Below are 141,337 nucleotides of genomic sequence, written 5' to 3'. Positions count from 1 at the left end.
CTTGTAGCCTTTTTAAAAGACTGAGAGTTCTTAGATTCACTGAGGCTCATCAGCAGATGTATAAGCAACTTGTGGAATCTGAGCGGGAGATTCAGTTACATGTTTGTTATAAAACAAGTAATTCAGGGAATGGTAGGAATCCAGTTCTTGAGTATTAGACTCAAAAGTATAACAAGAGTTTTTGTATTCTGCAAGATACAAAGGAATTTTTTTTCACTCATTGATCCTTACTGTTCCCTTATAACTTGAGATACTCTATGCTATATTATTTGAAATTTAATAAACTGCACTGTATAAAAATAAGGACAAAACAATCTGTACTTCATTAAAAATAATACTAAAACAGAGACAGCTTACTTTTAGAGGCTCCACAAGTTCCAAAGTATGTTTCACGTAGATTAAATTAGTTATTTTTGATTCAACAGTTTTAACCTGTTGAAAAATCTTACAAATATTGGAGGTGTTTGCATGTCTGCCTGCTTAAAAAAAATTAAGAAACTAGTAAAACTCATACTGTTATCTGCAACAGGTTTATACTTGCTAAATTGCTAAAATACTTTATAAGATCAGTTTGACAACTCGATGTATGCCTGTATAAAAAATGTTTTCCTGAATTTTCCACTGCCTACTGTGACAGTTTGCCCATCAGTAGGTGCTCATGTTGAACAGACCACTCACACTTCTAGGGACTGAACATGTGGGCTTTTCATAGCAGCACCTCATCTGTTCACTGGTGGAACATCTTGCAGAGAAAATTTTGATGGAGAGTCAGCGTGGAACAGGCTGAATGGGTTAATCTAGCATTTGATAAAGGCAACTGAATTAGCACTTGAATGAGCATGTTGTTGTATGAGTAGTAAGCTCTGCTATATTGCAGCCAGTTCAGACTGAAAAGACTGCAATTAGAAGTGATTTAATTGTGCATATGGTCCTATGTATAGATAAAGGCATCCAGTCTGACAGTTCTAGTCATACAGCTGATCTTTCATTCATTTTCCAGATCTCTTCAAGGAAAGATGTGAGCAATTAACATGCAGCTTTTGGGATATATCCTTAAAGAGACTTATCTGCATTTATTACAGTCCCACTGGACTCTGCATGTCATTTTGGTCTGCCTCATAAGATGTGCGATTTAAGGCAACACATAAGAGCAGGGGCCCCTTTTAATTAATAAGACCCTGAGAAAACTTAAGAGTAATCAGTACTTCCACATGTTACTTATTCCTTGCGTTCAAAGATTAACAGAGAGGAAGGGGTCAAGTTGAGGACACTATTCAAAACCCAGATATGTCTGTGTGCTTGAGATGTAAGGTTCTCTGCTGAGCTATACTCTTAATCTACAATAACATGATTCCATGTCTTTTTAAGGTGCAGTCTTTGTCGAGTCCTATCATCTACATTTCTATGCTGCATGTTACAGCCAGGTCTATTTCAAAACGTACTGTATCCTGCTTTGGAATTTGTACCAAAACTGAAAGTAGTTGTTCTGTGTCCAGGAATTTTGAGATAACTGTAAAGCAGAAGTAAACAGATCAGAAACTGAACTTAAATTGTAATAAAATCTGTTTTTGAAATGCACACAATTGATTAGTGATACTTGTGCTCATCCTTTTCTTTTGTTCTTTCTTCACAGAAAACAGGTTAAAAACAGCTGCTATCAAATTACTTTGTCATAACTATGCTTGCTATAGCTAAGCACGTAGTGATCACTGCACAGGTGGACACATGTAAATTCAGCAATATTCTTTTTGTTAGATTGGACAGTGTTTCTGTTGTGACAGAGATTAAGATTACGTGACCTAACTTCAGGTGGACTAACTCATAGCCCAGAACTGTATTTTTTTTTACATTGATGTGGACCACTATGTTCTTTGAAGCAATAGAAAAAATATGCATACACAACAAGTATTGCATCAGTAGTTCTTTACCTGCTTTTATTGAGTACATTACGTGCCCTTCCAACAGTGCATCTAGCCATGGTAGTAAAGAGACAAACTCAAATTCTTCACAGAAGCTATTAGCTCACTTACTTCTATGCATTTTATCAGAGAAATTAACTTATCTTAGCAAAACACCTGAGAAAAATATCACTATCATAATAAAGAAGACTTCAAAAAAATTGTGTCCACTATATAACTGTCACCTAAAAAATCATTAAACAAATGCTTTTCAAACATACTGAGTCCTACTGCATACTTTCATAGCTTAGAAAGGATGTTTAAAAAGAAATAGTATGTATTGAATACTATGTATTAAACATAAACTATTACCTGTTTGAAGACCAAAAAAGAGCTCCTCATCCTGGAGTAATTCCTGAACACAGTCCAATCTCATGTTAATTGTTTCAGCATCAACCAGTGGCTCCAGGATATTGGATCTAAGTCTTCGACTTCCTCCTGGAGTTTTAGTGTAATTCAGGACACCAAAAAGCGTGTGACTGTTCCTTTGAAAACAAAACCCATGTGACAAATCCACTCAGAAAAATAAAGATGGTAAATGTCAAGTGGCATTTTCAGGGAACAGGAATGCTTGTGGGATGCTTAGCACATCCCTCTTTGTCATGTGTATCATATGAACTACAGCAGTTCAGGAATTCAGGTAACTTAATTGAACTTAATATAATATTAGCCTTCATTACATCATTTTCTGAAGTATATAAACACGTGTGCTCTTTTTTTTCATTATTTTTTGTAGTAGTACTGCATTCCTACTACAGTGGTGCAGTCCATTTTTTTTCTCTCAATTGAACTGATTAAAAACTAACTAACCATACAATAGGAGACAAATTATAACCTGAGATCAAATACTAATCAGAACATTTTATTTAAAGTATATTTCTGAAAATCAACTAAAATAGTTAGAAGTCCAAAAGATAATGAGCTTTATTTTTTTAAAAGACCTGGCTTACAGGCAACACAGGAGCCAAATAACAGGCTTATAACTTACAATTATTTGCATGTTCAGGGCTTTTACATGTTACACATCCCAGTGTCTCACACTTGAGGGTTGACTGTATCTGTTTAAAAAAAAAAAACAGTCTATAATATTTACATCCAGTACATACCTAAATAGTTTTAAATACCTGAAACCTTCAATGCTGTTGGCTTGAAAGAAGGCAAATAAAAACACTGGGGCCATATAAACATACTGACTGAAAACAGAACAGGAAGAAATCTGATACAAATACAAGCAACTAACAGCATAAAGACAGATAATACAAACACTGCTGAAATACCATGCTTTAAAAGAACAAAGCAGTAGTCAGGAGATTTAAGAAAGGTGGGCAAATTCAAAACCAGTTTAATTAAGGACATATTTACCACAAGATGCAACTCATGACAACACTTAGGGGGAACTCTACATTTGGGATAGTGTCCATGCTGCCTACCTTTAAGCAACTGAGGGCTCATTTCCCTGTACAGTAAATGAAGAGACAAGCCCCTCCAGAATTAATACTGGCACAGAACTTGATTTAGGTGTTTCTAGTGTGTGCCTGTACTATTGACTTTGCCTGTTAATAGCTGACACAAAGATACATAAGCAGGCTTTTGGGGTAAGATGGAAATTGCTGTGTATGGCCTGATTCAAACTTGCCACTGGGGCAATAAAAATTCTGCAGCAATAATGCTAAAAGAATCTTAAAGCAGTTTACTGTTGCTCAGTTGCTCCTGTGACCTCCTTCCTCTCAAAACCACCTGTGGAATTGGGAGCAGCTTTCAGAGAAATACTGCATTGGTGGTACCAGTCTTAAGAGTGGCTGGCTCCTGCAGTTCCATGTGAAGCACCAGAGCAAACAAGAAGGAACTGAGGACACAGCATGACAGATGAACAAAAAGAAACTACAGTTATCTCCCACTTCTGAGGAAGAGATCTAACTGTGTACTCTCTGTTCCTCTCAAAAATTAAAAAAAAAAAGAAAAAAAAAAAGGAAGAAGGAAGGAAAAGGGAAAGGGCAGAAGCAGAAGGTTGAAGATGACTGATCTAGTCAAAGGTGTCCTTGCCCATGGCAGGGAGGTTGGAACGAGATGACTTTAAGGCTCGCTTCCAATCCAAGCCATTTTAAGATTCTATGACATCTCTCCAAGTGGAAAGCTTTTTAAAAGTAATACGTGGAGAAGAAGGAATCGCCAGGCTCCCCTTTTTATATCAGGGTGACAAGTGGCCTTCTGAACAGAGGTGGAGATCAGAACCTGGCAGGCAGCAAAGTGCAAGTGCCGAGATTTTCTAACCAAAAGTGTAACAGGCTTGAGCAGGCAAGTCATGCAGCTTCTGCTGCCTAGAAGGCAAGGAACTCTGGGTGCATCAAGTGCTCCAAGCATTGTTCTCCCTCTGGAGCACTTCTATGCAATCAAGTACCTCATTGCATGTGACCATCAGTAGAGAAATTACTTTGTCTGCCACTATCCCTTAGAGCTAAAGGAAAACAAAACAGTCTTCCAAGTCCATGTTTATCCTGTGTAAAATTAATAAAAACACAGGCATTTTAACCCAATATATGCAACTTCTTGCAGAAATGTCACCTCTTCCATTTCATATTATGTGAAATTTTGCATCAATGTAATTTCTAAATTTGTATCAAATACAGACATCAATGTAAAGATTACTATGTATTATTTCTTCCTGCAATTCACTTCTAGGATTTCCTGTGCTAGACATTTTGTGCTGAGTTGCAATGCATTTCTCTGTTCAAATAGGTGGGGTTTTTATAGCTCTGAATGGTATGCAAGTTCTGCAATACAGAAATAAATATAAATGGTCAGCTCTTTGACACAAGCATCAAGGGAACTCGGTGAAACATGACTTTATAAAATTGTAATTTGTAAACTTACTATTCTTACCGAGAACCTCTGTTATTAATGACTAGATCGAGGTTTTGTGCCGATGACGAATCTATCATAGCAGTTTTCTCCCTCCCCTGAAAACACACCTGGAGTGATTCAGGAGCATAAACTGAATTTTGAATAAATTCAACATATTTTAGCAAAGCTGCAGCAGCTGCAAGACAGTAGTACCTTGGAAAGAAACAATCTTTAATGAGCGTGCTATTTAAATCCCACAAGGCCAAGCGGTGCACTAAAGAAATCACATGCACACTTCTGCTTTACAACTACTGAGGCTGACAGCACTGCCAAAGCATCATGTTTTAAATATTCACCAACCCACATATAGTGCACATTTACGCATGTAAATATTGATAAATGTTTGAGTATCTCTACACTTCACACCCCACACTACACAGCTGGTATTGTGAACACACATATTTCAGTAGTTACGTGTGGCTTGAAATGAAGACTCAGGTCACCAAGTATCACTATTTAAAATGGTTGGTACAAGGACATTTCCTGAGGCCAGAAAGGCAACTACAGCTGTTAAGGTGTATTGTCAAGGACAGAGTAAAAAGGAGAAAGAGGAAACCTCTGAAAACTAAACTAAATAAATAACAGGCTTCTATTTAAATTTCTAGCAATATCAGAAACACTGACACTGGAGAGCAAAATAAAATAATAGCTCTGTTATGATATTCTAACTTCCGCAACAAGCCCCAGACTTGGGTACTAAGAATGTAAAAAAGCTGTTAAAAACTTTCTGGACACGGTGTCTTCTCCTTAGTTAAACACACTTTGATTGAATCTCCATGAAAACGGTGCTGAATTCAGATGCACACAATTGCTCTATGTATTCCAAACCTTTTGTTTCATTGAAGTATTTCCTTTGGACAGTTGTAAAAGCCACATTCTGTGAAGATGCAAGGAAGAGCAATTTTTCAAAAAGTTAGAGGATTTTTAATCAGACTGACTTCTCTATTATTCTAGTGATACACATTTCCAAGAATCTATCAACTGATCCAGCAATCTCTCTTTGTGGAAGTATTCATTCTAGCTTACTAGCACAAGCAAGCCACACTTCTGTCACTTATCTTTCCTTCCCTCTGGTAGTGAGTACTTATATAAAGTCTCATACTACTGCTCTGAACAAATTAACAGAGGCTTTTTCTTGGATATTGCTTTTCCTCTCAAGAACTAGCTACTAACCTAAATGTTGGTTAAAATTAATGACTTCTTGGAAGACTTATTTTCATGCTAGCATTGAGCTACCTCACATTCAAGCTGTAGTTTTCCTTTGCCAAGGCTTAAGCCAAAGGGATGATTATCAAGCTTTCCATGGTCAACAGGGAATGAAGATACGCAGGTCAATGTCACTGAATGCGTGTGATGCACAAGTCACCTATGCAAGAAAGAGAGGATACAGGTCAGGAAGCAGAAGAGGACACGTGAAGAAGCTACCAGCAGTGTAGACATGAAAGCAAGTCCAATAGACACCAATACAGTTTTGTAAAAGTTCTGAGGCTTTGATACTCATAAATGACACATACTAATTCACCTCAACCTCTACTACTCTGGCAATGCTCTTTTTTGCAGTGCTCCAATTCTGCAATACATTAGCCCCATCTTTCTAGCAGGTTGAAAGAACAAAGAAGGGGCAAATGAAAATGCTTGATTATTTTATCTCTGAATCTTTCCTAGGTTCACTATTGCTCAAATTCAATGCCACAAATCCAAAACTTTCAGCTTTAATCAGTATCATCCTTATCTCTGTAACTGTCAAGATTAGAACTCGCAGCATCGGAACTTCATTTAGATTACTCTTTACAATGGTAACATTAGGCCCGAGAATCACAGAAAAAATCTGACTGCATTTAAGGTTCTAGAAGTTGGGAAAAACTCTCAAACCATCAACCAGATAAAAGTGATGAACAAAAACTGTAAAATATGGAATAACATTTAAGAGCCTACCTTAAAGTGTTCTGTTATCAGACTGAATAATTTTGTTGTGCTCCCTGCATCACAAGCAGTGTTCGACATTACTATTTCTAGTGGTGTTAAAATCTTTAGTTTAGTAATAACCTGAACAAAAAAAAAATCAAAATAATAAACACACATATTCTAAAATACTTTGCCACAATAACAAACCAGCGATAATTAGTTACAGAATCCTTTTATCTTAAAATTGCAGTTCCAGTCTTGTAAATAAAGATCAAATTTTCTGCTAACAAGTGAGTCAAATGTATCTGTATCTATAGATACAGATTATATAAACATACATGAAAGAAAATAAAAAAAATAGAGGTATCTATCCTCTGTCATTAAACACAGAAACATGCTTCTTGTTGAAGAAAGAGATAATATCCAAAACTATATTCCATGGCTATGATGGGAGAAGGACTTATTTTGAGCAGATGGCAGCTTTCTGGGCTTGCAGCTGCAAAATTAGTGGTGCTCTGGAAGATGAAGAAGTGCAACAGGTCCAAACATCAATAACCTTTTGATGGAGGCTTGGTATAGACTTTGTTCCTAAGTACTAAGTATTACAGAAGTATTTCTGTAGCTGCCAGGTTCCACGTGTACTTACACGTGTTAGGACCAGAATAAGTTTTAAAAGCATTTGTGATCAAAAAAAATTCTACATTATACAACATACATTTTAGTAAACAGACTTGACTGCTGTTTATACTGAGTCAAATCTACTTATTCTCTTAATTAAAGCTAGTCTTTATTTCTTAGAATACTGTAAAGATGCTACAAGTCACATTTTCAGGCATGTGTAACTATGACAAAACCACTAAATAAGATGTTTTATTAATGCTGGTGCTGCATAAAGCAGAGATTATTCACCAGACTAGTGCAGAGGACACACTGCTGGTGGCATAACACTTGGCTGTAAACTGAGTGAATTTCATTTTGAACTAACTGAGAAAAAGTATTTATGCAACCATAAATAATAAATAAATAAAGGCAGCCCTACACTTACCCTACCCCCCCATTTCTGCAGTCCTGCTCTCAAGAGCTGAAACATCTGCAAGTTCTGCTAGCAGGTATTGCAAAATCTTCAAAACAAGGCATCTCACTCCCACATAGTTCAAGCACACTATTTTTTGCAGAAATTCTACTTTTTTTCTCAAAATGTTCTTTCCTCTTCATCTAAAATCTGAGGCACAGTAAAGAAAATAGCAGTCCTTTCAACACTGCACATTTTCTTTAACTTGTTACTTTCACTTTTGAAAAATTTCTTCTGCAAACTAAGTCTACTTTCCCATTAGTCGTATGTTTTTTTAATAAAGTCACAATAATTAGCCTGTAAAGGATACAGCAATTAAGTATGTAACAATACCTTGGCATAAGTTGTATTGTCTGCAAATTGTGATAGTATCACCTCAGGATTTTTTAAGTCAATACTGGCCATTCCTACTTCGCCCCTGGCAAGGCCTCTCCCTTCTACCACAGCTACAATGACGGAGGCAGCAGAATGAGAAGACACTGCAGATGAGGAGGTCACTGCAAAAGGGTTGCACAGCTTTGGTCAAGAGCCACCACATTACATCCGCAAAACCACACTCACAGAATCATAGAATGATAGAACTATTCAGGTTGGAAAAGTCCCTTGGGATCACTGGGTCCAACCGTCATCCCTATTCTACAAAGTTCACCCCTAAACCAAATCCACCAACACCACATCCAAATGACCCTTAAACACACCCAGGGATGGTGACTCCACCACCTCCCCGGGCAGCCTATTCCAGTGTCTAACCACTCTTTGTGTGAAAAAGCTTTTCCTAATGTCCAGTCTGAACCTGCCCTGTTGCAGCTTGAAGCCATTCCCTCTTTTCTGTCACTAGTTACCTGTGAGAAAAGACCAACACCAACCTCTCTACAATGACCTTTCAGGTAGTTGTAGAGACTGATGAGGTCTCCCCTCAGCCTCCTCTTCCTCAAATTAAACATTCCCAGCTCCTTCAAGCCTTCTTCATCAGATTTATTCTCTAGGTCCTTCACCAGCTTCATTGCCTCCTCTGTCCTCACTCCAGCACCTTGAGAACTTTCTTGAATCGAGGTGCCCAAACTGGACACAAACTTTCACTCCAAGTGAAACACATGTTTATGTTTCTACTTTCATGGCAAGCCCTCTCAATTTAACAAACCTAGTTACAAAAATTAGAAAAAAAACCTTATATTGATTTTGGTGGGTTTTTTGAAAAAAAAATAAAATAAAATTCAGTATCTTAAAATTGGTTTGGCTTAAGTTTTCCCAAATGTGAGCACAAACTCAACCAATTTCATCTCCTTCAAATATCCAACTAGCTCTCTGAGACACCCCTTAAAAAGATTAAATGTGAAATTTAAGATTATAGCTCCTTAACACCCAATGTCTTCCTTTCTGAAGACCCTAAACCTAATTTCTTTACCTTGCCTCCTTCTTTTCCCACATAGATGGGAGACTGTTAATACTCAAATAAGCAAACGTTTAACTTGCTGAACAGAATTAATCGCCAGTCTGAAAAGCTATTGCAACATAGGCTATGGTAGAACTCAAACTAGAAAAACCCTTCATCATCTCAGCCTTCTTAACTTTCAGCTGAAAGCTGAACTAAACCTTACAACAGATTAACTGAACAGGTTCTTCACTTACACCTTCTTAAGTTCACTTAATGTTCAGAAAAGATGCCACAGTATGTTTTGTGTTTTGAATACATTTCAGTCTCCTGCTGCATCACATTAAAATTGAGTATGCTTAATAAAATGTTAGAAATGTACATAGGACTATTTCCTTTAACGGCTGTTAGCCTTACCTGAATAGCCCATAAGTGGGGTATGGCTTCTGAAAACAGGTCTGCCAGAAGGAAGGGGTGCTTTTCCTGCACCCGCACTGCTCAGGCCTCGCACAGAGGAAGAACTTGTGAGATTCAAAGCACTGGTGTTTTCTACACAAGAACTTTTGTCCCCAAAATACGATTCTGAGAGGGGGGAGAAAAATTTTGAAAAAAGACATATGAAATTGTACATCACCTAACTGGACAAAAAAAAAAAAAAAAAAAAAAAAAGCTTATATCAGTTTTTATCCAGAAAGCAATATAGAAATAGACAGCTTAGAAGACTTTAGTTTTTTTACTAGAAATACAGCTGTCCAAGCAACAACCTTTCATGACATTCTCTAACAGCTTTCCAGACTACAAAATGAAATAAAAATCTGTTTTGAAAACAAGCTTATATTGCTATAGTTATTTCCACAATGACATTACATATAGTACAGATAAAAATCTACATTTATGTTGTTGGACTGAAATAATGCAATGGAAGCCACTTGACAGTGCATAACTTCATCTTTTAATTGCTAAGTCAGCTCTATCTCCTGTTTGCCCACCAGTTTTAAAACCCGTATCTGAAACTGCATGTGCTTATGATTTTATTTTTTTTAGGTGAGCCTTCTTTTTTAAAAAGGACAATAAAAGGAATCAAAGAAACATACTCAAAAACTCCACCACTTGAGCATAATGATCTTTCTTTGAATTCATGAAGTTAAACTCTCCAGAAATCATACCATAATCTGGAACATTTATTACCTGCAGTTTCTTTTACACATGTATCTCATGACTTACCTACATTTTTAAGTCCTGCAAAATCTTTTTTCTCAGATCATTAAGTTTTAGTAAATTATTTAAAGTATTTTACTTAAGTTCTCTTGAAATGTCTGAAAACAACATCAGATCTAGCTTGGATCGTTGCTTTTTTAAGATTAAAAATTAAGATATAGTTTTTCCACTTAAAACTTACAATATTCCAGATACTGAGACATGCAAACACAAACAGATCTGTTCCTTCTATTACACTAAATATTGATGTGTAAGACAAAATACAAAAAAACCCCATTACTTCTGACAGCTTGGGTTTTTTTTTAGAAGCGGATAAATCAGCATTGCAACACACACAGATAATTTTTTAAAATAGCATTCACTTAGATTTTTGGCATAAGCTCACTCAGAAGTTTGGCAGAAGAGACTTTTCTATTATCTTAGAGTATCTTTCTATTATCTGGCATAACATGGGAAAAAAACTAGTATTAAAGACCAGGTGAACCAAACTATCAATAGATTATTTTTTTAAAACCAACATTTAACAAGCAAGTTATGCCCTACTCAAGTTAGCATTCTGCTTGGTTTTTGTTTGGGTTTTTTTAGGATTCATGACTAATCATGTACATTACCCCAAAACATGTTACCTTCCTTCCCAATTTATGCATAAAGGAGATGTACTTCAGAATGCATGTCAGCAAGTGTTATGAAGAATTCCCAATTCTTCATACATAGTTTTTCCACTGAAAAAATACAACTTGAGTAATTTTGTTCTGCATGCCAAGATACAGGCTTCGACAGTAGGATCTAGTCTTAGTAACTGCTTGATGCACACATGTTCAGTACCAAGGAGTTGTTGGAGGGTCTCAGGGAAGCCAGAAGTCTTGTGTTATGGGCAGCTTTTGTAAAGGAGAGCAAATGCAGTGTTGGACTGTAGGACCACATCATTCTTACAACGATAACAGCATAAGTATTTCAAAGTCCAGGCCAAAAAAAACCCCAACCCAATCAACCAAAAAACCAAACACAAAACCCACAACCAAGTGAATGTGGTTCAGGTCTCCAGTAAAGCAAATACCGTGTTGCACCTAGTGTACTAACCACGCTAGGAAACTCTGATGCTATCTAAAAAGCTTGTATAAGAAAAAAATAAAATAATAAACTGTTGAGGAACAACTACCATTGTTCTGCCTGAACGGAAAAAAAAAAAAAAGAGGACACTAAGTCGACGAGGCGACGCTGGCCCGTCCGCACAAATACGGCTTCTCACGTCTCTGGAGCCCAAAGCAGGAGCGCAGAAGACAGGAAAGGCTAGAGCCGAGGGCAGAGGCTAAGGCCGCACGCACCTGCCCTGCCGGAGCCCAGCGGCCTCCCGCCGCTGCCGCGGGCGGCCCGGCGAGGGGCGGGGCCTTCCCCGCTGGAGCTGCCCGGCCTCGCCCCGCCGCTGCTGCCGGCCGCGCTGCGCGGCGTCTGCAGCAGCCCCAGGGTGTAGCGGGGCGTCGGCGCCCCTCGCCCGCCCCCGCCCGGCGGGCAGGAGTCGCGGGAGGCCGAGCCGGGCGCCCGCCCCGCCGCGCCCCGCGGGCCGCGCTCCGCCATGGCCGCCTGAGGCGCCGCGACTCCCGCCCCGCAAAATGGCGGCGGGGGGGGGGGGGGGGGGGCGCTGCGCATGCGCGGCAGCCCGGCCCGCGCGGCAGCCCCCTCCTCGCGCGCGCTCTCGCCCAGCGTCTGAGCTCGGCGCGCGCCCGCGGGGCGTCCCGGGAGCGCGTGCCGGGAGCGGCCTGCGCCGCCAGCTGCGCGCGCGCCCGCGGGCCGGGCGGGGCCTCCGTGCGCTACGGGAAGCGGCGCGTGCGCGGCTGGGCTGGGCTGAGAAACACGGGGTGACGTTTCCCGAGAGCGGGGTGATGGATAGAGCCAACACACAGCCCGCTGGAACTTCTCCCCAGGCCATGAAAAAGAAACTAATTCCAGGCTTTGACCAACAGATTCATCCAGCAACTGGAGAAAGCAGGGATTTCAGGTCACTTAAGTCTGTAGAGAAGGCTTAAAAAACTCCTTAGAAACACCTGAGCTTTCACACACATAGTCTCTCTTTAACATTCTCTACAGCTGGAACTCCACCCAGATGTTACCTTCTCCAGTTCCAGCTTCTCTCTACTAACAGGAATAGGGTAAAACTAATGGGCGGGCTTTTAAAACCGTGTTCAAAACAACTTTGCAGCTTGCTTAAGCATAGGTACAGAGATTATAAAATACTTCCTACCCTTCACAATTACCTTTCACTGTGTATCTCAACTGGAAGACCATTCAGTCTCATCCAGGGGGTGTGTGGCATGTAAATTAAGAGGCAATTTTAGAGCTTCTGTGAAGACAAAGAGGACTTCATCCTTCAGAGAACAAGTGTTTTCCACAGTTTTATTCTCAATTACACCATCATCAGGAGTTGGCAATTACTGTCTTTAAAGCAACAAATTAAGAATTTCAACCCAGCAACAAATTTAGGATCAACTCTATATTCAGTTACAAGTCACTGTCCTAGAGAGACCTTCTCTAGAATGCTTAGCAAGTTTCACTACACATACTCAAGGTATGCTCTGTTTCAAACATAAGTGAAATTTTGTCTAAGGGACTCCATCAATAAATTAATACATTTATATTCCTAATGGAACCGTAATTTTTGTTTTCACTGGTGTCAATTACTGTCAGAAGAAAAAACTCCTTTCTCAGTCTGTAAACGCGATGGCAACCCTGAACAGGGAGAATTAAATATACGAGTGGCATTAAGTGCAGGGCTTATGCAGAGTTTTGTTTGGGTGGGTTTTTTCATGTTCTTTTAAAGTGTATTGTGTGATCCACCATCAAAACATGCTTGTGTAAAGACGGATGCTAGCATGGCTGATACCACAGAGATAGAAAACTTAAGCATTCACATTATTAGTTTGACTTGAATGCTAAAAAAAAAAAAAAAAAGCCATATATTTAGATACAGATTAGAAATGTTTCTACACCTCTTATATACAACCAAAGAACATGTTACACTCAGATTAGAACCAGCCCGTTCTGATACAGTTTACACAGGAACAAAGCCCACAGTAAAGCTACTGCTTTACTTTTGTAATGTAAACACGTCTCAAAGTGTTTAACAGGCTGTTAATCGTTTCAGAGATGAGATGACTTAACTTAGTAGAACCAAAGCAACTGGGCACCATCAACCTTTTGTCTCGAAGGCTTAGCTCACAAGCTCAGGCTGTACATTTATTCTTCGAAGGACATCTTCTGGCATACAAAAGACAGGATTGACAGCCTTAATTTGTTCTTCTCCCAATAAAGATAGTCCAGCTATTCCAAATAAGGTGTGAAATGGGTCCACCTGAGGGAAGAAAGGAAGTTTGTGTCTGTTTCCAAATTCAATCAGCTTTTTCATTTGTATGGAATCTTTGGTTTGCTACCAAGAGAACTGCCAATCTCCGTGGCTGGAGAAGACAGTGCAACTGAACAAAAATTCATTTGTGCTGCGGTGTTGACAGGCAAGACAATTCCACAGCATGCATCTACCAGGGCTTACCTGCAGATGCCTGTCAACTGACTGCTATGCTCAAAGCTCAAACGCACGTTCACTTACTCCTTCCCAGAATGAGTGTGGCCATTAGAGAAACGGTAAAATAAATATGTATGTAGCAAAACATAATAAAGAGTACATTTTAGGAATGGCAAGGTCAAATTTCCTTGTACAGATGGACAGGCCCAGAAGGGGAGATGGTCCCCAACAAGAAGTGTGCAAATGAAGCTACAGATCAACCCCTCATAATACTTTTATCTGTCCAGGTCTCATAATAGTTTTATCTGTCCAGCAGATTAAAAGCTTAAAAGATACAAACTTTATGTGCCGTTTTACCTGGACAAGATTATTTCTGCTTGAAACCACAGAGAACATCAGCTAAACTGTAATTGCTCTCTCAGCCATGCTGAACATCCATCCCACCAGCCTCTCCACAATGTTATCACGGAAGTTTCTTCCTCCCACAACTAGACAAATGCCAGTGGGACGATTCAGTGGCTGGGCTGGCACAGATGAAAAGCTGGCGTGTAAGGATTCCCAGTAAAACTTACAACTTACTTAGATCAAGTAAATCCACCAAGAAAGTTGAAGACTACATAGCCTGCCCTGGACTCTAGAGCTTGCGTATCACAACCCCCCAAAAAACCCACACATCCCAAAAAACCCACCACCAAACACTGAAGTTTTACAGAGATCTTCCAAGAAGCCTTGTGCAAAATGATTTGTGTGGTATGTGTTATGGGAAGGAAACCAGAATTGGTAAGGAATGGCAACTGACTGCAGTAGGGAATACTACAGTGCAAGTGAACTGTAAAACCTGTGCTCCCCAATTGAGCCTTTGCAAGCAGCTCCTCCGTGCTCTCTCCTTCAAAGCAAACTGCAGGCTCTGCAAAGCACTTACACCTGCATCCCGAGCCGAATTACACTCCAATGAGATAACTGGGCTTTTCAGTTGAAATTTTAAACTAAGGGTATTTTATTTAGTAAAGGATTGTTTACCATATCTCCTGGTCTGTCAGCAAATCCTCCAGTTTCCTCATCCTGGCAAGCCAAAATAAAGCAGCGCAGTTTCTCTCTGTCAATCCAATGTAACCTACCAATCATCTTCAGAGATGCTAGCACCCACCACGAGTAACATACATCAGGTAACTGGCAAGCAGAGAAGCAGATTATTACTTGATCTTGTTTTAAACATAACACTGCAAATGTCATTGGCGATTCTGCAAACTACCAGGTATGCTGCCATAATACTGTTGCAGAGAAACAACATTTAAGGAGTTTCTTTGGGGTAAAGAGAAAAGAGAGTTCCTGGGTGCAGTCTGTTTCCCAAGGGCTTCCCTTTTTTGTGACAGGGAAGTCTTTTTTCCAAACCTCTTTCCTTCTTCAAGAAACAAAACCACAAGAATGTGATTTTGAAACAGCCTTAACTTTCTGTGGGAGATGCTAAAAAACCAGTGTCTTCTTCAGAAGTAAACAATTTCTTATGAACGACTTTCATTTTTTGGAATTAAAATCTGTTGGTTGGTTATCTGTTTGCACCATTGGTACTGGAGATTATTCTAGTTTACACAATTTCCTCGTGTGATGTGGAACACTATTACACTCAGGATATACATCCAATAAAACAGTAACTTTTGTACAAATCCTACAGAAGTGATCCTTCCCAATGTCAGAAAATATTCAAGCCTTGATGCAAGAGAATACTGGTTCAAGTGGTCAGCAAGACATCCTTCAGCATGAGTACCTTCCTACACTGAGGACTCAAACTAAGCCAGCTAAGGCCTGCACGACAAATGTTAGTGACAAAAATCAAAATGAAAGCCTGACTTCTTTCATAAGTTTACCAAATATTTCATGGAAGTAATGACATTTTCCAGAAGTCCTTCAGTTTTAGAGAAAGTAATGTCTATTGAAGTTTGAACAAAGAGAAGAAGCCACCTAGTACCTTCTCTGGCCGTCCATTGAGACCTCCTGAAGGTAACTGACGTTCACAAAGCCACCAACCCAGCAAGTCAACGTTGATTTGATGCAACTGGTCTGTAATGGCCAGAAATCCTGTGCAACAATAGATCTAAAATTACAGACATAAATCTTTTGTGTATTTAAAAACTAAGTACAGTTTAGCAAACTAAATGCAGAAAGACCTCAAAGCAGGAATACAGTCACACAAACAATAAAAAATAAGCACACATCTCAACTTGTAATTTCAAAGGAGTTTTAGTTTGCTATAGTAGCTTTTGTATAAAAGTGCCAGTTACACAATGTGATTATAGAAAAGAGTTTATTACTATAAGACACTAAGGCAAGGTTTGGAAAAAGAACCTAAAAGCTCAAGCAGAACCACAGTTTTATTTTAACAACACAGACTCTGAAGCCAGAGAACACAAACTGATTTCTGCAGGCTGAATAGGGCCTTTATGAAAATTCTGCATCAGCCTACCGATTGTTGCTGCATGTGCCTCTTACCCTCAGGCTTGTGGACAGCAAACTGAAGAACAAAGGAATTCTCCAGCAGAAACAGCTGAACCCTGATCATTACCTATCGTGGCCACCTCACATGCATCTAGTCACGTCAGGCTTACTTTCCATGTGCCACATAATAGATGTGCACTGATTAATCCCCGTTTGTTTTTTTCCGGGAAATAGCACATGCAGTGGACCAGCATGCTGCAGTCACATCTCGGGCAGTCACTCAGGAGAAAGCAGCTGAGCACAAGCAGCAAGAAGCCAGCACTAGCTGAAGCCTGCTCATATCTGCCTTTGCCAAATAAAACCCCCAAAAGGACAACAACAGCACCCATCAGCAGGGACATGCCTACCCAAGGACACTGCAAAATCAATGGGATATTCCCAGGAAACTTTTGAACTACTGTGCAGGTGATGGAGCTGCCCTTTACAGCATCTTAAGGAGCATGTGAATATGCATAACAGATGAAATTCCAGCTGCAAGGAGTGTGTTCAGCTACTTGATCTGACTTCCTTGAACATAGTCCAGACATTAGGACCTCCTGGCCAATACTACTGTAGATTACATTTGCTAGATAAGGTACATGTACTAGGTTTAATTGTTTTTTCCCAATTTAAAAAGGGGGTGGTGTGGGGTGAGGAAAATACCCAACACTTTTTCCCAGCAAAATACCTCTGGTATTTTCATGTGCTGAGGTGAATACTGGCTATGGCATTGTTCACCAGAATTGTGCAAGATAAACAGGCTAATTGCAACAGCATTAAAATATTTTCTTGCAAGTGGATTTCTATGAAAAAATTCAGGTTAAGTGCCATAATCCCTTTCATGGAGAAAAAAAAAAAAAAAAAAGGAAAGGTAGGTTTAATGTAAATTTTCTGCTGAAAGAAGTAATTGAGATTCTCTTCCTTCAGAGATATGTTCATTTGTTGAGAAGCAAGTGCAGTTGTGTAACTGGAACAAGGTTTTACTGAGCATTTTTCAGAATTCCCCGTCACTTGTAAAACTCTCTTTAGTGCCTACAACAAAACACGATACATGTTCCCATGCCTGAGTTAGGCATCTCACCTTAAAACAGACCTTCCTCAAAAAATTAACAAGACTCCCCTTGAGAAGGTTCACAGCTCATTTTTATGCCAGTTCATCAGCTGATAAATATATGACACAACTGAGCTTTGTGTTCTATTATGATTTGCAGCAGACAGTGCAGGTCTGGTCCAGTCTCCATTAACATCCATTTCAAATTCCCTGAAAATCCTCAGGCTAACTATTCCAGCTTCACCACGTGAAGACTGAAATACAGTCCTAAGAGCTGTTGCTTTATTGTCTTCCCCCACCCCAGACTATAATTTCTTGAGTCTCTGCTCATCTTCTCAATATATTTACCTATTTGTTCACGTATTTATCCAAGGTACTAGAACAAGGCATTTGTGAAAGAAGAAAGGTGCATCAATTGACATCACTGATACTTGTTGTAAAGAATCTTCTACAGGCAGGTGGTGATGCTTGCCGATTTGAAACATTTCCATGTAAAGAAAAGCTCACCTGTCCCACATGTGATTCAGAACCTGGTCTGCAGCCAAATCCTCCATCAAAGTTCATACAGGACAGAACAAATTCTACTGCCTTCCCCACATCAATAGCATCCAGCCTTCCCTGCAAGTCAGAAAAGAAACCAGTGCAACTTTACACTTTGCTGAGCTCATTAACTACAGGAACTTCAGCAGCACCAAGATTCTGTAGTTGCCCAAATGATGATTTAGGACTTACCAGAAGTGCAAGAGTTGCTGCAGCACAGAAGGAGAACCTTGTATCTGTTTCTCCTAAAATGTGAAGGGTAGGGAATGAAGTAAGAGTATTGTTGTTAACAGCAGCAAAAATACATTTAAACCACTGCTGAAAACACAGAACAATGTTAAAATACTAGGTCTGACATCAAACAACAAAAAAACAGACCTAAATGGTCCCTGTACTGTTTCCTTTTCTGACCTATGAATTATTTCCTCGGTCATTTAGAAAATTTACATTGTACCTCACGTCATCTCTATGTTTACTGCACATAAAACAACTCATTTTGAGCTGGTGTGTAGTCAGGTGAGTATCCAGTTCAATTCAACTAGTGGAAATTTACACATAACTATAGAATTTCATAGTTTATCTGCAGTGCCCTACCAGGTAACTGCAGAGCAGGGGACTCACACACACAAGGACACAGCTCTTGATCTGCCCTAAACCAGGCAGCAGGAGAAGCCATTTTTGGTTTTAGAGGAGGACCGAACAGAGTTGCAAGTTTTCTTTTGCACTTATACCTGGAAGCTAAACCCAAAAAGCTACAGCAGAAGGAACGCTCGGCAGGTCCCTGCCAATGTCGCACTTCCAGAACAAACTCTGAGCAATTCAGACTCAACACTTACACCCGAACCCAGCCGCACATGTTCCGGGGTCCGGCCGACCGGACGCAAGACTTTCTTCTTTAAGAACGCAGGAGCTGAAACACCCAAACCAGCCCCGGGCTGTCCCGCCCCACACCAGGGGTCTCGCTCCCGCAGCCGCGCTGCGCCTCCCTGCCAGGAATCCCCCCGACCCGCTCGTTCCCGCACGGCAGCGCGCGGGGCTGCGGCGCAGCACGAACCCGCGGGCACAGGCCCCGGCCCTGCCGAGCGCCGCGCTCAGGTGCCGCCATCCCGGCCGCTCCATCGCCCCGCGCCGGGAACCACAGACATGTCATAGATGTGATAAAATGTACATGTTCCACAGAGGTAAATTTCTGTGCGACTACGTATTTATGCTACACCTTAAAAATACCGTATTTGTTCATAAATAATTTACTCAAGAAACAAAATCAGTATTAACTGAAGTTCCTGAGCACAAAACCAGTTTTTCTCATTCCCATAAAGTGAAAGATCCTTTTGCAGCCAACATGGATAAAAATGGTAACTGACTGTCACTAAATGGCAACCATGAAACACTCTTTACAGAGCAGCCTATCTAGTACATCCAAGTAAAAATGCCCCCAACATTTCCATTAAAGAGCTGGACAATTTATTTTTAATACATGAAGGGAACTGAAGTTTAGAATACTTATGAAAGGAATGAAACAAAACTCTTCATTCACAAAACTTCCTCTTTCATAACTCAGAAAATACAAGTGTTCCCATACAAAGCATGAGCAGAAAGACTATCCAAGGAAATTTCAGGTCACAGACTTACACATGTCAACCTAGTCACTACATGTTAAAGATTTTTAAATTACCCCATTCGTCTCCAGCGAATGATCCATCTTCTTTTTGCAAGTTCTGTATATATTCAACAATTTTATTTACATCAACAACATGGAGACTATCATATAAGATAAGAATCTAAAAAAAAAAAAAAAGACAGTAACAATCAAAGAGAGGTAAAAAATTTTAAAAATTGTTTAATTTTTAAAAAACACCTTGGATTGGGAACGGACTTTATTTAATTGAGCATGAACATTACTTGGTAAGGTTTATTAAGATAAAATTTCATTCACTGCAGTTCATTCACGTCTGTCTAAACACTTCAAAAAATTCTGAAATAAAAATACAGGCAATTCAAGCCGAACTCTTTCATTTTTTGTTACTTTTCAGCTTCCAGCTCTCCTTTCAAAAGCACAATCAGGTTTATTTGTTTTCATGTCAGCATCACGTAGAACTGAGATGTGATTATGGTTAATTCTGCAACAGGATAATGACACCCTGGACTTACAATTTTGCACCCTGTGCACTGCTGCTACTTGGGGATGTGCATGTCTAAGTGAAGCAGCTGGTTACCAACACCACTTCCAGCCCAAGCCTGTCAGCAATGATTATTTTTAATTAAAGATTTTTATTTACATTAAATTGTTAAATATATTGAGTAGAACAAAATTGCAATAATTTAAGAAAACCTATGAACAATATGATTAGACACAAACTAAACAGTCAATAAATTCTGGGAGAAAAATTAAGGTGATAGTAGGGAATAAAGTTTTCTGAAGTAGCACTGATTTGAACCAGCAAACCCGTACGACACAAAGTCACGTGAAAACAACAATACTGTTTCTGAGTTGCAGCTGGCTTTGTGTTTTTACTCCTAACTTGCAGTCTGCAAATACAGTAATTTAGAATGTATTATAAATAGCATAATAGAAAGAACATTTGAAACTAAGGAATATTATAGTTCCGATCCTGAAAAATACCAGCAATGACATTGAACACCTAGAGTTAGCTGGAATCTTTCAACTGATAGAAAAAATGTTAAGTCTTCCAGAAATACAAAAAAAAAGAAAGTACAATTCCAACAGAAAATACATAATCATTGCATACTCCTTAAAAAGCAAATCTGAACAAAAAATAAAAATTAAATGTCGTCAAAGGAAGATGAGACATGACCCTTTGAACATTCTGGCTATGAACACAGGACTGAACTCTGTGTTCACTAAAAACATCGATGTTTATTAAGACATGCTGATTAAGTTTATCACAAAAACATTACAGCAGCCCTTCCTGAGGCTTTCAAACTTCACACATCTGGTGCTTCATTCAGTCAGCACGAAGATATTTCCTAGTAACATGAAGTATTTGAGAGCTACCTCTCTAATAGGTAGAAGTAGACAACCTCAAATTGCACCCCTTCTTCTTATACTGGATTAGAATTTGTGAAAAGAGTTTGGGGAACAGCTCAGACTTCAGTCTAAAGAAACCTTGGTTTACCAGTTCTTAGAGTACTCAGAGTAATCCTAGAGCTCAAGTGGTGATAAATATCAACTTTAGAGCAGATAATAAATGTCAACACTCATCAATGACCTAAGAAAACAGCATTCATCTCTCCTAAGGCTTTCAAATTAAAATTAAATGCAACACACTTCTTTCCTCAAACAGGATGCTATCTTACTTATTTGTAACACTTCATATTTCTTCCAGAAAATGGGATTAGAGATACATTATGCAAGGAATCAAGAAATTGTTCAGAAGCATTTGAGCCTTTTCCATATTTTTTCCACCAGTTTGCATGAGAGGGAGAACAAAACCAAAACAAAATGAAAAGACACAAGATATAGTAAGAAATTAAATTGAAAATGGAGAGAGATAAAGTGGAAAAAACAGATTGAGATGTATTTTTTGCAAAGGAAGAGTACACACCAAATAAAATGCCCAACAAACTGGTATCACTTTAAAATTATAAACAAAGAAAGCAGATTTGAGCAACAAAAAGGAAATGAGAACGACAATGTTTCTTTTGTGCAGTAATAAAAGTGAAGAAACACTACACATAATTGTACATGTTACAAAATACATGGTTAATATAATGTAATTATTAATGTTAGAAGATATAGCAATATATAGATTAAAAAATAAAATCCAAACCTTGACTGTTTTTTTTTGGTCATTCATACCTTTCACCGCAATGTATGCTAAGAATAATATATAAAATCCAAAATTATCTACAAAAGAGCTCCAGTAAAACCTGTAGCTAAGAAGCATTTCAAGAAGACTATTAAAAAACCTATCAAGAAGGCAGTTACCATTAAATGATCACTGGAAGCATAAAGTTCCCAAATCTGAGTATTTTTTAGGAAATGATACAGCTAAATCCTGAAGTTTAGTCTGTTAGATATCTTTTTTAACACGATATTACCATGGGTTTTGCCATTGTTATCCACCAGTATCTACTGCATAACTGTGAAATAATCAAAATCATTAACTACAAATGATTTTTTTCTACAATTACCCTGGTACATTTACCTGGACAGCACTGAGGGTATAGAGAAGATGAGGATCGTGACCTATGCTGGCACTTATTCCACCACATTCATGCTGGCATGATTTGATGAATGCCAGAATCTCTTCTTTATTCATCCGGTGCAGCTGTCCCATCAGATCCATTGCTGTCAGCCCCCAGTAAACACCACTCATCCTCAGGTACTCTGACATGCAGTATTCCTAGAACGTGCAGAGCTTTAGTTCTTACCAGATAAGCACATCAACAGCACTGAGCCATAAAAAACCCTCAGTTAACAGACAAACAATCAGACACAGCACACATCCACACTCTTTGGGTGCAGTTCTCATGAGCTCCCACAGCTCTTGGGGGAAGGATGACAAGTGTCTCTATTAGACAACTGACTAATGGAGCCAACACCTCAGGAACTACACACAAATACAGTGAATATCAATGCAGTTTTATTTCCTCAAAGGTATTTTTCTGAGCATTCCAGCGACTTCCTCAACCACAGACATACCTCTCTTTGGTACCTTTGTTATGCTAACCCTTGACAGATACGTTTTACATGAATTTGCCCAGTCTCTTCTTTGAACCTATGTTAAAATATAGCATCAATACAAAGGGGCAATGACCTTAACAAATTAACTACACACTGTGTGTAAACCATTTCCTTTAATTTTAAACCTGCCATCTGCTGACTTAATTTGATGCTTTTGAGTACAGTGAAGGACACTGAACTATTAATCCCTTTCCACACTCCCTATGAGACTGACATTTTAGTAATTTCCCACTCGGTACGTAGCCCCATTACAATAGCCAAGGGTACCTGAAGCTACGAGTTGATTTCTCGGGTCTCAGAGTAATTCTAGAGCTAAACCGATACTCTTCAGGACTCCCTATGAGACTGACATTTTAGTAATTTCCCACTCGGTACGTAGCCCCATTACAATAGCCAAGGGTACCTGAAGCTACGAGTTGATTTCTCGGGTCTCAGAGTAATTCTAGAGCTAAACCGATACTCTTCAGGTTCACCCTCCGATAATACATGCCAAAACTCATCACGGACCGAGAGAAATCAACACAGGCACCTTTCCTTAAGACTCTGGAGCGCAGGGCACGGAAGAGTTTGCTTGTCAGCGCGTCTCTGTCCCCCCACTGCTCAAGGAAGCAAGGGCTGTTACCGCTGTCCATAAAAGCAGGGCCCTACTCGAACGAACCGATACCTACGTAATCGTCTTTCTTCGTCCCATACGAAGCTATGTAGTCGGCGTGTTTCTCGGAAAGCAACGTGCCGGGGGCATCGGGGCCGATGACAACGTCCCTCTGCGGCGTCCCCTGCACAAAGCCCAGCAGGACATCACGGCGCTGCCACCCGCGGCTGCCGCCGCCCTCCCTGCTCAGGCCGCAGCGGCTGCAGCAGCGCTCGGGAACCCGCAGCCCCGGGGTGCTGCCCGGGCGGGCACACCGCCGCCTCCTCAGCCCCTCCCGCCGGGGACAGGCTGCCCGCGGCCCCTGCCCGGGGCTGAGGCCCCAGCTGCCCCGCCGTGCCCGGCCACGCGGCAGCGGCCCCCTCCCCGAGCGGAGGCCGCGCCGCCCCTCCCGGCCCGGCCCGGGCTCAGCCCGCAGGCCCCGCGCTCCGGGGCCGCCCCGCCGCGCTCTGCAGGCCCGGCCCGGGCGGCAGCCGCGCTCCCCGCCCCACGGGGCCCGCCCCGGGGCTCCCCCGGCCCGCGCCTGCCTCCCGGGCCGCCCCGCAGCCCCGCCAGGCCCTGCCCCAGCGCGGCCAGCGGGACCCACCATCTTGGCCGCCCGCGCCGGAAAGGGCAGAGCGCGGCGGGGCGGGGCGGGGCGGGAGGCGGCGCCGGCAGCGGCAGCGGGAGCCCGGCAGGGCGGCCCGGCAGCCCCGCCACGCGGCCCCGGCCCTCTCGTGTCCCGCCGGGGCCTCGGCCTCTCCTCCCGTGACAGACGCCCCGGTCCCGTCCTCCGCCCTGCGGCCCGTGCTCTGCTCCCGCTCGTGGACTCTCTGTGTTTCTCGCCCCGGGGAAGCGCAGCCTGGACACAGCCCTGCAGGCCCGACCTCACCCGCGCAGGGGGTTTTGCTCTTCGGGGTGTCCGGGGAGCGTCCGCGCTGCCGAGAAGGGCCTGAGGTTGAGAGGAGGAACCCGCACAGGTCCTTCTTCTCGCTGCTCCTGCTGCAAACAGCCCGCTGCATACGCTGATGGAAAGGAAGAGGCTGAAATGTGCTGCATTGGAAATAAACCTGATCAATCTGGGGAGCCCTTCCTAAGGAGGAGCTGCACACTTCTCCCTGGAAGCGAATCATCTCAGTTCAACATTTACTTGCTTCAGGAAGCGTAACAGCGCAAAGGGCCACAGCCTCTCAAGCTGCTGTGGTTCCTGTTGGGCAGCACCTCCAGCCTCAGATGCAGAGCACAGCTCCTTAGACACTGGGCACCAGACCCAAGGTAGCTGATGGGACCAGCTAAGTGAATACAAACCAACCACACTTCTCAAGAACAATTTTATTAGAATGCAGTCAGAAACAACACTCTGATCACCTAATTTCATTGTGAGAAAACACTGCATCCTGAAGTTCTCATTTCCTGCCCCTTCTGTATTTGAACCACCAATCCCTTTGGAATTCAGAAGGTTCAGAAAACACCAGCTTTGTGAGTCAAGAATGAAGTGAGGGAGTGGACAGGGAGAGCAGAAGTCGTGCTTAATAACGTACAGAACAACAAAAAAAGTTTTTTTCTCCATGCCTTCTTACTTCAGTTGAGAAATGCACCAACATCCTCTTCCACGAGAATTCGGAACAGGACAGCAGAACCAGACACACGTGACTCATTTAAGACTTAAACTTGCCAATGTGTTCCCGAGCTACGATCATCCTTTGAATCTGAGCAGTTCCCTCATAAATCTGAAAAGAAGAATTGCAACCACGTTAGCCACTTAGTTTTTCAAAAGGTTTTAACACGATACACACTTTTAAACCTTCATGGCATTGGCCCGTTGTGGATTAGGATGCGCAGCCAGCCAGAGAGCAGTGGGAAAATCCCAGCGTGACAGCTGAAGTGCAGCGGGCGAAGTGCAATAAATCGCACAACAGATCCCCAGACAGTCTTGGTCTCTCGGGAAACTAGGGTGCTCTTCTCTCAATACAGTTCTCGTGACCACAAACAGACATGGTGCATGAAGGAAAACACCCGAGGAAGAAAAGCCATCATTTAGGTTTTGCAAAGTAGGAGTTAATAAACGGTAGGGGGAGGGGAGGGGGAGGCTTGTGCTGAAAGTGTATTTTCCTTGACCAGCCTTCCCAAGGTCTCCCAGCTGGAAACCCTTCTCCTTCACCCCATCCCTCTCTGCCCTTGTCCCAAGCCCCTCCCCAGCTTTCCTGCAGCCCCTTCAGGCACTGGAAGGTGCTCTAAGGTCTCCCTGGAGCCCTCCCTTCTCCAGGCTGAACACCCCAGCTCTCCCAGCCCGTCTCCAGAGCAGAGCTGCTCCAGCCCTTGGATCATCTCTCTGGACTCCCTCCAACAGCTCCGTGTCCTTCCTGTGTTGGGGGCTCCAGAGCTGGACCCAGCCCTGCAGGGGGGTCTCAGCAGAGTAGAGGGGAGAGTCAGTGTCCCTTGACCTGCTGGGCACACTGCTTTTGATGGGGCCCAGAACACAGGTGCCCCCACGACCTGTGGCTTCAAAACTGGTGCTAGTTAGTGCTTGTCAAACGTAGTCAGCACGAAGCCATGCGGTGGTGAGTCAGTGTGTTACTCACAAGAGCCAAGGGTACGAGCAGCTAAACTCCCTGTGCATTCTAGTGCATGGAGCAGCAACCGCTAGTTGATTTCTCAGGTCTCAGAGTAATTCTAGAGCTAAACCGATACTCTTCAGGTTTATCCTCAGATAATACATGCCAAAACTCATCACGGACCTAGAGAAATCAACAGAGACACCTTTCTTTAAGTCTTTGGAGTGCAAAAAGTCACTCTTCCTGACACACGTCATCACATCAATAAAGATGACGGGTTTTGCTGATCACAAAATATTCTTGATGAATAAAGAACTGTAGGACAGCATATGCAGATTAAGAAACTGAAAACAATAATAAAATTACAAAGAAATAATCTCAAACAATAAGCAGTAGAACATTTGATGTGAAAACACAGCTTTTACTTCTGTTCTGTCTCTCTCCCACCGCCCCTCACGTAACACCCTCCACTTACTTCATCGATGGACACAACTGTCCCACTTGCCTCTGATGCTTTCAAGACACTCTACATCTCATGTACTGGGGCCTGTCATTGGAGTTGTTCTCAAAGATTCTTTTGCAGCTGCCCAAAGGCATCTTGCTTAAGGTCACTCTCAATAGCTCCTCATCTGAACTAACAACATCGTGGTGACGCACCAGGAACGGTTTCCGTGCGCTGTAAAAATGAAAAGATCAGTGCACGTGAGCACAAGAAAACGTGCCGTGGCGTCACAGCCCTTTCCTGCAATGCCCACTCGTTGCATTACTGGTTGAGAACTGAACAGTCATTCCTGGCTTGTCAAGCAAGAGGTACAGCCTTCACCTTTCTTCCAATCTGGATGCCAGGGCTATCCGCTTCCACGATGAATCCAGTGAAGGCTTTGCTGGCAGGAGCCTTGGGGTCTGGATCGGTACGAGCCAGCAAGAAATACCTAGTGGCAAACAGAGGAGAGGGATGCAGTTTATCCTCACAGCTACACCCAGATACTTGGTAAGCTGTCGTTTCCATGTCTGAATGTGCGTTTCTGCCCTGTGACCCCTTCTGCCTGCAAGGCAACAACCCTTTTTCCCTGCCCCTCCCAAAAACAAATGGAGAGGCAGCAAGAGAGAAAAGTTTCAAAGATCCAAGATCATCAGTTACTAGCTTGGCATCCAAACAACTGCTCAAATCAGCATGCCAACTAGTCTCAGAAGCAGCAAGTCTAACATGTAACAAAAGTTATTTCCCAGCGCCAAAACTGCCGCCGCCTCCAGCTGCAACCGGAAACACAACTTCCTGTGCAACCCTCTTACACTGATGGCAGCCCCTGCGCTACCTACACGTGCCATTTTCAACAGGCACTGCTGCTCAAGCACAAGAACAACAACGACAGGCAGCGATGCTCACAGCTCTTCTGGGGAAAGCAAAAGTAACAGCAGCTGGGCTTTGGACATCAGCAGCTATCGACATGTTTCCCCAGATGGCGCCGGGATCCTCTCGCTCTGGGCTACACCCCACGACCTGTGGCTACAAAACCGATGCTAGCTAGTGCTTGTCAAACCTAGTCAGCACGAAGCCATGCGGTGGTGAGTCAGTGTTAGTCCCATCACAAGAGCCAAGGGTAAGAGCAGCTAAACTCCCTGTGCATCCTAGTGCATGGAGCAGCAACCACCAGTTGATTTCTCAGGTCTCAGAGTAATTCTAGAGCTAAACCGATACTCTTCAGGTTCACCCTCCGATAATACATGCCAAAACTCATCACGGACCGAGAGAAATCAACACAGGCACCTTTCCTTAAGACTCTGGAGCGCAGGGCACGGAAGAGTTTGCTTGTCAGCGCGTCTCTGTCCCCCCACTGCTCAAGGAAGCAAGGGCTGTTACCGCTGTCCATAAAAGCAGGGCCCTACTCGAACGAACCGATACCTACGTAATCGTCTTTCTTCGTCCCATACGAAGCTATGTAGTCGGCGTGTTTCTCGGAAAGCAACGTGCCGGGGGCATCGGGGCCGATGACAACGTCCCTCTGCGGCGTCCCCTGCACAAAGCCCAGCAGGACATCACGGCGCTGCCACCCGCGGCTGCCGCCGCCCTCCCTGCTCAGGCCGCAGCGGCTGCAGCAGCGCTCGGGAACCCGCAGCCCCGGGGTGCTGCCCGGGCGGGCACACCGCCGCCTCCTCAGCCCCTCCCGCCGGGGACAGGCTGCCCGCGGCCCCTGCCCGGGGCTGAGGCCCCAGCTGCCCCGCCGTGCCCGGCCACGCGGCAGCGGCCCCCTCCCCGAGCGGAGGCCGCGCCGCCCCTCCCGGCCCGGCCCGGGCTCAGCCCGCAGGCCCCGCGCTCCGGGGCCGCCCCGCCGCGCTCTGCAGGCCCGGCCCGGGCGGCAGCCGCGCTCCCCGCCCCACGGGGCCCGCCCCGGGGCTCCCCCGGCCCGCGCCGGCCTCCCGGGCCGCCCCGCAGCCCCGCCAGGCCCTGCCCCAGCGCGGCCAGCGGGACCCACCATCTTGGCCGCCCGCGCCGGAAAGGGCAGAGCGCGGCGGGGCGGGGCGGGGCGGGAGGCGGCGCCGGCAGCGGCAGCGGGAGCCCGGCAGGGCGGCCCGGCAGCCCCGCCACGCGGCCCCGGCCCTCTCGTGTCCCGCCGGGGCCTCGGCCTCTCCTCCCGTGACAGACGCCCCGGTCCCGTCCTCCGCCCTGCGGCCCGTGCTCTGCTCCCGCTCGTGGACTCTCTGTGTTTCTCGCCCCGGGGAAGCGCAGCCTGGACACAGCCCTGCAGGCCCGACCTCACCCGCGCAGGGGGTTTTGCTCTTCGGGGTGTCCGGGGAGCGTCCGCGCTGCCGAGAAGGGCCTGAGGTTGAGAGGAGGAACCCGCACAGGTCCTTCTTCTCGCTGCTCCTGCTGCAAACAGCCCGCTGCATACGCTGATGGAAAGGAAGAGGCTGAAATGTGCTGCATTGGAAATAAACCTGATCAATCTGGGGAGCCCTTCCTAAGGAGGAGCTGCACACTTCTCCCTGGAAGCGAATCATCTCAGTTCAACATTTACTTGCTTCAGGGAGCGTAACAGCGCAAAGGGCCACAGCCTCTCAAGCTGATGTGGTTCCTGTTGGGCAGCACCTCCAGCCTCAGATGCAGAGCACAGCAGAGCAGGCCCGGGGAATGAAGCACAGCTCCTTAGACACTGGGCACCAGACCCAAGGTAGCTGATGGGACCAGCTAAGTGAATACAAACCAACCACACTTCTCAAGAACAATTTTATTAGAATGCAGTCAGAAACAACACTCTGATCACCTAATTTCATTGTGAGAAAACACTGCATCCTGAAGTTCTCATTTCCTGCCCCTTCTGTATTTGAACCACCAATCCCTTTGGAATTCAGAAGGTTCAGAAAACACCAGCTTTGTGAGTCAAGAATGAAGTGAGGGAGTGGACAGGGAGAGCAGAAGTCGTGCTTAATAACGTACAGAACAACAAAAAAAGTTTTTTTCCCCATGCCTTCTTACTTCAGTTGAGAAATGCACCAACATCCTCTTCCACGAGAATTCGGAACAGGACAGCAGAACCAGACACACGTGACTCATTTAAGACTTAAACTTGCCAATGTGTTCCCGAGCTACGATCATCCTTTGAATCTGAGCAGTTCCCTCATAAATCTGAAAAGAAGAATTGCAACCACGTTAGCCACTTAGTTTTTCAAAAGGTTTTAACACGATACACACTTTTAAACCTTCATGGCACTGGCCCGTTGTGGATTAGGATGCGCAGCCAGCCAGAGAGCAGTGGGAAAATCCCAGTGTGACAGCTGAAGTGCAGCGGGCGAAGTGCAATAAATTGCACAACAGATCCCCAGACAGTCTTGGTCTCTCGGGAAACTAGGGTGCTCTTCTCTCAATACAGTTCTCGTGACCACAAACAGACATGGTGCATGAAGGAAAACACCCGAGGAAGAAAAGCCATCATTTAGGTTTTGCAAAGTAGGAGTTAATAAACGGTAGGGGGAGGGGAGGGGGAGGCTTGTGCTGAAAGTGTATTTTCCTTGACCAGCCTTCCCAAGGTCTCCCAGCTGGAAACCCTTCTCCCTCACCCCATCCCTCTCTGCCCTTGTCCCAAGTCCCTCCCCAGCTTTCCTGCAGCCCCTTCAGGCACTGGAAGGTGCTCTAAGGTCTCCCTGGAGCCCTCCCTTCTCCAGGCTGAACACCCCAGCTCTCCCAGCCTGTCTCCAGAGCAGAGCTGCTCCAGCCCTGGGATCATCTCTCTGGACTCCCTCCAACAGCTCCGTGTCCTTCCTGTGTTGGGGGCTCCAGAGCTGGACCCAGCCCTGCAGGGGGGTCTCAGCAGAGTATAGGGGAGAGTCAGTGTCCCTTGACCTGCTGGGCACACTGCTTTTGATGGGGCCCAGGACACAGCTGACTGTCTGGGCTGCCAGCACACATAGCTGGCTCACCTTGAGCTTTTCATCAACCAACACCCCAGGTCCTTCTCCTCAGGACTTCTCTCAATCCTTTCTCTGCCCAGCCTTGTCTTGTGCCTGGGACTGCCCCGACCCTTGGGCCGGACCTTGCAAGTTGGCTTTGATGAACTTCAATCTGTTGGCATGGGCCCACTCCTCAAGCCTGCCAAGCTCCCTCTGGATGTCCTCCCTCCCCCCCAGCATGTCACCTCTCAGCTGTTACAGCTGACTAACACCACGGGTCATGGTCTGCACACAGCTCTTGATACAATCTATTTTGATATGTTTTATCTAATCACCATTCATGACACACACACCACGTCATTATGTCAATAAACATGACTGGCTTTGCTGAACACAAAACATTCTTGCTGAGTAAAGAACTGTAGCATATGGTAATAGAGGAATTACGACATGACATGGAGTAACTTTTTGGCAGTAACACTGCAAAAAAAAACCCTGGTGATTACAGGTGACTATGGGCTAAACAGGGGAACATTTAAGTGTGTTTAATTGTTACAGGCCAATGTCTGCAGGTTGTGTCACACTTGGGTTAACACAACATATGCCAGAGAATCATTCCATGACACTCAATACTTAGGAGATCTCAACCAATGTATGGTTGAGATCACAGCTTATGATACCAAAGTTCCTAACAGAAGGTTTAGAGCACAGCAACAAATGATGAACAGGCTGGAAACAGGAGAAAAGAACAACCTGAAACAAACAACAAAACCCCACAGCGGATGAGGAAAAAGTTGAAGAAGCTGTTTTAGTGTTGAGGCTGAAAGGAAAGCTAAACTATAGGTAGGCACCATCCTAGGATACATATGGAAGGTCACACAATTTCTATCACTGACAGTTTTTCCAGAACAGGATTATCCATTAACCATCTCTGCTTAGAGATTACCAGAGCAAGCATTGAGATTCTGATTGGTTTTTTTCTACTGTGTTTTTTTCCTAAGAGTTCAAAAGCTCCCAAATTAAAGAGTCAAAGAATTTAAAAGAGTTACTACATTAGGGAAAAAAAAGAAGAAAAAACAGAATGTATTTCTCATATGTGGATTGAGTTGTTGTTCCAGTGCAATGACTTTTGCATGCAAGAATTGGCCTGATTTGAATTACTTCTCCTTTAAATTGAAGGATTACTGCTATGGTTCTAAAAGCTTTTTTTTTTTTCTTTTCGCTTGTGTACATCATTATTTGAAATACACAACCATTAGTTTGCTTTACATAAAATATACAGATTATTATAAAGATCACATCTCTCTTTTACTTACCTGGTAGATTTTAGCATCTCTCATGAGTTTTTCTACAGGATATTCAGTATTAAATCCATTTCCTCCAAAAATCTGTACTGCATCTGTAGCTACTTGGTTTGCAATGTCCCCAGCAAAGGCCTTTGCAATGGAGGCATAGTAGGTGTTCCTGCGACCAGCGTCGACCTCCCAGGCAGCTCTCTGGTAAGCCATCCTGGCCAGCTCCACCTTCATGGCCATCTCAGCAAGCAGGAAAGACACTGCCTGGTGCTGTGGGTGATGGAATAAACCACGTTAACTCTGCCCACTAACCCTTCAGGCTTCCTCCTCGCCACAGAATCCCTGTTTATTAGCACTGGAGAACTAAAGGATGCCCTGATAGTACACAAATTTCAGGATTTTGGGCAGACTTTTCTGTCTGCTTTTACTATTATCACTGATAAATTACAGGAAAATTCCTGAAGTTACCACATAGTTAAGTTTACTTAAATAGTGATGATGTACATCCCTGGAAAACCAAAAATCGCAGACATGATTTAAAAATTAAGAAAAAAATAGAAAAAAAACCCCAAGAAATAACCTTAAAAGATCAGCAGTAGAACATGTGGTGTGAAAACACAGCTTTTCCTTCTGTTCTGTCTCTCTCCCCCCCACGTAACACCCTCCACTTACTTCAACAATGGCTTTCCCAAAGGTTTTTCTCTCCAAAGCGTATCTAGTAGCTTCATCAAGTGCTCTTTTTGCTAATCCAACAGCACCAGCTGCTACCTGAAGTGAACACAGCACAGGGTGAAAAATCAGAAGTTCCAGCTATCTTTTCTGTGAGTTATTTCTGATACTTACAGGTGGTCTGGTCTTATCAAAAGCTCCCATGGCGATTTTAAAGCCAGCTCCCTCAGCTATTAATACGTTTTCTTTGGGGACTCTCACATCTTCAAAGACAATACCTCTTGTATCTGAGCAGCGCTGGCCCATATTAATTTCCTGGAAAGGGAAACGTACAGAGGTCCAACTACATTGGATTATTCACAGGTTCAGCATATTTACACTCTTTAGTTTACTCAAAGCATAAATTATGTTTTTTTCCCCAAAGCACTTCACCTGAAAATCACCATATATGTGGCAAACACTAATTTTGCCCTTGCAGACCAGCACGCCATTCCTTTGCCTCAGCAGGGCAGTTTACTTTCTCCTGAGATGAAATCAGTTCTGCAGCTGTAACCAGTCCTGTTCTCTTTCTCTAGTTCAACTGTACTTTAAGATGGGAGTAGAAAAAGCAAATACTCTAATGTGCGTGCAGTGCAGGTGTACAAGTGAATAAATAAATGAGCTTTTCAAGCTTTCTTGATTCCTTTCCTAATGTTCAGCATCTAGTTTTATATGCTACTAAAAATAGTACTTTTTCTGTTTTAATAAAGAACTAGCACCAGTGTCTCCAAGGCCTCTTCCTCAACCAGCAGTAGCTAAAATTGAAGCTCGCTGTCTGTGTATTTATGGCCATAACTGTCCCACTTGCCTCTGATGCTTTCAAGACACTCTACATCTCATGTACTGGGGCCTGTCATTGGAGTTGTTCTCAAAGATTCTTTTGCAGCTGCCCAAAGGCATCTTGCTTAAGGTCACTCTCAATAGCTCCTCATCTGAACTAACAACATCGTGGTGACGCACCAGGAACGGTTTCCGTGCGCTGTAAAAATGAAAAGATCAGTGCACGTGAGCACAAGAAAACGTGCCGTGGCGTCACAGCCCTTTCCTGCAATGCCCACTCGTTGCATTACTGGTTGAGAACTGAACAGTCATTCCTGGCTTGTCAAGCAAGAGGTACAGCCTTCACCTTTCTTCCAATCTGGATGCCAGGGCTATCCGCTTCCACGATGAATCCAGTGAAGGCTTTGCTGGCAGGAGCCTTGGGGTCTGGATCGGTACGAGCCAGCAGGAAATACCTAGTGGCAAACAGAGGAGAGGGATGCAGTTTATCCTCACAGCTACACCCAGATACTTGGTAAGCTGCTGTCTCCATGTCTGAATGTGTGTTTCTGCCCTGTGACCCCTTCTGCCTGCAAGGCAACAACCCTTTTTCCCTGCCCCTCCCTAAAACAAACGGAGAGGCAGCAAGAGATAAAAGTTTCAAAGATCCAAGATTCATGACATTTAATTAAATTACTTCAGGTCAACAGGCAAAGATTCTCCACTGTTTCCACGCACTGTAAGGCTCTGGGACATTATCAGCTTCACCCACAGTACCAAAGAAACCTATTCAAAGCACGTACATAACAATTAATGCTTAGGAAATAGATTCTTGCATGCCAGGTGTTAGGCTATCACCTAATGTCAAAGATCTTAATCTTGCACTTCTAAGTATAAGTTGTAAATAATCATTTATCTTAGAAATTGAACAGTTGTTAATCACAATTATGGTGTTCAGCAATGTCAAAAGATATCTGGTAGTTGTCTTTGGTGGATCTGCCTTGAACAAGGAAACAACTAGGAAATTCAGCTTTTAGATAAATGTATACAGTTTTTCCACTGGAATTGGGAAGAATTTGTGTGCTGTGAATCAGTGTGGCACAAGACATGATGGAAGAGGTTTACATTCAAGTTTGCTCATAGACACCACAGCAATATCTGGATTCTTTGACAGCTGGAAAATGTCTTCACTTCAGAAAAAATAAGATGTAGCCCCACAATCTATCGTGTGTTGACCTCCACTAGAAGTGAGAGGTGTTCCTAGTAGACTCAGAAGCATCTGAGCTCAATCACCACAACTACAAAGCAGGGCAGTAATACAAGCCTCTTGAGTACTTTGCCAGTTAAATCATGCTGTTGCTGTCCTGCCCTGAAGAAACAGCAGAATTAATTCTGTTTAATAGGAGCAAGATTCTAGAAACCCTCCTGAGTGAAGAGCTGTCCTGTCCTCACCCCTCCTCCTTGCACAGCACTGAGACCGTGTTCTTACATCCTATCCTGATTAACTGGGCAGAGGCTAAAGGGGACTGTGTTGAAACACAATGAACACTCAGAACACTTTAAAGAACTTTAACTTTGGGAAGTCACTTTAAGAGCAGAAAGTGCAACACGAGTGAACACACCAGTTTGCTTTCCCACCGTTGGTGATCCACATCTTCTGACCGTTAATAACATATTCATCTCCTTTCTTCTCAGCCTTTGTTTTTATTCCAGCCACATCAGAGCCTGCTCCAGGCTCTGTTACACAGTAAGCCTTAAGGAAAATAAAATGCAAAATCTTAAGGCATAAAAGTTCTATTTTTAGGCAAGCAGAAATGACTGCAGACTATGTGCATCAAAATGATCTGTAAAAGGTTTAAGTGAATTGCATTGTAAAATTCAAAACATTAAATAAAAAACAAACCACCAAAACAACCCAAACAAAAAAGCCCCACATCAAACAGCTGCCTGGGAAGGAATGCAAATATACATGAGTTAATTTTCTTTATAAATTCATAATAATACATAAGCTTGTCTTTTAATCAAACAGAACCACTTTGTCACCCTTAAGTTGTTACTTAAGCTGAGGATCTTTAAAATCTGAAAGTAAGAGCACTGGGTAAAATCTTGTGTTTACTGTGTCCTTCAGTTTATGAGGCTTAGTTGTTGACCAGTGCATAGCATGTGAATCTTTACTTCTTTCTACGTAACAAGTACTGCCTACATAACATTTAAGATGACAAGTAGAGTTTAATCCCCATCCAAGCTGAGTTTCTCCCTGTGCAAACCTCATCTTTTTCTTCAGTGCCTACAACTCCTCTTGAAAGGGAAATAAAAGGTGTTAATTTTTGGTAAGTGACTTGGGATGGGGATCATTTTGCAGGTAACATCTTCTATTTGCTTATTGCATGTATCTCATTAGCCATTCCCTGCCTTTCATTAAATGCCACTGTTTAGTTACAAAAGAAAACTGGTTGGGTTGCAAATACACGTCAATGTTTTCTGGAAAAAGAGGAAACACACACAAACACAAAAAGGAGTAACACAATTAATATGGTTTAGGAACATTCCAGAGTGTAGCAGTTATACTTACACACATCAGTGGCTGCTCCACCATTCTTCCCAGGTATTTTTTCTGCTGCTGCTCATTTCCCGCAATGATTACTGGCATTTGCTGAAAGAAAATATTCAGCCTAATTATCCAACTTTTTAAAGTGCCCAGATTCTAGTCTAAGGGACATAGGAAAAGATAGCGCTTACCCCTAGGGAATTTGCTTCAATGGCAGTTTGAACCCCTGTGCACCCATAAGCTAACTCTTCTGTAATAAGGCACGCTTCAAAACTGCCAAGGCCAAGGCCACCTACATAAAATGGGTTGAAATGGTAACATATTAGTGATTTACAGAATTAATTAACAAAAACACATTCCTCAGATAAATGTGATTGTGCACTGTGTCTGATTAAACATTTTCATCCAAGCTTTTTACATAGTTTTGTCAGAAGAGTAACAGGTGATTTGAAAACTACCTATCAGAGTTCCAGGGTTCTTGTGTGATTAATGTGGGACCAGTTGCACCAAGTGGCAAGAATGTACCACTGGAACCTTGTTACTACTTTGTGTTTTGAGAACTAAAAGTTCTTGGCAAGCAGAGGGGTTCCTGAGCTCCCACAGCACTTGGGGGAGGGGTGACAAGTGTCTGTATTAGTCAGACAACTATCCTGTTTCTGACAGGAGCCAACACCTCAGGAACTACACACAAATACAGTGAATATCAATGCAGTTTTATCGTTTTATCTCCTCAAAGATATTTTTCTGAGCATTCCAGTGACTTCCTCAACCACAGACATACCTCTTTGGTATCTTTGTTATGCTAACCCTTGACAGATACTTCTCATATTAATTTGCCCAGTCTCTTTTTTGAACCTATGCAAAATTTTAGCATTAATATAATGCAGGGGCAATGACTTTCACAAATTAACTACACACTGTGTGTCGAACCATCTCCTTTCCTTTATTTTGAACCTGCCATCTGCTGACTTAATTTGATGCCTTCTAGTTATATTGAAAAGGACAGTGAGCTATCAATCCCTTTCCACACTCCCTATGACATTAACATTTTAGTAATTTCTCATACAGAAGCTACATCTCACACAGAAGATACATCTTTTTTAATCTTTGTCATCCTTTTAGGAGCCTTTGCCTTTTCCACAATAGTCTTTTGAGGTGGAAGGATGCGACTACATCATGAATTAAAGAGGCAGGTAAAATTTGGATCCAGGCAGCAGCATAATTATGATTTCTGCTTTTTTCTTCATTCCCTTAAAGGTCCCTTCCGACCTTAAGTGTTATGGTTTTGACCACTTCTGAGCATTATGCTGACATTCACAGAACAATATATAATAAACCCAAAAAATCTTTTTTGAGAGTCAGCATCCATTTCAGAAGATACCATCTCTCTGTGAAATTTGGATTGCTTCGTTCCCTTCACACATGCATCACTTTTTCCCTTTTTAATTGAATTTGCTGTTTTAGCAGTGACTCAGTTTCATGTCCTTCTCCTGCTGCTCTTTGCACCAGCCTCATCTTTTCTAGGCTCAATAACTTAGTTTTATCAGTAAACTCTCTCACCTCAGTATTGACCCCTTTTCCAGTTTATTTATAGATATTCCAGATAGCACAAGACCCAGCAAGGCTGTGCTGCTCAGTTTTTCCACTATGAAACCTGATGATTTTTAGAACTCATTTTGTGAGTTCAAACATTCTATATCAAGCAGGCATCCCTTGTTCACACTTTGAGCTACTTCAGGGAAATACAGTTATTTTATTAGGCACATCCTCCTTTCACAAAAACACTTCTCTAGCATATCACGTTTATCTGTCTCCACTATTTCTGCACTTCATCTCACTTGCTCTTAACTTACATGGTATGCCAGGCTTACCAGTATATATTTTCACAGATCTCCCTTGGAGACCTTTTAAAGCACTGGTGTCCGATTTGCCATTTGTAATTTTTCATTTAATAACCAAGTGATTATACACTGCAGTGGCCCAGCTATTTCAGCCTTTAGTTTCTCTAGAATACGTAGCTGAATAAATCCAGTCCTTGTAATTGCTCCTTTTGTCTCTTTGTACCTTAACCTCATTTATTATATTTTTGATACAAGAAATACCCTCTGATTAGTCTTCCAAAAAAGGGGTCTGCTACAGACACTTCCCTAACTTCTTTTTCAGGTAGTATAAATGCAAAAAAGAAAATATTTTAACTTTTTCCCATGGTTACTCTCACACCTAAACAGTGGCAAAGCAGTGCTGCACTGCTCCTAATCTAAGCTGAAAAACTGTCCTTCTGGAATGAACTTTTTAATTGCTCCGGTCCGTGTCAGAGACTAGAACAAAATATGACCTTTTAATTTCGCTGCCTAATCAGCAGACATGGTGCACCAGGGGAACATCAGGCAGTTGTAATCATGGTAGGAAAATCTGGTCGTAAATTACTAAATCATAATCTGTCTAATTTGTCTCCTGATTACATCCACACATAGTTAGCACTTGTATGTGCCAACCTGCCTACTGATTAAATTTAGATCGTTCAAGTATGCAACTGTTTATTTTACACAGAATCCATAATTACACATATAAATCTCATCTAATGCCTTTTCTTTGTTCCATTTTACAGATTAAAGAGACTGTTTCCTTACCACAGCTTTCTGGTATGTGTGAATTCATAAGACCAAGTTCCCAAGCCCGTTTTATAAGTGGAACAGGATACTGAAATGGACAAAGAAAAATCACCTTTTGCTTCATGACAAACAACATTGCAAATTATATGCAGGTTAAGATGTAAGTTGTTTTTTGGTTTTTTTTCCTTACACTATGGTAGATTTACCTCTCCAGTTTTGTCATATTGTGCAGCAACAGGAATAATTTCCTCCAGAGCAAATTTACGAGCAGTAGCTTGAAACTCTTTCTGTTCCTCAGTAAGTTCTATCAAAAAAAAAAAAAAAAAAGTGTCACAAATTCTCTACTATTTTCAATTTTGCCAGTTGTCAGAATGTAAGAAAAGAGGAGACTAGAGTGTCCTTCCAGTACAGCCCAAACCACCTTTTCCTGGGCCTCTCCAGGAAACAAAAAAGCTCAGCTTCTGCTTCCGCCTGGGAGAAAACCTGCCTTGTGCTCTCACCAACACCTACAATGCACTTTCTTCTGACAGAATTATCCACCAATTGCTGAAGACAGAGCAGGGAGGACTCTGTAAATCTCTTACCAAAAGAAAGACAAAGAATGCTGGGCTAGTCAAATGGAGGAAGAGAAGGAGGCAGGCGTGGTGTGAAGATCCTGGCTATTCAGTTTCCTACATCCAGCTGCTGAAAAACGTGCTTTGTGTACATAGTACATGAGGAGGAATTGCTTTGTAACATTTCTTTGTAACCAGTTTCAACTATGACTACATCTAGTAACTTCAGCATCGTGAATGGCAACGTGAGATAATTTACTCTAATTTAAGACACTACCGCAATAAATAAGCTTAAGACAGACAGGAGTTTAAAACAGAATTAAATCCTATAAACACTACACATACACCTGACTTAGCTGAGCTGAGGAGGAAAGTAATTTTGGTTTTCAAACATTTCCAAAAAATAACAGAAATCTATTTAGAACAAACCCTTTCATTTTACATTCATGTTGAACTGTAATATAGAATTTTAATTTTTTAAGCTCTGCAATTTGCCCTTAATTGCTGTATTTCTTTCAAAAACTTACCAAAGCTAAAGCCAGCTCCAGGTTTGCTTACATGTAAGTTTTGAGCAGGTTTACTAGAATGTGACCTCCACCCATGCCTTGCAATGCTGTGAAGCACCTGCTGAAGGGAAAAAGAACAAGAAGTGTAAGATCTTTACAGCTCAAGCCTCCTCAAGCTACCAGCCTGGCTGCAGCACAACTTGACATGTAGAATCCCTCTTCAGAAGTAATATCACATCAAGTGCAATACAGGTACCACAGTGACAAAAGAACTCTGGCTACTGTGGGTTTTGTTCCAGAGCAGGCAGTGCCCATGAGCTGCCCCAGGAGCCTTGGCTGCTGCCGGAGCCACGCCCAAGTGTTGTGCAAACCCTCATTTAAAAATAATTAAGCATCGTTAAGATTTATGATCACGGAGACATAGCAATAAAGATTTTTCATACATAAACACATCACAGAATCACAGAATCACTTCAGTCGGAAAAGACCTTCAAGATCATTGGGTCCAACCATGCAGTCCAACGCTGAGCCACGTCCCCAAGTGCCACATCTAGAGGACTTGTGAACACATCCAGGGATGGTGAGTCAACCACTTCCCTGGGCAGCCTGTCCCAATGCCTGACAACCCTTCCAGTGACCAAGTTCTCCTTGATGTCTAGTCTAAACCTCCCCTGGAGCAGCTTGAGGCCATTTCCTCTTCTTCTACCACCAGTTACTAGAGAAGAGACCAGCAACCACCTCTTCACAACGTCCTTTCAAACCGGATTTTCTTGCCTACTAGTGAGTATCTACCCAATGTTTACCTACAGGCACGTTTAGCAAGACTTTAACAACAACCTACCCATTAACCACTGTAATATTGTGGTAATGCCCCAGACTCACAGCAGCTTTCTTTCAATAAGCTGCAGCCACAGACACTTAGTGATTACTGTCATTATACTCCAAACAAGCCAGAACTCAGCAGACCATCTGAAGTTTATTTATACTTCGAATATTAATCACAAATTACTTCCTTTTAATTGTGTTTTCTTTGCTTTTTATGTTTAGTGCCCACAAATATTATTGTTACAGCTATTTTCAAAACGCCTTAATACAGTGCAAAAACATGTCTGAGTTGGATTTTAAAAGATTGGTTTAGTCTCTTTCATCCTTCAATAGTTATGAATTCTCCAAATGTTTGGGAAAAAGTTAAAAATATTCAATTAGGTAAATTTCTAGAAAGACCCACATCAGAGAAAAAAAAGAGGCATTATCAGACCAGTCTATTATTTAGTCACATCAAAAAATGAATTAATCATAATAGTGCACAAACGTCACTGATATTTTACTGGAAACTCTAGAAGATGATGACGTTACAGAAAGTTACGTAGCTGAGGAGGCAACAAGTAACTTCAAGATAAAAATTCTGGTAGATAACTGTGCTCTTAAAAAATAAGAATGCTATGCAGAGATAGTTACAAAGTCACACCACAAGAAGCACGAAGAAAACAGGCAAAAATAGGTATTGACACAGTGAATAAAGTATTTTCAGAGGATACTTAAAACAGCCATGAAGCTGAAGAAATGCAAAGAGAACACTGCTAGGCAGGGAAGGGGGTAGCTGTGACATCACTGAATAATGAACCCTGAAGTCAGTTAATGAATAGTTCAGGATCTCATTCCTTAGTAAGCAATATGCTATTAACTTCAAGCTTTCACAAGCCTCTAACATTACAAAATGGTATCGTTTAGTTTTGTGATACCGTTTGTGAAACAGAAAAACAAAACAATACCAACAAACACCTAGAAAGACCATGATCCTTCAGAATGCTTTATACCTTATTTTACCTGGAAAAAAGCAATATGAAGTTGAAAAAAAGCCAGATTATTGTTTTTATTTATTTATTTACTTTTAAGGACCAGCCTTTGGTAGAGTCATAAATACCTTTGCCACCAGAAAGTTCTGCCTACACTAGAAAAAGCACTGAATTAAAACTAATGATAAAAGTGACACCCTGCATGAAAGAAGCTGCCAGATTTGTAGCAGAGAGCTCACATCTAGTGTGGGTTTTGTACCCGAGCAGTATGCAAGGTCAACACCTGCTGCAGGTAACAATCTGGATGACCATCTGCCTGCTCTGCCAGCTCCCCTATTGCTTGGCTCCAGGAAGTTGGGTTCAGTGAAAAGCTGCTGCTGGTGATGCTCAGATGCAACTTCTACTGCACTTCCTTGCACCACAGGCCAAGTGCTGTCACAAGCAGAACTGCAATTGTTATACTGGCAAGACTAACACTGGAATCATCTGCAGTCAGGAAAGGGGTGCGACAAGGATACACATGAAAGTGATGCAAGTTTTATTACCTTAATGCCAAAAGAACTATTCAACTTGTTTGAAAAGCTGCACATCACACCAGAAGACAGGACAACAAGCTTTGGTTACAAACTTGACTCTCCCTCACACAGCTTAGGACAAAAATTAAGAGTTGTCAAGAGCAGTTTGCTCCTGGGGTAACGTGGCAGGAGGCTGAGCCTGAAATAGCAATGCCCCATGGCAGGCATTTAACTAACTGTTGTCTTTCCGTGCCAAAAGCACTACTTTTGATCTATAAAACACCAACTGGCTTCAGATAGAGACTTGTCCCCTCACCTGCAGTGTCACAGCAACACTCTGGGCAGGAGGGCAAGCCATGTCCCTTCGGGGTGACAGAACCCTGCGGCCAGGCAGCCCCGAGGGCCCTGCAGCTACCCCAGGATCGTTAATGACTCTGAACGGGGACACCAGAAAAAGGCTTCTGCAAATGCTAAACTGCCCGAGCTTTGAGGAATTTCTACTTTCTCCTTGCAAGTCAGGAGCTTATCGCTGGGTCACTATAGCACGTCAGTACTTCAGAAAAGCAGCTCTTCTCCATCTCACAGATGTAAAACAATGAGCCTAGGTAGTACAGCTGGGTATGCTCACGGGAATAAACCACCTGGGATAAGCTCTGATGTCTGCCCGCTGCGGTGGGAGCGGGAGGAGCCGGCAGCCCGGCCTTTGGCCGCGGGACACGGGCAGTACCCGTTCTGACCTTGCGGAGCAGGGCCGTGAGCTGACGGGCAGCAACAGGAGGCGAGGACGAGCCGAGCAACAAGCGGAACCCAGCCCTGCCCGCCGCGGCAGCCCCGCGGCCCTCCCGCTGTCCCGGCCGGGGCGCCGGGCCTGCCCGCGCTCCGTGCCCGCCGGAGCCCCCGGCCCTTCGCCCCGCGCCCTCGGCTGCGGCCCCTCCCGGCCCCGGAGCCCCCGCCGAGCCCCCGCCCCGCCCGCCAGCAGCGCCCCGGCCCGCCCGGCCCGCCCGGCCCGCCTCGCCGGGCCTCTTCTCCGGCAGCCGCTGCCGCCGCCCGGCGCGGCCCGGCCCGGCCCGGCCCGGCCCGGCGCTCACCCTGGCGGCCCGGAGCGCAGACATCTCGGCGCGGCCCGTCCGGCGCGCTGCGGTTCCCGGAGCTGCCCGGCGGGGCGGGGCCCCGCAGGCCGCCCCTGAGCCCGCGGGGAGGCGGGCGCTGGGCCGGAGCGGCCCCGCTGCGGGGGCGGGAGCCGCGGCCGGGCTGCGGCTGCGGGCGGCCCGGCGGGGCTGTCACCCCCGCCCGGCCGGAGGGAGCGGACCCGCTTCGCCTCCGCGGCCCGGGAGCTCGCCCAGCGCCGGCCCCGCGCCGCGGGGCTCGCCTGCGCAGCAGCGCTCGGGGCTCCCAGCGCCGTCTCAACCACCTTTTCCCTGTCGGCAGAAAAGTCTGTGGCCCGTTTTAGTGTGTGTTTGGCGCCCAGGAAAGCAGCAACTTAAGTTCTGGGGGTACCAGGCCCCGCGGCGCTGCCTCCCGCAGCTTGGTTTTCATACAGGTGTGAACTTCACTGCCACGCACCGTGTGAGAGACAGTGGTGTGTGCTGTGTTGGTGAGTTACTTAAAACCTGCCTGCAAATGCTCTCAACTCCGGCTGTTTCTTAAAGCAAAAACATTCGTTTTGTAAATGATCTGCAGTGCATAGAAGACACGCTTTGAGTATTATTGCTTCAGTGTCATAAAGCAGTGTTATTTAGGGTTTTATTAAAATAACTCAAGGCAAATAGTTAATTTGATTTAGCTACGAATTACTTTTTAGGTATGAAATGTTAACAGAACTACCAAAACAAAAAGCAATTTTCTGGAAGCTGGATTTTGGATAACATTTTATTTTGCATAACAGATCAAAGTAAGGTGTCCCAAATATTTTTTGCACCATTATTGTCTTGGTACCTGGTTCATAATTGCTTGTTTGTGACACTTGAAGGTGTTGACTTTTTTACTTATTATCAAACACTTTGATAGTAGGCTAGCCAGGTAAGAGTTATTTTTTGGCATATATATCAACTGATACAAAAGAAGCTGACTGTAATGTTGTGTAGGCTTTATACGGGCATAACCCCAGGTGTTTACCAAAGGGAAACATTAAGTAGCTTTGACTTGGTGCATGGGCTACTGATTTTTCACTTCAGTAAGTGCAGACTTGAGTGCTGATATTTGGAAGCCCCACAGCCATATAATCCAGTGGGTTGTTTTTTTCCTCCTGTACTTCAAGAGTAGTTGAGTCAAAGGCATAAGTATAATTTATAACTTTAAGTATTTGATGAAGATGTTTGTATGTTACTTCTGCTCAAAATCTAGTTTCAAGCACACCATGCCACTGGATTGTGTGGCTGCAGGGCTTCTAACCATCAGCACTCAAGCCTGCACTTTCTATTCCCTTTTATATAGGGTTCTGTTCCATAGGTCATATTTCTGAATGTGGTGTGACACTTTAATTACTGAGCAGTCAATTTTCTGTTCATGTCTTATTTATCTATTATTTGTATGGTTTGTGTATACGTAGCATCTCTGTATTCCTTAGTTGATTTATCAGCACAGCAGCCCTTGGTATGATGGTATATATGGAAATATATTTATCTCATTTCAGTCTTTTAGAAGTTTAATTTTAGACAAGCAGCATGGATTTTACTATGCATGATCTAACTGAGACTGAATACACCGGTACTCTGAGGGAATGTTAAAATCAGGAAGTAATGTGGACCAGTACTGTTGGATTTACAGAGTGAAATGATTGGATTCAATACCTGATAAGTATTTTGGAGGGGTTTTTGCTTTGGGCTAAATGGAACACCCCCTGGTAAGTGGTTAGAGCACATCAGATGCACTCCTAGATCATGTCTTCCAGTTAGCTGGATCCAAAATTCAGTTCCAGTGATTTTAAATCTCTTTGTGAATCAAGTAAGATGCAATAAGTTGGGACAATTGGGAGATTTGCCTCAAAACTACACTGCTTATCTGAACTAAATAGCTCATGTAGAACACAGCCTGGGGAGGCATTGTCTGAAACTGTCCAGCTGAGGAAACCCAGTCAGGAATTCACCAGAACATTTGCTGTTCTCCAGACTTGCCTGACACTGGAGAGTCTGTGCATGTGAAATGCCTCTGAAGACAGACTCTGTGTGCATCTTCTGTATTCAAAAGCTGCTAATGATCTGTGATCTCCTGCTTTGTAGCAGTTGAAGAACAGAAGAAGTTCCAGAAAGAGGATGGGCAGAGTGAATGAAGCCAAGACAAAGGTTTTCAAGGACATTTCTGCTAAATGACTGGAGCAACTTGGGTACAGTATTAGAGTCAGCTCTTGATTAAAATAACTAGTTAATGCAGCTTGCTGTTACAAAGCTTGCTTACCTTTCTCCACTCCCTTGAATAATTTCCTCACTGCCTCTCTTCACATCTCCTTTCTTGGGAGAAATTGATTTCCAATGTCTTGTCAACGGGGTTTTACCAAGCCTGGAAGGGAAAATTCAAAGCATGGCCTCCACCCAGTGGTCTGTGGCTACCGAGTACTTGGGAAGAGAGGGGTATGAAAGCTGGCAAGGTTCTGCCAAAGCCCGAACCACTCAAACTTAGAGGTTCAAAACTATTGACATAAGAAGTGACAACAGAGCTGTCTGTTGGGTGTATCCAGCATTTCTAGCATTTCTCACAGAAACAGGAAATACAGCATCTGACTTTCCCTTTTATCTTCTCTAAGCCTTACTACTCTGTCATATTTATTGCTAATTATTCCTCTGATCACTTTTACTACAATAAAAACTGTATACTGCACAGTTTATTGCATTACTAACCTAGAATACTCTCTTTTATGTCAGGCACCAGGATCCATTATGCTTACTGCTGAAATGAATAAATTAGTAAGTAAACACAATAAGAATGTTATATTACAAAATACAGCTCATTCCTTAAAGTTAACCTCTGTATTCTAGGCTGAACTGTTCTGAAATTATTTTTTTTTTTTAGCAGTTATAAATGTTTTACAGGTTGCTTTCTTTTTAAATTGTTAACAACAAAATATTTTAGCATTTGTTAATGAACCTTCATTTTATAAATGGAGAGCAACTTGAATTTTCTGCAGTGATTTATGTCATGCAAGTTACTGAAGCTGCTGCAGTAAACGAACATAGTAAAATTTAGTGTGTAGGTCCTGAATTTGTGATCCAGAGAGCAGAATCCTTTTCAGTGCAGTGCAAGGCATCAAGAGTGGCAACCCCTTCATAAAATTATTACTTTTATTTATTTATTTAATACCCGCTCCAGTAGTAACTGAAAACATCTTAAACCCAGCGTTTTTTTCCTAAACACCTATATGGGAACCTTTGAATTATCTAAGAAGGAAGATGATGTAATGCTTGAATTAAAGTATTTTCAAGTGTGTTTTCAGTTTGTTTGATTCCTGTGTTTTACAAACATTACTTCATTTTAAATGTTCAATATTTGTTAATCACAAAGTCGTGTCTGCTCAAAGTCTTGGAAGCTTTAAATTTTACTGCCATATGTAAACACATCAAGTATTATTTCATTAATGTCATAAAAGCATACTGAGCTACATTTATGTGACATCTAACGTGAACTGTAAAGAAGGGACAAAGCTTGAGAACAAATTAAAATAAAACCATCCAGTTGCATCTTGCAATAATTCTGGCCTGGATCACTTCCTGAAGACACATCAAGTCAGTAGAAAGCACAGAAGACAACTTCTGAACCATTCCTTAGAATAAAGATCCCCTGTCCTGATTTTTTTCGAAGTATGATAGAATTCAGAATTTTTCAGGACTACCTCCTTTGAGCAGCAAGTACTTCCTTAGACAACGCCGGCTCTCACTTGTGTGAAATATGAGCAGGTTAGTAATTACTCAAGCAGGCTGCGGGAAGGCCCACCTTGGGTAGGGAAGGGTCTGGGACATTGTGGCACCAAAGCCAGGTCAGTCCCCACGTGCCACTCGCAGCAGCGGCACTTGGGCGCCGGGAGCTGCTGCGGGCTGGGGTGCGTTCCTGCGGGGAGCCCCGAGCAGCGAGCACCGCATCGCTCCGGGCCCCGCATCGCTCCGGGCCCCGCATCGCTCCGGGCTCCGCATCGCTCCGGGCGCGCCCGGCGCCGCCGCCGCTCGCCGTGACGTCATGAAGAGGCGTTTCGTCACCGGGCGCTGCGCGCGGGCTGCGGGGCCACGGGCGGGAGCGGGATGCGGGAGCGGCGGGCGGGAGCGGCGGGCGGGAGCGCGCAGGCACGAGTTGTACGGTAAAACCTGTATGATTGTTAATGCCAAGCGCAGCACATGACAAAACACGAAGGACATCCCGCCTTCGGTCACAAGAGCCCGGTTTCCAGACCAGCCGGCAGGACTGGTGCCCGAGTGCTGAACACAGAGCCAAGAGACCGCAGCTGGTGCTGAACGGCAAGGAGGAGTAGCTGAGGTTACAGCCCTGTCGAGGCATGTCCGGAGAAGAGGGAAAGACAGAGAAATGCTGTGCTGTAAATCCTGCAAGAAGAATGGTGTTCTGTGTGCAGCTTTGGGCACTGCAGGGTAGGAAGGACATGGAGGTGCTGGAGAGGGGGCAGAGAAGGGAAATGAGGCTGGATGAGGGGTCTGGAGAGCAGGTCTGATGAGGAGAGGCTGAGGGAGCTGGGGCTGTTCAGCCTGGAGAAGAGGAGCCTGAGGGGAGACCTCACTGCCCTCTGCCAACTAACTACCTGAGAGGAGATTGTGGTGAGGTGGGTGTTGCCTCTTCTTCCTGGTGACCAGTGATAGGACAAGAGGAAATGGGGTCAAGTTGCACCAGGAGAGGTTCAGGCTGGACATCAGGAAAAATTTCTTCACAGAAAGTGTGGTGAGGCATTGGAACAGGCTGCCCAGGGAGGTGGTACAGGCACCACCCCTGGAGGTGTTCAGAAAATGGGTGGATGTGGTTTTTCAGGTTTAGTGGTTAGGGGTTGTAAACTGGAGGTGTTAATTTTGTGTGTAATAATGCTTTACAGATGTCTCTTCCATTAATGTTACCAGTTGCTTTTTGGATCTATTTGGAACCTCAGCTTAGTTTCTGTGTTTCTGTGAAGAACCACTTCAGTTTGCATATTTTCAACTTGACATCTGTTAACTTCATGTGTTGTCCCTACTGCTTGAACTGGAAGGAGCAGTGAACCGTCAGGCCCTTAGTCATCCTCTTTGTGTCAAAGATTTAAGAGAAAAATGTCTTTATGTCCCTTTAGGTATTTCTTTTCCAAGGTGAATAATCCTCTTTGGGTATTTTCTACAATGTCTTGGTTTTGTGGCATAAGAATCAGAATCATAAAGTGGCTCATGTTCTTGCATAAAGGTTAGAGTAAAAGTTCTGTTATCTTTTTCTGTTATTTTCTGGTACTCTCTTTTTCTGGTACTTCTGAACACTGAAATGAAAACTTTCATATGTTATCCATTATAATAAAATGAGTCCTGGGATGTAATGGTCAACTCAGAGCTCATCTTTGTATATAATTATTTCTCTGCACCTCTTGCCTGTATCATTCTACATTTATCTATGTATAGATCTACATTTATCTCGTTTACATTTTATATCTACAGTTTGTCTATCTATATCTGTATCATATATACCTTTATCTAAGCTGTGGGCTTATCTCAGATTATTTCAGTTCCATACATAACTTGCTGTCTCCAGCAAAATTTTCCCCTCTAGTGATGAGACACAAGCCCAGTAAATCACAACAAATCATGGGGGAATATTTATTTCCGTAAGATGATCTGTTCAAAGATCTTGTCAAATGAGATACTAAGAAAAGTTGGGAAGCCATAAACAAAATATGGAGGCAGAAACTCGACAGGCAGACGTAACAGGAAATAAACCAGCTCTCAATAAACTGCATGCAAAACGGGACTCTGCAGCTGGTAAGGGCATGGTGCTCCATTACCTGTTTTTATATAGATTCCCATGCCTATTGTTGAGAGTAGGCTATATATTGATATACCCCTCTGCACAAAGGGAACAGATGAACACTGAGCTGTAAAATATTACTGGAGCTTCTCTCAGAATATTACTGCAGCTCTGGCTAGCAAATGCTGCCATGCCCTGCTGCCTTCAGGTTGCCATGCCTTATCTGAACGAGGCAGAAGACATCAACCCACCCCCTTGCTTCTTACAAAGATGTCCCATGCAGCTTTTCTCACACTTGACTCAGTCTCTGACACAATAAGCTCTTCTTTCTGTAGGTGAGATCATCTTAATTGTTCTCCTAGTCATCAACACTGAGATGAAATAAGAATTTCTTCTTAGACAGCAAAATATGTCATCCCTTCCACATCAGATGTTTGCCCTTGGGATCCCCTTCCTGGAACATGACAGGCATCTTGGGTAGCTAGACCAGGTAGGTGGCTTAAGAGGAGAGGTGGTCTAGGTTTAAGAAAGAACTCTCATTAACTTTGCAGACACCAGTGTTGCACAGAATACATAAACCTCTGCCTAGGTAGTGTTCTGGTGAAACAGGATAGCAGGAGGAAGCAATTGCTCCTTTTGAAAGTTAGAAGGACAAAAAAATCCTCACCATTTAATGCAGAGGGGGAGATAACTTCCCCCAATACTTCCCCACTACTAGCAGACAAAACTCCATGTGTGAAATTCAGCAATTATTGGAACAATTGCCCCGAACCGGTAGGTACTACACATGCCTGATGTAGTTTCCTGAAGCCCAGCCAAGGCTCTACAGGACCTGCTGTTGCACTGACTGGGGGAGGCACACCCCCCCACTGCCTCTAACACATATATGATTGGTTTATGCTTCAATGCAAGCACAGTAACAGCTTCCAAGATCTATGCATATTAATTTGCTAATAAGTAAAATAATCGTGTGCTTCTGAGGGGCTTAAGGCAATTTTTGAAAAGGTACCTTTATTTGCAAGCCTTGGAAGGTATCTTCTCAAATTGCTCATGTGTAAAAATGTCAGTGGTGGCCTACAGGCACACGTCTGTCAATAATTACGTAGGGCTATTTAAAAACGTGTGTTATACAAAATCTTCTGTGTGTTGGGCTTGGCGATATTTCCCTAACAACAGACCACTAGGTAAATAGCAATGTGACATCTGAACGCAGTGTCCTTTTGCTGTAGCGATGATGATTTGGGCTGTCAGACTGCATATGAATCTCAGCTACGAGACTAATTGCTCTTTAAGAGGCCATGCACATAAAACAGAGGGAGGTGGATGACAATCGAAGGCAAGTTTATGACCAGCGATCCCTGTTTGTCAGCACTGAACGTCTTTATTGACTGAATCATGAGAATCCCTCCACCCAGAACCAAAACTGAAGTGCCAAATTTCCTCCCGCTCAGGCGGAGCCCCCGGCTCGCTGTGAGCCCCGGGGGTTCGGCGCTCGGGACCCTCGCGGGGTTCGCCGTTCGGCAGCCCCGGGGGTTCGGCGCTCGGCAGCCCCGGCCGCCCCGCCCCGGCGGCGCAGCTCAGCACGGCGGCCCGGACAGCTCCGCGTCCCGAGGGCGCTCCCGGGGCCGGCTCCGGCACCTGCTGCGCTGCCTGCCCGCGGCGAGCCCCGGCTCAGAGCAGGGGCACGGGAGGGGCGAGCCTGCCTTCCCGGCAGCAGCTCGGGTGCCCGCCGGAGCCGGCCCGGCTGTTGGCAGCCAGGCTTGGCGGGGGAACGGCCGGCGCTCGGCGGCAGCGCGGCCCTCCGGCGGCGGGGGAGAGGATGCAGACCCCGCGGCGGAGCCCACCGGGTACCGCCGCCACCCGCTGCCGAAGTTGCGGCCGGGAGCCGGGTCCTGGCAAAGTTGGCGGGGCGGGGGCAGCGGCGCGTCCCGCGGCGGGGGCGGGCGGAAGGCGGGGAGCTGCGGGCCGTCCCGCCGCCCCCGCCTGCCCTCGGCGCGGCCCCTCTGCCCACCGCCCCCCGCGCAGCTCGGGCACCGCCCCCGCGGGCTCGGCGCAGGCGTCGGCCGCGGAGCCGGCGGGACGGGAGGGTCAGCGGGCGGCGTTCCGAGCGGAGCGGAGCGGAGCGGGAGGCTGCCCGGCCGCTGCCGCCTCTCATGCCTTCACGGCAACAAAGGGCGCGCTGAGCGGCTGTGCCGGCGCTGGGGCACCGGGAGACGATGGCGAGAAAGGGAGAAGCCTCCGCGTCTCTCTACGGTGAGCGTCCGGGCGCGGGGGCCAGGGGGGCGGGCTGCGGTCCCTGCCTCCGGCCTGTTTACATCGCGGATCCCGCCAGCGTGCAGCAGCAGCAGCAGCGGGAGTTTGTTTCTCCCGGGGGCAGGGTGGGCGCAGGGCTCCCGCCCCGGGGAGCCCCCCAGGGCGCGGGGGCACCTCTCGGCTCGTGCTGCGGCTTGTCCGGCCCGAAGGAGGCGGGACGGTGGGTCCGGAGAGGGGAGCCGGTGGGCGCAGGGGTGGGGGCGGGCAGGGCGAGAACCGCCTCCGCCCCCCGTTCCGCGGGAGCAGGTGTGCGGTGGCCGCTTTGTCCGCGCGCGGGGAGTGCGGGGCAGCGGCGCGGGCCTGGGGGAGCGGGGCGGGCGGGCCGGTGGCAGGTGCGCGGCGGGCGGGCCGGGCGTTAGGCCAGGCCGCGCCGGCCGGTGGGCGCGGGGCCGGGCTGCGGGGCCGGGCTGCGGGGCCGGGCTGCGCAGCGCGGGGTGGCCGGGGCAGGCCGGGCCCGCCGTGCCGGGCGCTGCCGTTGCGGTGCGGGGCGTAGGCAGCGGGAGCTCCGCTGGCGCAGCCGGGCTGCCCGGGCTCGCCGAGCTCCGCTCCCGGGGCGCATCCCGCCAGCCCGCGCGTCGGGAAGGTCACCGGGGGCACAACTTCATCGCGGTGCTCGAGCTTTGCTTTAATTGCTCCTTGGAAGCGAAAGGATTTGCGGCAGAGTACGCGGGGCTTGCAAAGCTTCTTATCCCGTTTCAAGGTGTCGCTGCAAACCCGATTTTTTCCCCTTCCAGTGTGCGCGAGATTTCCATGGCAAAACAAATCTGCAGAATGAGCAAAGCCCTGGAAACAAGGCTGCTTTTCTGAGAGTCCAAGGGCTGCCTGCAATTGGCTGAGTTACACAAATGGGCAGAATGGCTTGGGGAGGCAGCCTTCGCCTCGGTGTCACAGGCACACTGCGGGCTATGTTTGCAACGCGGAACTCTGTTTTATAACTCACCCGTGTGGTCCGAACCTTGATCTGGCTAAAGGAAAATTCAGTTTGGCTTCCTCCCAGAAGGAAAAGGGGAAAAAGCCTTTAGGGAGGGAAAACAACCCAGAAAGAAATCGGTGTGTTACAAAGATGGATTCTAAGTAGGTGGGTCTGTAGTTACTTAACTTCTGAGAGAACCTGTTTCTACTCCTACGGAATTCAAATGGTTTTGCAGGTTACTGCAGAGGGAGTAGGCCTAGGACCAAAGCTGTTGAGCACTAATGGTAGACAGGTATGCATAGAAATAGTGATGTGAAAGAAGAGCAGTGTTCAGGAAGGGAAAATACCTTTTGAACAGAGTTCAATAAGTGCTATATATGCTTCCTGACTTGCCATTTGTAAGGAAGTTGTGACAGGAAGTACCAAGTGTTGCACTGTCATAACACAATCTTGTTCTAGCTTCATTTTTCAAAGCATGTTACTTGGGTAAGAGAGGGTGACCCTTCAGTTACTCAACTTGGGGGAGGAGGGTGATGCATCTGTAATCGACTTGTAGTTCTGAAGAGCTATTCTGACTAGCCTTTTTGCTGTTCTAGCTGTTCCATGTCATCAGTGTGCTTCCTTTTATCTCATCTGTCTGTGTGGATTGTGTTGGTGCATCTTGTGGTACCGCATTTGCAGGAATCTTGAGTACTTGCTCTAGTCTTCTGTTGGGAAGCAAGGTTTGAATTCAGCTTTGTTTTCCCTCTTAGATCACATCATGTTAAAGACTTGCAAAAGGAAAGTGCAGCATTTCCAAAATCAGCATATACATGTGGTTTTTCTTTCAAAGTAGGTTGCTGTAATATTTTTTCTTTTGACTGTGTTGTCTTTGCCAGAAATGGGTTATTAATTGGCCCACAGGTATATTTTTCAGAGGCATAGGTATCCTAAGCTTCTCTCCTTGGAATCTCAAGGATTCCTCAGAGTTTCAGTATTTAACGATGACAAAAGCAAATTTTTCTCAAAAGTTGTGATCTTTTAACTTGTGGGGTCAGTCTTGATTCTCCACAAGAGAGTGAAGCCCGTGGTCGAGAGCTGGCGTTAGGCTCTGTGAACAGTTGTGTAGCTACCTCAGATTTCTTGTCCAGGTAACAAGTACCTTATCAGGTGACTGGTTATTGGGAGTTTGGCTGCTGGAAGCCCAAGGCACCAGGTGCAATGGTTGACTGCTGTTGCAAGCAGGGCCCTGTGAAAGGTTTTGAGAAGCCTATAGGCAATCAGAACATCTTTATGTAAGGAGATTAATTGCTATATATATACACTGGTCAGTTGATTATTTATTGCCAAGTGGTGTGACTGTCACTGAACAGTAACCAGAAAGAAATGGTTTAATAAGCTTGGCTTCTTTATGACTAAATAAACTTTGTTATGTCCTTTAACAAGCAGAATATTAATATGTAGTTAAGGGGAAATTCTCTCTGCTACTATACAATTTAACAATTATGTAATGAAATTAACCTTTGCACAGTCCTATGTCAGAGGGATTGGAGCAGTTTCTACATGATATAAAATCCAGGGAAGTGTAGGTGTGTACTGGAGTTGTCATGCAGGAGGAGATAAAGCTCAAACCCGCTGCTTTTAGCGGAACTCCCTGTGTTACCAAAACCAGGCTTTACATACGTGTATGGGATTTTTAAAGCAGTTAGTGTTCTTACTTCCCTGGGCTATGTGCTCTGAAAAAGAAAACATTGCATAGGAACATGAAACATAACTCTTGCAGAGTTGGAGTTAGTACCTTTACCATAACTGGGTAGTTATGTGAGAGTTAGTGGATCCTTCTGTTTAGGAATTCTTTGGTATTTCTCTACATCAGGGCACTGAGAGCACAAATTAAGTTGTTGTTGCCCTGACCAGTCTCACCTGGGGCTTCCACCCAAGTCCTCTGACCAAGGGCTCTGCTTGAGCTCAGGGTGGTGCCTTTGGCTCCTGCTTGAGCAGTGTCCTAGGGGTGTGTGTCCCTGGACTTGTTTCTGAAGTGCTGTGTGGAATTCCTGGCTGGATCCTGGCTTCTTGTTGCCCTGTCTTTCCTGGTGGTCACTGAATTGTGAGTAGGACCTGTTGCTGTCACTGGTCTGTGTGCCTGCCTCTGGTGATACAGGTGTGAGGGCATTGCACAGCCTGTGTTGGGTGTCCTGAGGCCCAGGCTTGCCTTCCTTTAAGGAGCAGTCCTGCTTTTGCTGTTCCTTAGTGCTCTGTAGTCTGTCTCCACATCATTTTGTCCTCTCAATGTGACTGTCAGACACTAAAAGCCCATTCCTTTTTGATTAATCCGCATTTTGTGTATTTGCCACAAAGTGGTTGTTTTCACAACTCAGCTTGATGAAAAGAAATTAAAGAAATGTCATTATATCAAGAGCAGAGACACTAATGGTTGTGTGAAAGTGAGACTGGGCACTTTTTTCATACCAATTTGACAAGTTTATACTCTGTTCTACTGGCAGTTAAGTACCTTCAGGTGTTCCATCTCTTTCCAAGCTTCTCTTGCTTTCAAAATCAGGTGCAGTCTTAAATGTAAAATAAAACCAAAATGAAATCTAGCCCTACCTCTTTTTCTCTAATGCATATACATGTAGCATATTTGTTGACATATTTTTAGAAGCCTAATGGAAGTCTCAAAGACAAGAGAAGAGACTTGTTCAGTCAGGAAGCAGAGAAATAGACAGGACCTTGAACTCGTCTGGTTACAGCTCCGTAAATCACAGAATCACAAAATTGTCATGATTGGAAAGGATCACCTAGTCCAACAATCTACCTGGGGAGGGGGTTAACAACACAACCCTCCTAAACAAACAACAATAGCAAAGAGGGTGACTTCATCTCCCTGGGCAGGCTGCCTGACCACACCTTCAGTAAAGAAATTCTTCCTAATATCCAGTCTAAACCTCCCCTGGCACAACTTCAGGCCATTTCCTCTGGCTCTGCTGTCATTCACTTGGGAGAAGAGGCCAACACTCACCTCCCTACAACCTCCTTTCAGGCAGTTGTAGAGAGCAATGAGGTCTCCCCTCAGCCTCCTCTTCTCCAAGCTAAACAATCCCAGTTCCCTCAGCCGTGCCTCACAGGACTTGTTCTCTAGACCCTCCCCCAGCCTGGCAGCTCTTCTCTGGACACGGTCCAACTACTCCATGTCCTTCTTGCAGTGAGGGGCCCAGGGCTGCACACAGTGCTCGAGGTGCAGCCCCACCAGTGCCAGGACAGGGGCAGGATCACTTCCCTGCTCCTGCTGGCCACACTATTCCTGATGCAGGCCAGGATGCTGGTGGCCTTCCTGGCCACCTGGGGACACAGTGACTCATTCAGCTGGCTGTGAACCTGCACCCCCAGGTCCCTTTCTGCTGGGCAGCTTTCCAGCCACTCTGCCCCGAGCCTGTATCTCTGTCTGGGGTTGTTGTGACCCAAGAGCAGGACCCAGCACTTGGCCTTGTTGAAACTCATGCAATTGGCCTTGGCCCATCGATCCAGCCTGTCCAGGGCCCGCTCAGAGCCTTCCTGCCCTCAGGAAGATCAGCACTCCAACCAACGTGGTGTTGTCTGCAAACTGGCTGAGGGTGCCTTCAGTCCCCTCATCTAGACCATTAATGAAGGCACTGAACAAGACTGGCCCCACACTTGAGCCCCGGGGTCACCACTGGTGACTGGCTGCCAAGTGGACCCAGCCCTGTTCACTCTCTGGGCTCAGCATTCCGGCCAGTTTTTACCCAGCAAAGAATGTACCTGTCTGTGCCATGAGCTGCCAGCTTCTCCAGGAGATGCTGTGGGAGATGGTGTCACAGGCTTTACTGGTCTAGACAGACAACACCCACAGCTCTTCCCTCATCCACCAGGTGGGTCGCTGGTCATAGAAGGAGATCAGGTTGGTCAAGCAGGACCTGCCCTTCCTCAACCCGTGCTGGCTGGGCCTGCTCCTCTGGCTGCCCTGCGTTTTCTATGTGAGTCCACTCGGGATGAGCCTCTCCGAGACTTCTCCCGGTGCCAGGGCAAGGCTGACAGGCCCGCAGTTCCACAGATCCTCCTTCGGGCCCTTCTTGTAGGTGGGTGCGACGCTGCAAGCGGTCGTTTCTCACCGCAGTCCCTGAGGCGCCGGGCCCGGCGCGGAGACGCAGAAGCGGGAGGAGCGCAGGGCGGGCTCCGGTCCCTGAGGGGCGGCGGGGCCTGGCGGGGCCTGGCGGGGCCTGGCGGGGCCTGGCGGGGCCTGGCGGGGCCTGGCGGGGCCTGGCGGGGCCTGGCGGGGCCTGGCGGGGCCTGGCGGGGCTGGCGGCCGCAGGTGGCACCGCGTCCCTGCGGGGGCTGAACCCCGTGCTGAGGAGGCGCTCCAGGATGTGCTCTCGTGCGCAAGTCTTAATTGTTTTTTTTTTTTTTTTGGGAAGAGGATGTTGATGGATGGACGTGGTGATCCTAGAGGTCTTTCCCGGTTGTGACAGTTCTGGGGTTCTGTACCCACCGTTTCACCTCATCCAAGTCACAGAGGTGAAGCCTGGGGAGCAGAGGGTCGTGCCGGGGGACCCTTCCTGAGGTGGCAAATAACGGATGTGTTTGTGTTTCAGTGGAAGGAAAGGAAAGGAAATAACAAAGGAAAAACATTACAGCTTTTAAATTCTTTCTTCCTTTCTTAGTCCAAGATGACTTACTGGAATCAGTCCCAAAACATCGACGATTTGTGTATCCAGTGGTTACAAAGCTTTCCCCATTGTCATCTCCCCAAGCTGTAGCTCAGCTGTTCTGCCAGCCTGTCATGGAAAAATAACCAGTCTTAGGCTTCAGGGTTGCTTAGGTTGCTGTGGTGTGGGGCTTGGGTTTCTTGTTGTTTTGATTTTTCACATACCTGTATTGTTAGGCTGTCTTGCTCCTTTGAAGACAGTACTGCACGAGGTAAAAGAAATACATGCCTAAACATTTTTGCATGCTAAATGTAGTCATTATGCCACAAAATGTATCTCTGGTCGTATAGGTCAATTTCAGGCCTAGTAAATCAAACTTTCTTGGAAGCCAAGGCTTTGAAGCACATTCCAGGACTTGCTCAGGAACCTGGCTATGTTTGGACGGCTGCCTGCTGTCTGACATCCAGAACTTCTCTTAGGTTTGGACTGGATGAGTGCACCTCCCTACCTAGGAAAGAAGACAGGTATTTACAGACCTGTGGAGTTATTTCTTACCAGCATCAGTACAGATTAAAAGTAAGTTGTTTTTTCACCAACTTCTGCAGAACTTTGGCATTCAGGAGAAATTCTTAAAGATGCCCATCCAAAGTGGTAGATGCATTTATAGTGCTATTTGGTTTTCCCGTGTAGCTCCTCTTTGGTATATTGTTTTTCATAATCTCAACCCTGTTGTAGCAATTTTGTCGTTGTTTCTCAGAGCGTACACCAGTGAAGCTGAGATAGTTTCCATAATGACTTGGTTCATTAGAGATGAGGGAAGGGACAGGAAATTAATAAAAGTTTCGTGTCTTATACTACAGTTGGGCTGTAATAACAAAATTTATCATCAGTGCTAAGCTGAAAACCTTGTTTGTGGGCAAAGAGGAAACACTTTATGTATAAAGCAAAAAAATATATTGTTAGAATAATTAAAATCTTAACAGTCTAATCCAGTGGTATTTATTAGTTCAAATCTAGTTATTGTAGAAAAAGAAATGGTACTTCTATACAGAAAAAAGTCTCAATAATAGTTAATAGAGTTAAAATTGTTTTATTAATGCTTTTTAGTTCTACACCCTTTTCCTTTTCATGTGAAGTTCATCCTTCCATGTGGCACTGACAGTAACATACTCCCCACATGGAGCAGTGATGAAAGGTTCCTCCTTCCATTGTTCTGTTGCTGCTCCAGGTCCTAAGGTTGGTGGCTTCAATCTGGTGCTGGGGAGGGGTTGTGCTTCTCTGAGTTGCCAGCATCTGGAGGTGCTTGCTAGGAGGAATATGGTGGTGGTGTCTTTTCCTTCGTCACCCTAGGATCCACTTTGGGATCTTTTTGTATACTTGCAGGCATTCTTTTATGCCCTGCTCTTCATTGGCCTACAACTTCAAATTATATCCAAACTTACTATATGATGTGTTTTACTTATGTTAAATGCCTACTCTGTGTTCTCTTTTGTTATCCTTGAAAACCAGCATCTCCCAACTCCAGCACTCTTCTTAACTGTCCATTGTGAGCTGTGATCTGTCTAGGGTGCTAAGCCTGTGTCACATCTGTCATCCCATGCCTGCACACTGTTACCATCCAGTCTTCTGTCTCCACTTCTCAAGGTCTCTCCTGTCATCCCAGGCCTGCGTTTCTCCACACTGCATCCTTATGTTAGTCGTAAATAGTTGTTACTATTATCTGTAAAAACATGGTCGTACCCTTCTGTGATGAGCAAAAATGAAACAAATCAGCTATAATCACCTGGTCAGAAGAAACATTGCTGTTAGAGTTAAACCAAATGATAACAAACCTGGAGCTGATATAGTAAATTCAGTAATTGATCTTCATTTGGATGTGAAAAAACTCGTTTGCTGTGCAGTCACTCCTGAAGTGCAAAAGCACGTAGCATTTTCCAGTCTCAATGATTCTGTGATTCACAGTTGCTTGCTTGTGTTTACTATTTGTCTTTCCTGTTGCTAGTACCTGGCTCAGAGGCAGTCAGATGTATAAAATCTGCTAGTGTGAGCATATAATCTTCCTTAGCATCCGGGTATTGTGTCAAGGAGACAGTGTCATGTTAATGACTGTTAGCCTTATACAGCAGTACAGAAGCACCTAGCAGGATAATGTGTATGTGCTTTAATAGTTCTTAATTTAAGAGCTTTCCTCTGAGGTTGTGGGCAAGGTGTGTTTGACACATGACTCCTTTGTTTAATACAATTAAGATAAACACATCCCCAAAGTTGTCAGCAAGCTTGTTTAGTTCCAGGGAAGGCTGAGCAAGACATGAGGGCTGTGCGTGGTACAACAGACACGCAAGCCTGGGCATTTCGGTTCTTGCATGTGGTCTTGTGAACTTACACTGATTCCTTTGGGACTTTGAAGGAAGTTTTTGGGTCACAGGTTGAGGAAGCAGTGAAGAAGTACCCAAGAAAATCCTGGAAGAAGACAAACAGAACTACCTTTCAAAGTTCCTTCCAACTGTATATTCTGTGATCGCTTATTTGGGAGGTGGTCGTGTCTCAGCAAGCGTGAGAGCCCAAAGCCCCCATTAAAAAGCAGTGTTTGTGTGGGATGCCTCTGTCCTTGTTACCTTTTGCTATGGTTGTAGCAACTCCTGGTCAAGTTCAGACACAGCATTTGGCCCTGGGTCAATATTAATTGCTTAAAAATTAATTATTTCCTCTTGGATAGAGAAAATTATAGCCAAGACTGGAAATGTAGCTCATAGCACTGAGTGGACTGTGCTGACCTAGCTGAACTTTTCAGGTGGTGTGATACAGAGGACACAAACTCTGTGAGAGGGGTGGAAAAGCATGGACAGGGTAATAAGTAATTACTGGGAAAAAATAGGTTTATTGTAAAGCCGTATTTTACTTTTGCTAGGAGGACAGGAAATAAAAGCCCAGCAGCCAATTGCTTGCAGAGCATCTAGACTTGTACTAGCTGATGTGCTATCAAATCTGGTGTCTGAATTAGTGTCCTTCATAATCAGTGTACTTTGAAATCAATGAATATGCTGAGTGATAGCTCTGGTGCTTATTATTTAAGATTATTTGTACTGGATGTTACAGTAAAACTAATTGTTTTTTCATCACATATTTTCTACAAGAGTCAGAATTTCGTGGACGTGATCAGGTTGCTAAAAAACAGCTGACTGTGTAGCAAAATACAGTATTTATTTTTAATTTTCCCCCCCCAGCAGAATGATAAGTAGTTCTTATGCTGTTGCATTGCTCTGCCTGACAAAAGGCAATGAGCTGTATCTGTGAATACCCTTTTTTGTTGGTTTCAGTACAATGCAGTATCTATCTAGCATCTAGACAACTGCTATAAACAGGAACATGACAATAAGTGCTGTGTGCCTGTGACTCTTGAACTTGTGTAATATTTACCCCTATAAGTAATTTAAAGGTTTGAATGAGGTTTGTGAGGTAATAAAGTGCTTGGATACGTGTGTCTGTGTATATATATATGGAGAAATATGTATATAATATATACATACATATTTCCTTGCTAGCACTTTTCTGGCAGGTGTCCAGGTCCGTAATATATCTAGACAAAACACCAATAACGTACTTGTTACAGCCATGAATAATTTCATTTGGAAAGCAAGTAACATAATCTTGTATTTCTGTTTCTGCAGTTCATGGTGAGTAGACCCTTGTTGATTTATGCTGGTTGGCCCATTTCAGATGACTGTTGTGGCCAGAGGAACGTACCACTAGCTGCAGTTTGCCACAAGCCTGAGGCTTTGGGAGCCCAGTCCTCTAGTCTGAGGGACGTCAGTCTTGGCAGCTGACTTGAAGCTTATTTTGCACTTGTAGAGAAAATAATCAAAAGAGCTCAGCTCCTGGAAATATCTGGCTTTTTCTTCTGATCCCTTTGGAATGAAAGGTTTCCCTTTCAGCTAAGGGAATAAAAAAACCTCTGGATGGTAAATGAATGGTTTGGGATACTGAGCAACAAAACAGGAAGAGAAATCAGTGAAAGTTTCTTAACAAAACCAACCCCAAAACAAGTGAATCTGCAACTGTAGATAGTAAAAAAACCAAACAGACAAGCCTGCTAGAATTCTGAGCCATAAACTATCAATGAAGTTGTGAAGTACACCTGGAAAGGTGCCTTTGGAAGCCAAAGGAAATTAACTCCCCAGCTGCCAAGAGCTCTTTTCCAAGACTTTTCCCTGTTACGGGAGCTGTAAATGCTGCCTGAAAAAGATATATGAAAAAACGTGTGAATGTTGTTTATTTATGCTCTATCTCACTCAAAGGTGTAAGGGAAATATCATAAGAAGGGAAAATCCAGTAAAGGAGCAATCTGGGAAAGTGTTTATTTTCTCCCCACAGAATGACTTCCATTTGTTGATGGTAGCAACTGCTTGTAACAGCTGTGTTCCTGAGTCAGGATGGGAACTTGAGCAAGCAGTGCACTCAAAGCAATTGTAAATGTCACTGTATGGATACAACTCTGACAGAGTATTGGAGCATCCCAGAAATAGTAGGTATTAATGCCTATGAGCTGAATTCGGGCTTGATGTACTTATTTCTGGTGATGCACTGTGCAAAACAACGGAAACACTTCAAACACTGGGACAGGAGTAGGATGGAATGTGGACTGGGGGATAGATTCTTGCTTGAATTCTCGAGTGAGTGGGAAGTATTTAAAGAGGGGGGTGGAAATCCAGGCATGGAGGTAGAGAAAATGCCATCTTTTTTTCTTTTTCCCTCCCTTTAGTTCTGAATGATGGCTTTTATGCATATTGTGAAAACACATAATTGCTTCAGACTTCCAGCACAAGTTGGGTAACATATAAAGTAGGGTTTAGCAGGGTAGGTACCAGAATTGTAGTAAGGTAGATGGGGACCATCTCTTTAAATAAAAAAATAGTCCAAGACATAGAGACATAGCTAAAAATGTATTGCAAGACTATAGATTCACTGCCAAACTGAATCTGTAATATTTCCAGATTTCTGAGTGCATTAATCCACGACTCTAACAATCTTTTACTATTTTTTCTTAGTCTATGGTGAAGCAGGACAAGAGACTGAGTGTGATTATTGATATGTCTAAAAAATCCTGGGTTGAAAAGCATTGGATTCCTCTTTAGAATAGAAGAGTAACTTGTAACAGCCTTCTGGCACTGATCTTAGAAAGTCAGTCTTCTGTGTCCTAGTATTTCCAACTTGTAAAGTTTAATCTATATTAATGATATATTAATGTATATTAATCTATATCTTATCAATTTTTATAGAAGCTTTGATTAGGTTTAGTAATTGAGATCTCTCATGATGCTCTAAGAGGAAAAGCATTTCTTATCCTTCGTTTGATCTGTTAATAATAGGAAAATACTTGGTTGTAGTTCAGGTAATTACTATATTTTTTCTTAAAGCAAGCTTATTGGATATACATGTATTATAATCTTAAACTGCATTTTGCCAGTGTATGTTCATTATCTGTATGGTTCAGTCAAGAAATCATATATGTGAATAATTTCCTTAGTGTATTACCCACAAGTCAAGACTAAGTAGTAACATTATAACTGTCGAATGCCCAGTTCAACACGGTTGACGCTGGCCCAGGTTGCCCAGGGAAGCTGTGGCTGCCCCATCCCTGGCAGTGTTGAAGGGCAGGTTGGATGGGGCTTGGAGCAGCCTGGGCTGCTGGGAGGTGTCCCTGCCCATGCAGGGGGTTGGGACTAGATGGTCTTTAAGGTCCCTTCCAACCCAAACTAGTCTGTGATTCTATGACTAGAGTAATAGTTTGTCTTCTTTGGATTCAATTGATGGGAATGTAGTGTTCAGTTAGAAAATGCATAGGTGCTTTAGAAGAAATTATTGCTGATGGTTAAGATCAAATCATATTCTGGCTTAGAAAGAATTGTACATTGAAAACATGCTTGGATTTCATCTTATTTCCTTTCAGGTCATATCATTCTTTCTTACAAAATCTCTATGCTTTGGATTAAAAAAATTAATTCAGAAATTGTTTTTTTGAATAGTTTATTCCATTTCTCAGCTGTCAAGATATCTGAAGTCTAATTTTAACTTAATGCCCTTAGGTTGTTGCCTACTAAATATAACTTGTGGTAGACTTGTCTTTACTGAAGGACACATGGATAAATCTGATGTTTTTCTCAGACACCTGATTAGTCTTGTAACTCTCCTACACTTAGTTACAGTTTTTTCTTCCATGTATCCTACTGGATCATCTCGTTCCTATTTTCTTTGCCTACCTGATGAGGTGTTTCCATTATCCTGTGCTTTGAAGTTTGGGTTTTTTGGTTTTGTTTTTGTGAGTTTTTTCCCTTCCAGAATATTTTTTGTTCCAGCTAATCAAGCTCCATTAATTGCAATTTAGATGGAGATCTGGTACTCTGTCTTTTAAGTTAGAGGGCAAATATTGCTATTGCTACATTGGCAGGGGAGGAAGTCCTGGCTAGAGGGCTAAGGGAAGTCCTGAACAAAGTGTCCTCATCTTGGCTCAGGGCACAATCTGCATAGTCTAGACGAGAGCCCTAATTACTAGACTGGGGATTAGGCTGGATGGTCACTGTTTCTCCATTCTGGGGACAGGGCATGGAGCAGAATGCAGAGCAGGATTCCCAGTAATGAAAACTCACAGGAGCATGAAAAAGACCCAAGTAGGAAAGTTACTGGAGTGAGGAGAGACTTGGGTTCAAGTCTCTGCAGTAGAATTACTGATTTTATTTTTTTCCCCTCATTTTTGGCTGAGAGCTGTTCCATATAAAGTCAGTACTCTCACAGGTTGAAAGCCAAATCTCCCCTAGCAAGCAAGTGGACCTGCCCAACAGTCCTGTTTTTGCCTTGGCTTAACTGACTGTTCTGACCTCAGCTTTTACATTCCTGTCCATGAAGTGGTCTGCTTGTAACAGGAGCCTTCAAGTCTACCTAGTTCCTTTTTTAGGCCCCTAATTCAGTTTATAAACTTGTCCCTTCACCTTAGACTGCTATAGTGGAGAAAACCTTCATAAACCAGTAAAAGGCCAGTCAGAAGCTTCTGATTCTTGTCTTTGGCATCTTTTTGTCTTGCATGAGGTCTGCTGCTTAAAACATTAGATAAACTCAAGACTTTTCTATTTTTGGTGAAAATGTTTGTAGCTTTTCTTGGAATTCCTGCCATATGTGGTGATTGCAACACAAATTTAAGTTGCTCTTTAAGAATTCCATCTGCCTTTTCACTTTTGAGACCTCTATGATGTGTAGTAGCTTAGTAGACAACAGAAATGTTGTCCTAACAGGGCACTAGATGCAACATTCTCATTTTACTGAAGCACTAGTTATAGCTGTCAGTGATTTTACATTAGTTTTTAAAACATACATTACTGTGTTTTTTGTAACATCTGTATTTTGCTTTATACCCTTATTTGAGCTGGTAAACAGTTTGTAAAACACGAGTAAAAACAGAGTTTGTTGTTAATCGTACAAAATGGCAGTGAGGCCACCTCTGTTTTAGACAATACTCTCTTCAAACACAAACTGAGCAAGTCTGTGATTAGTATTTCTTCTGAGAAAAAAATTGACAATCTGTTGGTGTGATACCACAAGCCTAATGAAGCCTGTGGGGGCTGCATGGAAAAAATTAAGCAAATCAAGACACAAATTTGATCTTAGTTAAATAGATTAAAAAACTATAGCAAGTCAAGCAAAGTTAGTGAATTATTCTGGATTTAAACCATTTTATTTAGAGCTGGATATGGGTGATCCTACTGTAAAAACAGAAATGGAATCAAGTACCTGAATATGAAGGCTCTCTGAGCCTTTTGATATAACCTCAAAACTTGGCCATATGCTAGTTTAAACAAAAGTGTTAATATGCCTAATAATGGAAATAAAAAGTTGATAGAATGGCAAAAGATGGAATGTGATGGTCAATTCAGAAGCTTGAGTATTTTTATTGGGATATTTATTCTGGAGTTGCTCTGAGGCAAATTTTCTGGTAGCCTCAGGCTGTAGTGGGCACCAAAAGATCATAGTTTGGGACAAGTAATTTGTGTACAGGGCCTGCAGCATGACATTTATCTTTTTTTGCAGTAGATGTTTCATTTCTGTCACCTTCACATCTGATTGAGGTTTCTGCCAAAATTAAATGTGAGGGTCCTTAGATTTATTCCACCCAACCCCCCCTGGTTTACTGCTGAAACAAGAGAGTTTAATCTAGTTAAAGATTAACTAAAATCTTGAAAACTCTCTAAAGGCTTAGACCAGTCTTTGACTGTTCCAGTTGTTATCCCCCACCTTTGACAAGCAAAAATCTACTTCTGTGTTCCACCAAGAGAGGTGTGCCTCTGGTGTGGTGAAATGCAGCGGGCGAGGTGGGCATGTGTGTGTGCCCAGACCTTGGTGCTGTTCTTTCAGGTGCCACTCAGATTTTAGTGACATTTTTGCTTTATCCCTCCATTGTATCTTTAGAAGGATTGTTCTAAAGTGGAGCTGAGGCTCTGTGCTGCTCTCACTACTCTTGGAATTCCCTTTCCTTACAACAGGTCTTGCTGAACACCAAGATTCTTAAAACATCACATTTATCACAACAGAGGGAGGACAAAGGCGGGAGTTCAGAGGATTATTGGAAATGTTCTCCTCAATCTTTAGACAGAAATGTAAACAAAACTGAGGTGTGCTGTTGTATATTTGTTCAAGTCTTTGTTCTTAGGGAACTCACCTTGGGCCTCTCGTCCATGGAACTCAGTAAGAATTTCTCTGCTAGAATTAGGATGATCCCAAAAGCTTTTGAAAATGAAACTAGAGAATAAACCACTGACTTTACAATCACAGTTTTCAAATTCATAATGCTGAGATATACACAGGAAAGGAATGTATATCAAAATGAGCAATTTGCTTCTACTTATAAACAGTCCATTTCTGACATCTCCTGTAATCAGTCTCTCTGCCAACATAGGGTTATTTCTACAGAATAGGTGTCTGTTTTCAAGGTAGTTTCTGGTTGCTTTACCTAACGTAAAATATTGTTTGAATGTTAATTTCACTCTTTCTTATTACTTTCTGTGATAGGCTGCCAAACAGAATGTCTCTTGACTGGCAGAATATCTTAGGGGACATGAAGAGCTGCTTTTGTTTTAATGGAGGGATGGTACAATGTAAAGGACACCAACTCAGAGGAGATTAGACTAATGCTGCTGCTCACTGAAATATTTAATCAGTGCAGTGCATCTAAAGTATAGCAAGCAGATTGTTTAAATACTTTTGTATGACATTATCCCACTGACATTTGCAGATTTTATGTAAGTTGAAACAATGTCCTGGAGGAGATGTACTCTTTAACAATCTATGTAATCTCTTGCTCTCATATCATTCCCTCATAGTGCTGATGGCATCTTTGAATTTCATACTCCTGATTCAGCTGCTTGTTTCATTTATAACAGGCAGGTAGTTCATAAAGATCACTACAACTAGCAATTAAATGTTTAAGCAGTGAAATTTTCAGGAGTAAAATCTAAAGGTTCAGAAAAAAACACAAGCGGAAGCTGTGGTAACTGCTGAAAGAACAAGATCTCCACATGTTTTTGGTGAGTTTAAACAAGTTAGTGTTGTAGGCTTGTACACCTGAGTACCTCTTCTGACTTTCCATCTCTCTCAATCAGTTTAATTAGAGGAATACCCCAATCTAAAAGTTAATACATCTTTTAAATCTTCAGATCTCTGTGCTGTAATACCATGAATGCTATAGATTTTCAAAGAAGAGAAGATTGAACACAGGTGAAACTCAGGGGTTTTTAAAGCAGACATTTCTCAGATACGTAGACTAGACTATCACTTGGGGTATACAATCTGGAAATGGAATAGCAGAACAGTTCGAGTAAGATATCTGTAGTTCAGAGATTTCCGGTGACTAGCCAAAGCCCAACAGCTGGCTAGTTAGAGTTCGGATGATGGAGCTGCATCTCTTAGAAGATGATACATTGTTTTTCAAGATTTTAAATGTCAGTATTCTGGCCAGTAATGAATTTTTCTAATGCTTTGATTCTGAATGTTTTCTTCAAGACAGCGTTTTTTGCTATCTTGATCCATGTCAACTTGAATATGTGGAAAAGTGGGTGATAGTAATTTGGAGAAAAATTACAACAAACCCAATTCAAGCAGTAATTCAGTCAAGTGGCATGCTAAAGCAAAGGAATGTAGCACCACTATGACTGAGACTAAATTCCAGCCTGCTTAATGTGAGGTCTGTGAATACTAGATGGATAAAACACCAGAATGAAAACCTGTGGTCCAGGAGCAGCCGCATTGCATATATGGCACAGCAAAGTGACAATAAAAATGTGGTTAGGAGGAGGAAGAATTTGGCATTCAGGATGGAGGATTATTTAAGGACACGTGAGCTAGGAAAATGAGGATTGAAGGACATACAATACAGAAGGAAAAGGATTATAGGGCCTGGAACACTGGTGGTCACAGACTACTGGAATATAAATTATGAATCCTTGCACACGTTCTGCTTATAGCCATCAGAATTCCATAGAGACCTGCCTATTACTAAGGGATTGCTGTCTTAACAGAACAGTAATTTCTGCTGAACTAGAAAGGATGTGTGAGGTCTGCTGGCTTAGTGTGGGTGATGCAAGTGTTATCATGCAGTAACACATGGACACGTCTCCCCCTGGAGTGTTGACATCTTGCATTTCAGAGTTGCGGTAAAGAAAATCTTCCCAATTACAATTTTAAATCTATATTTGTATGTGCTCACATAGACACATGGAAACAAATTGTAGGTAAAATACAATAATTACAAAATTGCTAGTTAGGAGCATCTTCTTAGCTTCTCCAGAGATTTGGAGTATTTAGCATGTGCTGATAATACGTTAATGTATTTCACATGTATAGGTAGTATAGCACAGATATAGTGTCTTTCTCCTCACTTTCCTTTTTTATGAGACGTTAGTGGATTAACAGAATGCTAAGAAAGAGGGAGGGTTAAGCATGCCCTGTGAAATCCTCCCGTCACATGCTGACAGTTCAGCTTTGCAGCGCCTTTTGTTCCCATCAACCAGCAGCTCCTCACAACAAATACCATGGTGTGGTGGTTCACTGTGGAAGGCACATTCAGACTGCAGACCATGAAATTTATGTTGGAGTGCAATTCCCTCAAGGTCTTCAGAGGTTAGATTAAAGTACTAGGATAATGCATTCTGTAAGCTCAGTCCTGATTTAAGCATGGTCTGTAAGGGCCATGCAGAGTGCTGGGAGCTGCCTGGGGTGCGTGCTGTCGGTGCACCATTGGGAAGGGCAGAGGATTCTTCATGGCACCGGTGACAGACCTACGAGCCACAGGAGCCTCTGCTGTCTTGCTGCTGTGAACTGCATAGCTAGGGAGGGATGTTGGCAGTACCTCCATGGCTGAATGTCAGGCTAATGTGGCAAAAGCTGTGCTGCCTTTGGCAGGACTCTGAGACAGTCTGTACTTCAGGGCATCTTCTTGGTATCTGTGCTAGCAACTGACTTCCTATATGGCAGAGAAAAGTGTCAGTAATTTGATGTTAACATATGCCACTTTAAATACACCTTTTGTTGGGCCATAGAACAAAAGCAACAATAACTTATTGGTTATAGTTTATTATTACTGTTGTATTTCTTGACTTGTCAGTGCAGTTAACCCTAATGGAAAAAAGCATTGCAGTGGATTCAGCAACAAAAATGTAGTTCTGAAGTCTTAATTTTCAGGATTTACTTTGCTTTTGATTCCTAGGATTTCACAGTTTTCACAGGATATTACAACTTTGTCTTTATAGTCTTTTACAAGAGAGGAACTCCAGTTTCCAGTTATAATCTATGCAATTACAAACATTTACCAAATATAAGATACCCATTTATATGAGTATGTAGGAGATGAAACCAGAGACTAGCTTTTAGGCATCTGGGCCTAACACTAAGCATTGTAAGCTGAGAAGATAGTATCAGAAGTTCCAGTCAGTAAGTTCTTCTATCTGTTACAATTTTATTACTTATTGCCATTTTTAAAATGTTCAGGAACACCTGCAGTGCATAAAGCTGAGCCTGGGACTGTGAAGTGCTCATTTCTCTGACTTTTTGTAAGGAGGTAAGGCATGTTTCACTTTTGAGGCCAGGAAGAAATTTTCTAATCTGATATTTCAGCAGAGTGAAACAAATCCTTATTTTTATGGCTTCCATCTTCTCTTACCTTCTTGCAGCTCTCTTAGAAAGCTTTCTCAGTGTTGCTAAGATTAGTGTGTATTCTGAGAATCTCCTCAAATCCTATTTTACCTCCTATTTCAATCTGGTTTTGATTTGTTTTAGAGATGTTCCCTCTACACAAGTTACTTGTCAGTCTGGTAAATATTAATGTTTTAAACATTCACATTAAATATTCACATCTGCAGTGGACTGCGATCCCCCCTGCCAGGAGCTGTACGTCTGACAAAGGGTCTAGCTTTTGGATCCTGAACATTCCCTTCTGAAGATGCCCCTAGATTGCCATAAAAATGCATTAGTGTTCAGCAGCCTTTCTTTGGAACAACACGTTTAGGGTGTAGAGAGCATTGTAGAAATGTTCCTACAGGTTTTATGTTTTGTAATCACCTCTTCACTAATTGCATTTATAGCTGATCCACATCTAATGACTCTCATATATGGGTTTTACTCCTGTAATCATTTCAGTCTAGACTGTGCATTGAGGACTGTTATTTATGCCCTTGTGTCCATGATTTTACATCCAGGATTATATTTTTCAGCTGTTTTGATTCTAAATTTATATAAAAACAGCAATAGAAAATGTGTTCCTAATCGCATCAGAAGCTGGGAAATCTGCGAACCAGTCATAATAAACCGAGTCTTATCCATGGAGTCCACAATGTATTTTGGTATTGAAATGAAGGGGAAATATGAGCCAGCTCTGTGTGCTTTGGAAGGTAACTTGACAGCTGCTTCTGCAGGAGCAGGTTGTTCCACAGAGTTCCCTCTAAATGCACAGTGCTCTGTGTAGTGTAAAGGATGGGGGTGCCTGTCTGCAGAACGTCATTGCAAGTTAGCATATGTGCCGGTTAATGAGTCAGCATATAGAATTTTTTCAGATATGTAGCCAATCTGAAGTTTTTCTAACATAATTCTCTTGCATTCAAAAAGCATTAAAATGATTTTCAGACCACCATTCAATTGCTTGAATGGGGAAATTACTTTTTTAATGTAGCACCTAAAAAGTAGATGTAGGGAGACGCTAGGGTTAGGGTTATTTTTGGTGTCAGTGTAAATAGCTCATTAATTGTGTACATTGGAAATGTTGACACGTTTCTTTTAGGAAGGAAAGCCTGTAACTGATGTTGGGTTACTTCATTATAAACAGTCTTACTACCTGGAGTAGAACCTGGCTCAATGGAGGCAGAGCAACTTGGCATAACATGTGCCTTTAGGGGTCCATAGAGATAGAAAACAGCAGTAGTCACAGTCCCCTTCTTTTGTCTAAGAATACATTTGGCCTTGTTTAAACTTGAGCTACTGATGCCAGAAGATTTTTTTATGAAGACAAAATAGAGAATATAGTCAAAGTCTGTTTTTTAATAATAAGCAGAAAAAACTTGGAATGAAGGATCACTTCTGACCATTTCTAAGCAACTGCAAGGGATTTATTTGCTCAAATAAATTCTTAAACAAAATCTGCCTCTGTTACCGTTTTGTGAATATATTCACTGTTCCAGATACACAGAGCCATTGTTAGCACCAGTAAGACTGCAGAGCACATCCTACGGTTAAATGGCAGCAACCTCAGAAATGAAAGCAAAATAAATGAAAATGTGGCTGCCTGTTAAAATACTGGATCTGATTACCATAATCATACAAACTCCACTTGTAACTGCATATCTAATGGTTGAAAAACAACCACGGAGAGCTGGTGCTTTGTTCATTATAGCAGGCAGTGTGGTGTACATAGACTGCTTTCAGAAAGGCAGGCATTCACAATGATGCATCTTATCTACAGTGTTATATAGACAAAAAATTGACCTCTGTTAAAGCAGCAATAGTAGTTAGTCATAAAATCTCCATATGAATCATTTTTTTAATCTAATTTAAAAAATATTTCTACAAGGTGCATGTGTATCTATGCAGAGAATAGCCAGTGAACTACCAAGTGTCTAATGATAAGGCTTTTTAATGTTATCTGTGAATCACTAGTTTTCTGGACAAATCTATTGTTTGCCTAACATTGTAATCAGTCTAAAGCATAACTGTGTTTTTTGTATTCAGATATCCTACCAGATACTAGTAACAAAGTGCAAAAATTGGTCATGCGGTTGGGCAGTTGGACCCTCACACAAAACTGTGTGCCTGGCTCAAAATATGGCCTTTGTAAAGGGAAAACAGCTTCTAGCTTTTGGAAAATTTTAAACTATCAACATACTTGTTGAATTGTCCAGACTAATGTAGTTTACCAGACACTGCTCTGCATACGCAGCCTACTGGTATTTCAAATGTTTGGGTAAACCCTTCAAATCATTGTGAGGGTATTCTTGTAGGAGAAAGTGTTTTACTAATGTCAAATATGCTTGACTGTATAGCTCTCTTGTTCTTTGAGAACAAATTGATTAGTGACTGTAAATGTAACCAGGCTGCTGCCAGGGCACGGCTTGTCCTGGGGAGTGGGCAGCGCTGGGCCAGGGCCCAGCTCATAAACTTAATTGATAGAATAATGATGACCAAAGACCTGTGAAGGAAACCAAGTACAATGTTACTAATTCCTCAAACTATGCAGTGAGAATTTTTGGATGTTTTTCTGTTTTGTAAGCAGCTCATCATAGATGGGTGTAGTTTCCAGGACAGATTCTCATGGACTGGAGGGCAAAGAGTGGAGTTGCCAAAAGCCGTGGATTAAATTACTAGAGGCTATTTTTTTCTGGAGACTTTGTGGTACTTTATGGATTTGGGGGGGGATCCATTTTTGTGTATTCTATTGAAAAATAAGATTTTTAGAGACACTAGTTTGGTTAGTGAATCAGGATGTCTGGTCTGCAATTTTAAATTGCTATTTGATCTTTGTTCTTAAGGGAACATCTGTGAAAATCTGTGAATTGTCTCAATTTTGAAGTAATTAATAGCATAGGATGAAGCTTCTGTCTCATAGAAAATTATAGTAATTATCAAAGGTCAGAGTCCACTACAGTGGTAAATAGTTTGTGGAATAAATTTTTTAAGGCCTAAAAATATATTGTAGAGGAGTATTAATAGCCTAATTTCCTCTTAAAAATAAACGACAACTCGTTCCAGAGCCAAAGGGTTACCTTGCTTATTTTATGCCTTCCCTTTGATTTCAATATTTAGTTTGTAGTAATTGTGATGGGGTTTTTTGTTGTTGTTGTCCAAAAAACCCAGAAAACTATGTTCAGATTTCTGTGTTCACCTGCAGGAAGACAGTTCCTCCAAAAAGCAGGGTCCCAGTTGCAGGAGTGGGCTCTGCAGGTGCTGGGGTGCTCGGCAGGCGGGTCCTGGGGGCTGCTGGACGGGGAGAGCTGGGCACGCAGAGTGGGTCAGGGGCTCCAAGGCCTGGGGAGCCAGGAAAGGGAGATCACACTGAGGTAACTGTCTTTAGATTTTGGGACTGAAATCCTGCTTTTATGACACAAGTTGCATTTTTAAGCGTTAGGGGAAAAAAGAAAAAGTTCAGAGCCTTACCTTGCTGTTTTGCTTTCTTAGAACTGGGTAAGTAATTGTGGCTGAGAAGTTACACGTTGGTTACCTGTGGAACTATGGTACAACTTGAGACACGTGGTAGCTCTGCACGTTTTATCTTGGACATTTTAGCAACATATTACTCAGTATTTTTGATGTCTAATTTTCGCAGAGAATGTTATCTCGCAAGACAAACTCAGCTAACCAAACCCAGGCAGTCATTGGCCATTCTTAGTTTAAATCAGCAGCTGTTAGAAAGGGCCTGGTGTACAGAGGAAGATCTTAAAAACTATACATGGCTGTTAAGGCTCTGATTACTGCAGTTTCAAGATGTCTTTTGTGAATTAGACAGTGGTTTATTCAGAAAGTTGTGGGTCTGACTGTCCCCTGGCTTACAAAGTTATTGAATGCATCTGTACACATAAAATAATGGCAAATAGATGATGTACATAAAGTCCAGGATAATAGAGCTTTTGTTTCCTCCACCTGACACTTTTATATCTGAAAAATGTGTATAATTGTACTTCTTTCCCAGTAGAAGCAGAGAGATGATTTAATTTTTAGCGGCAAATGCTGGTAGATAATACCCTCCTTCTGAGGTTATGAAAGTGATATTTTAACGATTTATTGAAAAGGTCTCAGATGGTATGAATGCAGCTTTCTACAGCATAAGACAAACGAGGATGGTATAAAGCATTTGGGGCTAGAGTCTCCACTAGGAGAAAAAAATCATTGGCTAGAATCTTTCATCCTAGATCAACTGCAGCAAAGCAGCCTAGAAAGAGAAGCCTCTGGCATTTTCTGATCCTGGGTAGGAAGCATGTGATCATTTCCAAACATCACTTTTTCCAGATAAAGCACCATGGAAGACTGTATTTTATGTACTGTTTTTTCTGAAGCATGAAAGTATGTTTCAAGACTAAACACCCTTCCTAGCTGTTTTAATAAGTAAAAATGTTGGGAAAATGAGGTATTTAACAAAACAGTTGTATCAAACATAACTGTGTGATAGTATCTTGCTTTTCTCTAGAGTTGATCCAATGTTCTGGGCCCGATCTCACTTAGTCAAAATATCTCCTAGAATCAGAGCAGCTGATGTTGCAGAGAAGTACTCTCCCCACACACTATCCTGCAGTTTGGTAGCTGTGTCTTTGCTTAGAAATTCCACAGGATTTGCAGAAATTAATTGGAAGAATTGTGTGGGAGAGGTCAAAGAATGAAGGATAGCATTTCAACTAGTGTCATTTGTTCTGCTGTTGAACCCCCACTCTTTTTCTCATGTATTAATCTTTCTGCAAAATCCCAGAGAGGGAATGAATTCCTGCTAGTCTAATGCAGTAGTAGCTATATAGCACCAGAAGGAGTTGTTCCCTTGGGTGTGTAGCTTATTGGAGAATTCACTGCACTGTACATTAAAAAATTGCCTGTTCTGGTTGCTATTTGTTACTGCAGTTCCTGGTTTTGAGTTGATCAAAAAAACTCTTGCAAAATGCTGTACCTCGAAATCTGGATGATTGTCATATGAGAGAGCAACTTGTTTTTCATTACTGTTAATAAATTATTTCTGCTTGCATTATTAGTACAATGCAATCCAAGCCACGGGTCAGATCTTTCTGGAGCTTTCCATTCTGGTAATTTCTAATGGGATGAATGCAAAGAGGACTTTTGGCATCAACTTCTGTGTAGTAATGTAATGAGAAGTTCTGGGTTAGAACACTTAATGGCAGGAAAAATGATTTGGTTATACCTGAATCTTTCAAAAAGGAAAAAGGCCTTGTATACCCTTAAACTGGGTACAAGGCTTACTGAAAGAGCTGTTTTTATACTAATGTAAACCTTTGGACTTAATAGGCTGCTACTACACATTTGTGTCCTATAGTAAAATTAAATTGACTGCTGGTCCCCAGAAGTGCATCTCAAATATTTATTTGGATTCTTGGCAAAGTTAGACTGTAGACATTGCAAAGATTAGGCTTTCGTATATGCTCAACAAATTTCTGCTTCTGAAAGGTAGAGATTAATTGTGCAAGAACTTGTGTTACTTTGTTTTCTCCTACTCCTGCTCAGAATAGAAGGGCACAAATACCCAAATCCTAATGTGTTTTTTTTCAAGAAACATCAACTGGGATGAATTTCATTCAGTCCTGGGACACCCTGAGCATTTCTTAGCAGCCTGATTTGTTGCCTTGTGCACTTGAGTCTTTGAGCATTGAGTTAGCAGATTGTGCAGCAAATTGCCTACGCTTGCCCTAGAGGAGGCATTGCTTGTTGTTCAGGAACGTTGTAGGAATACTTTCAATGACTTGAGCTTACCGATGTACTCCAGTAGAGGGAAGCAGCGCATCCAGATAGAGCTCCAACACCTTTCTGGTGAAAAAAAAGGCCGCACCTATTCTAGGTGCAGGCACTTGCAGTTCTTGACCAAACACCAAGGATTAAACCTGAAGAAACTAATAGTTATTAAAGGAGCAGTAGCATTTTGTTGGAGTTGGGTAATATATTGCCGGCCAAATGCTGTGTTAGTTAGTGTACATCTGTGTTTAGCACTGTCTGCTCAGGGCCTTCTGTTGCTGTTCTATATTGAGATTCCCTGAAGCAGCTTTTGACAGAGGTGCAAACTTGAGTAGGAGCTCAGCACAATCAGTCACTTGTCTTCTCTGCTTGTAATTATTTATTTTTGTGTCTGCCTAAGGATAGCAGAAAGTCTTGAGAGGTGGTTAACTGTGAGAGGTCAGTTAATGGTTAGTATTTTACAGAAGGTCAGATCCTTTCCAACCTGGTATTCTGTGATCCTGTGATTCTCATTATATCATTTAAACCTTCTTTTACTGATGCCGGTAATACTAAACGTATCATTTGGTAAACTTCAGAACATTAAGAACTTTAGGACATTGGAACAAGCTGCCCAGGGAGGTGGTGTAGGCACCATCCTGGAGGTGTTCAAAAAAAGGGTGGATGTGGTGTTTCAGGAGATGGTTCAGTGGTTAGGGGTTGTAGGGCAGAGCATTGGACTTAGTAATCTTTAAGGACTTTTCCAACCTTGATGATTCTGTGATTACTGTTAAGTTCTGTGTAATAAAGTGGGCTGTGACTTCATATCACAGGTGTAATTTGTGAACTGTAATATGAGATAATTGTTCTTTGTCATTGTGTATTACCCAGCCCCAGGGTTGACTTAAAAACATTGTTTTTGTTGTTTCCACACGTAGTTCAGCCCTGTCTTGTAAGATATTGCAGGGATGCATGTGCAAGTGTAAGTGCTTCTCATTACAGGGTTCTGCAGTTGGTGTTTCAGTCATGTTCCACCGAGAGTGGAAATGTCATACTGGCCAGGATCACCACATAGGGATTCTGTTCCTTTGTGGCTAAAAGGAGAGGTTGCTAACTTACTTTTTTTTTTAAATAGCTTTAGGCTTTTGGATTCACATACTAACAGTAATGCTTTGTACTTCCTTTCACTGTGTGGGCATTACAGCATCTAAGTAGGATGCTATGACTTTCTAGTGCTAAATCTTCTGCTCTGCACTTTTGTGCTATGCAGAACTACAAAATGTGCATTTTAAAAGAAAGTAATTTAGTAAATTATGCTTAACTTCTGCAGATAAATGTTCCACTTGATGAGAATAAAAATTGGATATGCTGCAGACAGTTTACATCTGAGCCTTAAATGTGTCGGAGTAAATCTTGTTTTTCCTACTTGCAGGACTTGTGCTTTGAGGGAGGAGTCAGGTGCATAGAGAGGAAGGATTTGGCCAGCTGTGATGTGTAAAGAGTGCTTTCTTGCTGTAATAGCACAGGCTACAACAGCACAACAGTTACTGACAGTGTGATACCTTATTCTCAGTTAACAAATCATCAGTAACTTCTTCAGTTGTATCAACTCGCATAAGAGTTGATACCATTTTACAAGTGGTATCCAGGTGCAGACCCTTCTCTTTCTGCTTGTACGTGGTAGGTTAATGCAAGTTGGTAAGAGACATTCCTCCTTCATGTTATCAGACTGGGTTGGAGTAGGCAAGCAAGCCACGGAGTGATAACTTCCTTCCTGTTCAAGAAAGACCTGCCTGCTTTGTGAATTTCCATTCTGATTGGAGAAGTCCACTTTATTTTTAAATCTGTTTAAATAGTATTTTAGTGTATCTGTGCTTGCTGGGGAAAGTGTGCTAGCAACACAGGAGTCCACAGTCTGTATTTCACACAGCTTGTTAGAGTGATCCAGGTACAGTGACATGGATGGAGATGACGAAAACTACTATGGAAAACATGGTAATTTACCTTCTTTCTTATGACAGTTCGTAAGTGCCTGAACTAAATCTCATTTATTTCAACTGGGTTGTTTCAGCTAACCTTAGTGGGTTTTGATCCAGCCCAAAATGTTTTTCTGTGACTTCTTCAGTTATTAGCAATATCCTGTGGGTTTTTTTTTTTCCAGCATGACATTTGCAAGTTATTTAAATTGCAGATCAAAGACAGACTTTTTTATAGTCAAATTTTATTTAAGTAACTCAGATTTGCTTTTTTTTAATTATTGCAGTGATAAAGTGCAACAAGTAAATTCATGCGCAGTTTGGAGTCAGAATTGGTAAAGGAAATAGCTTGTGAAGTAATTCTTGTAATGGTACAGTAATTCAATGTGCGAAAGTTTCCTATGATAAAGGAGGCTGTGAAATAGATCTGTCTCATCTGCAAAGAGTGAATATCATCTCAGTTTCTAAGCATTAAAATGACAGTGATTATCCCACACCACTGCTTTCTTCCTTATGCCTACCAAACTCCTAAAGCTTGGAATTTGCTTTTTCAATATATTTGGGTTTTTATAGCTAATGAGCAGTGACTTTGCCAGTCATGCTCACGCTCTCGAATGAGCTGTGCTTTTTGTTGCACAAACATCACTTTCCTGACTGTCGCCTGCCATAATCCTTTCAGGTTCTTATCAGTGCTGTAAAAGCAGTTATTCCAGGTGGATTTGTGAATAGAGATTGTCTTTATAACTTTAATTGGTTTTTGAAAATCACTTTTAGTTGTTACTTTATCAAAATCCCTTTGATTCTGTCTCCAAAAGTATTTTAACACTTGTTATGTTCACGGTTTCAAAGTGCTCATTCTGCCTCACTGTTCAAACTGTAAAGGAAAGTATTGAATAGCTTTGGCGAGTAGGTTCCTTCAGGAGTGAGTTTAAGCTAACTACTAACATTCGAGAGTGAGAACTTGGAGTTTTAATGGATTATTCAGGGAAAGTGCCCCCAAAAGCAAGTAGGCTGTAAGAAAGAATTATTAGGAATGGAGTGAGATCAAATAGAATAAGTTGTTATATGCTTATATAAATCACAGCCAGTATTTTTGGTGAATATCCTGTGCAGTTCTGGCCTTTCCTTTTCTGGTGATGTGAAGTAGCACTGAAAAGGTACAGAAAAGGAGTACATGCATGGCCAAAAGTATGGAATGGCTTATGTACAAGAAACAGTTGAACAGACTAGGACTCTTGAAGATAGACAAGTAAAGGGGAGTATAATAACCTGTAAAATTGTGATTAGTATGTCATGCTGCCCTACAGGTCTGAGCTGACTGATGGCAAGCTTTAAACAGACAAAAGGAGTTTGTACTTCAGTGTTCCATGGACCTGTAGTACTCCATGGTGCAGGGCATTGCAGAGAGTTAAAGTATGAGCAAGTTAAGTGGGGATTTTGAAATGAATAAGAAAGAAATTCACCCACAATATTAAGTACCAGTTACTACCTTTGGTTCAGAAGAGTGCAGTTGCAAGTCTCTGTAATCTCAATTGCAGGGAAATAGTGCTCTGTTTGCCTCGATCTTGCCTCTCTCCTCAGGTGTTCATTCACTGTGGCCCCTTGCTGGACACAGGGTGTGGACAGAGGGATCTTCCCTGTGCCCTTGTGTGTGTTCTCACATGCTCAGCTTGGGTCCTGTATGAGCAGGGAACAGGGGTGCCCTTCAGTGTGCCTTGTGGCCAGAACTCGTCAGCAGGGAGAAGTGGTACAGACTCTGAATTCTTCTGGAAATAAATTATTTTATAGAGATACTTATTTTTGTAGACATTGCTGTACAGAAGCTTCTTCTAAATTCCAATTTTGTCGAGCAGTAGGTGTGTACAGTACAGCTGGTTTCTGGGCCAGAGGGGGTTCCTGTAGTACCTGTGTAAAAGCACAGCTCACACCTTCACACATCCCAAAGCTTTAGTTTCCCTGGTTTCTTCATTTTTAAAATACGTTTCTTGTAGGAGCTTGGTAAGGTAGACCTGAACACCTTGGATGAAGGGCAAATAGAATTTTATTATCTGCTGTGTTTATTGTACTGGTCTGTGTGTATTCTGATAAGGTTTTCCTGATATAAACCAGGAAGAAAGTCTGGCATTTAGTTAATAAGTAAATTCTGCTTTTCAGAAGTTGCTGTGTTCTTCTCTAATTGAAGAAAATCGGGTTTTTTCCTGTGGGTGGGAGAAATCTTAGGCGGTAACACCCTTCAATACCAGCGTGTTCAGAAGAAAAGACCCCTAAGAAGCACTCTGAACTAGTAATTTGCATTGTCACATGGACATTTGAATGAAAAAGTAGTTTATCATTGCACAAAGTTTAGTTCGGTAAATCTCCATAATCACTGCACTTAAAAAAATCCCATAAAGCTGAAGAGCTAGCTTCAAAAAGAAAAATCCAAATCCTGGTCTGCTGAATGAAGGACTGCTGTTGACAACCCCCTCTCTATAGATATTATTTTAAATAAGGACATATTTTTATACTGTTTTATTTTAAATGCAGGTGAACCAAGGAAATTTGACCCAAAGTTCAGAGGACCTATTCATAACAGGTAAATATCTTAACCCATTCCATTTAATACTTTTGGTTTTCCAGTGAACAGGGGATACAATTTTTGTTTACAAAACTTGTGAATTCGCTTCTGCAATTCTTCTAAACCCAGAAGACCATCCTGACAACCCTCAAGGTTGTACAATTGCTGGGGAATATTAACCTTGTGCTCTGAAGTTCTTGGCATTTGAATGCCAGTTCTGCATGCCTCCCTTTGCCTGGTACCTGCTGTCTGCCCCTGTGGTGATGCCAGTGGGGCCATCTGAGGGGTGTTACTCCTGGGGTGCCATGGCCCTGTGGTGCAGCCTGTCTGGTTTCTGTACATCACACTCAGCTCTTCACTCTGCAGCTGGGTTCCCTGCTCCCATAGTCACCTCATCAAGGCACTGACTCAGTTCTCTCTGGAGCCTGGCTGGGGTTTGCAGCCCTGCATCTGTCCTGCAGCTGGCCAGGGGACATCCCTGGCAGCAGATCCCTGGTGCTGGAACAGTGGCAGCAGGAGAGCAGTGTCTGTCAGTGCTGTGGCTGGCTGCTGGAGAGACACCCTGAAACCCTTCCTGCATTGAAAAGTTTTTACGTGCATGAGGAGTGTCTCTGAAGTGAGACTACCTGTGGAGTTGGGGCCCAAGAAACTGCAATTTCATTATATTTCTGAGCAGTCTTTTACTGTGCCTTTCCCTCCTGTACATGAGTGGTGAGGCTCTGGTGGTGGTGTGCCAGGAGAATTTATCTTATTTTGACTGTTAATGCATGATGCAGTTAGTAAAAGCTAGTTGTACACCATGGCTTACCATTAGACCTGCGTGGCTGCTGCAATTCCAGTTCAATATAGGTGCTGTTGGAGTTGTACATGCCACAGCAGCTTCTTGAAAGCACAGCCAAAGGGACACAGTGCAGTGCTACATACCATGTGCATTGGGTGCTTTTTGTAAGGCTTTGGTGAGGTCATGTTGTTGGAAACAATGCAGAAAAGATCCGTTCCCTGAGTGCTGAGAGCCTGGCTGGGCTGCACAGGAGGCCCCAAGGCAGAGGTGGCTGCACAGGTGCACCATAGACATGCCCTTGAAGTAGTTTAAGATTATTATTAGATTTTTATAGGCAATTAATGAACTGGGTTTCTAAAATTAAGTTTTCAAATTACTAAGGTTAAATTATTAAGAAACCACAGTCTTTCAAACCGATAAAGACTATCTAGTTCCGATGAGCAAAATGACTTTCTAGAAGATATTCCAGAGTGTTCAACAGGGAAAATGGGAATCTTCGCTGAACTTGTTTACAACTTTAGGGCTTCCCACATTTCTGTAGGAGAGGTGCTACAAAGCTGAAAGCATACATTTTGATCCAGGCAAATGAGTGCTAGGAATGGATATGTGGGTGGGGACAGAGCTGCTTGTGCACCTTGCCATAGCTGGCATGACTCTGTGGGGGTAGGGAAAGACCTGTCTGTGCTTTCTGCTGGCAAAATAATTCTCCTGCTCTTGGTTTCATTGTCAGTTTTCATTGATCAGGGGAAAAGTTTGTATTCATTTTGAAAAATGTTTGGGTTTCTAGGGAGGTGGGCTGCAAATTGTACATCTCTGCCTGGAAGGGTGCAGAGACAGCTGGAAAAGGTCACATCCCTTCATCGTGACTGCTGAAGCTGATGCACTTTTGGAGATGCTGTAGAGTAAAAATGTTTTGAAGTTACTGGGCACCAAGCCATCCTTCAACTGCTAAAAGCCTGAACAACTGAGAAACAGAAAGCCAGATCTTAATAGTGGTGTATTAAGCTCTATTAAAGAATGGATTATTCCCACAATATTTGTCAGATGGATTCTCTGCAAGGGGATTGAGATATCTGAACTTTTTTTCTTTTTTAAACTAGAACAGAGCTGCTGCCCATGGTTGAAGTGTTGAGCAAGGGTGGGTAGAAGGAGGGGTCAATGAGGCAGAGTATAGTGTTTTGCTAGTACCATCATTCTTGTGAGGGTTGTGTGTGAAGTTGGGTATGTTTCAGGCAAACACCTTTTTATTAAAAAGGATAAAAATGCAGTGACTGTGTTGCTTGACTGAACCAACTGACTCATGACAATCCAAAATGATATTATCAAGATGATGTCTTTTTTTTTTGGCATGACTACATGCTGTAATCCTTCCATTTTTTTCCCTTTTCATTCTTCACTGTTCAGGACTGTCTGCTTCTGTTCTCCATAGCAATGTTAGTGTACATTGGAAATATGCGTTGAAAAAGTGGTTATATCTAACCTGAAAGTAGTTCTGAAATATGCTTCTTTGTTACAAAGCCTCCTGCCAGAACAAACTGTTCTAATTCTAGTTCTAAACTAGCATTTACTATCTTTAGTGAGAAGAATAAATTAGAGAACCACACATTATTTATCAACATTATCTTTCTCAGCAGAAAATTTATGACGGAAGAGAACTGCAGCCTTGTGCTAATCTCACTTGAACACACACTGGTTTTGTCTATGTGAGATACATTTCTTCTTTCCCTTTCTGAAAGCTAATAATTTTAGAAATAAATGGAAATGTTTGTTTAGGGAGTTGATCCTAATTTGAAAAGTATCTTTGTGATGCTGCCAGTGACACTTTGTATGCACTGTGTATAGAAATGAATTTAAGTGATTGTTTAGGGATGCTGGAAAGTATTCATCTATGTGCATTACTACCAGAAAATACTTTTAAGGTTTTATATATTGTAATCACTGAGTGAGTAAGCTTACGGGTTGAAGCAGCAGCTCTGCAGTTTCTCTGCTCAAACTGATGTAGCAGGAGATGTTTTGTGAACGTGTAATTTATGGATGCTGTGCACATTTATTCAGCTCTGCAGGATGATGCCCTCAATGCCATTGTGAGATCTTGCTTCTCAGTTCAGCCCCATGAAGAAGGGGGTCTCAGAGCTCTGCATGGCATTGTTTGCCACCTTGCCCTGACACACCATGATTTAGAGAAGTCTCAAAACACAAGCTGTTAGGCAAGGAGGAGGAACTCAGAGGTGAGGACACTAGTGGTGACCCTGATGTGTCAGCAGAGATGAAGATGGTAACCTGGAACTTACCCAGTGGTAAGGACATCTCGAGCCTCCTTTTGCCCCATGGTTGCACAGTGCCAGGCTCAAGCCTAGGTGCTCATGTGCTGCTTGGGCTGGTCAACTCCTAAACCTCGTTGTCTCTTGCTGGTGCAGCACCCAGAGTGAAATCACACTTGTGAGCGCCTGGGTGTGAAGCTGCCCAACAGCCAGAGGCTGTGGACAGCCACTAACCTGGAAGTGCAGGAGCTGTAAATTACTTTTATGCACTAATGCTGCACGTGGATGGTTTCACCCCTGCGTTCCGGGTTTCCCAGGGCGCTGTGGCACGTGCACCCAGTGCTGTTTGCACCCCTGCCACGTGCCGCGCAGCCAGAGGCCGGCAGCCAGCGTCTTCCTGGCAGGCGCTGGGAAGCGGATCAGACCCCATTCATTAAGATAAATGACAGCAATGAGCAGTAAAATGTGATGTGGGAGCCTGAACTGTGCTCTTAACCAAATGAAGGTCTTTGATTACGTCACCTGAAAATGGTGAATCTGATGGTTTTATCAGCAGTTCATCTCCATGGAAACGTCTGTGTTCAAATTCATAGACTCACTGTGTTTTGAACTTGGCTATCTAAAAAGTACCAAAACCCATAAAAATTTCCAGTACTATTAGCAAAATAATTTTTAATGTCTGCATCATCTATACCATAAGAAAAGGGCTTTTCCTCATAAATCTCTGCATGTTTACACATAATCATTATATAAAGATACCACTATCTGTAAGAAAGATCATAGAGCCCATCTGATAAGCAGCGTTCTGGGCTCCTGTTCTCATAATCATATTTCCATTAATCCATCTTCTGTACTTCGTTTAACAGATCAGTCTCCTGAGTGATTTTTGCTCTGCCTCATTAGCCTGAAACAAACTGAAAAAGCAGATTTGCTGTAACAGATTGCCTTCTTTAGTTTGAAAAAAATCACATCAAATCTGTTTCCAGTCAAAGTATGGCTGGATAATTTGTGATTAGTTTTCAGTAATAAACATGGTCTTCCCATATCTAATGGTTAGAAAAAGAAAATTCCCATCGTTCTGGTTCCTGCAACTTTTGAAACTCCTATGATCTTCACAGTATAACACTGTATCTTTACAGAGTGGTAATTTATTCACTTAAGTGGTTTCGTGCTTTTTTTCCTCTTTTGTGGAGCCTTATATTTATGAGGTAATACTATGATCTCACTGGCAGTGACTGACTTGAGATAACAATGATGTTAAATGGAGCCAGGGTTTCACCCATAGTATCGAGTAAAATAAGCAATTATTTTGTATGAACAACAATTAGTCTATGTGAACTGTTGCAATATTTTCTGAAGCCACCCAAAAGAGGATTTATGGGCTTCTTGTATATTTTTAAATATGACATCAGTACTTGGCAACAGTGAGATTTACTAGGTACTGGACAGAAGCTTGTGTATTACAAAGATCAGAAAATCCTTCATTCTGGTAAAATGTATGTGAGTACTTCTGTGGTGGCTCTGCCAAACTTGAACCTTCAGTTGCTTTTAGGTATCATAAAATGAGACCTGTGAGAATTGGACTGAAGGGGTTTTTGAGACTATAGGAGTTGTAATTAAAGTATTTATAGTGCCATAGTTCTTCTGAGACACCTTGAATTATATATTACACCTCTTAAAAACAGCTCTGATGGGGTGAGAGCCAAGCTTGAGGAGTGTCAGAACTGCTTCTGAATGGAGGCTGGGAAAATGAGCAGCCTTGGCTTAGCATCACTGCTTCTGCGGGAAGCACGTGTCCTTTCTTAGGTTACTGTCAGACTGGCCTTGCATCCTGTACCACCTTGGCCTTGCTAAAAATTTATTTCAGTGAGGTATGAAAACTGTCTCTCCGGAGAAGTGCACAGGATTTTTAATTCCTTTTCTGCATCTGGAAGCACTGTTCAGGTTCTCCAGCTGTTTAAAAGATCTGCCATCTTTATCTTCTTCATGCTAAAGAGTAATGGTTCTCTGTAAGAGGAAACACAGTGGAAGTAATTGTAGATGCTAAAAATGACTGTGTGTCAGTTGGAGTTTGGACACCAAGATGGCTTTCATTGGTGAGGTTCAGCCTGTGTCCGCCGGCACGGGCTGGCGAGCGCAGGTGGACACTGACCATTTTATGCAGATAGTCCTGTAGCTTCTGGCACGTGTTGGCTTTCCCAGGGTGATCACTGCATGCTCCTCTGCCATGGAAGAGTGGAGCAGGGCTTGGAACAGGTCAGAACCGTAGCAGTTTGTTAGCACAGCTGTGGAGCTAGCCCCAAGTGCCAGGCTGTGCAGGCAGGAGTCCTGCCTAAAGGGACAGGTGCATTTCATACACCTGCTTCATGCAGCGGGCTGGTCACCGGAGCTGCTCGGATAAGTAAACAGCAGCCACTGAAATTCTTCAGATAAGAAGGCTCTAGGCAGCGCACGCTCCTGGAGTAATTCACTCCTTTGATAATTACATCCTTTTAAGATCGTTAGCTGCTACTGTTTCTTAACCAGTGAGGCCTGCACACGGCTGTGAGAGGTAACTGTTTTGCTTCCACACATCTTTAGAAACAAGGGCTTGTCAAGTTGGCTTGTGAAGAACTGCTCCCCCCAGCCAGAGCTCTCCCAGTCAATGGTCTCCACAAGTGCACAATGACCTTCTGCTTGCTTGGGAGTGTTGTCATTCATGCTAATTATACTCCTGGAACAGCTCTAATCAAGGGCAGACACGGGAGAAAAATTAGTCTCGTGGCCCACACCTCCACTCCTGCCTGCGTGAACTTAATCTGCACATCAATAAACAGGAGACAGTAATTAAATTGAGTACTCACAGTTTGGTTGCTGCCTCAGTTTTCAGACTGGAGAGTGTTGTTCTTTGATTACTTGCCTGTAAAAGAAGGTCTAGATCTCCACAATGTGTTGGAGTTTTTTTTATCCTCTCCACAGAGTGTATTTTGATTGCATTAAATGAAGTCAAACAGCTGAGCTGGAATGTTGTGCAGAGGTCAGAGCTAGTTGCATATAGGCTTTTTTTCATTTCATGCTGTTATTTTCCCATTCATAAACTATTTATAATGCAGGTAAGTTGTGCTAAATCTTTATTTCGTGGCATTGTTTGCAGTATGTGATACCAGCTTTAAGGACAGGCCGAGGCAGATGTCCTCTAGTAGCTTGTACCATAAGTGAACTCATGGATTCGGTATTATAAGGTGTTATTTAAGAATACTTAAACCTGCTGCTCAGTATGTTTTTATTTCTGTCTACAATGCAAAAGGAATATACACTTGTTTGGTGCTCAGGCATGATTTTGTGAGTAAGACTTCTGCTAAGTGCGGCTACATCTTATTCAGGTGTTAAAGTTTGCACAGGGTCATATTAGGCACCTTCTTTTAAAAAAAGGTTCTTTCTGTCCCCAGGCACTGCACAGATGTGGTTTGCTGTGTGATCTTCATAGTCGTCATTCTGGGTTACATTGCATTAGGAATTGTGGGTAAGTCCATGCAGGTACAGCAGGGCTTTCTATTGCAGAAGGGAAGCAACTTTGTGAATGTTAGGATTTGGGACTGAGACGTTGCTTTTGCTTGTATCTATGTAAAACTTTCCTGTCCATAAGCAATGCCTTGCCTAGAAGCCAATAATGAATTAGCATTCAGTGACTATTGTAATTAGAGACAAGTTCCAACCGTATGTTTACTGAAAAACTCTTTTTAAGTGTGTTCAGGTGATAATTTTGCTATCATAAAGTAACTGTGGTGGAAAAATTCACTTTCATTTGTCATTTATCCTGCAGTAAAAGTTAAACACTTTGGTTTTAAGAGGCTTTTTGTTACATAAAATATCACTGAAGGAATTTATGTGAGCAGTAAGGAGAAGTAAGAGAAATTACTTCATTTATTGTGGAATCCGAAGTCGTTTGTACATCAGGATATTAATTAATAATAGCCATTTTATTTTGCTTGTGTGAGAGAACTGCATGAGTACCTGTATGTGAAAGGACACATGATGCTGTACAAATGTACTTGCTGTGTCTGCATGTCTGTCTGAGCTCTTTCAATTTGCTTGTAAGAGATTGTTTTGGCCCTGCCTTACAGAGAGATTGTGCTGTGCTTCTGCTGTTCTATTCACTCTAATTTACTCCTAAGATGAGATCAGCTTTGGTACAGCTCCAGGGGCCAGCCCTGTATAAAATACTTAAGAGTCAAAGAAGTTCACTTTAAGAGAAAATAAGTTATAAATTAACCCTTAGTAATGAATTATGCCTTATGGCTTATTATAGAAACAACAACAAAGTAGATTTCCACAGTTACTTGAGTATATGTGTGTACTGCTCTGGATCCCTGTTTAATTTGGCTTCAGAAGAAAGCAGTAAATGCAGGTTCATCACACGACTGGCATGACTGAAAATCTGAGTGAAGTTTTACCCTCGGAGTTGTATGTACATCTGGCACAGGCTTCAGCTGTAGGTGTGTCTGTGTGACAGTGGGGTGGAAGGTTTTTATGTTTCATGTTTCATGGAGGCTGAAATGTAGGCTTAGTAAAAGTTAGTAAGTTCTCCTTGAAACATGAAACACAATGATTTTTCTTACAAGCCTTTCTTAGTTCTGCTTCAGTGATGGCTGCTGTAGAGTTACCGTTCTACCTTTACATATGAACTAGTAGTGCTAATTTAGCATTCCCTGTAGTTTTCCTTTCCATCAAACTGACTTAACTCTTCATGTTTATTTCAGAGACACTGGTCTTATCTGAGCCATACTTTACAAATGTTTACCTCTTTATTTAAGATTATTTTGCTTCAGAAAAGTGCACATGAAAGACAGCAAATAAGTTATCCTGGAAAAGAGCCTCATGTTCCAAAGGACACATTAATTCAAAGTGATAACTCTTGTGGTATCGCTCCAGGGGATGCTTGTACAATGCCAGTGGTGCCAAGAGGGATTTACCAATTCTGTGTCATGTGCTCTGTTATCTGTTTCAATACATTAGTAAATTGCTTCTGTTAAAAAGCCAAAAGACAGGTCAGTTTCTCCATACATTAAAACATTAAAAATGTACCTTTAAGGGAAGCCAGATAACTGTATGACAGACTGCCCTTTCAAAAACACACAGTAGAGGGAATGAGACAGAATAACCAGATTTGCAGTTCATTGTTGAGTATCTGAGGATGCCATTGCTCTAATAACATTTTTTCCTTAGCCAGGAGCTTTCCAGCCTTTACAACTGACATATCCCATAGAGCACAGACAAAAAGGAGTGTATCTGGTAGACATGTAGTGACAGATATTAGTTATTTTTGATGTTGTCTGTGTGTTGGCTCCACATCAGTGGAAGGCCTGAAATGCTGTGCTCTTGTCATAGATGTCACACTGCTGCACTGGGGGCTGAGTCAGATGTGTGACATGCTTCAGCTGTCCTTTTATTTTCTTTTTTAGCCCAGATGTTCGTGCCAGCACTTGGGCTGTAGCCTTATGAACATCAGAGCATGCCAGAATAAAAATGTTTCATGACTGGATTCCTTTTCATTTAGTAGTGGATAGTGAGTCACCAGGAGTGCAGCAGAACGTTCAGAACAGGGTACTGCTCTGTCAGGCTGGCTTTTACTGTCACCTTCTCTGCTCAGTGAGAACTGTTGAACTGGGTCCTTATTCTTCACTGGCTAGGCCAGAAAAATTGTGTGTTTATCCCATGGATTCTCTCACTGTTGTTGCTCTTAAGTTTGCAAAGAAGGTGACAGAGGATTAAGTTTATTAGTCTTAATGATCAGCCCTGGCACAGGCAATGAAAGAAGCTGTGTGTTTTCTTTTGGTCATTGCCCTTTCTGGTGCAGAGTTAATTAAATGCTAAATGTATCTCTTCTAAACCAGACCAAATTGTTTTGTTTCACTTTGGAATTTAGCAGAGAGGCATCTTGCTCCATCCTCTCAGCAGCTGATCCCAGTGATGGAGTTTCACAAAGGGTGCTACATCTATTGTTTTAAAACAGATTGGTTTTAGCACTGTTTTATTAAAAATAGGACTGAGGCTTTAGGCACACAGGACAAGTATTGCCACGCAGGGTAGTACTGAGAGAAAAGAACTGAAGTAAGTGGGGGCTAACAAATAAAAAAGTAAATGAGATTTAATGCTGATGAAGCACTTTAGCTTTCTCTGAGCATCAGGACACTAAGTTAATATGGTGCAGCTAATCTGAATGTTTAGAAAGTGTTTGATACTGAGCAGCAGGTTAGTTTATGAACTTCAAAACATGGGGAAACTAACAGAGGTTAAAAAGAACTTGCAGATTAATTTTGTTAACCTAAAACCATTCCAGGTGAAAGGTAGCATTGCAGATTGTCTGTAACTATTTGCAAGTTACTGAAGGCATGTTGTGCATCTGTCCTGAACATTTCAGTAAATTTGCAGGTTACTGCTCTGAGATCTTACATAGGTTCTGTCTCTGCTGCACTGAACATTGTTGTTAAGCACTGTTGTTCTTACCAAAGTGACCTTGAGGGAAATGACAGTTCCACAGATGACAAAAATAATGTCACAAAGTTGAGAGAAAATGGAGTAATTAGAGAGAAGCAAGTTCAAGGTGGTTTGCATAGATCAAAGCCTCAAGTGTATGCTAATGGGCTCCTGACATCCAGGATACAGTGCCAGAGGGGGAGGGTTGGCACTAAAATCTTGGTAATACCTGTAATCTTTTCCTGTAGTACAAGCACAGGAAATGCTTGGGAGAAGGTCAGTGGTCTTTTTTTACATTTCTCTAGCAACCTGGTTTTAGGCTGCTAGCTCGGGGTAGTGATACGGAATTATACTCTGGTGCTGTATCTTAGTTTTGAATGATACTTACAAATAAATGAAGTTTCCATTATTTAGGGTCAGATAAGCAGCTGATAGTCAGGATGGCTCACAGGCTAGTCAGTGGCTAGTCGTGATGGGAGCCTAGTCAGGTCTGCACCCTGCAGCGTGGGGAGAATCCTGGTCATAGTGGCTGTTGCTGTGTACTTGATCCTCAAAGGGAAATACTGGTGCAGCTGAGAATAGCTTGGAAGAGAAATCCTGCTTCCCAGCGGCGGGAGCAGTGTGAAGGTTCCGATCAGCCCCTGCCCCTCGGTGCGGCGCTTCGGGCTGGCGTGTCTTCGGGCAGCGCGGCTGCGGTCAGGGCCAGCTCTTCTGCCGGCCGCCCCAGAGGGGACACCCCTGGGCTGAGGTAGAACAGAGCTAGTGCAGCCCTAACACACACTGGTGGGAGGCAGGCAGGGATCCCAGGGCGCAGGGGAGCTGCGCGCTCCCGGCCGTGGCCGCGCGGTGCCGGGCGCGGGACGGGGGGACCCCCGGGCACGGGGCTACGGGGGAGCAGGCGTGTCCCCGGGCAGCCGAGGGGAGCAGGCGTGTCCCCGGGCAGCCGAGGGGAGCAGGCGTGTCCCCGGGCAGCCGAGGGGGAGCAGGCGTGTCCCGGGGCTGCGGGGGAGCAGGCGTGTCCCCGGGCAGCCGAGGGGAGCAGGCGTGTCCCCGGGCAGCCGCCCGGTTGGTGGCGAGTGGGACGTGCCTGTGCTGGCCCTGCTCTCGCGCTCCTCCGAGCCCGGCACCTGCAGGGCTGGAGCTGCGGAAGGTGGGGATGGCTGTGGGAGCTGCAGACCAGGACTGCCCACCAGCTGAAACCAGAGTCTTGCCTGCTTTGCTCTCACCGCCCGGGTGCTGCAGTCTGCTCAGAACTGTAGCTTTCCTGAACAGAAAATTGGTTCCGTGACTGTCCAGTGAAACCAGGACATGTATCATATGTAAATTGACAGGTGCAGACCTAATAACTGAAAAACGGGACAGCTGCCATGTGTGAGGTCAGGACATGTTTTCATTTAGCAAGTGAGAGTTTGTTCCCGTTCTTAGTGCAGCTGGGGTCCATTAGATTTAGTCACACCCAGTGTATTCCTGTCACACAGCCAGGTAATCCCGTTAATTCCAATGCCATTGAGGTTGTCTGTGAATGTTCAAATTTGTCTACATAGTTAGGTTTCCCCTTCTCATAACCACTATTTTTAAAGTCCATTACCTCATATTTTGGATACAACCCAGATGTATGTGCCCTGAAGGTAAAAAGTGAATTGCTTTTCTTTCTTACTGATTCATCCATGTCTTAGTTCAGTTTAGTTTGGTTTATATTTTAGTTTTTCATTAGGAAATGAACAAATCAATACTCTTCAGTGTGACAAACAAACATTAAAATGTTACTTTAGAGGTGATACATTTTCGTGCCAGTTTCAATTATTAACTGGGTACACTTGACCTAAATGTTAAAAGATACATCTGTATTTGCAGCTTGGGTGCACGGCGACCCCAGGAAAGTGATTTATCCGACTGACAGCTACGGGCAGTTCTGTGGTCAGAAAGATACCCCCAATGAGTGAGTACTAAATCCCTATACTTGCCTTTATTGCTCGTGCACTATGAATAAGATGTGAGGTGTAGACCTCGCTGCTAGGGGGTCTTGTGGGAAGCTGGACAGTGACACTTTATTTATTCCAAATAAAGTTCAGAAATAGATTATTCGTTTGGTGCAATTCTGGACCCAAATTTTTACTATAATGCATTTACTTTCATAATGCAGAGAATATTTTTTATAAAGTATCAGTATAACTTATGACTAGCTGGCACAGTCTCTAGCTGCCCAAGTTTGGATAGTTAATAACTTGCTGAGTAATTTCTGCTGTCCACCTTGGGATAAGAGTAGTCCTCAAGCACTGTAGCCTGGTTCTTGGTTTTTCTCAGTGTGCACCAAATAACAGAAAAGACTATAAGGAAAAGCTGTTGTTTTTTTCTGGTGCTTATCAGTGCTGGTAGAGAGGAGACTGAGTGGTCTGGGACACAGGTAGCAGTAACCGTACCTTCCTGGAGGATATCAGCCAAACAGCTCTATTTACTTGTCCTTGTTTCCCAGTTTTTTTAATTTGTGACATGTGAGAGTTAAATGAATTAGTTGATATCAACAGAGTACTTATAGATGAAAATAGCTGTTCAGCAAAGAAAGCTGTCACATCCATATTTTCTCTGAAAAACTTAAGTGTTTCATAAAACAGAATTTAAAAAATAGTTTGCTTTTCCCCTCACCTTCTCCCTTTCAAAAAGTAGGTATTACGCACCCTTTATGCCCTTGTCACTGTCAAGAAGCTGGGTGCTATGCAGGAGGTAAACCAGAAGCTAGTGCTGGCAACAGCTCTTTCCTCTTTCTTTTCCCATTTAGTTTTCTGGGAAAAAACTGTGGAAGCCACTGTCCAATGGGCAGTTTGGAGGGAAGTGGCAGAGCTAGGGCTTTATATCTTCCCAAGTTGTTTTACAGAGGAAACAGACTCAATGGTGTTAAGATCTGTTCGCCCTCTGACCAAGATTCCTCAGAGCAGTTGTTGAAGTATCCAACTTCCTGAAGAGCAGAAACTAGGAGAAAAAGTTATGGTGTTGTGCTTGTTCCCATCACTGCACTAGTGATAGTGTACACTACTAATAGTGAATTGTTTTGCAAGGATGCATGTTTTGTTAAACAGTGCATAGTAGAACATACCTCAAGGAAAACAGTTTAGCCTTGTCAAATGTCAGGGAGTTGAGCTAATCTCAGTTCTAAAGGGAGCTTGAATGTGCAGCAGTGCTTTGAGTATCAGCAGTGCCTTTGAAGACACAGCCATATTCAGCAGTTGGTGGGAGCCATGTGCTGGTGGAAGGTTGGAGGAGATGTCCTGGGCTGTGGGATACAATGGGGAGATGCAGGAGCAGGATGTGTGCCAAGACTGCAGAGAGAAGAGTGGCAGCCTTGTGAGCCCAAACATGCTGCATTGCTCCTGCTGCCGTCTGCTCCCAAGGCAGAGCTCCCTCCCTCAGTGCTGCATGGCCCCAGTGGGGCTCGCTGGTGACTCTGACACTTACTGTGTTCTCTTGCACATCATAGGCCATGGAGGGCATGGTGTCTTGTAGGCACTGTGTAGTCCTGGCATAGCTAGCTGACTTTGAAGTATTGTTTAGCAAGGGCAGGACTCTCCTGTGCCATCTTCACTGGAGCTATCAGGTGAATTTATGACATAGCAAAGATTAACAGCATATTTTGATTTCTTCAAAACCCAGATGTTTAAATCCAGAGATCTTGGGGCAGTTGGTTTTCAACAAATCCAAACTGAGGTGACAGCTACTTCAAGGTCTCAAGTTCCAGAAGCTGTCAAGTATCTGGACTCTGGGGTGCGAACCCCTCAGTCTGCCCCTTACTTATATCTAAGGAAGTTTATCAGCATTATTTGCAGATGCTGTTATTATCTTTCCTGGACAGCTGCTTTCAGCTTCCAACCATAAAAAGCTTTTGATTGATTTTGGTGCCACCTTCTGATCAACAAAATACAAGCAGCTTTTAAAGTGTAGCATTTACTGGTAGTAATTTTGCTTGCAGTGTATGCTCAGTATGTTCAGTGCAAATAAAGTGACTATAGTGTCTTTCTAGAGCTAATTTACAGACCTCACTTAAAATAGTTACATAATATATATATTAGAATAGAATTGAAATATCAATGTATACTATAAATTTTTGAATGGTATGATGTATAAGCACCCATATTTGTACTATTAATATCTTACATGCTCTTCCATAGGAACAAGACCATTTTGTTTTACTTTAACATTCTGAAGTGTGCCAGCCCCATAGTGTTAATAAACCTACAGTGCCCTACAACACAGGTGAGTGAGACAGAGAGAAAATATTTTCCCTGCCTTTAGTCATGGTGCTTGAGAGCTAGACATACATTTGTTTGGATTAAAAAGTTGTTGTTCCTATCCTTCAAAATATAATATGACTGTTTTATGGATGATGTGTAGCACATGGTCTCTGTAGCCTATGATCATCAGACAAATACATGGAAGTGCATGAGATTCCGTATTTTGGGAAAGAGTTAAGAAAATATTCAGCTGTTTAGTTGAGTACAAAAAGTTGTTACTTAGGAATTCATCACAGGCAGCTATCCAGTAGTAATCAGTGCGTGCAGAAAATAATTTTGATTGACATCTAGGATTTTTCAAACGAGACGTATTCAAGAAAATGTGCAGAGCCCCAGGAACAGGAGTATCTGGGTGAGGCTAGAGCCTATGGCACTTCCATAAATTAAGATCCTGAAAACTTGTTCTTGCCTTGTGCCACAATCTGTGCTCCCTTAGCTGTGCTGCAGCTTCTCGTGAAGCTGTGAAATAAATCCAGTCACTGGACTTTTGTGGGTTGAACTTAATCCTTCTGTCTTTTTTACATGAGACCATTGTACTGTTCTGGTTTGCTGAACAATTGCACAACCAGCTCTGTCAGCTCATCTTAAGAGGCAAGAACCTGTGGTAGGTTAGAGGGGTTAGGTGCAGTGCTGCTCTGATCCAGCTGCTGCCAAAGTAAATGTGCTGTGTCATTAAACTGCAGGTGGCAGAGCTTGGTCTCAGCTGATGTTCTTGACAACGTTCAGTGAAGTTCAGTGTTAATTTGGTTACAGGTTGTTACATGGTAACAAATTTATTGATCACAAATGTCAATTGTTTATTTATTTGACTATCATTATGATGTTTCCCATTCCAGCTGCCCTTAACTCCTGATCCCTATCCTCGATAGATGTTTTTTCCAGGTCCTTCCAACCAGGATGATTCTATGAACAATTTTAGCTGCATAAGACTTTAAAAAAATAATATTCAACTAATAAGTGTAATAGAAAGAAATTACCTGTATACTGTGAAAGTATCTACTGCACCACCTTGCTCATATACACTGCTGCTGAGGGAAGTAGAGAAGGACCTGACAGATTTTTTTTCCTGGTGTTCAAAAAAAAAAAAAAAAGGTATTTATTTTTTCAACAGACGGAAAGCTCTGCAGATCTACCAGGCATGGGGAGAGACTTGGAAAGTGTATTTTATCAGAGAATTTTAGAAGTGTTCATCTAGGGAATCAGAAGGAAAACATATGTCCCTGTCTAAAACCCACAGCAGACATTTCCAAAGAAAAATCCATAAAACAGGCACTTTGTTACATGGCCTTTTTCTTGCTTTTTAGTTGCACTGACTTTCCTTACACTTCTCTACCCCCAGTGTATCTTTACTCATTTTTTTTTTCTTTTTTTGCAGCTTTGTGTGTCAAAGTGCCCAGACAGGTTTGCAACCTACATTGATGTTCAGGCTTCCTACAGATACAAACCAGAGCAGTGGAATTACTTCCGGCAGTTCTGCAAGCCTGGCTTTAACAACCCCCGCAAGGTCTGTATGTGTCAGGAGGGAATGGAATGCATTCTTTCTTCAATTGGTATGAAACGTGCATGATTTTACTGAGCTATGTGAAAGCTTTGAATTGTTCTGATACTCTCACCATACAAGGAGCTGTCCCCTATGTGTAGTTTGTCATTGATTTAACTGGAGGTGAAGGTCTTGTAAGCACAGCAGATCTCCACTCTAAATGGTCACTGTTTGCTTAGAAGAGTATCTGCAGCTACCCAGGGAGTTCCTGTGCTGGGGCAAGCAGTGTGCTGTAGTACTTATGTACTCCACAGCAGAGTATCTCTAACTAGTTCTTAAGGCTTCTGAGTTATCTATAGCTACTTAGTAGTTTACTAAGTAGAAAAGGAGAAGGGGAGCCAAGGATCAGTTGTCCGGTCACTCCTGGCTTAGATGCTGCTCTGAAGTGAACAGGTCTTTTCTTTTTTGTCACTAGAAAAGGAGAGAATAGTCTTTTCCCAAATCTCAGTGGAAGTTTGGATTCTCACATCATGAATGTATCTTGCAGCCCCACCAGTCAAGTCTGGGGAGGAGGCTACAAAGCCTAGTTTGGGGCATTTTCTCAGACTGGGTGAGAAACCACGTAGTTATTCTGCTATGTATTCAGCATTCCTATTTTTCCTCTTTTTAGTCTGTTGCTCAAGTCCTACGTGATGAAGATTGTCCTTCGATGATCATTCCAAGCAGGCCTTGTGAGTGGCTCTACTTCTTACCCACACCTTAGCAGATGACAGGTGTTCACATTAAAGCACGGCTCTGGTCTGAGTTGTGTTCTGTGGCCAGCTCAGCAGAGCTGTCACCTGACAATGACATCCATTCCATTTTAAGCAGTTTGAAAGTGTAAAGATGTGTTGATACTTTTTCAAACTGCCATTTGTCAACATCCAGCATGTGATCATGTCAAGCTGGGCTCTTTCTTGCTCTTGAATCATAACTGATCAGAAAAGCTTTGCAGCTCAAACTGTGAAACCCCGTTAGCATCAGAACTTGCCATGACTGTAGGAAGGACCACACGGCAGCTCTTGGAGCTCAGGTTACACTTCAGCCCAGTTACAGTGCAGATTGCTTTCAGCTGTGGTGCTGGCTATGCAGGGCAGAGAGGAGTTAAGGGGCAGAGATGTTTTTGTCACTGGGGTCAGGAGGTGTTTCTGAGGAGATAAGCACAGGTCTCAGAGCTCATCTCAGCTGCAGAAGTGTTATGCCAACAGTATCTGTCACTGACCCAGAAGCTCATGCAACTAAGAAATCGGTGTTTATTTTTTTCATGCTTTAAAATAGATATGTAAACCAGTGATGAGTTATAAAAAAGTGAAAAGAGACTGAATTTTTAAAAAACACAAAGAGTTAGTATGAAAACTGGTGTACTGACACAGAGGACAGAAAATAATTTGCAAAGAAGCTATTATCTTCTTTTAGAATACTATATGGGACAAAGATTACAGAGGGAGGAAAAGAGACATGTTACTTAATTATTTCCTCAGAATAATTGGTGGGATAGATATTCTAGACTGAATATTGAACCCTGGCATCAGTGTTTAGTGGAACCTGATAAGGAGAGCACAGAATTGTTACTAGTTCAGTTGTGTAGGAGGACTGACATGTCCTTGCCTTTGGAATGAAAACCAGGACTTTTTGCAGCAAAGACTAGGGCAACATAAATGAGTATGTAAACATCTCTCCTTTTCTCTCTCTTTTTATAATCTCCTCCTCCCTCTGTCTAACCAATAGTTTCTGTCTTTTTTCCATTGCTTCCTCTCCAAGAATATCTAGTGCTAGTGGCGGTACTGGAGCTCATCTGGCATATGAGGAGCTGACACTTGCTGTTATGTGTTGTTTTGGGTGCTAATACCATTCGTGACCAGTCATGTTGAGTCTGTCCCTGGGGGCTGGTTTGATTATTACCATGAAATGACATATTTGAGAAGCTGCAGGTTTTGTAAGCTGCCCAGATACTGACAGAGAGTAAGTTCTACATTTATTACAAATTCTTAAACTGCTACAGATACTACTGTTGTTATTCAGTAGCACCTAGAATCTCCCAAGTTGAAAGCTGTGATCCCACCATGCCTGAACTTGGACAAAAAGCCCCAGAGCAAAAATAGTAATATTGAATATATTGGCTCTTCCAAGATTTGTCAAAGTCAATGTATTGTTAGATAATCAGTTGAAAAACAATTGACTGTGAATCTGAATTTTCTTAAATCTGTGACAAAAGACAAGTGATAAAAGTGGAGCTTGACATGAGGTGTAATATGCATGCTCTTTTTGATATTTTGAACAGTTCTTAAGAGATGCTTCCCAGACTTCTCCACAAAGAATGGGGTGCTGACGGTGGCAAATCAGACTACGTTCAAAGATGGAAGAGGGAAAACAAGAAATGTGACTGATCTCAGGGAAGCTGCCAAGTAGGTTTTACCCCTCTTAAGGGCTCATTTGTTGGAGTCTGAGATTGTGAACTAATTCAAGTATTGAAAAAATAATTAGAAACTGTTGCAGCAAATGGCTGAGGGTTACCCAGGCAAGACTTGCTAGTAAATGGTCTCTCTGTGCCTGAGTGCTGGCAAAATTCCAGGAAGGAAAAGCAGCACTGTGGTATGCAGTAATGAGCAAGGAGCCAGAAGGTTTGCTCTGGTGGTCTCAGAGTGACTGTCAGTTTTAAAGACATTCTTGTTGTTTTTCCTAGCAAAAATTAGTGTTAAAGAGAGCTAAAGGAGGCAGAAAATGGAATCGTTGTGTTGCAGGACTCGGGCCAGCCTGGAATGGCCCCACTGCTTCTTCCCACTGGCTTGGACTGTCCTGGTACTTTGGGCATCTCGCCTCTTCAGAGCGCTCCTCTAGTACATGTCTGAGGGTCAGAAAGCAATGACTAGGCAGTGGTGCATGACCCCACCACAGCAAACACCTCCAGTCCTGGCATCAACCAGGAGGAGGGAACTGCTGCAGTCGCCTCCCTTCTCCAGCTGCTGTCAGCCAGCCTGGCTGGGGCACGGGTACCTTTTCTTACCTCTCAATCCAAAACACCTGCATCCTATTCAGTTCCCTTCCTTGGGCACCTACAGCTACACTGTGTATTCTTTGAGAGGATCCTTAATTTCTTCTCAGGAGAATATGAATATGGCCAAGGACTTTGCAGGATAGGAAAACTGTTCCAAAAAGTCACCTCTTGCTTCATGGAGCTGTGTTCTGCTGCTCTGCTCTTAGCAGTTCTGGAGTCACAAGTGTTTGGCTCTTGGTGCATTGCAGATCTTAATAGCATCCACTGTTGTTGTGACATCATAAACAATTATATCTGGTGATAATTAGTAGTCATAAAGCGCTTGAAATAAAGCTTTTTTGGGGAGCTGTATGGACATTTTAACACAGGTTTTTGCTTTGGCATAACTGTGATGTTGGCTTGGTTACAGAATTGAAGCTGGAGGATAGTAATATACTCCTATCTCTAGAAAAGATATTTCTTTCACTGAGCCTTTTTGTTGTATAAATAAATTCTGCTTTTATACCTGAAGCAACCTTTCCTTTGGTTTGTCTTTTCTCAGTGGCATCAATAATGTCCTGGATGCAAGATCAGTTGGAATGAAAATTTTTGAAGACTATGCCATTTCCTGGTACTGGATTTTAATGTAAGATTTTTCGTGGGTATTCTTAATTTTTCCAAACTCACTTTAGAATGTGCAAGAAATTGACAGAATTAAAAAAGGGGCAAGAAACTCCTTGGTATGTAGCAAGCTCAGTTCTCTCTGGATCGCTTATTGAAATCAGGTTATAGTACAGCTTCTTGCAAAGGGAGGTGCAGATTTGCTGGAGAGAGACTGGACCATTTTTTAAAAACAGAAATTCTAAATACTGCAGTCAGTTTCCACATTTCAAATACGATATTTTTATAAGGAATTGTTGCTACTTTTAAAGTAGTTGGGTAAAATTTTCTTCACATTTTTCAGCAAATTATGTCCTACATGCAGTGGTTTCTGGGCAAGTGTATTTAAGTGCCAGTTTGGGTGGTGACAGTGAAGGCCAGATAATTAAAGGAGACTGGATTAAAAATTAAATATGGAATTGTTTTAGTCCTCTTTGCAACCCTCAAAAGAACTACTGCTTTCAAGCCTCAGGACAGTTGTTGCCATGTACTCAGTTTTGGTTTTACTAGGACTTGTGTATATCTAAAAATAACATTAGATAAAGGTAACTTACAGCTTTCAAGAGTGGTAAGTTCCAAAACTGCAACTTCTTTTGTGGAGCACATTCTGAATTCCAGACAAGCCATTCAGAAAAGGAAAATACAGCATGCTAGGAAGCCTCTATAGGACTTAAGACCAGCTTACCCAGGTTTAACTAAATAAGCTGATGTTCTTTTTCCTGTCCCTCTGCCCATCTGTCTTAGTTTACCCAAAACATCTGGTTTTGATTGTTTATGATCAGGATGACCCATTTTTTATCTTTGGTAACTGGCTAAATAAGCTGGGAACATTCAGAAGAGAAGTTACTGAAGACAGGCAAGCAGAAGTTTTAATTCTTTTGACTCTGCACTAATACAAAATTCTGATGTAACACCAACTAAAACTCTGATAAATATAATATTCTGTGAAGCATCTGAGCTGGATGTTTGTTGTGTGGGATTATTGTTAACATTGCTTAGTTCACTTTGCTTTATGCATGTTGCTTTGGAAGGCCTTGCTGAGTGAAAAGGCCTTTTGCAGTAAATTTTTCCTTTCCGAGTTGCTTTCTGGAAGTGAAATAAAAACAAGTATTTTCTTACCACAGACTTGATAAAGAGAAGACACTCTAAATGTCTTTTCTAGAGGCCCTATTGATGGCTCTTAGCAATTTATTTTTATGCATCACAATGCCCTGATAATTTCTGCTTCTGATGGGTTGAAGGAGTCACTGGTTTTCCTTCTAAATGTATTTTTTTTTCTAGTAAAGCTCCTAAAATGTCACTTCCCTGACACTGTTTCATTGTAAGCAGGGATTTTTAATGGAGGACACAAACAAACGACCTCTACACACAGGGGGATTCCTTCAGTGTAAGTTTCTGCACTGTGGACTAGACCATGGCCTGGGAAAGGCAGTGAGTCGTTTGGCTGGTGTAAAAGACCAGAAAGGTGTTGTACTGGTCCCATTCAGCCAACCTGGGAACCTCCTGGATGCAGACATTTCTGTCTCTGCCCTTTGAGATAAGCATGTATAAGCTGTTTGTTTCTAATTGCAGATCATAGCCATGAGATGTACTTCATAAGGAAGATTTTGAAATACACTTTTACAAGTAAATCTTTTACATGAGATGAAGTGACCCTCCCTTGGAGGAACAGGCATGCAGGAAAGTGAAGGTTCTCACACTTGTTTTCCTTGTGTTTCTGTTTCTTGTCTTTCTAGTGGGCTGTTCATTGCAATGATTGTCAGTCTGCTCTTCCTTGTGTTATTGAGGTTCACGGCTGGGGTTCTCTTCTGGATTTTCATCTTTGGTGTGGTTGGAATCATAGGTTATGGTAGGTGTAATCTTCTAGTCTCTGAGGCTATTTTTCCATATTGCTTAAGTCTGGGCAAGGAAAATAAGTGATTACATCAATTAAATGGTGCAACTGGGTAAACTAATGCCTAGTTTTAGACACAGTTAAATGAGAAGGGCTTAAATGGCAGCAACATTTAGTAAGAATCCATCTGTGCTGAGTCTTGGCATCAGATGTAGTAACTGGAGTTAACTACCCACATTATGCTTGGCCTGTATTCACTTGTGCTGAGGTTTCTTCCCTGTGTCTGTGATGTTACAACTGACTAGTCTCACAGTTGTGTGTCTTTGGTTTCTGGTTACCTGACACACTGAGGACAAAGCACTTGGCTTCTAAGAGATTTCTTTAAAAAAATTGTCTTTGCACTCTTCAGAAACACTCATTTTATACTGATTGTTTTTAAAAGGCATCTGGCATTGTTACTGGGAGTATGATCATCTGAAAGGAATACCTGGCTCTGACCTCACCATTTACGATATTGGATTCCAGACAGACTTCAGAGTGTACCTGCAACTGAGGCAAACATGGTTAGCATTTAGTAAGTGCCCTTTAAACTTGCTACTAAAAAGTAGGTCCTCTTAGTCCTGGTGTAGAGCTCATCATGTGCTGGCTTTGTTTTCCCTCTTCACGATGTTTGAGACAAGCGACCGTAACTTACTAGAGCTGAACTGGAACGAGAGCAACTTTAAAGAAACCTGAATGTGTATTCCTTTTTGGGGAGCTATACCAAAAATAGGTGCTGAAATGTGTGTAGCATGAACTGTTCTGAACAAAGTCTGTGTCTCTGAGCACCACAGCAGTCACTTGCCACCTGCAGCTCTGATGGTGAGGGCTGCTGATAATAGCTGGGAACACAATTTACCATCACCAGTGACTGGGTCTGGAGTCTGAGACTGAGCTGTGGAACCTGAAGCCAATTCCCATCTTCCTTTGTGAAGCTCCAGACCAGCCAAGGCTCGGGGGTACTGTCCCTTCTGTCTTTCTCTCTGTCAACAGCTTCCTGGTTTCAGCTGGGGGCAGGTCCTGCTGTGGGCAATCATCCACAGCTGCTTGGCTGGTTTAAATATTGTCTAATTGTCTGAAGCACCTGGAACTGATGGGTATGTCTCAGAGTCACAGGTGATGTACTTCAGGCATTAGAGACTCTCTCTTCTCTAGATGGAAGTCCGGAGAATTTTTTTTTTTGCTTTCTACTGCAGAAGTAGGTTTTTAACTGGTCCAAACAGAAATCAGACTGAAGCAGACTCTTTAAACCAGATCTCAGTGGTGGTTCAAGCACTTCTCATAACCAAGAGAGGAAATGTTCTGAGGCATAGTGATCTCAGCTTTCTGACCTGAACAAGTTTGTATGATTCCAGCAGCACAACTGGAACATGAAAATATTTTGTCCAAAACTGTCCTGTCTTAGCCTCCTTTTTTTTTTTTTTTTTTTACTCAAATGAGCTGGAAGGAGCTCATGCCAGGTTAATACTCAAACAAGTCTATTGACTTAAATACATCTAAATATTAGAATGTGCAGAAAAATGCACTCTTCATTAAAAAGTTGACTCTTCTTTTTATTTTCTTTTATCTAAATGCTACACATTGGCAGCCTTAGAGTATATACATGAAAAATGCTTGTTTATGAAACAGAATTTGTTAAGGGTGAACTGTATCTATAGCTGAATACTACAGTCACATATAAGTAAATAATTATATTTGTGTGAGAATGTTATGATCCATTTTTCTTCTAGAATTATAAATGCTAATGTCAGGGTCCTACACACTCTTGACTAACTTTCTATATGTAGAATTTCTCTACACTGGGACTTACAAAATTATGAAAGGGAATTGAATGTTGGCAGGTGCCTTGAGAGAAATAAAGAGCTGCTCTAGCAGAGAATTTTATGGAGTTCATGAACAATAGTGTAAAATACAAGGGGTGGGGGAAAAAACCCACCTATTTATAGAGGTGGCGTATTGGTCCATTTATTGATAAATCTAACTTTTTCTGTTGGATTGTTTACAGTGATAATCCTTTGTGGTGTTGAGGTGATAATCATCCTGATGCTGATCTTCCTAAGGAATCGGATCCGTATTGCTATTGCACTGCTGAAGGAAGGCAGTAGGTACGTGTCTGATTTTAGTATATTTTGTATTTTATTAAATGATTACTAGAGTACACTCATCCTGTGCTTCATCTTGCACTACCAAGGGCAGAAAGCTGGGGGTTAAAGAGCAGCACTGCATTTGGTGACCCAAATACGCAGTTAGAAAGAAGGCAGCTCTCTGTTAATGAGGTTGTGCTGGTTGGAGCTTATTCTTTTGCAGTGAGACCTTTCTGTGTCTCAGCTCCCTGCCCTGAGAGTGCAGGGACTGTTGGTGGCACCAGGGACCCTCAGTGCAGGAAGGTGCATCAGCAGAAATGCCAGGTGTGATGGAATTTCAGTAGGAGCCTGGGACCTCTAGCTGCCAACTTTGCTCTGTCATTGGATTGTCTCCAGGGTGACATCCTAGTGGCACAGGCTTGGTGTGTTTTGGCTGTGGCTTTTATTTAGGAAAGACTGGATTCTTCTGGCTCAAATCAAACTTTGTGTGGATGTACATAGATCTGTAGAGGAAAATGAGACTTCCATGGCCAGACATCACAATATGGTACTGTCCAAGATACTTCTTTTCAGCTCTGAGTAAAGAAATCAGAGCAGGATGCAAGAGTCGAAGGCCTAGGAGACCTCTTCATTTTGTGTTTCCTGAATGTACACAGATTTTTGTTCACAGTGGTTTCTGCTTTACACATTGTCAACACTGAGCTCTTTTTCAAAGAAAGGAGCATCAGGCCTTTGGATTTAATTTCAAACAGGCTAAGGACCTGTGGGCCTTGGAAGTAGAGCTCTGTGGTTAGAGGACATAGATTAGCTCTGAGTTAATCTGTGTGCACTTGCTTGTAGTTTCCTGCCATCTCCCTTGGTATTGTGGTTCTTGGGAATCAGAATTTGGGATTTTTGTAATGGGATTAAGAAATGCTGAAGTTCTGCACGGAGCCAGGTACCTGTTTCCTGTCTTATGCTACTGTGCAATTAGAGCATAGCAGTTAATTCTGGCAGTGCTAAATTACACTTTTTGATTCCTGTTCATTAAAATCCAGGAACACTTTTTAACACTCTGCAACACTTGTGTTCACAACCTTGACAGGTAGAAGGATTTCAGGAAGTTCATAAACTTCCTGCTGAGCAGTAATAACATTCTGTAGTCTTTCAGCAGCATGGAAAGGTCACTTGAAGGTGATGTTTTTATACTTTCATGCATATTGCAGGAGGTGAAGCACTGCATGTAATTACTGTAAACCTAACAGACCATGCCCTGTATTCAGGAAGACGAAAAATAAGCTGCTAATGACTGGAAATCAAATTAGTTTTTGATACCTTTTAACTACTCTTTCAAAAATATTACAATTATAATGCTATTAATTGGCTTGAAATCCATAGGGAGAAACAATTAACAGCTGTTAGTCAGTGTGTTCGAGTAACTGTTCCTGTTCCTAGTGGCAGCACGAGGCTGTGTCCTCCCATGTGACTCGGGTGGACTTGGACATCTCCAGACTCAGACAGAAGTTGACATCTTGCTCTTCACCTCTTGATTGCCCCTGACAGTTCCATTGTGTTCTGCCAGGCATTTACTAGTTTATCAACAGGAACTGAGTAAATTGGTCTCCTTTTACATTCTGGAAACAGCCTTTTGTAAAACAAATAGCATCAGAAGTGCCACAAGTCACAGGAGAAATGCTGTAAGAAATACCAGGAGACAGAAGGGCTTGTGATGAGCTTCCAGGGTCACTGGGAAGGAAATTTAGAGTAATGGGAAGAGACAGATATCAGGAGTGTAAAGAGAACCAACCTGTGAGGTTCCGTGAACTAAACACATGCTCTCTCAAGTCTCATGGTAGATACCCAGCTGGAGCTGCACCCCATCTGCCCAGAGGGGAGGGCCAGCTTGCTCTTAGAGAGGGGTGGTCTCTGGCCCACTGGAAACTGGCTTGCTCAGGTTCCTGCTCACTAGCCACAGTCTAGCCACAAGATGTAGTAGTAGAGGGTCAGTCTCTGAAACATCACCATGATGTTGAAGGAGCTCTCTAAGCTGCCAGCCTTTCATCCTTTCTGCCTGCCAAAGGCAAGCACCACTCATTTATGGCACCTGCAGAAAAGGTCACAGTCACAGGAAGGTGATTGCATGTCCTAGTATGCAAAGGCAAGTTGAATGTCCCCAAAATAGTTACTGCTTAAGGCAGGAAAGGGCCTGGGCACAGAGTCCTCAAATACGACATAGCAGGAAGTAACTACAGGTCTGTAGGAGCTGTGCAGAGTGGGACAAGGATGTAAAGGGTAAGGTCTGCAGCAGTCAGCAAGGAGATGTGATTGAAATGGATTTGTGACCTGAAAGAGCTGGGTCTGTGAAGCAGTAATGTAGAAGGAGACAGGCTTGAATGTTTCAAATGGATAAAGCTGACTGTAGCACTGGTGATAAAAGTGGAGTAGTAGAAATGAGGAAGTGAAGATGTGAATACATTTGAAGAAAGAACCTGCAATATTCTGAGATCCCAGCACTAAATTATGCCACCACTATCAACAAGTAGCTGCAAGTAAAAAGGATGCTGCTGGAAGAGGACTGATAAAAAGCTTGTTTCTTAAATTGTTGCAGTTTACTGACTTGTTTTGTTTCTTTCGTAGGGCTATTGGCTATATAATGTCTACATTGTTTTACCCAATCGTCACCTTCATACTCATTGCAATTTGTATTTCCTACTGGGCAGTGACAGCTGTGTATCCTTCTGTCTGTGTACCTCTCTGGAGGAAGTCTTGTGGGCTGAAAAAACAGATAACTTGCCATTTCAGATTAACCAAACCAGCATTAAGGGGGCTTTTTGATCACTTGCCACTTTCTGCAATGAGGCACTCTTCCTCACTGCACATTTGCATGTGATATACAAATTGCACAGTGAAATTAGTTTCATTAAAAGGAACTGGACTAAAATTCCTGCCCAGACAAGGGGATCATACAAGGTATGTATAGCTAAGGTCGACTTTAAGGTGTAAAAATGGGCCTTCAGCAGAGAGTGAGTATGGCCTTGAATGTGCTGCATGCTCTGTAGGCCTGATGTGAGTGGTCTCTTAGCTGGGGGTCGGCTCTGGGAGCGTTTTGTTCAGAAAAGTGTAGAAAACGAGTGAGGAAACATGCAGCGCACTGAGTCCTCTCTAAGTTGCACAGCAGCAACAACTGTCTGTCTGTTCCTGGAACACCAAGGGTTTGGCAAGGTCTCTGAAAGGGGAAAATTGCTTTTTGAAAACAAATTTGTTTTTCCCATGCAAAGAGGATCAGTTCCTGCTGTTCAGGACAAGGTTAGGTTACCTTGATGCTCTGTGTCCTGTTCCACCAAAATATGAACTGCCAAGAAGTTCTGCATAGTCTGCCCTGTCTGAGGTAGATGTGCAGGAGGGACTGTCAGCTTTCAAGGTTATTGCCCTTGCTCATGCTTGTCAGGGGCTCTTATGGCTCGTGGATGGAGTTTCCCTTAGTTCTTTAAGTTATGGGGTTATGCAGTCTTGCACATCTCTGCACAGCAAGGGCACTTTTTCTGTTACCTGCACAAATTCTTTAAAGCTAGCAGTTACCCACTGCAGAATGCTAGGTTACTTAAAGCCTACAGTTCTCTGATTCTTCCTTAAAATATTTTGTTCAGTTTTCTGGCTACATCAGGAGAACCTGTGTATAAAGTAATGGCTAATCAAACACTGTGCAAGTATGCAAACCTGACTTGTGACCCAGAGGTAAGTGTAACAGTGAGAGCAATACTGATTCTGTTCTTAAATCACCATTAAATGCAATGCTGGAAGAAAATATGCATATTTAAGTAATGATTCTTCATGTTAAATCTGAAAATAGTGCTTAGTGTTCAGTTAGCACATCTTTGTTTCAGGGCAGTTTACATAGGTTTTCTGCTACCCCGTCCTATAGAGCAGGTAAATATTAACCATTCTAACTTACATGGTGAGGAAGGAATACACAAAAATGCAGGTTTATTTGGAAAGCTGCTCTTGAATTAGTGAGGATTGTATTTTCTGGTTCTCCAAAGGCAGATTTTGAAAGGTGTGCCTCCAGCTTGGCCAAGGACCAGCCATGTTTTGAAGCAGAGGCTCAGCTGCACAGCAGTGACCTTTATGATGCTCCAAAATATTTGTCTTACTTTATTATTTCGTCTTCAGTCAAATGTTTTGACTTGACTGTGGAGTTGAGTTTTAGTAGGTTTTGAAAACTAGAAATATTTATCAAATGTTATATCAGGGTCATTTTCAGGTGTTTAAATTTCAATGTACTACTGTGGTTGTATATATACCAGACAATTCTTCATCCTGCTGATGTCTGAACACTAAAAAAGAAAGGGATTAGAAATTGATGGGGTGTATTTCACTCCCAAAGGGAGCAAATACATTAAATGGACAATAGAAATAGGGAAAAGTAATTCAGTGTAAAACCTGCTCCTGTTTTAATACTCTGAGATAGGTAAGAGAAGTTGTGACCACATCGCAGCTTGCATGAAATGGCATAGCTCAGTTGATTTAAGTTGTAGCGTTTTACCTAGACTGCAGATTTGGCCTCTGATATTTATTTTTTTTTAGATGTAAGCAGGTTTCTTTAATGAAACTGAAGCATTTGTGTATCCTAAAAGCAGATTTCTGAAATTCAGATTCCATGTAGGTTTCAGCGACATGTATTGAACAGCCCTGTTTGCTAACGAGTATAAAGTTAAGCACCTGCATAAGACATTAGTATGAACACTTACATATGTAAAGAGGTTACATAGGATTGGAGGGCAGTGTTGAATGAGCTAATGAAACATCAAAAAGAATCAAGTTATTTGTGTTTAGCTGCTGATTTTCAGAGACTCTGTACACAGAATTCTTTGCTTACCAAAGTCTTGTTTGTTTTTCTTTCTATACAGACTTTTAACACGACCAACGTAACTAAACTGTGTCCAGGTGCACAGTGCACTTTTGCTTTTTATGGAGGAGAAAGCCTGTACCACAAGTACATCTTCATCTTCCAGTTAGCCAATGCCTTTGTCTTTCTCTGGCTGGTGAACTTTGCCATCGCCCTGGGTCAGTGCACCCTGGCTGGTGCCTTTGCCTCCTACTACTGGGCCTCCCGGAAGCCGGCGGATATCCCGCTGTGGCCACTCTTCTCTTCCTTTGGACGAGCAATACGGTGAGGCTGTGGAGCTGGGTGGGGGCCTTGGCATGGATCCAGAAAGTTATCTTTTTACATCTAGGGAAGCCAGACTTGGAGTATCAAATGGAAGTGATGGGTCAGTGTTGTGGTTTTAACCCCAGGAGGCAGCCAAGCCCCAGCCAGCCAGTTGCTCACTCCCCCAGGGTGGGATGGGGCAGAAGTGTGAGGACATGAGGCTGAGATGGCAGTTCCACAGGTAAGGCAGAGCTGAGCACGCAGGCAAGGCAGCACAGGGAATTCATTGCGTCCTTCCCATGGGCAGGCAGAGGCTCAGGCAGAGGCTCAGCCAGCCCCAGGAGGGCAGGGCTGCACCAGCACAGCTGTGGCTTGAGGAGACAAACACTGTAACTCCAGACCTCCCCCTCTTCCTGCTCCTTCCCACACCATATGGTGTGGGACACCCCTTTGGTCTGTTGGGGTCTGCTGTCCTGGCTGTGTCCCCTCACAACTGTTTGTGCACCCCAGCCTGCTTGCTGGGGCAGGGTGAGAGGCCTTGGTGTGTTCCGTGGGATCTAAAATGTTATCAACACTGTTTCCATCACAAATTCAAAACTTGACACCATCTAATCTAAGCTACTTTGAAGAAAACTAACCATATTCCATCCAAAACCAGTGCAATCAGGAAAATGTAGTTGTTAGAGGGAGGCTGAATCCTGTAGCCCAGTAGAAGCGAGGCTCCTGCAGCTCCATGTCCCCAGGCCCAGCCAATTACAAGGTATTGTAATGTGCAGTTTACCCTTATTCCAATGCCAGCAGGTATTCCCAGGAGTGCACTCACCCACATACATGTATGCAACACATATGAAAGCAACTGACCACACAGATGGACAGACAGACATTCACACAAGCACCAGCAGCACCAGTGCCTTCATCCTGCTGCTGGTGGATGAGGAGGAAGGTCCTTTATTGTATGTAATTCCCACTAATGGACTTTCCTCCAGTTACGGGTTTGTTTGTATATGTACACACACATGCACATACACATATAATTAGACAAATAAACAGAGCACCACATAACAGTAATTTGTCTTGTTTTAGGTACCACACAGGGTCTCTGGCATTTGGAGCCTTAATTCTTGCAATTGTCCAGCTTATTAGAGTAGTACTTGAGTACTTGGATCACAAACTGAAAGGTGAGATTTATAAATGTGCTGTAGATTAAGACCTCCTTTAGTAAATTATTTCCTTACTTTCCCAATATGTTTTTTCAGCAATGAAAAGAGAATAGTTCAACATTATTTTTGGTCATTATAGTTCCATTTGAAGCCAGTTAATTTGTGCTCATTTACTCGAATTGAGTCTGTGTCCTTGGGAACTGAGTTCAAAGTGGGATATGGACCTGATCTCATTGAAAGCCAGTGAGCTAAATTTGGTTGAGAAGGAGTCCATACCTAGAAGAAAAGAAATAATGTTTCTGCTTTGGTCACAATTTGAGATTTTCTTCTGAATGGCTTTCCACATTCTGAAGACTGTTCGTGAGTTCTGTGTGTGATGTGCTGTCTCATTCTTTCAGGTACACAGAACTCCTTCACTAGATTTTTGCTCTGCTGCCTCAAATGCTGTTTCTGGTGTTTGGAAAAATTCTTAAAATTTATAAACAGAAATGCCTACATCATGGTATGTGCTGTCTCTGCATGTGGTCTCCCTTTTCTGGGGCACTAAAATAGCCTGGCCACTACTAGTTGGCCAACAGCCAGCAGTACTAGAATCTGCTGAATAAATAATGGGGTTTATGGGAGTTTTCAGGAAGTGCATGTGGTCCTACCATGTAAAAGTAAGATTTTTTTTTTTTTTTTTTTTTCCTTCTGAACTCAGCCTCTTTTCATGCCTGTCCTGGTTCATCCCTCTCACTCCCCAGAGTAAATGGGAAGGGGTGGCATAACCAGTTAAGTCTGCCTCTGATTCAGCAATTGTAATCCAGATTTCCACAGGAATACTTGTCTCATAGGGCATGTTGATGACACTTCTGTTTGGAGGTAGTGCTTGAATAAGGAAGTCAGAAGTTGTGTGGTATCTGTATTTCCTCCTGCAAGTTAAAAGCACAAATTCCACTAGTAGCAGCAGTGATATTTCTCTAAAAAAAACTATCAGAGCTTCCAGAAGAGAAATTCCAGATTTTGACCTAAATAAACATCCACAGATTTCAGCCTAGGATGTTCTGACTTGAAGCAATATCAGTGATTGAGTGGTACAGTTGTGGACTTGTAGCCTCAGAGGAGGTGGCTGTAATGGGTCTGTTATAACTCATGTTGATGCAGTTGATGTTTCAAAATAATGCCATCTTGAAGAGAAAGTATTCTTTTTGACTCTCTGGTTTACAGTTGGTAAACTGACTGCACTGAAAACTGCTCTAGTATATCTTGGCCTTGTGGACACTATTCTAGGAAGAAGAAATGGTTTTGTTCCTGAATAACTTCAGCTGCTTTACCTTATGCTGATGTAAATCCACTTACTTTGATACTGGTATTAATGATTTGTTCTTATGTAAGAGCAGTGCCAGGTCCAAGGAGAGACCTACAGGGGTCAACTCTCTTTGGCTCTGCAAGTGCCTGTTCTTTTCCACTGTCTATAAATCTAGTGTAGGTAACTAGCAAAGTGAGAAGAATCCCTCAGCAAGCTCTACTTGGCAAACTAAGTACTGAGTCTACAGTCTGCAAGGTCACAGGAGGTGACAGGCTCATCACCAGGCTATTTGAGGGGGAAAGATGGATAATATTCTGTCCCAACCTGGTGGGAAGCATTGAGAGGTAGCAGGTGACTGGGCAGAGTTCTTTGTGTTCATCTGAATCTCAAGGACACATATTATAGAGAACTCTGCATTACACACAGTAAGGCTCTGGCATACAAGGAGGTATGATTAATTAATGATTTAAAATACCCAACAGAGACTCCTATTTTGCAGATCGCCATCTACGGTAAAAACTTCTGCACCTCGGCAAAGGACGCGTTCTTCCTGCTGATGCGCAACGTGGTGAGGTAAGGGGCCATCTCCCTGTCCTTGGAAGTGTCAGCATTTCCTGCTGTTGCACTCTGAAGACACACTTCTTTCCTCTCCCATGTCTCCTCCAAATACTGCTGTATATGTAAGCTGCTTCTGCCCCCGTTTTCAACACTCCGTGTGTAACAATAGGCTGTCCAGCACAGTAACCTCTGCAGAGTTGATGGAATCTTAATGGTTTTGTTGTGATTGCCCTTTTAAATTCCTGAGCACTTAGTAGATTGTAATAGTGCTTCCAAGGAACCAGTGGAGCCCTGAGAGGAGATCTGTGGATATGCAGGAATGGGGTGCTCATCATCTGCTCTGTGTGTTCTTGAGCTTTGGTCTGCTTGCTGTCTGTGAAAAGGAAAGCAGAAAGACCCAAGTCTTCAGATTCATCCAGAAGGCTTATGGGGTGTCAGAGGGTGGCAGTAAAGCGGGAGTGCTTTGCTTTCAAAACCAGTGTCTTTAGCATAACCACATCTCCCCTGGTGCTGGGAACTCCCCTGGCCTCTTTCCCCACTACCAAGTGTGCTGCCAAACTCCCTCTTCTCATCAGTACTTTTCTTCATTGCTCCTGGGTCTTCCTGTACTACTTTGAGATCAAAAATTAATGGGAGAAGAACTTAGGAGCAGGCCATGTTGATGCAGTAGGAGACAATCTAACTGCCAAGCAAGAGACACAGTAAAACTGGTTAGGTGGTTTAAATTAAGTGAAGGACTTGGAGAAGGTGAGGCATGGAGGGGGAGGCTGAAAGTAAAAGGGAAGCAGTGCTTAGGAGGGAAGGACTGGAGAATGAGTGTGTTCACCCTGTTCCCCTGGGTTAATGTTGGTTCTCTGATGTCCACATTGTGTGGTGCCATGCAGTAGCAAAGAAAAGCTGCCTTTGTTTCCTCCAGAACATCACTTCACTGGCCTTGGTGCTTTTGCCCTTAATAAGAACAAGAGCTAAAGGCCAGGCAGGTAATCATATTGTTTCAAACAGATTTTTTTTTTCTTGTGTATTTTGCTAATTCTGAATTCTGACAGGGTAATGATTTGTTCTCTTTAGTATTTCTTTGTGTTTGTCTTTCATGGTATTCAGTGCTGTATTGTCCCATATCCATAGCCTTCAGCACTGCCAGGAGGCTGATAATACAAAGCTCATTTTCCATCCCATTATTTTCCTGCAATTTCTGGTAGAACAGGCTGGCAGGATTCTGAGCAGCAACACCCTGCTGTTGCTTTCAGTGAGAGCTACAGATTTACTGACCATTTTTCTGTCTATCTTCATTCTTTCATTTGTGAGCATCTCCCTGCTTTGAGGCCCCTGCCTTCAGTCTTGTGCCATGTTACCTTAAAGTAGATTTGGCATCTTACAGGGTCACAAAATGTGGCAGATACGACCAAGTGGAAAGGCATACCAGCCTTGCCTTTGCTTTGGGTGTTCTTTACTTTTAGCCTGGCTTGTCTGTGACCTAGAAGAAAGGCTGAAATACAGATATTTTGATGTTTCGTGTTTGTTGTTTTTCTTTTTTTTTTAAACAGCAAGAGCAATAACAGGTCTTCAAATTCTGTAGCAGTATTGCTGCATTAAGGCCAAACTCAACAAGAGGCCCAGGGCTTTTTGCCTCATAGGATTAGGCTATAACAAAGCCCACCTCAGTGTTGTGGTGTCATCAGCCTGTGAAACCAGCAGAGCTTCTTGGTCGTGTTTTGTCAATTATCCACAGATTTAAGGAGAAAGATACAAATGTCTGTTTTGTGATGATTGTCTTATCATTTGTCCTTTGATGAACAGAGTTGCAGTTCTGGACAAAGTTACAGACTTCCTTTTATTCCTGGGGAAAATTCTGGTTGCTGGAGGTGTAGGTAAGCTGCTCAGTTTGTTCCAAACTCTGTGTTCTGTTTTCTGGTGCCTAGAAGAATGCCTGCCGTGTTTGTATCTGCTTCCTTAACAGTTAGAGGTTCTCACATGCCTGGCTGTTCGGGAAGCTGTTTCTGTGTTTCTAGGATTTGCAAGGTTTAACTGAAATATATTTTTTCTTTTTTCTCCCCTTTCTGCCTCTCCTACCCCCCCGAGCCCCATGTGTTGTTGGCAGCATCTTTTCCATGGTTACTTTTACTTCTCTTGCGTGTGCTGCTGGCACAAGCACTTCTGCAGCCAAAGCATCATAGCTGGATCAAACCAAAGCTCACCTGTGAGCAGGCAGCACACACACAAGGGGGCCTGGGGCTTTACTCTGTGCAAGCCCATAATAGCTATAAGTTATAGTAAAAGAAATAGAATATCTCTGACATTCTTAGAGAGTTTTCTTAGTTATCAGTAGATACCAAAATATATTACTCATATTTGTCTGTGACAGAAAAGTGATTTTTAACTTTTTTTCATTACCTACTTTCAGAAATTCAGGGTGACAGTGTTCCCTTATGGTTTTTCTGAACTGTCCCAGCAGTTTCACGACATTGTTTTACAAATGACTGTATTCTGCATACTTTAAAATATTACTAACGCATTGTATTTTAATCAGAAGTTGAAAGTTGGTACCATGAACACATCTAAAATATTTTATTGTTTCTGTAGAATGACTTGCAAACTGGGGTAGCAAATTTTATTTGAAACATAATATTCTCTGAAATGTAAGCCATGAAATACTGAAATTAATTAATAGCTTCATCCTCTTTGAAAATAACATCTTTGGCTGATTTCTGTTGTAGATGCATTGGTCTGTTCTGAACGAGTTGTCACTAGCACTGACATTTCTTCTCTAAATCTGAAATAGTTGAGTATATCTTCAAGGAATAAAATTTGAAGCAGCAGGATTTTACTCACTTTTTTATTGTAGAAAAGATCCACCCAATGGACCTTGTTGTCCGATGTCGTTGTCTTGTTTATAATTATTTATTAATTGTGCTAATAAATCCAGTAGAATGATGAAACAAAAGAATTCATAAAAATATTCTCTGCCCATTAATATCTTTATGGCAATTGATTGATTTATGTATCTCTTCTGTCAGAGAAGACATCAGCAGATCCAGCAGATAATTAGTATCGGATTTATTGTTTACAACCTCTTATTTCAACCAGCCTTGGATCTTTTTGTCTCATCCATTCTTCAGGTGTAGAGTTGCTGTAGGAATCACTGATCATCTCTGCTTCTTGCAGGTGTTCTGGCATTCTTTTTCTTCACACAGAGGATACCAGTCTTTGCACAGGAAGCACCAACATTAAATTACTACTGGGTTCCATTGTTGGTAAGAGACCCCTCCAGCCTCCTGGGCACGGAGGGCAGGCTGGGGGGCTCAGAGGCTGTGGGGCGGGGGTCTGGTTAGAGCCCCTGTTGTCATCCTCTCAGTGGCATTCTCTCCACTGAAGTGAGGCCTGGTCTGCTGCACACTAGTCCTCTGGATCCCTCAGGCAGAAGTGGCACTGCAGTGACTCTGCACCTTCAGAAGAATTATGTTTCACATCTGCTTTGCTCAGACTTCCCAGACAGCAAAGGCTGGTGTTGAGGCAGAAGTGACAGTCTGGCTTCTAACAGAAGGGACTTGTGATGTGCCTCCTTCTCCTTTAGTAGCCCCCTAGACTCCAGACCATCTCTGGGATGAGTGGTTCTTTGGAATAATCTTGAAGGAGATCAGAATATTCTTGGCATATATTCTCTTTTGGGGTTGAAATGGCAGCTGGAAAACCAGTGGCTACTGCATGTTAGGAGACAGTGTCTTGGACCTGTGATCCCTTTCTGCAGCAGCAGTGACCTTCGGTAGAATTCTAGAGCTGCCATTAAATCCTCCCAGATGTGCTTAGCAGATTAGGCTTCTAACTTGTGCTAACACAGCCACATTAGTGCCAAGCTACATTTGGGGTTTTATTATGGTTTGTCTTTGTAGACAGTCATTATTGGCTCCTACCTAGTTGCACATGGGTTCTTCAGCGTCTATGCAATGTGTGTCGACACGCTCTTCCTCTGCTTTTGTGAGTACCACCTTTTCTTTCACTAAAACCTGCAAGTCACAGGAAGAGAAGTAGAAAACCACCTTATGCATTCCCTGCAGAATTCTGGTGACGTGCTAGCAGACTGTGTGACAAACAGTGGTGCAGCTGTGTGCCTCTGCAGGGTTGCCGTGCGTGTGCTTCACTGCACACTCCCCCCAGACTGCCTGTCAGGGTGGAATTGTTCACTGCTCTGTGGCCATGACATGGCATTAACACTGGGCTGAGCCCAGACCAGTGGCTTAGTCATGACCTTCTTTAGGGGAAAAAGAAGGAATATGTCTACCTCATTATTTTAAATTCATACTCTGTTTTGCTTCCCATGTTTCCATTCAGTAGTGGACAGAAGGAGATCATATAGAATATTGTGTGCTTGTGGCTTCAGGTTTTCAAAATAACTTTATCTTAGCCAGTGAAAAAGGGTCTAGTTTTTAAAAGTGCTTAAACCCACAGCTCTCTGGAACAAGTTTTCTAGCAAGAAGTAGCCAAAATGCCAGGCTTCAGTGGGGACAGGAGTGTTTCTGAAAATTTCCACCTATACTGCCAAACCAAAGAACTGCAGAATAAAAAGGATATCTTGCAGTCATTTAAAAATGGCTAGATCTTTGTGTCTCTGCTTCCAACCTCTTCTGGTTTGAGAAAATAGAAACATGATGGTGTCATTCATCAACTTGACAATACAGCTAAAATGCTTTGATTTAGATTTTTAAAAAATGTTGAATCTTTTGCTCTCTTCTTTCTTCATTTCTGTGTGTGTGTGTGGTTGTACTGCTGTTTGCTGTTTTGGCTGCTTTTGCTGTGTAAATTCAGGTGAGGACTTGGAAAGAAATGATGGATCTACAGCAAAGCCCTACTTCATGTCAGCCAGTCTTCACCGAATTCTGGGGAAGAAGGAGCTAAGCCCTAAGAAGGCAGTGGGATGAAACACGTTCAACCTCAACATCAAAACAGTGTCACTTTTAAGAGAAACATGTATAAAGTAGGCAAAAGTAAAAACTGTAAATGATGCTTCTGGTTAATGGGTGGTTCTTTTTTCCTTTTGCTTATATCTAAAAAAATGAGCAGCATTGGTAACATTTTAACTAGTTTAAATACTTAAACTAACAGCTGTGAAAACAAGGCCAAGTTTTAGTTTCTAGAGTGCCTATGAAAAGGAAAAATGTAAATGTGAAGCTTTTTTAAGTCTATAATGATGTTTTAATAACTTTTGTAACACAAGTTGCTGCCTTAGATGACAGCAGTTTTGATAATGTTTCTTTTTATAAATGTATATTTGTAAAAGAAATTCAGGCAATTTTTTGAAAGCACTAACATATAACCTAATTAGCCATAAAAAGATAGTTTGAGACTTTAGTTAACCAGGAGGTGGTACTAAACTTGTAAATATGGTGCTATGATTGTATTTTTTGTACAAGCTGGTTCACAGCTATTTAAACTGTGATTACACATGCATTAATGGTTCCCTACACTGAAAAATGTAGTGATATTTTAATCACATCCTCAACTGCGTCTTTTCAGAAATGGTGCCCTGCAGGTCCCAAAGAAGGGAGTCAGAGAAGGGTATGGTTGATACTGTTTAAAGTTTTCTGTGAGTTGTGCTTGAAAAGCAGTGTAGCTCAGAGAAGGTCCCACTGTGCTTGTGGTTCACACAAAGAAAGTTTCATGTGGCACAAGGTGGTGAATGTATCGTCTTCAGCTGATGTCTAGGAGATGCATTTGTGCTAATGTCCTCTTATCTCTAAGGAGTCTCTGATTGAGTTGTACATTATGAGGAGGTTGAGCTTCACTGAAAGGAAAAACCAAATGCAGTCTTTTTTTCCTTGGAAGAAAGTCTTGGCTGTGTATGTGTGGAAGGAATTCCATTGGCCCTACCTAGCTCAGAAGAGTTCTCAAGGAGGTGCTGCAGAGGCCATGCAGGTGCTGGGCCCAGCTGTGCTCTTCCTGCAGGTCCAGGCTCTTGGTGGCTCACATAGTAAGGCATTAAGACATTCAGCTTGAGTCTCCTCATGGTACAGGATTAATTATTTAGCTACTGAAAGATACTCCAAAGGATTTAGTTTGATTTCTTATTATTAAATCTGCCTGGTAATTAGTACCACATCTGTTGGTAGAAAACACATGAACTTCTGGGTGTGACCCCCCTCTTCACAGAACTGTCAGTGAGGTCAGTATCAGCTCTGCTTGTGGAACAGATCTTAGACTGGAGTTCTTCTCAACTTGTTACTGCCATGAGCTGAACTGAAGAGATTTTAATGTATTAGTCTCATGGATGCCCAAGGAGCAAACTCTATGGAGGCCTTCCCTAGTTTTCATGGGTTCCACCATACTGAATAAGATGTCCCATTGCTGTCTGCTTTCCAGGGGTGGCATGTGCCAGACCTCTGCCACATCTGGTACAGGAGTTCAGTGCCTGGGGACACTTTTCTAGCCCTGGGAGTCCCTTGGTCTTGCAAAGAAAAGGGCAAATTCTTTTCCAGATAACTTGAATTCAAGTTTCTGGTGAACACTTACTGACAGTCAACATCACAAAGTGGCTTTACTCTCTTAACTTATGGTTCCAGTTTGTGATGACTGTCACCTCGAGGGCAGAAATACTGTCCTTGGTGCCACAGGTCTGGGGTCATGTTGATGCACAAGTGTTCACCTCCTGTGTGCCTCAGGCATGGGCACGGTAAGATCCTGAAATCCTGGGAAGTGAGGTGCAAGGGACGGGATTCCTGTGTGCATTCTTGGTGATCCATTGGGCACTGGAGCCCTTCCCCCTGGTGCAGGAATGAGTAGCTCACTTTAGCACTCAAAGTACAGTGAAGATCTGTAGTTTTAAATGTAACTACTGAACGTGGGCACCTTGGGGTTTTGATAACCCCTCCTGAGATACCCTAGAGGAAACCTGACTTTCAGAAAGGGCTCAGAAACCTACCTTCAGAAAAAATCAGGCTCTTGACTAATGAGGTTTTTTGTCATCGTCGTTATTCCTTTCTCATTTTGTGCATGGCACGGATTATAAAACCTCCCCCCATTATTCTGATCTGAGAATTAAGTCAGTAACTTTTGGGGGTATGTGTCACCATTCCATGATTAAAAAAGCTGCTGGTCTGATTGCAGTCCATATGCTAAAGATTTTTTTGTTTGTTTAATGCTACTGTGTCATTAGTTTGCAGCTAAAAAAACTGCATGAAGTGATCTATATTTCTACTAGATTTGCGTTTCTTACTGGGAGCTCAACTGAAAAGCATATTTCTGAATACAGTGTGCTTTTTATCATTTGAATGTAACCATAGAGTTTACTAGAAACAAAACATGATAGAAATAGTATACAGTTACTTGATTAGAATACTTTTGTAACAAAACTATGCATTTACTAAAAGGAATTTCTAAAAATGAAAGTTTTAAATCGTATTATTATTTATATACAGTAAATATATATATGTATAAATTTGCTCCACTCACTATTTTGTGAAATTGTTTAGAATATAAGTGATCATAATTTTTGAGAAGAAAATTTAAAAGCCATTTTCTTAATGATACAATTATGAGAACTGTGAAAATACAAAGCAATACCATGTGGATTTTGTAATCAATAAATTGAAGAAAGAAATAATGAAGATTTAATATTGAAATTGGCTTTTTAAAAATAATAAATTACTCTTAATAAATTGAGTAGAAATTAATGCAAGTATTTACTTGGGAAACAATAACTTTAAATGTTTGAACTTGTTATCATGGTTCCTAAATAACCTTGTGGGACTTGAAGACTTGCACCACAGAGGAGGTCCTAGTAGTGATGTTTACGGATTTGGACATTTACTGTGTTGCTTGATTTAGTATAAAATGCGTAATTCCATTCTTTGCTTTAGAGAGTGGAACGTGTGGCCATCTACAACACGGCAAATATATATGCTTTGCTCCTGAGCCCACGGGAGTTGGTGACAAAGTGCCCACCCATTCCATGAGGCACAGGCCCCCCTGTGACACAGTGACAAAGGGCAGGTGGCTGTTCTGGGCCTGCAGTGCAGTAGAGGAGATGTTAGAATGGGAACTGGAGCCCCTCGTGCTGCCACTGGCAAAGGGCTCAGCAGGTCGTGCCCTTGGCTGGAGCCTTCTCTGGGGAGAAGCTTTGGGAAGGCAGGGTGGACCTGCAGCAAGACTCTTTTACAGGAATACAAGGAACTCTTTTGAAGATCTCAAATAAGCAGAATGTAGAAACCAAAACACCTGCTATCATGTTCATGCAATCATGTTTGCTTTAGTTCTGGTTGGATTAATTGTGTCTCCTTCCAGCATATTAATGGATGGCTTTCATTTGCATGTTTTATACCAAAGTTTTAATGTCAAGCCTTCACATTTTGAAAATAAAAAAAAAAAAAAAGAAAAAGCCCCCAGAAATAAAACAAAGAAACAAGAAAGATGGGATCATTTCTTATGCTGAGAGTTTTTTTCCAAGTAGTATTCAGCAGCTGATTCTTGTGTGTTACAAGGATGCTGAATAGTCTTTTAAACATTAGGATTTTAGGATTTAAAAGTATTAAATATTTTACTGTTGCATGTTCTGCTGTAGAGCAGGAACAAGATTTTGGCAGATGCAATGTGAAGCTGATCCTGGGACAGTCAGTAAGTGTTCTTCCACAAGTGGGGTGTCAGAGAAGTGACAATGAATAGAGCAGCTGTCCCCAGTAGTGCAGAATGTCTCCTTCGACCAGCGGCTCAGCCTGGACAGCCCTGTCCTCTCCAACAAAGTGCCTTACTGGCTGTTGTTTTATCTGGCTTACATTTTGAAGCTTCTTCACACCATGTAGACTAGACAACAGAAAAGGCTAGATAGGAAGAGCACTACTCTCTTTATTTCGAGGTCACTGATAGCAGATGAACTGTATGGAAGGTGTCGGGTGTGTCTGAGCTGCGCGAGGCAGCGCGCGGCGTTGCCCTGTTGCTGTGGTCAGGTCATGACAGTAGGTGGTGTGGCCGGGGAGAAAACGTGACAATTGTGGTGGTGTAAATAATTAAATGAAACAATGCAAGACTGTTCCATTTTCAGTAGGTCTTCTTATAGCTTTAATTTATGGTATAGTGAACTTCAGAGTAGGGCCTGTTCTGCTTTGGGTTACAATGATCGTATGTGTTGTACCCGTGCAGCTGCGGGGAGAACTGGGCTCTGGCTACTTTAAAACAAGGGAAAAAACTAGCAAATATATAGTATATTACTGTAATACACCTATTTGTGTGTCTGTAAGCATAAAGTTCATTCTCCATTTCAAGACTGATAATTTGCTATTCTGGAACTGTTTTATAAACGATTCTAAATTTTTTAACTTTTTATACAGGTGATGATTTTTGAAGTAATATGTAATTTGTACTGCTCTGTAATCAAATTAGAAAGATAACTGTTTATTCATGTTTAAGTAACACTAGTGCTACTAATTAAAATCGTCCATTACTCTATGCTACAAAATTCCACATGTATTTGTCCCAAATGATGAATTGTAAAATCTCGAAAAGGCTCTTAAGGTTTAAGAAACGGAAGGGAGGTTACTGTTTTATTAATGTGACTATTAAGGTTTTGTTATTATCTTGCCAAAACCAAATTAACAAGAGCACGACACTTTGAGCTCTAAAACCTGTTTGCTTCTGCTATGCAGAATTAGGACCGTATTGTTTAAATATCTTTGATAACTAAAGTGTTTAATATTTAATTTTGTTGTTACTTCACTGTTTTGCAGCTCTGGGGGATTGTTCTAATAAAGATTTAGATACAAGATGCAGCGCTGTGTGTTTGTGGCTGCGGCCGCGCTGAGGGGCTGGCGGGGCTGGGCCGGGCCGAGCGCGCTGGCATCTCCTGTCAGCTGAGCTGAGTGTGAGATAAGCCACGTTCACACTCGTAATTCCCTGGAAATCAGTTTCTGGGCTTGGGGACTGGCTAGAAGTCATCTTTCCTGCTGTTCCTGTGTGAGGCCAACAGAGCTTCCCTGGTGCCCGGCGGGCGGGGCCTGCAGTGCGCTCTCCTGGAAGACGGGGAAAGGAAGCCCGGCCAAAGGCAACGCAGGAGCTCCTGAGAAGAGGCTGGATTTCAGCAGAGGAAGCGCTGGAGCAGGTACTTGGAGGCAGGACACGGGGGGATGTGGGCTGGAGGTTAATAGCTACAGGACACGGTGTAAGTTGTTCCGTGTCAGGGGAGCCTTGTGTGAGGTGCTGCTGGCCTTCAGCCACCGGCAATGACATGAGATAAAGCTTTTTGAATTCTTTGTGGCCAGCTGGGCGGTGGCATCTCTTGAGCAAAGGGGCAGCTGCAGCGGGACCTCAGCTGGAAGTGCTTCCCAGGGAAAAGTGGCTCCCTGTCTGGGGTTCCCTGACTGGATAGCAAACAGACATGTCCAAGCTCACAGGGTACCTACAAATGGCCTTTAAAGTTGCTGCATATATCACTGAAGAGAAGATGAGCAGTGTGTACAGTACTGTAGAGAATGGGGCTGCGTCCACTTGGCAGCCAGTCACCAGTGGTGACCCCGGGGCTCAAGTGTGGGGCCAGTCTTGTTCAGTGCCTTCATTAATGGTCTAGATGAGGGGATTGAGGGCACCCTCAGCCAGTTTGCAGACAACACCACGTTGGTTGGAGTGCTGATCTTCCTGAGGGCAGGAAGGCTCTGAGCGGGCCCTGGACAGGCTGGATCGATGGGCCAAGGCCAATTGCATGAGTTTCAACAAGGCCAAGTGCTGGGTCCTGCTCTTGGGTCACAACAACCCCAGACAGAGATACAGGCTCGGGGCAGAGTGGCTGGAAAGCTGCCCAGCAGAAAGGGACCTGGGGGTGCAGGTTCACAGCCAGCTGAATGAGTCACTGTGTCCCCAGGTGGCCCGGAAGGCCACCTGCATCCTGGCCTGCATCAGGAATAGTGTGGCCAGCAGGAGCAGGGAAGTGATCCTGCCCCTGTCCTGGCACTGGTGAGGCTGCACCTCGAGCACTGTGTGCAGCCCTGGGCCCCTCACTGCAAGAAGGACATGGAGTAGTTGGACCGTGTCCAGAGAAGAGCTGCCAGGCTGGGGGAGGGTCTAGAGAACAAGTCCTGTGAGGCACGGCTGAGGGAACTGGGATTGTTTAGCTTGGAGAAGAGGAGGCTGAGGGGAGACCTCATTGCTCTCTACAACTGCCTGAAAGGAGGTTGTAGGGAGGTGAGTGTTGGCCTCTTCTCCCAAGTGAATGACAGCAGAGCCAGAGGAAATGGCCTGAAGTTGTGCCAGGGGAGGTTTAGACTGGATATTAGGAAGAATTTCTTTACTGAAGGAGTGGTCAGGCACTGGAACAGCCTGCCTAGGGAGGTGGTGGAGTTACCATCCCTGCAGAGATTCAAGACACTTGTAGATGTGGCACTTCAGGGCATGCTTTATTGAGCATGGCAGGTTTTTTGTGGGTTGTGTGTTATTTGTTTTGTGGGGTGTGTGGTTGTGGGTTTTTTTGGGCTCGTTTGTTGATGGTTGGACTCTGTGATCCTAGAGATCTTTTCCAACTGTGACAATTCTGTGATTCTGTAGTTCTGTATTATGGTTACAGCATAGGATGCTGTTTCTTAGGGAGGGGTAAGTGCTATCAGTTTGGGGGGGGACTGGTGGGTTTGTGTTGTCTGGTCAGCCTCAGCATGGGTCAGTGGCCATGGGCAGTGGTTCCTGCACAGCACATCTCTGCCATGAGTTGTCTGTGCCTCAGGGGTGGATGAAGCTGCTGGAAAAGTAAAGCTGTGACAAGGCAAATGCATACAGAGAGGAGAATGGCACAGCCTGGAGGGTTTAGATGTGGGCACTTTCAGTCCAAACTAAGCATTGAAAGGTGAACTATGAAAGTGATCTTCAGCAGGATACCTGCAGTCCCTGAGCCCAGCTCAGCAGGCAGGCTGACCGAGGCCACGTAGCACAGGAAGTGGGACAAGGCTGGTAGAGAACAGTTGCTTGGAAGAGCTAAAAGACACTGCCATTGTACAGTAAATCTGCATGAAAGGATACTTTTTTGTTTGTTTGTGTGGTCAGATGGAAATTTGGCAAACAAAGCCTTCAGGCTTTATGTTCTGTTCACCCCAGCTCTGACCATGGGGATAAACACCAGTACAGCACCATGTGTGTTCAAGCACAATATCACTGTTTGACTTCAGGTGATCAGGTATCCTCCTGCAGAATGTATCATAGCGACCCAGATGCTGGAAGATACATTAGTAATATGAAAGTTATTGCAAGGGGATTTTGGAGCATAGAGGACCTTTACTATGTGTCTCATATGTAGGTAGTTATTTTAATTAAATCTGGATTAGGTTGGTTTTTTTAAACTACATCACTATCTCCTGTTAACACACATGGTCTGTTGGAATTGACTGCAGCTATTAGTTATATTGTCCTCCTTCAGAAAATGTCAGGCTTACTAACAAAATTGCTTTCTTGCCTCCTTTCAAATGTGTTTTCAGACTGATGTGTTTTATATCTCACGTGGTTTTTGTTGCCATTCATATCATATTAAAAGCTAACACTGGCTGCATGCCACAGAAACTTAAATCCACATCCAGATGAGTTAAAAAACCCAGCCTGAGTTTTTTCTTGTGTATGAGCAGTCAGATCTCCAGTCCTTTCTGGAGATCCTGCTTCTTTTGCAAGGGTTGTTCTTTCTAGTTACCCAAGGGGAAGTTCATCCCCGTGAAGGTTTCTCTGCAGGCCTGGGGTGTGGGTCTGTGCCCCATGTCAGCACCTGTGGGGCTGCAGCTGCACAGGGCAGCAGGGATGAGGCCAAGCTGTGCTGCAGTGACCCTGGGGCACTCACCAGCAGAGTGGGCTGACCAAAATGTCTGCTGGAGAAGGGAGTGATAAGATAACTGACCTGTTGTCGTGAAACAGACCCTGGTCATAAATACGGAATGAAAATGTTTCTACTTCTGTGGTGGCCTGGCTTTGATGTGCACCACCTGTGATGTCTTTGCAGTTTGACTTTGCAACTGAATGTTGCTGGTGGTGCGTTTTCTTCTAAGAACTGGCATGCTATTTGCAAATCCACACATCTGCAGATGGCTTGGAGAGGAAGGAAAGGGTTTGTTTTATACAGAGCTTCATAATGCAGTTTCTGGTTGCCATCATTTTCAACACATCTGACCAACTCAATTTCCTGTATTGAATCAACTTGCATTTCATCAAGTCCCAAATTCTTATTTCTGTTGGTTTGGCTGGGCTCTGCATTTGGAGGCTGAAAAAGCTCCACTTTGGAAAAGAATCGAAGTAGTCTCAGGAGAAGGTTACGCACTTAATTTGCTCCAAATGATAATGTCAAAAGTGCGGTGGTTTGGTTTTTCTTTGGTTTTTTGTTGTGGTTTTTTTAGTTTATGCAGTTCCAGTTTCTTACAGAAATACTAAGAACTTAAATAGCATCATCATATTGGTATGATTAAGCTCAGAAGTGGTTACTTTGTGAGAACACTTAACAATGGTCCAAAACAGTTTAACAAATCATAGGACGATAGTCAGCTACAGTGGTTCTGGGTCATTGGAGCTTAAAAAAGTTGATGTTATCTCTGTGAATTTAATATTAGTGGCTCTTGGTGTCCAGCAGTGACAACTCTCATAACAAAAAACTTGTAATTGCACCTTTGCACATAAGCTGTGAAGCACACTTCAGGACTTTAGTCCACTACCCAGATGCCTATACTGATGCCTGCAGAGACACAGGAGAGCAAAATGTACATTGAAAGGTAACGTGTCTGTGAATTTAACTATACAAAACGTACACATGTTGTTGTTTTAAAATATGTTGGGTAAATGCCTGTATCCATGTTATAGGAATGCTAGTAGTTCTGTTAGTTATTTCTGAAAATAGTAAGAAAGGTGGCTGTTAGCTGTTCCTGCATTCAGCAAATTACAGTCTACATCCTATCAGATGGTATTTTTATGGTTAGTTTTCTTGGATGACCTGCTGACTTGCATTTAAAAAAATTCAGACACTTCTTTTTGTATTTTTTTTAATGGAATAGCTGTCTTTCAAATGCAGTGGCTTAATTTTAAAATAAAAAAATGTGCAACTTTTTAATATACTGGTGTACTGTTACTTGTTTGAGGTTTCCCATATTGCAGTAATAAACTTTGTAGGAGGTTTGGAGCAGGAGATGACTTTCTCCCATGAAGTCAGCTTGGGAAATAACATTGGTTCAGTTTGTGATGGCAGCAGTTCTATCAATGGGGGGAACTGGCTCCTGTGGAGATGAGGGAGGACTTTAAAAAGAGCAAACCACATGACAACAACAAAACCCAACCCATAAGACAGCAATGTTGGAAGCAGAACTGATTCAGTGTTGGAAAGAGAGCTGATCCATAGTGGTGTGTGCCCAACAGGGAACTGATCTTTATGGGAGGGGTGGGGAAGAAGTCCCAGGAGAGCTGAGCCAAGACAAGAATGTGCAGTTTGGCAGAAAAGGAAGTTGTGCCTTTTCCCAGGACTACTGTTGATGTGCTGGATGCTTATTGGTGTGAGGAGAAACAGGAATTAGCAGGAGTAGAAGCAAAAACATGAGTGCTGGAAGGGGGACAAATGACAGATGGAGAGTCAAACATTTTACTTTGGTTACTTCACCTGAGCTGCTAATCTTGGTAATGATTAAATACTGTAAAGCTCATATGTCTTACATCACACTTAGTCAACTGTTTCAACCAAAAGCCTAAATGTTTTCTTTGCTGTTATTTTTTTAACTAAAGGGCTTTGCAGCTAGGGGTAACATGTTAAGTGAGTACACTGCAGTGCACAAACCAAATAGAGAATAAAAATAACATTTTTTTAAAGCATTTGTCTGAAGAATAAACTGATCTGAGCTACGGCCTAATTTTTTTTTCTCCTGATAGATTTTACCCTGGTCAATACCTGTTAGTCAACACATCCTGGTACAGTCCCATCTGAGGATGTAAATAACCACTTATAAAGCTATTGTTCAATGCAGGTCACTTTTAGGAGAGCTGTTAAGACCAGTTTATTTCATATGTTAATTTCATACAACATTTCAATTTTAAATTGAACCTGTCCAGTCTAAAAGGTGCTGACTCAGCATCCTACACTGTAAAGTAAGTCCATTAATTTCCCCAGCACAGCTACATGAGTTACCCTTTTAAGTAGCAAGAAGCTGAAAGGATGGCTTCAGGGTCAAAAGAGGTCAGCAGCAAAGTCCCAAATGCAAGTGAGTCCACAACAAGGAGATAAAGACAAGCATTCCAAGATGCACACGATAGCTCCAGCTGAGAGCAGCAGCCTACACTGTCCTTGGGTTTTCCACGTGCTCTGTCAGCCCCACACCAGCTCCAGACAGTAGCACCTGTCTAACCTCCTCACCAGGAAGACCCAGCAGTGCAGAGCCTCTGCTCGAGCTTCCCATTTTCAATTCTACATTTTCCCAGCCACACCTACATTCAGCTGTTCAAGCATTCACCATAGCAAAAGAAGAATTTTCCTGCTTCCTGTTTTTACTGGGAAATGGGAAAATTGCTTCCCTTTAACTTTAGTCCTTCACTGACTCTGGAATGGAACAGGAGGGGGTGTTTCATAAGTAAGCTTAGACTTTGTTTCAGGGAACTTGAAGCTGCTTAGTCCTTCAAATTAGAGAGAATAATTACTGTTCTTTAAAGAGACTTGATGTAATCTGCATTTGAAAACATGACAACTGAATAGTACTTTAAATTGCCAAGATCTTTAATTAGTTTTACTTAGCATTTAACTGGTAACGCAGCAGCAGTAAGACTGTCCTACTTTCATATCAGACCCAACAAATGAACAAAACCTGATTTGTCTACTGCTGCACATACAGATCTATGGAGCTAGCTTAGAGGTACCAAGAACATCACCCTGAATTCAATATTCAATATTCTACCCTGGGTGCTTCACTAAGAAGTCATGTGTGTTAGAATAGAACATGAAGTCAGTCAAGTTCCACAACACCCCATGTCTTCAGAGTGATTTTTGAAAAAAAACCAACACAACAACAAACAAACACACACAAAATAAACACAACAAAACCAAAACAAAACCAACAAACAGGGCAGGATAGTACTGGCCCAATCAAACCACTGTGCCAGTGCAAATAGATTGCTTTTGCTACTCAGATTAGCTCAGACACCTGAGGAGCACCTGAAGCAGCACCAACTTTAATTAGGGAACTCGAATAATTCAGAGCTTGCCATTGAAATTATGGTCTCAAAAGCCACCAGCTCTCCCTGGTGGCAGAGAGAGCACTACCCTTTCCAGATTGAAACCTCTTGAAACTGAAGACTCAAACACTTGACAAATTATCACAGTTCAGCCATAAACACAGCAACATTTTTGCTTGGCATGCTACAGCAGAAACTTTATTCAGTTCATTTTGAAAATATCTGCAACCAAAATTTATTTTCTGTAAACTCACAGAAATAAGCTTTAACATAAAGGCTGTATACAACTCAAATACAGGTAATACTTTTAGCAATAACTTACAGATACAAACTAATGATAAACTACAATTTCACAAAGAATTGTAAACATTTTGCACAATTGTCAGTCCTTTCTTTTAGGCAAAGTGCTCTTTTGATGACAAATAAATTAACACACACAACTAGAGTGGACTACTTCCAGACAATACAAAAAGGTGTTTAATAAGGCTTGTAAACAATGTAATAGTTATTTATGCAGGATCCATAAAAGTGTCTCGCAGGCTAAATATACTTACGTACCTGGGCAGCAAAAATTATCTTGAAAATGCTTTAGATGTTAAATAAAAAGTTAACATTAATATCTTTTCAATGATATTTTTAATACACAATAAATGACTTAAGGGTACATCCTTAATAGCTTATATCCCTGACAGAAAGGAATTAGGTGTGACTTAGTGGCAGTTGTGTCATTGAATGGGGTAGCAAAGGCTGGAGTCCAAGAGCTGTAGGTGAATGAGCTACAAAAACAAATGTTTACCGGTCAGTTTCAGAGGCAGACAAGGATTATAAGCCAGCAAGTCCCCTGGGCAGTAACAGTTCTGGCCCCAAGTGCCACTTGCCCAGCCCAGTGCTCATGCTCCTCCACCCACAGCCCATCTCATGCCACTGCTCTGGAGAGAGCAGTGCAGGGCACACAGCTCAGAGCCCAGGTATCCCCAAACCTTCAATCTCTCCCCATCTCACCTAAGAGCCAAAGTTGCTCACTTGCTAGGTCATAAGACACACAAGGACTGAAACATACTTTTGACCACTTCCCCCACAATTACTGTGAGGGAAGCTGAAGTTTTCAGTGAAGTGGCTGGACTGGGTTTACCTACAGTCCTTGGGGCAAGTGCCCGGGAGCAGGTAGTAAACCCTTTGCATTAAAACTACATATTATGAAAAAAGTGGCATGGAAGTTTAAAGAAGTGTTTGATTTCATATTACTAGTGTTCATATTTTTGAGGAAGCAGAAAGAGGGTGTTCACACCCAGATCTTCAGCTACCTGCTTCCAGTGAAGGGCTACCACTTGAAGAGGCACACTGTTTAGTAAGGTGTAGATAGCAAGTACAGCAGTGAGATATTCTCTAATGAATGCTAGAAATTAAAAATCCGTTAAGTTTCTTCAACTAGTACTGCTTGGTAAACTGTTCTTGCTACAGCCAATACTGGTCTTGCTTGGCTATGCCAAGCTGTTGTACCTACCATCCATGTAGCTGTGCAGAGCAGTTAACATAGTCCCGTCCTGGGGTACGTATGCAGAATATGCCATTTCTTCTAGCATGGGTGGGGACAGCCTGGAGGGCTGAACTGCTGTGACAGGAGCAGTAGATGAATGGTTAGGACTAACATGCTTCTTATGGCGTGCTCTGCAATTTTGAAACCACACCTGAAAAGTGGAAAAATGTACATCACATTAATAGATGGTGATCTGTTTCAACATTAGCATAATGAATCCCTCAGAGTTCTAACTTTGGCTGCGTTCAATTAGGTAATTGGGCCTTTAACAGAACCCTGACAGCCCAAATGAAGAACTATCCATTGTAAGCCTACTCAGTGCCTCAAGCAAGCACAGTCCAGTCAGGAAGGCTTCTTGCAGTGACCAGCAGCCCATGGAGGGGTGGCTGGGCCAGGGCTGCACTGCTGGGGCAGGCTGAGCCACACTCTCAGGCACAGTGACAGCCACACAGGGTTGCCATGGGGTAACCACCTTCCTCCTCCTCATGCTTCAAAGTGTGCAAGTTTTTGGTTTTGTTTTTTGTTTGGTTGTTGTTTGTTTTTTGTTTTTGTGGGGGTTTTTTTTGTGTGGCTTGATCATAGCTGCCAGGTGCCTCATTTCTATATAAACCCTGTCAATCTTTCATATGAGAATGAGCCGCGGGATTTGCAAACTTTATTTATATAAACATCTAAATATATAATTTATGTAATATAAAAAGCATATTTATGTATAAAAGAGCATACATATAATGTTTGCTGAGAGGCATCTTCAAGCAAAGGTTCCAAGCTTGTGTTTCAATTTTGGATGGCATGGGTACATATTAACTCTGCTCTCTAGAACAGATCACTAGATATTCACTTCTAATCTGTTGTATCACAAGCCAATTTAAAAAATGGCACAGGTCTTAAGAGCAATTAAAGTCAGAAATTTGTATTCAGAATAGTTAAGTGCCAATTTCTATGCTATTTAGGCTGAGAGGTTTCTTCCTGGAAGATCAGTAATCCTCCACACAAAGCACAAGAGGAATATATAGCGAGCTTTCCAAATTAACATGTTTGTTCTAGACTTATTCCTGACTAAGGATGTTGTCTGAAGTTATGTTAGGACTGCTAGATTAGATCTTTTTCCATCTCAGAATAGCTACATGGAGAAAATAGTCATTAAGCATTTCCAATGGATGAGTGAGTACCAGACTTGGTTAGTCAAGTAACTTGTGCAGTTACCTGTATAACACGCCTGCTCAAGCCTGTTCTTTCTGCCAGTTTCTGAAGTGTTTGTGCATCTGGATTGTTGTCCTGAGCAAACTGTGCTTGCATAACCTGAAAAGGCAAGGGAAGAAATGGCAGGTTTGTGTATGGAGTCCTGAGAGCAGCATTAGAGACTCCTCTCAGACCACAGTCCTACTCCTTGAATGTTTTTAGGGAACTTTTGTAATCACTAGTCCCCACATGGTCCCAAATACATTGAGGGGGAAGAATCAAAACACAACAATCCCCCAAAGCCAAAACACAAGCCTCTTAACATGCTTAACTGAGCTGAGACATTTCCCAGAAATGAAGGAGATGAATTCTGCTCGGCAGTAACAAAATATAGAGGAGGCGCTCTGTTATGATTGTGTTAAAAGGACTGTGGGAGAAAATCCACTGCAAAGCCATTCAAACACACTTGTAAAAACTTCTATAGCCGCATACCACAGCCCACGGCATAATGAAGGGGTGATCTCTGATCCACCCCTCAACTTGTCATTTACTGCCAGCATCTTCTATTATATGGAGCAACTTAGCCCTCCTTTCTGCTGCCTGGAGCACGCAGGCAGCCAGGAAGCACTTTGTGCCTCATTTACCTTACACTGACCTGAGGAACAGGCTCCACTTGGGCTGACCTGCACTGTGGAACTATTTGGTTACCCTCATCTTTTTACAGAAAACTGGAGTGAACACTTGTCATTAGGATATGAATTACCTCTTTTTGAGGAGGTAGGTGTCAGCTTGGCCTGAATTCTGAACTGCTTTAGAGCCTGTAAACGTTTACCTTATTTAAGGAAGCAAGAGTATCTTCAGCAACTTAAGCTGTAGTTTCTTATTTCTGGATTTTGACCCTTGATGGTCTGCAAATTTTGCCTGACTTCATCTTTGAAGATTCAGACTGCTTCTCTCCACACTTGGAAACATTGAAACTATTTACTTTCCTGCTGTTTCACCCAAGGACACCAAAAAGCACAGACGTGCTTTTGTACCAGTACTTTGTTAGGTGCGTTACTACCTGCTGCCACTCTGACAGTCCCTGATCCCTCTGCTGCTTCTCTTGCTGGAAGAGAAGTCGCATATCAGCCTCCAGAACAGGTACAGAGACAGATGCACTGAGCAGATAGCAAGTGTCATTAAATAACAAGAGGCCCTAAGATCTCAAACACCTGCTGAAGTAGGTGACAATCTGTTTAAAACAGGAAAATAGAGGAATATGGAAGTTTCAATGACAGCAAAAGAAGCTCTGAATACCATTCCCACCCAGATGGCTGGGGCTTCTCCTCTTCAACTACTGCTGGAAAAGAAAGTTCCCTTTTGCAGAAGTTTGAGCTTGATGTGCACAGGCCTTGCCCTGTGCTCCTGTCCAAGTACTGCTAACGTGCTTGACTTGTATTAACACCCCATTGTCTCCAGTTGTGGCTGAAATAACAAACCAAGCTTTGAACAGCAACATGCCATGCTACATAGCACTGCTTACATTCTTCACATGCTATTACATCTCAACTTTAGTTTTTCTCAACTGATGTTACCACAAACAAGAGGAATACAGGCAAGCAAAGCAGAACTCAGACCAAGACAGCAGCAAATCAATAGCGTAGTGGCCACGTGACCAGAAATTCAAAGACACGTTATAAACTGAAAGCAGGGATGCATGGCTAGGGTTAGGTGTAAAGTCACAGCTTGCTTCCCACTAGAGGCTGAAGCATCTCAAATCCAGTCTCACCACTACCCCTTTCATGGGGAGCTGGCCTGGTTATGGTGTTTTCCTCCCAGAAAGCTCATTTAAGTGAAGTGGTGATCCAGAGGGTGAAATAATTCCTATTTGAGGCAGACTGGAACTCACTCTAGCCAAGGCAGCAACAAGACAAGAAGCCTTGAAAGTGGAACATATGTGGGCAAGCACCCTCTCTCCTCCTTCTGGACAGGCTTAGCCCCTACAGGAGGTTTTTGGTTTGGTACACTCAGACTTCCTAGTTCCTACTTCCCTTAGTCTCCTCCATGGAAATACAAAGAACTAGTGGCTGAGGCGTATAAAGGGATATTGGAAAAACACTGTAATAACATGTTTGAGAACAAATTGGGACACAGCAAGAATTGCTGCCAAGTACTTCAAATGCACTTTCCCTGTATTTCACTCCACCCAGCTCTATTGAAAAAAGAGGGGTTTTCCTCCTAAAGTATGCAGTATTAAATGCTGAGGCTGGGTCTTGAAATACGACACCAAGACTGTAATGACTTTAGTATATTTTTAGCAGGCAAAGCACAAAGACACCTTGAGGAAATCAGCACGTGAAGATTTGGGAAGGGGAAGGAAGAGACAGAAGGAGAGCAAAGACGAGTGCCTACTGATAGTCTCTCTTCCTGGTGTACAGAAGCATAGCCAAGACTATAAACATATAATCTAGAAAGCAAGTATTGGGAAGAACCAGCTTAAGAGGAAAAAGGGCAGTCAACAAAGAAATGCCAACTATTCCCTATCTTCTCTATAAACCAAAGCAAAACAAGAAAAGGGCACTGACAGGAACAACCTGTGTTCATGTGAATACAAGAAGGAACCCACAATACCTGCCTGTTCTGAGAACAAAATCTTCTGCAGCCCCTATTGTGCTTTACAACAAAATTCAAATTTCCATCCTCATAACATCTTGAAGTCGTGTACAGTGCCCATCTACAGTTCAACTCTTCACATTACACAATTCTAAAAATATTTTGTCTTTGTTATGTGTAGCGATGTAAATGCCTGATTAAATAGATTTCATCGAGCAACTAAAACAGAACCTTTTTGTTTCCACTCTGCAGAATTACTGTCTGCCCTCAGGGAAATAAAAAGCTTGAAGAGTAACTATTTCACATTAAACTGCTGAAGCTAACAAACAATTCCAGAAACATGCTGTGTCTTGATAGTTTATGAAACAGTTTAAAGCATGCAAGCTTTTTCTTCCCCCCCCCCCCATATACATCTAATTTCTTATCAGTTCAGCGCCTATGCCCTGCACAGATCTGAACTAAGCAAGCTTTTAGTACTGCCTCTACCTGGAGCTGATCTGCTGTGAAGCTGGTCCGAGCTCTTTTTGCTGGTTTTGGATGATTAACATCTTGCTCTGTTAGTAATGCTCCTTCCACACTAATCCCATTACCTGAAGCATTAAAAAGAAAACAACACTGTCTGCTAAATGTTCAGAATGATGATATTTGTAAGTCAGACTGTCCTCCCACAAAAAGCAACAGTACTGGGCCAGCTGAGTTTCAACTTTAAAAAGCCATATTCTGTTCAAAGTTAAATTGATCTGGCACCTTTACCCATGACACCCCAAATGACTCCCTTACAAGTGAGAGAAGAAACATCCAGCATGATATTTCATCAGCCAGATCTGCTTTCCTTAGGATAGAAAACAAGTTATACAAACTTAAAAAAAATTAAAACATCAAATAATTTGCACATCATTTTAATTCAAGAACCTGTGCTTCCACCCTTAGCAAAGCTAGGTAGTTACCTCTTAATAAGGAAGACGAAGAAAAAAACCACCATGTAATTAAAAGCAATCCCCACAGTTCTGAACAGAAGCAGTACACTACCATTTTCGACTTCTCTCTTCAGGTTGTCCAGCATGCAGTCGTAGTGCACTCTGCAGAGGACCTTCTCCTCCACCAGCGCGAACTCCTCCCCGGTGGACAGCTGCCTCTTGCAGGAGAAGCAGGCGAAGCAGGCCAGGTGGTAGACGTTGCCCTTGGCCCGGCGCACCCAGTCGGTGGCGTGGATGTGCCTCCCGCAGCGGGCGCAGCGCGTCCCGTAGCGCCTGCAAGGACAAAGGGGCCGGAGGGGGTGCAGCCCCCAGCGCTCCCCGGAGACACCGGGATGCGGCGGCACCGCCGGGACCCAGCGGGGCTGAGGGGACAGCAGAACCGTGCTCTTATTGCAAAAAACCCTCACGTTTGTGTCCGACAGCTGCAGAGCACTCCTGAGCTACAGAAGCCAACGTTCTCAGAAGGAAAAAAGTAAAACTGAAACTCTTTACCGCCATGTGAATTCACAGCTCTTCATCTTTCCTTTTATAAAGATAATCACTCTTTAAAAAGCTGTGACTGGGAGATGGAAACAGCTGACTTGTGCTCAAAATTCTATTATTCAAATATATTTCACATTACTCTAGTGAGTCTAAATTATTATATTCAGTTACATCATCCTTCAGTGTCCTTCTTCAGAGTTATTTCCTTAACTACCAGCACATTATGTTTTTTGTTTTTTGTTTTTTTTTTTTTTAATTCGAATACCTGCAAGTATTTACATTACTACAGTAAAATATTTCTCTTTGAAGAGGAAACTAGACAGCAAGGTATGGTGATTATTTAGACAGGAATTGGTCCTCGAGATCTTTGCAGACTTGTAAGGGGTTTTTGGTTTGGTTTTGTTTGTTGTTGTGGTTTTTGTTTGTTTGTTGCTTTTAAGTCCCACAAGACTTTGTTTTTCCAGAAGTTCACAATATTCAGCCTGCCCTCTCTGTCTTTAAGTGTCAAAACTGACTAGATGAACATAATCTCTTCAGCACACAGGTGACAATCCCATAATTTGGTCTGGAAATGTAATAGCAATCACACCAAAATTAACAACAAATTTTTTTTGCACTTTCTGCCAACTTATTCATGCCAACATGAATAAATAGTATTCTTCCTTACAGGGTTAGACCTTAATCCTGAAGTGTGCTAAGCCAATTGATCTCCAAGTTTAAATGCTGGGTTGTTTTTTTTTTTTTAAGATCACAGGATTACTCTGGGCTGGTTTTGCAGTTCCGTGTGATACCCTCAGTCTCATAGCAGTGTTGGTGCTAGTCCAGACAGAACATCAGCTCAGTCCTTCCTGGTGTTCTCAGTCGACGTTACCTCAGGGGGGTTCTTTGCACGCACAAAAGCTTTTCAGCCTTACTGTGGCAGGGATTCTGGCTTGGGGGTTTTTCGCCTGTGTGCATACAAGTAAATTGCTGTGCAAATGCAGTAGCTGTGCAAACAGCAGAGGGGCACAGGGGGAGACTGGGTGGATAGCTACGTTAGACAGACTTAGGGTTTCCCAAATCCCTCTGCAAGAAACATCGGAGTCTAACTACTGAAAATAAACCTAGAAAATAAAATCCAAAGAGCCTAAACATGCATCTTAGTTGCAGCTTAAGCAAAAAGTAACGTTAAACAAGCGTAACTTATTCTGTGATACAATTATATTCCTGCTGTATGATATACCTGAAATAATCGAGCTTGCAGAAGATATCTTTATCTTTGATGTAACAGCTTGTATGCCTTCCTAGAGACGTTCTGCAAACGCTGCACGAGAGACAGCGCACATGCCAGCAGAGGTCGTTTACCTGTGAAAGCACCAAAGAAAAATGCTTAGCGTTTGTGCCACCAATATTGTGTGTCACGTTTACAAAACTATTTTATCCATCCATACAGAATAGGCCAAAAATTACACATACCACGATTCACGGAAAATTTATCTTCAAGGCAAAGCATTTTTCCTGTAGAACTGCATTAAGTGTTAATTAATTTGATGGAGGTCTTCAGAATAAGCTTTCATGGTTTTGTAATTCAAAGCACCAGAAGAGGAAGCAAGAGATTCGAGTTCCACGTAGCTATTTCGTGCCCAGTTCTGTTCTCACAGCATTAGAGTAACAGAGCAAGCTCTGGCCTCACATGACCTTGAGAAGGCAGCTAACTTACATACTTTTATTTCCCAGTCTGTAAAAAGTCTTGTCTAACAGAGAACAAACTTTACAAAGTGATTTGAAATTTTAAAATGCAAGTATTGAAGGGGAAAGAAAAAAGTTTGCCAAACGGAAACACAGCATAAACGACACGGTCATTTGCCGCATCTCTATTAAAGCTAAGCAAGTGAATGGAGGGAGGGAGGGTTTTAAATTGTCGGCAGCTGTTTTAATAGCAAATTCAACAATTCTTTCATATGTAATATCTATAGTGAAACCAGGCTCAGTAATGGAAAGCAGCATAAATCAGCAGTTTTGAAAACTCTCAATTTTTGGGCAAATCGAGTGCAAACATTTTCATTTCTTCTTTTCTGTAAAGAGACCTTCTTTGTTGCACAGATAATATGTATCACACATCAGAAAAACTTAGAACTGCCAGTGATCATAAAATTAAGTAGTAACTTTCTGGATAATCCCATGCTTCATATAAGGAATTCTGTAAATCAAACGATGACTAAGCTTAGAGATTTTAATATTTTCGGAGCCAGTTTTTTCGTCTCATACCAAACAGCCCATGTATTGCCTGCGGCAAAGCTGCTGATCTGAGATAACCCAGGATGTGCCTTTCATGAGAACACTGCCAGGCAAACCACGGAGAAGGTGAGGTACTAACTCCAGCACTCGGGCAGGAATCACCCGCTTCAGTCATTCTTCAGGTTATAACACCGCAGCCTGCAGTTGCCCAACGCTCTCCCAGCTTCTATCCGTGTTGGCAGCCATCTTCCCGCACACCGGCACCTTTACACCACGATATAATGAGAAGCTGTTGACAACAGCCGTCACCAAGCTGAGCCTCCCAGGTGTTTCTGCTGCAGCCCCGCGGGTCCCCCCGCCCGGCCAGGCCGGAGGAGCCTGCAGGACCCGGGGCGCAGCTCCGCGGAGCCCGAGCTCGCAGCTCACCTCACACAGCTCGTCATACTGCCTGCTCTTCCCAGGGCAGAGCGCTCTACAGAGCAGGACATAAACAGCTTTGACAGTGGTCCCGTTTGATGGCACCAACCTACGCTCCTACTTACTGATTTACACCCGAAGACGCACTGCTGCTGATCATCAGGATACGGGTTTACCAGCACAGATCCCCTTCTCTCCGCTTATGCGGGAAGCAGGAACAGCCAGTTTAAACTGAAGGCTACACCATTTAGTGGCCTTTTGCTCCGAGCCACGTTATCCCAGTTTTTCAGACAAAAGACCGCAATGATGCATAAACGAACTACTAAAACACTGGACCAGAACCAAGTTCAAGTTAGGTCTGCTCCCCGTTCAACCACACTGTTCCTTTCCAAGCCCAGCCTGTTGCAGAGGTGTCAGGATTCACTACAACAAAAGGTATCCAGCAGCTCCCCGCACCGGCACCTGCCCTGTTTTAAATGAACGCTAACCCGGCCTACGTGTTCCTTTGACCTCCTCACCTCAACTGAGATCTAGGTAAACGATCTAACAACGTTGAGATGTTTTCAGCAGCCTTACCAGCTTCGACTTCGCGGGATATGCAATGGCTTTATTTATTGCACCTAATGGAACCAACCTACTTCTGTATCGGAATTCTCTAATCTTCCTTTTGAAAGCAGAGAAGGCAAAAGTCTGATCCTGAATAACTTGAATAGCTGTACTGCAGAAGGAAAATAGTCCCCCTCCCAACCACTTTAATACTTTAAAGTCACATGGTCTTAAATTATCTTACTCAGCCCCGAGTACTAAGGCTAGCAAAACTACAATCGCACAGCTCCCATCATTTGCAGACATGACCAGACCTTTTACAGAAATAATTTCTCAAGAGCCACGTTTTGCTTTGAGATTCACGACACTGGAAGATTTATTTTAGCTAATAACAAACAAGTTACCCCAGGCACGACTTAATCGGGAGCGTAAAGCTCAGCGAGGAAGCTACCTGTGTTTGGAACTGTTGGTTTGCTTCCCCGCTCTCCTCAGCACGCCAGGAAGTTACAGTCCCAGTGCAGAAAAGCGATACCCAAAGCACGAGCTCCGGCGTTGCCCCCAGGCCCGCATCCCCCCTCCCCGCGCACGGCCACCTTGGCTCCGGATCCCGTGTCCGCGGCGGCTCCGCTCGCTCGCCGCCGGGCTCCCCGTCCCGGGGGGCCGGGAGGAGCCCCCGCCACGGCGCAAATGGGGCGGCTGGAGCCGCAGCAGCGCGGAGAGGCGACCCGGGGGCGGGGTTCTCCTCGGACCTCGCGGACCCCAGCTCCGGGATGCTCGCCGGGTGCCTCCGACAGCTCTTCCGGCGGGCTGCCCCGGGGCCAGCGGCAGCACCGGGCCGGAATGGGGACGGTCCCGCCGCCCCGGCCGCATGGCCTCGGTGTGAGGAGCCGTCCCCGACCCCACTCACCTTCAGCAGGTACTTGTCCACGATCTCCAGGCCGCAGCTGCTGCACACACATTTGCCGGGGGCGCAGCCGGAGCCCGAGGCCATGGACCGCGGCGAGGAGGACGGCGAGAGGGCAGCGGCGGAAGAGCAGGAGTCCTCTTCGGCGGCTTCGGGGCTGGCCTGGGGGGAGCGCACGGGAGGCGGTGGTCAGAGCCCAGCCCCGCCGCCCCGGGAGCCGGGACCCTCGCGCCGGCACCGTCAGGGCCTCGCCGGGCCTCCCGGAGGGGTGGCGGCCGGAGCCGGCGCTTCTCCGCGGGGCCGAGGCCAGGGCAGCGGACTCGAGCCGCGACCCCGCACCGGGCATCGACACCGCGCCCGCCCCCTCCCCGCGCACCTTCTCGGAGGGGCCGCCGAGCGCGGGAAGGTCCTTGTCCTCCAGCCTGCAGACGAACATCGGGTCGCTCTTCCAATACATGGCCCTGCTCTACCGCATACCAGCTCGGCGGCGCGGCTGCCCGGGGACCCCGCGCCAGGGCTCTGCGCTCAGCGCCTGCAGGAAAAAAGTTTTGTTTTCAAGTGGGTGGACCCCGCGGCGCGGGGACCTGCCTCGCTGGCCTCACCTCCTGCGCAAAACCCGCCTTCCGAGCATGGCGGGATCGTTATCTCCACCAGCGAGCCCGCGCCGGGTTTTGTGCAAGGGGAGGGAGGGGTTCGGGGCGGGGGGGGGTGGTGGTGGTGGTGGTGGAACCCCAACAACAACAACAAAACACCAACGAAAAAAACGAGAGGACCCCCTCCCCGTTTGTCTTCACCGTTTGCCACAGCTTCCCCCTGCCACCCCACTCCAAACAAAACTTCGAGTTACATCCCTGTGTTAGCGAAGAAGACAAACACGACAGAAAGCGAGAGAACGCGTGAAGTGGGAAGGTTGTTCCACGCTGCTGAAACTCAAAGCCCGAACGTATTCCTGCAGCTCAGACTCACCACTCTTCAATCTGCCTTGCTGCTTCCACCCTTGCTTGCGCCTCCAAGATCCCAAATAAAACCTTTCTCGTTAAGCTAAAAAAGGAGCACCTGAGCTGCCCAAAGACCGTAGCATTACTCCGGTTCTGAAATCAAGCCTGAAAGACCACGGATGTTGCTAATTAACATCAGTGCATTCGGTCGCGCCGCGGACAGAGGGTGCTGGGAGCTGGCTGCCCACAGCCCCCCGAAAACCAGCGGAAAACTCCATCTTTCAGAAGAGGGGGGTCCCTAGGTTACAGGCGCGCTTTTTCCACTATTACAAAACCTGGCCCGCAAAGTTCCCTCAAACCAAATACTGCTGCTGTGCTCGGGACATTTCAGGAGGGTAAAGCAACAGCCTGTCCATCGCAGGTGAGGTAAATAACCGGGATGTCTGCTTCTCTGCACGTACTTAACTAGCCAGGTGTTTTAAATTAAACTTGTCGTTATGTTTCCATCTTTCCCCGTCTTTGTTTCGGCTCCACTCGACGATAGATGTGAGGCATGTTGCAGAGCCTCAGTAAAGCAGGCTGAGAGAATTGCCCATAGGCTTAAAAATATGATAAGTTTGCTAAGAGGGAATTAAGCTTTTGAGAAGCTGTATGAAGGGAGAAGCCCCGTATTCTTATCTTCCCAAAATTATGATCCTTATTTCAAGCCCCAGGACCCAGTTCTGCAGGACCGTAACTGAACGAGTGGCGGTGCCGAGCCCTGGAAATTCCGGGACGTTCCTCAGTTAGTCACTCGCTTGTCCAGCGCTAAAACCGATCTAACCCTTACAAAATATTGCTTAACATTAGTGTGAAGGTCTCTAACAGCCGCAGCGAGGCACGTACCGTCCAGGTTTTGTTCTTCTGCCCGCGGGGAAGCTCAGGGAAGCGCGGCCGCCAGCCCCGACGCGCGGCGGGCAGAGCGGGACCCCGCCGTCCCCTCGGTGCCCCGTTTCCCTCCCGCTGGCCTGGAGGCGGCTTTCGGGCCTCTCCCCGGCCCGGCCCCTCTCCCTCGATGGCCACGGCCGCCCCGCGAAGCGCGATCTAGGGCTTTCCCTTCGGGCTCTGCCCCTTCCGCGGCGGGGGAGCACGGCAGCACGGGCGGGTGCCCGGGCAGGGGTGTCCAAGGCGCGGCCCCGTGATACGGCGGGGGCGAGCGCGCCTCCGTGCCCCGCGGAGAGCTGGGCCCGGAGCCGCGTCCAGCACGGAGCCCTCCGGGAATCGCCCCCCACCCCCTCTCTGCGCGGATCCACCGTCCATGAGCATCAGAGGGAGGACGTTAGCGCTGTCACCTGTCCCAGGCGGCACGACAGAAACCCAGCACCTGGCGGGGACCTCCGAGATACGCGGTGGAGACGGACCGGACCCGCGGTAAGGCCGGGGACCGGCCGGAGCTCGTCCGCTGAGCGGCCGGCGGCAGCGGCCAGTCTGTGGCTCGTCGGTCCTTCTTCTGCGCTGCTAACGAATTATTTCAGGGCGTTCGTGCGCGCTTCACGCAGGGCTGCATGTTAGATTGAGATATAATAACTTCTCTTCTGTACGCATACACCTTTTCTCTCAAAAACGCGGCAGTCGGAGGAAGCAGAGTCAATCCGCGCGTTGCTCCCCACGGCGATGGTGAGCGGGCAGCGGTAATTCATAAGGCGGGTGTTGGAGGAGGAACCGTGTTCGGGAGAGGCTGGGTGTTTCTCATTATTTTCGGAGCCCGGTGAGGAGCGGGCGCGGCGGAGGCACTGGCGGTCGGGGAAAGACGCCCCCGGAACCCGCCGCCCAGCTCCCCGCGTCGCCGAGCCCCGCCACCGCCCCCCGCCCCCGAGGTCCCCCCCGCTCCCTGCCTGAGCTTGGGCCGCGGCACTGGGGTCCCTTCTGGGGTCTCGGGGCTCTGGGGAGCTGCCGCGCGGTGCGGGGTTGGCCGCGGTGCGGCGGCCGCGCTGCGAAATACGGGTGTTGGCCGCCCCAGTCCGTGTCCTCCCCGGGGGCCGCGCGGAGCGGGGGCTGGGTCCGTCGTCCTGCAGCCGGGGGGGTCGGCGGTCCCGGGGGCGCGGAGGGGAAGGGGGCAGGGGGACGAGACGCCCCGGGAACTGGCGCAGAGACAGCCGATAGCAGAGCCTGGTTATTGCTATGGTCAGGGGTGTTTCGCAAGGATGAACGGTTTTGCCGAGCTTATTGGAGAGAACTGCGTTATTTCCGAGAAGAGGTCAGAAACGCCATAGTGCGTGCAGAGTGGCCGTGGAAAGTGCACGGGCTCCACCCGCGCTTCGCCTCTGCGCTTTTATAATCTGTCTCTCCAAAGTCCAGTCCGAATTTTATCGCTTCAGTTACACGCCCTCGGTAATTTAGTGAGCATCCCCGGCACCGTTTTTTTAGGGGAAAGCAGGCTTCTAGCAGGCTTTAGGGAATTCCCGATTTCTGCGCGCCCTCGTCCCGCCGGTGCTGTCTCTACGCTCAGCGGGGGATGTACGGTTCAGATGCTGCCTCAGTCCCGCTACTCCCTGCCCCGCGGGCTCCGCTCTTGGGGCGCCGGGCCCCGCCGAAGGTCCCCGGGGAGGGGGGATTGCCGGAGGTGTGTGAGAAGGGAGAGACGGGAGAAAGCGTTCTGATGCCTGTCTCTCAGAAGTAAAGCAGGAACGTGTGTGGATGGGAGTGCTCACCAGCTGCACATAGGAGAGGTCTCGTAAATATTTGACGGCAACACAGCACGAAGAAAACACTGAACGGGGAGAATTCGGGTTGTTTTAACGAGAGGGTGTTGGCAAGTAGACTTCTTACTGAAAGGTTGCACCGTACTGTCTGTGCGTGCGGCTGGGTATTCCTGTCTGGAGTTTGCTCTAGCGAAGTTGCTTCTCCGTTTAAAACTCAGTCTGCTGAGAATCTCATCAAACGGCGTCCTGTGCACCTTACGGGAAGCGGGCACCGCGCCTGGGGCCGCGGGCTGGTCCCCGCGCCCAGCCTGGGTGCGTCCGCGCGGTGCCCGGAGGTGGGCGATCGGAGACCCCCGCGCTGGCCTCCGGAGGTGCTAGTCCGGGGGTCGGCGGGGGCCGCGGGGCCCCGCAGCCGAGCTCGCAAGACCCAGCACCGTGCCGCAGCCCCCGCGGCCTCCCTGGCCCTGTACCCGCCGCCCGCCCCCTCGCGCCCCCCATCTGATGTGCGGGGCCCCGCGGGTGAGAGTGCGGGGCAGTCCGCCTTGGCGAGTGCGTGTCCTGGTCTCGCCATCTCACCTCCCCGGTCACGTACGGGCCTGCGGGTCTGTCGGTGCTCCCGGGGCGGCTCGGCGGGCGGGCAGGAGGGCGGGCGGACGGCTCAGCCCTCGGTGGACCGCTCCCGGTGTCACCGTGAGGCCGTGCGGTCACCTCCGTCGCCAGCAGCTGTCTGGCAGAAGACGCAGCTCGGAGAGGAAAGCCTGAGAGATAGTGCAGGACTAAGTTCCCGTCCACGCAGGCTCCCCTCTCCTGTCTCAGCCATCTTCTTACACGTACCTTGGTTTTGCACACCTGTCAGTATCCAGAGGTTTTCCAT

The 141,337-nt window shown here is 43.7% G+C and overlaps 5 protein-coding genes and 4 non-coding genes across 15 annotated transcripts in view; 1 reads left to right on the top strand and 8 right to left on the bottom strand.

Moving 5' to 3' along the window:
* Positions 1-12,013, bottom strand: part of MSH4 (mutS homolog 4) — a 25,574-nt gene extending 13,561 nt beyond the window's left edge. The window contains exons 1-9 of the mRNA XM_051625749.1: positions 11,752-12,013; positions 9,626-9,790; positions 8,170-8,333; positions 6,795-6,905; positions 5,621-5,736; positions 4,839-5,012; positions 2,271-2,443; positions 1,443-1,510; positions 358-432 (exon numbers count right to left, since the gene is read on the bottom strand). Coding sequence (XP_051481709.1) covers positions 358-432; positions 1,443-1,510; positions 2,271-2,443; positions 4,839-5,012; positions 5,621-5,736; positions 6,795-6,905; positions 8,170-8,333; positions 9,626-9,790; positions 11,752-12,001 — 1,296 coding nt within the window. The 5' untranslated portion in view covers positions 12,002-12,013. The remainder of the gene's footprint in view (positions 1-357; positions 433-1,442; positions 1,511-2,270; positions 2,444-4,838; positions 5,013-5,620; positions 5,737-6,794; positions 6,906-8,169; positions 8,334-9,625; positions 9,791-11,751) is intronic.
* Positions 12,014-12,790: 777 nt separating this feature from the next.
* Positions 12,791-28,397, bottom strand: RABGGTB (Rab geranylgeranyltransferase subunit beta). Of its 3 annotated transcripts, none has more exons than XM_051625743.1 (9): positions 28,369-28,397; positions 27,802-27,909; positions 22,173-22,370; positions 19,679-19,784; positions 18,196-18,248; positions 17,971-18,081; positions 15,907-16,032; positions 14,961-15,110; positions 12,791-13,772 (listed from the first exon to the last, which is right to left on the bottom strand). In XM_051625743.1, the coding sequence occupies exons 1-9, from the start codon at positions 28,369-28,371 to the stop codon at positions 13,632-13,634; spliced, it is 996 nt and encodes a 331-aa protein (XP_051481703.1). In that variant the 5' UTR covers positions 28,372-28,397; the 3' UTR covers positions 12,791-13,631. The 3 variants fall into 3 exon arrangements, with proteins under 3 accessions (XP_051481703.1, XP_051481702.1, XP_051481704.1); XM_051625742.1 differs by lacking the exon at positions 27,802-27,909 and adding an exon at positions 23,380-23,487 and having other exon boundaries at positions 28,369-28,394; XM_051625744.1 differs by lacking the exons at positions 27,802-27,909; positions 28,369-28,397 and adding exons at positions 23,380-23,487; positions 23,947-23,992.
* On the bottom strand, positions 21,150-21,234 carry LOC127387461 (small nucleolar RNA SNORD45). Its single transcript, XR_007890139.1, has one exon. It is a non-coding gene; the product is annotated as a small nucleolar RNA SNORD45 (small nucleolar RNA).
* On the bottom strand, positions 23,137-23,219 carry LOC127387460 (small nucleolar RNA SNORD45). The gene has a single exon (XR_007890138.1). It is a non-coding gene; the product is annotated as a small nucleolar RNA SNORD45 (small nucleolar RNA).
* On the bottom strand, positions 25,996-26,078 carry LOC127387457 (small nucleolar RNA SNORD45). Its single transcript, XR_007890135.1, has one exon. It is a non-coding gene; the product is annotated as a small nucleolar RNA SNORD45 (small nucleolar RNA).
* Positions 27,559-27,641, bottom strand: LOC127387458 (small nucleolar RNA SNORD45). The gene has a single exon (XR_007890136.1). It is a non-coding gene; the product is annotated as a small nucleolar RNA SNORD45 (small nucleolar RNA).
* A 709-nt stretch (positions 28,398-29,106) lies between the features above and the next one.
* ACADM (acyl-CoA dehydrogenase medium chain) lies at positions 29,107-42,775 on the bottom strand. Of its 2 annotated transcripts, none has more exons than XM_051625730.1 (12): positions 42,662-42,775; positions 39,284-39,383; positions 38,409-38,506; positions 38,221-38,290; positions 35,782-35,882; positions 35,615-35,695; positions 34,665-34,795; positions 33,410-33,518; positions 32,419-32,559; positions 32,248-32,343; positions 31,597-31,845; positions 29,107-29,519 (listed from the first exon to the last, which is right to left on the bottom strand). In XM_051625730.1, the coding sequence occupies exons 1-12, from the start codon at positions 42,683-42,685 to the stop codon at positions 29,448-29,450; spliced, it is 1,272 nt and encodes a 423-aa protein (XP_051481690.1). In that variant the 5' UTR covers positions 42,686-42,775; the 3' UTR covers positions 29,107-29,447. The 2 variants fall into 2 exon arrangements, with proteins under 2 accessions (XP_051481690.1, XP_051481691.1); XM_051625731.1 differs by having other exon boundaries at positions 39,284-39,380; positions 42,662-42,762.
* A 7,831-nt stretch (positions 42,776-50,606) lies between these two features.
* SLC44A5 (solute carrier family 44 member 5) lies at positions 50,607-119,597 on the top strand. 3 transcript variants are annotated; one of them, XM_051625725.1, is made up of 22 exons: positions 50,607-50,735; positions 78,797-78,845; positions 85,298-85,371; positions 90,180-90,264; positions 92,486-92,570; positions 93,984-94,112; positions 94,759-94,819; positions 96,409-96,532; positions 97,664-97,747; positions 99,498-99,610; positions 100,038-100,169; positions 101,640-101,739; positions 104,335-104,427; positions 105,345-105,432; positions 106,605-106,867; positions 107,930-108,024; positions 108,405-108,508; positions 109,794-109,867; positions 111,650-111,720; positions 113,015-113,103; positions 113,740-113,824; positions 114,653-119,597. In XM_051625725.1, the coding sequence occupies exons 1-22, from the start codon at positions 50,699-50,701 to the stop codon at positions 114,763-114,765; spliced, it is 2,148 nt and encodes a 715-aa protein (XP_051481685.1). In that variant the 5' UTR covers positions 50,607-50,698; the 3' UTR covers positions 114,766-119,597. The 3 variants fall into 3 exon arrangements, with proteins under 3 accessions (XP_051481685.1, XP_051481687.1, XP_051481686.1); XM_051625726.1 differs by lacking the exon at positions 50,607-50,735 and adding an exon at positions 76,253-76,289; XM_051625727.1 differs by lacking the exons at positions 78,797-78,845; positions 85,298-85,371.
* Positions 119,598-126,162: 6,565 nt separating this feature from the next.
* Positions 126,163-139,903, bottom strand: LHX8 (LIM homeobox 8). Of its 2 annotated transcripts, XM_051625739.1 has the most exons (9): positions 139,893-139,903; positions 137,221-137,363; positions 136,848-137,006; positions 133,983-134,104; positions 132,330-132,550; positions 131,787-131,890; positions 128,730-128,825; positions 127,491-127,674; positions 126,166-126,762 (listed from the first exon to the last, which is right to left on the bottom strand). In XM_051625739.1, exons 2-9 carry the CDS (start codon positions 137,299-137,301, stop codon positions 126,686-126,688), a joined length of 1,044 nt encoding a protein of 347 aa, XP_051481699.1. In that variant the 5' UTR covers positions 137,302-137,363; positions 139,893-139,903; the 3' UTR covers positions 126,166-126,685. The 2 variants fall into 2 exon arrangements, with proteins under 2 accessions (XP_051481698.1, XP_051481699.1); XM_051625738.1 differs by lacking the exon at positions 139,893-139,903 and having other exon boundaries at positions 126,163-126,762; positions 137,221-137,357.
* Positions 139,904-141,337: the final 1,434 nt, after the last annotated feature.

This window comes from Apus apus, chromosome 7 (genome assembly GCF_020740795.1).
Source record: "Apus apus isolate bApuApu2 chromosome 7, bApuApu2.pri.cur, whole genome shotgun sequence".
Classification (NCBI taxonomy): Eukaryota; Metazoa; Chordata; class Aves; order Apodiformes; family Apodidae; genus Apus; species Apus apus.
This window is presented reverse-complemented; position numbering and strand designations above follow the sequence as displayed.

Bases quoted from the DNA above. Each gene is read 5' to 3' on its own strand.
- LHX8 (XM_051625739.1), bottom strand. From the start codon at position 137,301: ATGTATTGGAAGAGCGACCCGATGTTCGTCTGCAGGCTGGAGGACAAG. The intron at 137,007-137,220 runs GTGCGCGGGGAG...CGCTCCCCCCAG, and splicing joins TCGGCGGCCCCTCCGAGAAG to GCCAGCCCCGAAGCCGCCGA. The intron at 126,763-127,490 runs GTAGGTACAACA...TTGTTTTTGTAG, and splicing joins TCTGCACAGCTACATGGATG to CTCATTCACCTACAGCTCTT.
- SLC44A5 (XM_051625725.1), top strand. From the start codon at position 50,699: ATGGCGAGAAAGGGAGAAGCCTCCGCGTCTCTCTACG. The intron at 50,736-78,796 runs GTGAGCGTCCGG...TTTTAAATGCAG, and splicing joins AGCCTCCGCGTCTCTCTACG to GTGAACCAAGGAAATTTGAC. The intron at 99,611-100,037 runs GTAGGTGTAATC...TGTTTTTAAAAG, and splicing joins GGTTGGAATCATAGGTTATG to GCATCTGGCATTGTTACTGG.
- ACADM (XM_051625730.1), bottom strand. From the start codon at position 42,685: ATGTCTGCGCTCCGGGCCGCCAGG. The intron at 38,507-39,283 runs GTAAGTTTTTGA...TTTTTTTGATAG, and splicing joins TGGAGCTGGCTTTAGCTTTG to AACTTACTGAGGAACAGAAA. The intron at 32,560-33,409 runs GTGAAGGCTGTA...TTCCCTTTCCAG, and splicing joins GCATCCAGATTGGAAGAAAG to GAAATTAATATGGGCCAGCG.
- RABGGTB (XM_051625743.1), bottom strand. The intron at 18,249-19,678 runs GTAATTTAAAAA...TTCACATTTTAG, and splicing joins ATTCGCTGGAGACGAATGGG to GAGAAACAGATACAAGGTTC. The intron at 15,111-15,906 runs GTACTAGGTGGC...TCTGCTTGCCAG, and splicing joins TCAATGGACGGCCAGAGAAG to TTACCTGATGTATGTTACTC.